At 45.6% G+C, this 144,179-nt stretch overlaps 5 protein-coding genes and 1 non-coding gene across 6 annotated transcripts; 4 read left to right on the top strand and 2 right to left on the bottom strand.

Moving 5' to 3' along the window:
- Positions 1 to 18,688: 18,688 nt before the first annotated feature.
- On the top strand, positions 18,689 to 22,514 carry LOC128712080 (ubiquitin-protein ligase E3B). The gene is made up of 7 exons (XM_053806976.1): positions 18,689 to 18,861; positions 18,925 to 20,246; positions 20,320 to 20,491; positions 20,653 to 21,654; positions 21,730 to 21,859; positions 21,997 to 22,161; positions 22,230 to 22,514. The coding sequence occupies exons 1-7, from the start codon at positions 18,689 to 18,691 to the stop codon at positions 22,512 to 22,514; spliced, it is 3,249 nt and encodes a 1,082-aa protein (XP_053662951.1).
- Positions 22,515 to 26,738: 4,224 nt separating this feature from the next.
- LOC128715432 (serine/threonine-protein kinase NLK) lies at positions 26,739 to 92,746 on the top strand. The gene is made up of 9 exons (XM_053810330.1): positions 26,739 to 26,938; positions 77,374 to 77,503; positions 83,289 to 83,344; positions 87,078 to 87,270; positions 87,342 to 87,551; positions 87,641 to 87,829; positions 88,541 to 88,742; positions 88,875 to 88,968; positions 92,661 to 92,746. The coding sequence occupies exons 1-9, from the start codon at positions 26,739 to 26,741 to the stop codon at positions 92,713 to 92,715; spliced, it is 1,329 nt and encodes a 442-aa protein (XP_053666305.1). The 3' UTR covers positions 92,716 to 92,746.
- LOC128715433 (uncharacterized) lies at positions 45,663 to 46,938 on the bottom strand. The gene is made up of 3 exons (XM_053810331.1): positions 46,717 to 46,938; positions 45,877 to 46,301; positions 45,663 to 45,783 (listed from the first exon to the last, which is right to left on the bottom strand). The coding sequence occupies exons 1-3, from the start codon at positions 46,936 to 46,938 to the stop codon at positions 45,663 to 45,665; spliced, it is 768 nt and encodes a 255-aa protein (XP_053666306.1).
- A 6,531-nt stretch (positions 92,747 to 99,277) lies between the features above and the next one.
- Positions 99,278 to 99,349, bottom strand: Trnae-uuc (transfer RNA glutamic acid (anticodon UUC)). The gene has a single exon. It is a non-coding gene; the product is annotated as a tRNA-Glu (tRNA).
- Positions 99,350 to 105,124: 5,775 nt separating this feature from the next.
- On the top strand, positions 105,125 to 142,251 carry LOC128716051 (NAD(+) hydrolase sarm1). The gene is made up of 9 exons (XM_053810974.1): positions 105,125 to 105,482; positions 106,289 to 106,443; positions 127,599 to 127,742; positions 132,197 to 132,537; positions 132,616 to 133,030; positions 137,751 to 137,842; positions 137,920 to 139,897; positions 139,985 to 140,151; positions 142,083 to 142,251. The coding sequence occupies exons 1-9, from the start codon at positions 105,125 to 105,127 to the stop codon at positions 142,249 to 142,251; spliced, it is 3,819 nt and encodes a 1,272-aa protein (XP_053666949.1).
- A 246-nt stretch (positions 142,252 to 142,497) lies between these two features.
- LOC128715244 (uncharacterized) lies at positions 142,498 to 143,388 on the top strand. The gene has a single exon (XM_053810124.1). It carries the CDS (start codon positions 142,498 to 142,500, stop codon positions 143,386 to 143,388), a length of 891 nt encoding a protein of 296 aa, XP_053666099.1.
- Positions 143,389 to 144,179: the final 791 nt, after the last annotated feature.

The raw sequence follows: 144,179 nt of genomic DNA, 5'->3' as shown, positions 1-144,179 counted from the left end.
CACCGGGGCGGGCTCCTTGTCCTGGCCGGTGGCGCCGCCTGTCAAGGACCGAGTGTGCTCCACCGGATGGAAACAGCCGCATGCGGTATATCGGTAACATTCCGCGAATGCTCGACTAAATGCTCACATTAATTAATGCTTTCGTCGGGTTTGTGGAGGAATTTTTTACTTTGCATCGAGTGTTTTTTTTTTGTTACATCTTTCGTCGTTTAGCTTCTGGAAACGGTTGTTCTCTTAGGTGTGTATTCTTGTTTGGTGCAAATTTGCATAACTAACCTCTGATTCATCCTGATTTTTTCGACTTACCAATCATACTAACCATGGTGAGTTATTCCGTTCTACAGGATGCAGTTTAACGATCATTAGTAAAAGTGGAAATATATTTTTTCCACAAGTTTTATTTTAAAGAATCTTTTAATTGAACAAATACAGTGTGTTGAAAATGAACATTTTTAACACATAAAGTCCAATTGGGAAAGATCAGGTTCTGCTGGGGAATGGCAGATTTTGCTCAAGGACTGATTCTATTTCGAAGGTCACGGAACAGATCAACGTAATATTCTAGCTCTACTCCAACAAAGTCCATAACTGACTCTAAAGTTAGCCGCTTGCACATGAAAACCCTGCAATCACATGTTGGCTAGCACGATATTTTGATTGATTAATTCCAACCGAATAAATTAAGTCGAAGATCATTCAATTTTTAATGATAAATAAGACTGTGTTGCTAACGATCATCACATATGAGGGAAGTCGATTGGATTTCAGTGATATCTACTAAATAAATTAGGTCTAACTTATTTCAGTCGGACAGAACCGTCGTTCAGCGTAACATTAAAAGCATATAGAGATGCAGCTCCAAAATGTCGTCTATTAACGTATATTACCTATTAAGATATTAACAAAATTAACATAGATAGCAAAATATATCTTTCAAAAACAAACCAGAATTGAGAAATTCTGCTTACAGAAGTCCTGCATCTTAGACTATATTAGTCATCCCAAGTATAAGTCTAAGAAGCCAGTACTAGAATAAATTCCAGAAATCGTAACTTCGTCAGTTGAACTTGCAAACCAGACATTGCTAATGAGTTATGAATTGATGTACTTGCTCCAATACCAATACTCTTTCTAACAAGATGGTTAATTTACCTCTTCCTAGCTAATATTGTCCTTTATTCTTCAATATATATCTAGCAGTACTAGCAGATAGACGAATATCTTCAGGACTCACTGTATTAAAACAAAACTCCTAACTATGTATGCAATGCTGTGGTATAGCAACACGAGAAGCGCAAATGCATTTGGTAACGGATCGCGATCGGAACGATTCCTTGTGCGCTGCTCATGTTCGGTGCGTATTCAGGGTGGCATCCCAACACGAAGAACAGGGAAACGAAAGCAAAAAAAAAACCCACAAAAAAACCCCACACAAAACACAGACAAGTGCACCGAATGCATCCGACCCGGCGACCGGATTTCGGTCACCACGGAACGGACCCAATTTGCATGCACAACAGTATCTTGTTACAAACAGCTCGACAAGTAAACGGGCGTAAGAAAAGAAAAAACAACACAGAACCACCGAACGACCAAACAGGACCACCGTTTGGGACGACACGAACAATAAAATGGGGGAGGATGGGGAGGGGGAGAACATGTAGGCGAGAAGTAAAATCAACCGAAAAAATGCATTTGCCGGCACTACAAAGCCCCCCGGTGGCCTCACCAGCGGGGTCCAATACTGCCAACTGCACCCGAGGAAGGGAGAAACGCGAAAAGGGGGGGGTTGGGTTTTTTTTTCGTTGTGGCTGTTGCAAAACCGGCGCCTTTTAGTAAACGATACCCTAATGCCAATGACGGAACCGAGCAAGGGCCAGATTCGTCCATCGGTTTCGGGAGTACGGATACGGTTTAGCCTGGCGCTTGCGGAAACATTCCGTTCCGTCCGTGCTTGTGTGAGAGAAGCTGTCGCTCTTAATTTAACTCCCGGTTGCTGCAGAAGCAGCAACAGCATCATGCGGACTTGGTTTTGTGCGGCCACTTGACAATTTGGAAATGTGAGGTATGTTCGCTTCCTGCGGAATAGCTTTGAATGACACTCAATGTGCGGTGAAAATGAGACACTCATGTGGTCGAATTGTTCCATTAATCAACAGTCAATTAGCTGCTGAAGAGGCCGAATGTCACCAGCTGCAGTATTTATTGAGTAAGATAGATTACAACAGTAAATTCATTGTAGAATAAATGCAAAGTAAGGGAAGCGTCTTAAATCTTATATGTTTTCCTAGTCAAGTCGTCAAAACCTTGGGTGTCAAGACGTTGCCCGTTCTCATCTCGGAATTTCCGGTATTCCTTTCTCAAGATATCAAGAATTCTTTCCTTCTCACAATGGCAGAGTAGTTCAAATTCTCCTGAATGTCCGGATGATTTTTCAACTAAATTATTATTTTCATTAGGTTTGACGTCAACTTTTGGCAACTTCGTTGGCTCAAACTTCAAATGCGCTTCAATTAATTGGAAGACTCCTCAAGGTAGTCTGATGCGCGACAGATTAATTTGTGAAGATCTAAAATTCTTGAGTCTCATTTTCCGTATACCAATTTCTAATGCCACCAAAAGGAAAGTAGACAGGGCACGGTACTCTGGTAACCCAGACCTGAATAATCGAAAAGACACAGAGTTCTTCTAACGAAGCAGTCAAATCATCAACAAGAAATATTCCACGGACACCTCAAATCTAATAACACTTTGCAATAGTACCAGGTGAAATATAAAACTATATTGGGACTGTATATATTGTACAAGACCTTGTATATATTGTACAAATTCAAGACAAACATCGTACTATTCGAATAAATAAATAAGTAAATAAACTCTTCGAATGCGGAACTCCTCACCAAGCTGTCAATATCAATGTTTTTTGGTGGGCGAAACTCCCTTCCGAGTGTTCCTTCTCATCGTCACTCGAACGAGCTACTGCTGCCGCGCAAATGTACAACTCCACTCACCCGGAATGCCCGTTCAACAAACAGCGACGATACGGTGCGATCCGAGTCGATCAGCGCGTGTCCACCGTCGTGTGTCAAAGTTTATCTCTTCACCGTGGTCAACTCCTCAATAGCACTCGAGCGGCAGGTCAATCTCATCCCGTCTCACCTTTTGGGCGGACCTCCGGTCAGGCAGGTCGACGGAGACCACCACCGTGGTGAAGGCCACCGCCGTAGCCATACACCGAGTCCCCGATCCGGAAATGTAATTAATTTTGATAGGCCCTTAACGAGTTTTGAGGCATCCTCTTGGCGTAGTACGTGACTTCAGAGGTGGGTATAAAACTTCATCAAACTACAGTAATTTCTTAACACATTTCGGCCTGGAGCTACAAGAGGTAGGAAAACAACAGACAGAAAATGGAATGGAACGCGTTTGAACGAAATGTGACAAAAACTCTTTTGGAATTGACGAGAGAAACTGCGCACAGTGAAGGACAGAAATGGCTCTTCGTTGGAATACGTAATTAAACTTTATCTGACTTGGACTCCAATTTATTAATCAAGTCTTACGAGCTGATGGTCATTCGACATTCAACTGAAATAAAAGCTTTCTATAGCAAAATGTTCCACAAAACTTGGAAGAATTCCACAAGACTGCTGAATATTATTTGGACTTACCCGTCTAGTTCGCGATCCGAGTTAGATTGCCTCGTCATTACCGTCTGAAGCGCTCGACGAGGTTTTTTCCGTTCTTTTTTGTCTTCCAACCCACGGGGTCATTCGAAGCGTGTGGGCATCCAACAACGACACAGCGCATAAGACAGTTTATCGTTGCCCCGACTGACCCCTGTTTACCCCATGCACTTGACAGACATGTCAATGGGAGCCATGTTTACCGCACCGGGTAAAGTACCTGCATCCACCGCGCTCACCGCGTTGTAAGTGGTGTCGGGTACGACCCCTGTACCAAGCTCTACCGGAAGACTCGCGACTTCACGACTTCTGTACCGGGTGGAGTACACAAACAAATCGGAAGAGACGGGATGGACTGCAATGGCTCACAAATGGCGTCACTCGGCCCCAGCTCCACCGCCGTAACCGCCGTGGTCATGATCACATAAATTTAGCTCCATTTTGCCTCCCCACCAGGAGACCGATGGGGCCCGGCCGCCAAAGCCCAACCCAAGCAATCTGCATCCGTGCCGGTTTCCTTCGATCGGCCAAAGTCGTGAAAATTCCCTACGCGAAACGCGCGAAAACGAAACCGAACCGACCGAACGGCGAAGCCGCCTGCTATCGGGAAACGGTCACAGAGCGACAGATAATAACGCCGATCATGCGTGAGGTCCGTCGAGGATGAAAAGCGTCGCTATTATTGTTATTGTTATTGCAATGTCCGGGACCGTTCCCGTGGCTTTCGTACGGGGTTTGCCTGCATGTTGCGACAATAATGACACAGCGAATGACGATCGGTAGAGGGTTTGGCGGCGATCGTGGCGCCTGGTCGGTGCATTCGCTTTGAAGTGTGCTCCCGGAAAGCGTCCGGTCGCCGTAACGGGGCTTTCGTTTGTATTCGGTGGAAAGGTAAGGGCGAAAGCGGGAGAAGGAAAGCCTGGAGCCTGCGGAAGCCCACGAAATAGTCATGATTGCATTGTAGCGACAGAGTTTTGGATCGGTAAAGCGCAAAGTTAGCGATAAATTTGTATGGTTTGCATATTAAAACGATGAGGTTATAGAAGATTAACATAGAGAATAAGTCAACAAGCATAGGAAAAATGTTATAAGAAAGAAATTAAATATGAAAAAGGAAACTGGTCAAAGAATCAGATGTAATAACTTGAAAACATCTATATAATTAACTGAATTTATACGTAAAACAAAGCCCAATACGAGATAACACTTGTTACAATTAGAACATTAAACAAATATGAAATGAAAAAGAAGAGTAAACAGAAGAAGAGGTAACATTATTAAATAAGGAAAAGATAAGAGAATCGTTTATTTTAGAAAACAAATAAAAAATGATCAAAACATCAAAATAATTGGAAAAATAATATAGTAAAACAATAATAACTCTAAAGAAACAATAACCCATTTTGTAAAAACATGAAAATAATTAAACGAATATAAAAAAGAACAAATAAATATGAAAAAGTTGAAAAATTTTCAATAATAAAAGAAAGGATTTGTAAAACAATTCAAAATAGATAAAAAAACAAATCCTTTTTCATTCTTACCAACATAAAAAGTCTAATCTTCCCAAACGACGCACACGAGTTATGGAAACAGGCGTGTGAAATTCGCTGCGTAATCCTTTTCCGTTGCATTAATGTGACCGGCCATTCCCGGGGCCTGGGAGCCTATACGGTTGCCCGTACTAATTACACTTATCGCATGTTCGACGGCGAGTTTGGAGCTTATTTTCACAGCCCAGGTCCCAGTGGTCTATGTGCGGTCGTGCCGCTGACACAACAGCCTCCCCATTTATGCGGTAGATCCCATTTATTACAACATTAATTTAAATTGTTATACGTGTAGCTAGCTCTGCTTCCGTTCTTCACTGTTGGCCTTTATAGAAATAAGCTAAATAGAAAGAGGTAGAGAGAGAGAGAGTTTAGAGTGACATAAAATACTAACTCCTATCGGTATCTTCCTACTTTGCTCCCGGACTGCCGGTGGGTAAAGCTTCCGGGCGACCGAAAGTCGATGCATAATGCTATCGGGCCAGTTAAGATAAGCGCAAAATAAATGGATGCCGACTCGGTTCTTTATGCTTCTGCCGGGGCCTGCCCGGTTGATCGTAAAAGAAACGAGGCACACACACACAGCAACGCGACGATTCATGTGTCGTTTGGAGCATCTTTCCTGGGTTAAAGGAAACCGGGCCTACCGGGGCGGTAGGTAGCATATGGGATGGACTGTGTTTGGTTGATTCTGATTTATTTTAAGTTTTAGCATACGCTGTCCTCAAGCCCTCCAATTGGTACACTTTCTTGGGTGGGGTGATCATCTATTTACATTCCTTCTCCTTAATTTAAGATCAGCCAGATCAGTAGAAGCATCCCTTTGCCCGCAGCTCATCTCTTCAAGACCCTCCCGAGGCAGTCTAGTTATCAAGCTATCATAAAAAAGAAACTCCAACTCCAAGCCATAATCATAAAATGGCCTGAAAAGGGGGAGGCCGGATTAGCAAACTGTCGCGACGCGTTAAAACATATGAACTGTAATCTTGAGGAACTTCAGATCACGGAAACAAGCTTCCCTAATAGCGAGGCGCGATTGATGAAAGCGGAGGTTCACTTCGCGGAGGTTGTTATCAGGGGTGCACTTTTTTGTGCGCGTGTGTACGTGGCTTCAATCACTCTCAGGTCCACCCAAAACTACTTACCATTCCCAAAAATCCTTCCATCGCTCGCTGGAGCATCCTTTTACTGACAGATTTGTCGTGAAGTTTTGTTTCTGGTCGCTTCTCTCGTTTGTCTCGTTTGCTGTTGTATCGTTAAAAACCTGTTAATACGCTCGTCTTAAGCCTTCCCGAGGTGCCCATAAACCCAATTCGGTTGCATTCTTCATCGTGAAGGTACACTTGAAGGCGTACAACCGGGGGGCGACACGCTCACGTCACAATTGAAACCCCGCTCTAGTACGGGTTCGGTCCCTTCCAGCCTTATGGCCGTGTGGTCATAAAACTTAACGAGCACCCGCTCGGATGCCGGAGTCGGCCGTGTTCGGATAGCACGTAATATCACCTACTAGAGCCCAAAAAAATACAAAACGAAAAGAAAAATCGAGAAATGATGCGCTACCTTGGTGTTCCGAGCCGTCAACCGATGGGACTCGTACGAAGCGACCTGGAAAGGGAGAGGACACCAAGGACAAGGAGCCGCTCGACAGCAAAACCTGAGAACGAGCTGATAAAGAGGTAAAATCGGTACGGTCGTAAAGTCCGGGGAGTGACCGCAAGACTACTGCGAGACAGCAAGAGAGTCCTCCAGCATTGCTGTCCCAAATGGCTCATCGCAAGGAGAAGCCTTCTTCGACAGGGAGTTTTTCTTTTCCTTCTTAAACTAAACTCCTTTTACCTTTCCCCTCTGGTTATTTTTTTTCTTCCCCCTTCCCCCCCCTCCCCCCACTCCTCTTTCTCCCACACATCACTGACCCACCGCATTCGTTTAATTTACCTTCCGCTTAACGAAAGCGACCCCGCGGGAATCGAAACGGTCGCAGCGACAATAATGGAACCCTTATCTAAAGCTTCTTGGCTACTGTTTAAGGTTTTCTCGGCTTCCATTTCACTTTGGAGATAACCATTTTGCCGCAAAACCCGCTCGACCAAACGTCGAGTGTTCTTGCGGATCCTCAAACGCTGTTGAGCGCGGCATCCTTTTGCTTCCGGGATAGGGGTTTAGCGCGGCTGACGCGTCATGTCCCACCGTTACGCCGGCTATCTATCTCGTACCGCGTTAGGAGCAAGGGTGCAAGGGTGGGAGGCACAACGCCCGAAAGCCTCTTGACGCACACAATCTAATGCCGCTTGTAGTACTGTTCGGCAACAGGTTTGATCTTTTCCCTTTGAAGGGGTCCTGACGATCGCGACCACACCTCATACCAACACCTCACGCCAGTGGTCGACCACGCTTAATTGTAGCTGCTGAAGGAAGCTGCACCGGCTTGATTTACGCTTACGAACCTGGGGTGGAAGGTGCTTATCGCGCCGGACACCCTTTTCGCCGGTGTTCCCGTGGGTGAGGGATTCGGGTATCCGTTCCGGGTCAACTACGAACCGCCGTGACTAATGGTGTCAATCGTGGTTTCGAGTTGGAGGTTGTTTCTTTTTGGTCGTCTTCTGTCCTCTAGCTCCGCTAGTATCGGGAACGCTACGGGAAGGTGATAATTGACCCAAAATCTTACCGGTTTTTACCAACGATCACCATCCATGGCGAGTGGGAACGACGCTGCTCTATATTAGTGTTGTCCGGTCGGTATGGTTGTGTCGCAGCAGGGCCGTGGTGTTTTTTGAAACAATTTTATTTCAAACCCCTCCGGGGTATTCATCTTATCGGAATGACCCAGTATTAAGTGGTCGCTGGTTCCGCGGGAGCACAATGCCATTCGTTTTCGGAGCTTAGGGAATTATGTTGTGGCCCTTTTTGTTGAGATGTCGAGCTGTACAAGGATGCGGTTATAGTTTCATGTTTGGGAGTTGTACTCAGTAATTGAAGATCATTTTCTGCAACGAACATGTTGTCTGTTTGCTTTTCGAAATGGTTGAGATGGATACATTAAGGAAACGGCATATTAACAACAGTAATAACTCTTCTTCCAAGCTTGTAGACAAGACATTTCCCGTCCCAGTCCTAGATAAAAAGAAAGTATTTGTATCATAAAATTGCTTTACACATGTAATGCTTCTGGCACTATAAATCAAACCATGCACGGAACGGAAACCACCACGAGCAGGAAAATCCATCATCCATCGCCGAATAATCCTTTCTTCGTAAAGCATTTCCGCGAAAAACCCCCGAACCCCGGGTAGTGTTTTTTACAAAAAACAAACAATCCCGTAAAATGATAACGATGCGATAATTAAGGGCCTGCTATAATGTACCGTTTAATGTGTTCCAATTCGTTCGGGTGGTTCAAATTTCCACGCATGGGAACGGGGAAGACCTTCCGTTGCGTTCGCATTAGACGAACGTGTGTGCGCGCACGTTGGACGGGATAATTAATCAGCAACTGCTGCCGTTTGACACGGTTCGACAAACTTCTGGTCGCCCGCCTTCGGGGTGCTCTTTCGGGGTTTTTTTTTTTCTCTCCCCTTCCGTACATGCTACACACGTGTACGCATCCATTACACGCTTTGCTGTACGGTTGTCTTCACGATCACGGTGCGTCGATCGTGACGCCAGTGAGGATTCGTAAAAAAAATCGAGGAACATCCTCGAAAATGTTTTGCGTTGGGTTTCAGCCCAACTGCACACAAAACAGCGCAACACCCAATTCTGTCATCTGGTTGTGAATGGGAACAGCGAACCTGCATAATCCCAGCGAGACAGTACACGCAGACACGCCCTGGGCCTGTTCGGATGGCGATGCAAATGTTTTTATGGCCCTCTTTCTCTCTCCTTCCCGTTCCCTAAATGTAAAGGATCATGGCAAAGCCAGCATGTGCCGTCGTAATGAGACACCGTTCGGACGGCGCTGGACGTCCTTCTTGCGTGGGTTTTGCAGTTAGGAAGTCCTCGCGACAATTCCATCATGCTGGCGTCCGTCGGCGACAAGTGTCTAGCCGAAAGTGCGTCAACCACTTGTCGCTCGCTCGTTACACGTTCGTTAGGCTAAAAGGAAAAAGAAACCCGCTCCAGTAGAAACCTTTTTCTTGGATTTTTTTCAATAATAAACCTCATGTAGACTACGTACATGCCACTAATTAATGGTCTCTTTATATAAGTATATCAACACATTCAAATGCTAAATGGTGTTGTAAATAAAATGTTTTCTATAGTTCGCTTGCTAGTTCACTCACCAATTCGCTAGCCAGTTCCCTCATTAGTTCGCTACATCACTCATTAGTTCGTTAGATCACTCACTAGTTCGCTAGATCGCTAACGCTAAGCACTAAGTTCGGTTGTAAGTTCGCTCACTAGTCCCATCACTAGTACGCTCGCTAATTCCCTCACCAATTCACTAGCTAGGTCCCTCACTAGTTTGCTAGATCGCTTACTAGTTTGTTAGATCGCTCACTAGTTCGCTTAATCGCTCACTAGTTCACTAGATCATTCACTAATTCTCTAGATCGCTCATTAGTTCGTTATATTGCTCTCTAGCTCTTTAGATCTAGTACGCTAGATCGCTCATTTGCTCGATACATCGCTCATTTATTCACTAGATTACTCACTACTTCGCTCGCTAGTGTACTCACTACTTCCCTTGCTAACTTATTACTTCGATTGTAAGTTCACTCACTAGTTCGCTCGCTAGTACTCTCGTTACTTAGCTTACTAACTCGATCACTGCTCCGCTCACTTGTTCCCTCACTAGATCGCTTTCGTAAATATCTTAGTGACAAAAAATACGCGTTTGATTCATTTTCAAAACTACTGTCAACTTTTCTTAACAATTTATAAAAGAACTATAAGAGCTGCTGTACATAAAAGAGAAGTTACATATTAATATTACTTCCAAACGGTATCAAAAGCAACTGTGCTGGAATTCTCCGCGAATAATTAATTACCCCATATAGAACAGAATAGCTTCACAACTTATTATTGAGACATTTTTCACCAGCCAAGATCAACACTCTGCGGATCGCCATGATCGGGCGAGAGAGTAAAAGACCTCACGGCGGTTCTCACAGACATCCCGAGGCCCGACACGGTGGCTGATTTATTTCCAATCACCAATAAGCAACCAATTCATCGCAGCCGGGCGGCAAAATCCCAAAAAAAGCCCGATAAAGTGATCTTCCCACTCGCCGCCTCCCCCGCAAGCCTTCAGTTCCACATCCTTTAATCATCCCACCGATAGTTCCCACTCGAGATGCGTATATTTCCAAATTTCTAGACCCTTCTACTGGTCAGCCTGGGGGGCAATTAGCTAATCTCGTAACATTTCACATTAAGTGAAATCAGGAGAAAAAAAAGAAAAGCAATCTTCAAAAGAAAAGCAAAACATTCGGTTGCGGGGAAGCAATCCGAAGAGGAAGGGATGAGATCACGGTGGGCAGAATGCGGGAACTCCAATATCTAAACAAACATTCCCGAAGGGACGTCGTAAGTATCTTGAGAGTGATTTTCCCAGCGATCGCGAAGGAGTTTTGCCCCGACTACTTCAAGGTGGTCGTCGGTGGTTGACGATAGTGCAAAAAAAAAATGGTTCAGACCTACATCGGATTGGTAGAACTCCATGCGGGGAAGCCGGACATTTCGCTTATTATTTGTATAGATTGAAAATTAATTCAAGTCCTTTATCAATAGTGAATATACCCACCCCCTGCCATAATCTCGCCGAACGAGGGGAATAAAAACCGTAACACACTGATCCGCTGGCAGTGCTGTAACCCGGCACCGGCACCCGCAGGAAACCCGCGAACCGATTCCAACAGAAGTCGTCGTTTGTCGTCATAAAATAACACTTAAAACCTTCACATCTTCCCCCCGTTCGGTACGATCGTTGGCATCAACTCGGGTTGGCCTTTGATGCGATGCCGCCACCATTTGGAAGATGCGGTCTGCAAAACGGATTCGGTCTGGATCGAGGGGTAGTAGAAATAGATAAACGAAACGGCGCGCTACCGACACCGCTGGCCGCCCGGTACAATTAGGAGGGCCGAAACAGTTGTTTTATCTAAGGAAAACTTTTCAAAAAATAATATATTTGTTATGCGCGTATACCGGCCACGAATGGGTAAGGGTTACCAGAAAGGAGCTAAAATAATGTATTACTTTGCTGATAAACTTCTGTTTGGCGGTGTTTTGCCTTTTGCTTGTCGTTCGCGGGTGTTCGCGGTATGCCCCACAAGCAGGGAAGCTGTGAGGGTTAAGAGGTGGCAAATGGAGGCACCACCCCGTACAAGAGGATTAGCAGAAGCGTCTTCTTTGCGGGGGTGTGTGGCAAGGGAAGGTTAGGATTTATCCCAAGAACGGGTGAAAATGTTAGTTAAATGGGTGTTTTATATTAGACTGTTTCATAACAAAGCATTTGTAGGGTACTTTAGGTATTACACTTAAAAGACTTAAATTTATGTACTTTACTTAATAAAAAATATTCTTAATTTGTTTGCTTCCATTTTTCACTCTAAAATATTCAAATACGTTGTGATCTTACCACTTGATCAACATGTGCGCCACCTACCACTGGAATACAGTGCGCCACATAACTATACGCTTGCTGGTTTTGTTGGGAAAAATAATAGACAAAAAATAAATTGAGCAACTTTATGAAAACTTCAACACACATGTTTTCATTACTAAAGCAAATTTTTACACACTATGACGTAAATTTTCAAAAATGATGCTCTATTCTGGGATTTTTTTCGAACGATTTGATAGGATAATTTGGATCTTTGATCTTTCTTATTCTCTCTTCTTTTCTTCTTCTTCGTCTTCTTATTTTTCTTCTTTCTGTGAGATAATCCTTCGACACACCATTCTAGAAAAATCTACGGATTGAAGTAGTTTAGAAAAACCCTTCTAAACTGATCAGTGCATTCGAAGGTTAGCAGGCGATGTTGGAAAATTCCTCTACCCCTTGAGGTTGTTGTGCTGATAATAAAGAAGCTTTTTTGGAGATTAATGATTCTACTGATATTCTTGACAATTCTAAAATTCCTTAAATTTGTGAATTGTTTTTAGATGATCGTAACGATTTTTGAGCATCAACTCATCATTCAAAACAGTATTTTTTATCTTTTAGTTTCTGGATGAAAATTGCAATAAAAAAAGATTTTTGATTGAAGGTGTTATAGTTATGTGAGCCACTGTAAGACTCCCGCACGCTACAGGATCACTACCACCCCTTAAGTGGATGCCACCCCAAAACCAACTTACGGTAGCACCTCGTTCGTTCGGCTTTCTTTCTTCTCACTCGCCATCAAACCCGCCTGCCTGCTTGCTGCTCCGGTCCCCCACAAAGAGGGAGGCTTAATTTTCATATTTATTTCCCTCACTTCCGATAGCGCCTAATCTCGAAAGCGTTAAAATACATTCTTTCTCAACGGTGGATTAATTTATCTTGGGCTCTTTGTAGTCGTTCCGCCATCACCGAACCGATCGTGAACGGGGCCGGGTGAACGATGGACGATCGGTGTCGGTGTCGGCATCGGGACGGTGATGATACTCTCTTGGCAGGACCTCCGTCGATGACTACCCGGCTTCCGCGACGCCAGAACTTTATTTGCCAGTGATGGGGTTGTGTTTTTTTCCTTCTACTTGATCAGCTGCACGTGATCAACTTTCGGAACTATGAAGGAGATTCTGTGTTTGTTTTACGATATAATGATCAATGATGCAATATTTCTTAGGGGAAAAAAGTCAATATTGAAGAATAGTTCCACAATTTCCTCTTTCCTAAAACAATCTGCAATGGAAATATGAAAATAAAATTATTAAATCCCACCAACACAAACACCGCTGCCAAACCAACCTGCATCGGCACAGCACACAACCACAACTTCAACGGCAAAAGGGCGGACGCAGTTTATGATCAGCGATTTTTTATCTGCTCTCCCCATCCGCAGAAGGGCACCCGAACGGATTCCACTTGCAGCTTGCTGCTTGCGTGTCCGCACCTCGGGGACGGCGCCACCACCGCAAAGGTTGCATGAATGGGCGAAGATGCACTCCCCCCGGTTCCGACCTTCGCATCGCAGTTACCCGTTCCCAGCGCCCATCATACACGACCATCATCCGACCGGGCGGTTCTTCCTGCGGCCGGTGCGCCCGTTTCGCGTGTGTGCATCATAAAATGGAAGACCACACCGAAGCTGAATTATACGAATGTGTTAACAAGACATTTTGAAGTTTATAAATTGCAAACTGAGACGCCTTTGGCGTGCGGCTGGCTCCATCCGCTGGAAAATGGAACGATTGTTCGATCGTTCCTTTTGTGCGTAGCAGGCTTGTACGGAGGGGGAAAGAGAGGGTTGTGTGTGTGTGTGTGTTTTTTTTATTATTATTGGCCGCGCTGAGCTTTATTTGCTTCTCACGTTTCTGTTGCCGGCATCATGCTTATCGTAAAATGCTTCTTTGTGGATTACACTTATCGAACTTTGGTAGTGGATGTGAAAAGGGGAACGCTGCATGGTTGTCGTTAAGTTTTACCTCAAGCGTTTTGTACAACTTATGCATTAGGAATTAGTTTTGGAGTTATTTGAAATAGTTTTGTATCTAAATACTCCATTTTGTTACCAAAAATATCTACGTGTGGTAGTTGATTATTTACTTATATGATTTCTGGGGCCAATATTAACGAAATATAACCAACATTTCGAAGAATGGATTCACAGTTATAGACAAAACTTTAGGGATTCACGGGTTTTCTATTTCTTTTTTCAATTTTACAAGATTAATTTTATTCTAAATATTCCTTTTCAGTTATGTCAAAGTTATGTGGCACAATTTAGGAAGGAGAAACGCTGTACAGCCATTTCTCGAGTTATGCGAATTTGAGATACGCGAATATCAAAAATTTTGACAGTTCGTGTAATGTTGCATGTGGGATTCAAATATTGCCAAATTTTAAAACATCTCAAAATAATTAAAAAAAAAATACTTTGGTAAAATTTTATCCTAATTGTCAAAATAAACGTAAAAATATCAATTGCAATGTGAAAATAAGCATTCGATCCAAGAATACTAAATATAAACGATATTTTAAATATAGTTCGACTTACCCGAAAATTCAAGCTACGCGAATTTCTAAGGCACGCATTATTCTTGAAACTCAAGGAATTCCTTTAAAAGAACAGATACAGAAGACTACTAGCTATCATTTTTTACCTCAAGAATAATCCGCCCGCCGGTTAATCAGGCCGGCCCGGATAATAATCGACGTTCTACTCTGAAGCGAATTCTTTAAAATGATGGGATCGAAATCTGTCTTTTGCTAAGCATTTAACCATTAATAAAAATAGATAACTATGAGATATAGTAATGAATTTCTGTTACATCCCCAAATTGTTAGCACACCAAGTTCGTTTACAAAGTATGGAAACAAGCATATATTGTATAGTGATTGAGGAATTCGTGCAGGACCTACAGTTTTGACAGGAACTGTAACTTTTTTTGTTATCAATTTATACTTTTAAGCTCTCAGCATAAGCATTCTGCTAGCCTAACCTTCCTAAGCTAATTGAAAATATCTTTCAGAATGAAGGAACGCTTCCTTGGTTATTAGATTACTTGACTTCGCCAACGTCAATCGATATCGACCAGCAACGCGCGAGCATTCCATTGGGCATACCGGCACCCACAGTTGGCGGGACGGCAAAATATGCCTCTCGTACTCCCGATCTGCTTCATTTCCATATCATAGATTCCGTTCCAGTTCTCCAGCAGAGGTTAAATTCCAACCGTAACCATTTTATTCCACTCCTTGGACACTTGTAATGGCCGTAAGAGTGCCGAAACTCAAGTACAAGAAGAAGGGGAAAAAACGGGATCCCTACTCTCCCCCTAAACCAAACATCCAGTAGTTGCTATTTAAATGTTGTTAGAAAAAAAAATCAGCCCAACCGTACCAATGACCCACAACCGCGATCGGTTGCGGAATGGCCGCAATCTTGTCTAATTACGTGATCGCTACTGGGTGTGTGTGTGTGCTACCGCTGGGGTACCGTTTTGGAAAGGTGGGAAAAGATCGCAGATGACCGCGGGGTATGTCACTCTTTATCTGTCCCTTCAAAGACATACCGACCGACCGTCAGAAGGTAAGGCAAAGTGGCGTGAGCAAAAGCAAAAGCTGAAAACAAAAAACGAAACGCACACCAAAGATTCGCGACCGTCACGGTGCGGTGAAGCAAACGGGTGCGCGGGTTTCGGGTGGACGAAAACGCCCCAAATCGCCCCGAAACCAATTAGCGCTGGCCGGTAATAAAGTGTCGTTCGGTGAAAATTGATCCGGGCGTGTAGTGCGGTCCAGTAAGCGGTTTGCTTTGGAAAATCAAACAAATCTTGAGGAAAGTCTTGGACGGAGTGAGGGAGTAATGTCGAGCGGATCGCTTGCAATGAGTGATATTGAAAGTTTGCCTTTAAGAACTAATTCGTCCCCGATGTCGTGCTCTGAAATGGGCATATCTTAACATTTTGTCGTGCGAATTCTACTACGCATGGAACTGTTTTGTCGTCAATTTAACACAATTAACCTGCCGACTAGCGGCTGTACCGGGTTGGCTCTATCACGCATGAGGCTAATCCGGGCCCCAATCCAACAACCTCAATTAAGATATCAAGCCGGCTAACCAATTAGAAAGATTACCGCCGATAGCGATCGACGACGGTGATGACGTGCGGCGTTGGGCTTTTGAAGACACCTCGGCCCAGAAGCACGGGAGCCACGCAGACAGCGAAATAGCACCATCTGTGTGTCACTGGAGCTGTGCCCGAGGGTTTGGAAGTAAATAGGAGTTGGAACTCTTTTGGGAGTTTAGTAAAATGTAGACATATTTTACACGCTGCACAAACAAAACTAACACAATCCATCCCGTGGGCAAAACGATCGTTGTGCCTCAATAAATCTCGTTCCACTCAGGAAGAAGGGAATTTCTCAGGCATTTTTTTGAGATGCTGTTTGTTTGTTCATTCACAAACGGAGGTTTGTCCCGAGCTGGTCGTTAGAATTGTCACCCAGTTTTGGGCAATTTTGCGCACGAATGCACATTCCTTGCTGGAACACCGATCGCCGGAGGTAATGAGCTTTTCGAAGCAAACCCATATGCCATTCCATTCAGCGGGGTCAGTTTCCCGATGTTCGAAATGGGTCTTTCTGAGACGAGCCGTATGTTCCAACAATCAAGCGGTTGCCGGTTGCAGAAAAACAAACCCCGGTAGGAGATAATGGATTATCCGACATTCAGGGCATCCTCACCATCGGGTGTTGATGTCCACACGGCGGCAATTTCACTCGGCCCCTCGGTAATGGAAACCGGATGCGGTTCGATGCGTCCGAAGCATGGCACTTTGTTTGACAAACAGGCTGACAAAAAAGGCGTCCCCGAGGTCAGTCGGCGAGGATAGACAAGATTAGTGCGACTGGACAACTGGACGAGGACAACTGGAGGAGGACGGAAAAAAGGGAACACCAAATCTACTCAACATGATCACGCATGAGTGATCGTGGTGGCTCTAGCATATCATTAAAAAGGACACAAGGGACATCTCTCCGCTTCTTGTGTACCCTAATCGCATATTATGGCTTCCTATTTAGACCAAGGATTCCCCGGATGCCTCAGCTGGCAGCCAGGACTCGTGTAAACGATAATGAGCGAAGAATTTAGTAATTAGAAATGAAAACATGTTTCTCGTACCATGTACCGGAGGTCTTCGCAGGCATCCCAATCTGAGCAAAGGATCACGCTACATTCCCGTGCAGCTTAATCCTTCCCTTACCAACAGGTTTGCCAAGGGCAAGGCGTAACTGGTGCAGGTGATGGTGAGCTGACAGGGCAGCGAAAAGGTACGATTGGTGAGTACTGCCCGGAATGGGACTGATACAGCCGAGTGATGCTTCTGTGTGGGTCGGTAAAGCCCTTTGTGGGAAAACAAGGATTACACTTGAGTCGGAACAATGTGAAACTGGTTCACTCTTTCGAGCGGGGCATACTGTTTTTTTTGTGGAAACATAAAGCTATCTTTATGTTGAGGTAACAATGAATGTTGATAGCAACAAACATAAATTGTGCTAGAGGATATAAAGGTATTGAGATGAACCTTACTTTTATTTTAAGTTTTGCATGTTAATTGATGGTTTGAATTCTACAATCTATGGGACGTTATTTGGTAATAAAATGGGATATAATGTCATTAATTTGTGACTATGCTTGTTGCGTACGCGAAGCTAACCTCGCGGTGCTTTTCTCTAGACAGGCGCAGGTCACGCAGACTAGAGATCAATAAGTTCTGACTCGTTTTCGTTTCGGTTGAAAATGCCACCGTTTATTTGATAACGTATCGGTTTTATATCTACTTATTAGCTTAGAGTGCATTTGTTGCGGTGGCGACAATGCTGGTAGAACAAATGAATTATCGCGTGAAATGCAAGACTCTCGTCTAACGGTCTTTTTGAATTACGTGTAGAAAAAATACTAGGGGTAGGAATCGACAGCAGCTGGAATGTGGAATTCATTTTGCAAACCTTTTTGTGATGATTTCTTAGTTAAATATGTAGAAAGGTGGCAAGAACAGTATTTCAAAGCTTGTCCTGGTTTGTTTATAGCTTACGATATTTTTAATTGTCTTTTACTCAAAGAAATACAAGAAATTTAATTTTAAAACAAAAATTAGTGTCCACGAATGTTCAAACTGTGTGACCACTGGATTACCCGCTGTGCGGAACGAAGAATTTGACAGCGAAAAAAGAAACACATACAAACACGCAAGGAAAGAAAAACAACAATCACAACAGCTGAGGAACGGAAAATTTTCTGTGTGTTTTACTTTTCGTGACGCAAAAAAGATACCCCCAAACTAAAATACACTTTTCGCGATTGATTTTCGTTGTGGAAAGTTGTCATGATGAATTACGCCATGCAGTGATAAGGGTACGACGGTGAAAGTGAGTGTTCGGTGTGTTTATTCGAGTGAAGCGAGTGTGGGAGTTGTGTTGATAAGACACATCTCACAGCCAGCAATCGGGTGAAACATTGTGGTGACGTTATCGGAAAAAGGGTGTTAAGATTATCATCTTACCAGGCAGAAGATCTTCACAGGCGGAGATGAAGGTTTTGAACAAAATCGATACTGGCGTGAATCGTTGATAAAGCAGAACCAAACAGTGCTTAGTTTGTTGCACTTCCGAGACGTGTTAAACTGTGGTCCGAATTCCGACGCATAGCGAAGGGGCGTCAATTAGCGGAATCATGTTTATTGGTATTCACCCTTTGCTTCCTGCTTTTTAGTAACGAGTCCGGTTGACAGTGTTGTTGTGTCGTCGGTGTGAATCGGAAACTTCGGCACGAGGCAAACAAAAAGAAACACAATATGTTTGGACGCACCGAAACAAACAAGGACAGTTTTCTCGTCCAAACGAAAGCGGCACGGGAAGAGCGTGCCAATGAACGGGCACAGGAAGAACGGCGGGACCGTTCGATATTGCTGCTTCAGCGCAACATCCGCGGATGGTTGGCACGTACCAAATTTCGCCAAACCATTCTGTAAGTATCCTCGGCTATAGTTCCCCTGTGTACGATAAGTAACAAGCGTCTTTTAATTTCTAGCACCGAATTCGACGAACTGCTTCCACCGGTCACAAATGTTGGTAAACCGATCGACCTTAAACCGAGCCTTGCCGTGTATTGTGCCGCTAGTCACTTTCTGCTGCAGTGGAAAGCGGAGACGAGCGCACCAGAGTCAGCTCAACATCGGGACCGGCTGGAACGTTTGTGTCGCTATTTAGTCGCTAGCCTTGAATCGGATTCACCCAAAACTAGCTACATTGGTGTTGCGTTCAATAAGGAACTAAGCTTAGCTTGGATACGCCACATCAAGAAACTGCTGTATCGATGTTGTACAGCGATCGAGCTGCTTAAACCCGAGGTACACAGCGACAGCATATCATTGGCCTTATATTTGCACACGCTGGTCGCGTTTACGTCGATCAACAGTTGGGCACTGTTGCGCAATAAATCGTTGGCCGGCCTAAAGCCCGGTATGATGCAGCTTTGCGCGAATGTGATGGGCGATCTCGTACAGAAGGGGTTCTATCTAACGTTGCGCCAGGTGCTGGTGAAAGGCACCTGTCGGCCGGTAGTGAATCTGAAACCCATCTCGCTTACCGCGCTCGTAACGCTTGCCCTACGTCCGCTCGTATCGTCCGGGTATAGCGAGAACCTTCTCAGCCAATTTCTGGTGCAGATCCTCTCCGTACCGGGTATGATCGCGCAGCTCGAACAGCTCACACCCGAATGTCTGGTAAGCATTCAATCGCACGGAACGCTGGAAAAAACGCTCGACCTGCTCGCCGGTGAACAGTCGACCAAGTTTGTGGTGGCCAGCCTGCAGAATAGCAATCTGCTCGCGTTGCTTGCCAACCTGGTGCAGCTGTACTATCTGGAACCGCCGGAAAATGCGGCCAAACTGGCCTATCCCGCATTCACGTTCGTCGTGACGCAGCTACTGAACGGTATACTGAACAGCTTGGCCCAGGCCGGTGGTGCCTTCACGCAGTGGCACGAACTGCTCGGGTGGTTTTCGCCCGGCAAGGATCGGCTGCAGCACGAAAATTTACCGCTGATCAAGAAGCAGATCCATCTGCTGTGGAACCATCGGATCGTGAAGCTGCTGCTGGGAGACAATCTGAAGGAGCTTGCGGTCGGGTACGAGACGATTGATTATCCCATCCCATCCGGTAACAGTACGGGGAATTTGTTGAAGCGTGCACTCACATTTGAACGTAGCTCGATGAAGGGACAGCCGAACAAGGCGGGGAAAACGTACCGAAAGCTCGGTTCGGCTGAAGTGTCCCGGGTTGCCCTAACCTGCTCGATGTATCATGCGGCACTGAGTGCGTTGTCGCAGCTGCGCTTGGACATTCTTTCGGGTAAAGGATGCGCTGGGGAACACGACTGGTGAACCCATCTGTTTAACCGTGGAATTTTGCTACTTCTTTGCAGGTCTTTGCTATAACGATACGGTGCTACACGATCTTTGGCTGCTGCTCGGATCGATCGGTCCGAACTGTGGTCTAAAAGGGTTCATCGAGCTGCTGCAAGTTAGTCAAACGAATTACGCACCACCACTGCTGCTGCTGTCACTGTTTTGCGACTGCATGACCCACTACGTAACGTGAGTAGTGTCCGCTCTCTGTACTCTAGTGTTTGGTGGATGAATCCTCCGAAGGTTCATGATTCTTTTGAGATTCGAATCATGATGATCGAACGATTCTTTGTTATAGATTCATATGAATGAACAAAACTAATTTGAACCCTTCTCCCTTACCTTTGCAGTATTTTAGATGATTTGGAAATGTACGAACAGCAGACACCGTTCACGCTGAACGACTACATTGTGCTGTCGCACTTTTTGAACACATTCCTGTACCGCACCATTCAGGACCAGATACTGGACGCCAAGACGGCAACCAGCGCACCACTGTTCGTGTCCATACACACGCTGCTGCTATGTCTGTACCGGCGTGACTGTCGGCGACAGTTTGCCCCGCCGAACCATTGGCTGATCCGGGACATACGGCCTTCCCACTTTCTAGCCGATCTCGAAAAGGGTAAAAAACACACCCAGATTCTGTTGCAGAAGATGCCCCACATCATACCGCACGAGGACCGGGTGCAGCTGTTCCGGAAGTTTGTACAGAATGAAAAAGCGGTACTCGGGTTGACGGAATCGGCCTGTGCATCACCGAGCTCCGCGCTGGTCACCGTCCATCGGGATCGTATCGTCGAGGATGGCTATCGGCAGCTGGCCGCATTACCGCCGCATGGGTTAAAAGGTGTGATACGGGTACGGTTCATCAACCAGCAGGGTTTGGACGAGGCGGGTATCGATCAGGACGGTGTGTTTAAGGAGTTTTTGGAGGAAACGATCAAGCGGGTGTTTGACCCGTCGTTGAATCTGTTTAAGACGACCACCGAACAGCGACTCTATCCATCGCCCACCTCCCACATGCAGGAAAACCATCTGGCCTTGTTCGAGTTTGTGGGCCGAATGTTGGGCAAAGCGGTTTACGAGGGCATTGTCGTGGATGTACCGTTTGCGTCGTTCTTCCTCTCGCAAGTGCTCGGACAGACGCAGCAGGCATTGTACAGCTGCATGGATGAGTTACCGTCGCTCGACAAGGAACTGTACCGTAGCTTAACGTTCATCAAACACTACCAGGGTGATGTTGCTGATCTGGACCTAACGTTCAGCGTGGACGAGGATGTGATGGGAAAGATAGTGACGCACGAACTGCATCCCGGTGGTAAAGCACGAGCAGTTAATAACGATAATAAGTAAGTATTTGCTGTGTAAACTTGGTCATTTCCCACGGAAATTGTTAAATTTATCCTTCTGTTTTTCTTTTGCAGGATTAATTACATCCACTACATGGCTTACTTTCGCATGCATACACAAATCCGCGATCAAACGGCCGCCTTTATACGCGGATTTCGATGCATTGTTAATCCGGACTGGTTGGCGCTGTTTTCCACACCGGAAGTAAGTGTAACGCAGTAATGTTATCTCCTCAAATGTTGCATTTACAAATGGAGTTAACATGATTGAGAGTCTTGGATCAGGTCGGTGTGAAAGAATTAGCAACAAGATTTAACTCTCTTACTCACTCTTCCTTTTAGCTGCAAAGACTTATATCGGGCGACACATCCCCATTGGATTTGAAGGATCTGCGCAAACATACCCAGTATTACGGTGGGTTCCACGACGGTCATCGGGTGGTCGGTTGGCTGTGGGATATTCTTGCCAAAGATTTCACCGAGGAGGAGAAAAAATTGTTCCTCAAGGTGAGTCTCTGATGTGATTAGTATCTGATGTAAGTAATAATGTGACCTCTTCTTCTACATTTTAATAGTTTGTAACGAGCTGTTCGAAACCGCCACTGCTTGGTTTCGCTCATTTGGAGCCCCCGTTTTCCATACGTTGCGTGGAGGTGGGCGATGATGAGGACATCGGCGATACGGTTGGTTCTGTCATTCGAGGGTTCTTTACCATCCGCAAGAAGGATCCACTGAACCGGCTGCCCACTTCGTCCACCTGCTTCAATCTGCTCAAGCTGCCGAACTATCAGAAGAAGAGCATGCTGCGGGATAAGCTCCGGTATGCAATATCTAGCAACACCGGGTTCGAGCTGTCTTAAGCGGCCCGTAAGCGGCGATGTTTGTCGGCGACCTTTCTTCCCTTTCGTGTCCGATCCGATCGGAGTACGTGGTGTAATGCAGACCAGGCAGGATTCTTATGAATTTCGAAGAAGATATGTAATCCATTAAACTGTGATAGTAAAGCGAGTAAGGATATTCATTCGGAGCTCAAACATTGGAACGGAAACGATTTTTCGTGGTAGAATAGAAATTCTGGCGCTAGCGTATGGAGCTTTCCGACCAGTGAATATCCTATCCCCGCGTTTGGTATTTAGCAAAGCAACCGAGTGCAATCGGCGATCAAGAAACGGCGATGTATTGAACCCAGTGTTTTCGGTGTATCACAATGCGTGACCCGTCGGTGTATATCAACAAGTAGAGTATTTATGACATGGTATTGCGTTTGGCATGAGTGTCCTTTTTCGTATGTGTGTTCTGTGTGTGTGTGTGATAGGGAAAAAAAGGTAATTGTACCCGTTGCAGCTAGGAACCGATGTGTAGTGTTCACCTAAAAGAAACTACAAAACGTATCAAGTGAAACAAAAACACAAAACGTATAGGTCAGAATGGAACTGTGTTTATTTTCTAATCGAAAGCATTATAGGCAGTGCCGCGGTAGTGTGTAAAAAAACCAAACAATGATAATCCTAATATTTATATACTATTGTAGCAAGATAAGCAACTATTTTTTGAACGTGTCTAGAAACGATTATTTGTGTTGCATGCGACAAAACAAGGAAACAAACAAAACACCGTTAAAAACGGGCTGTACTACACATATTCTCACAATCACACTAACGGTGCAAACACCCAACCTAATAAGGATCCGGTAAAACTGATCTGCATCAAGAATTCATAGAACGTGCATTAACGTAACACATAAAGTTTTTCACACAACCAGAACATGGGACGGTGTGCATAAGATAACACGTAATTGAACTGTAATACACAAATAGACGATGAAAACATGTATGGGTCCGAATTATGAATAAACGATGTACTGTAGGGGCTTTAAGTTAGAGTGTGGCGTTTTATTCCTCCTATTCCTTATATGCCAGATAAGCGCTACAACCGCTTTGTCGGCATTGCTTGGCGAAGGAGTCCTCTAAACTGACTACATGCGAGAACCGTCATCGAAATGCATTTTAATTTATTCAACGATGATATTTGAAAATGGTTTGTGACTTGGATGATCCAACAGATGGCGCTATTATTTGTGTTGATTAAAAACAACCTCAATATCATGAACCAAACAAATTTAATTTATTTATGCTGGAAACCTTCTGAAAAATATAAATAATTATTTACATAAGTTTCGTTTAGTAAAACAATCCTCTTTATTTTAATTTAGAGGCCACACAGCATCCAAAAAAAACCGTCTTTAGTTTTCAGCTTTCAAGCCAGCTGTCAAAAATATTACCCGCAAGAGACCATCGCCCCTGCACGCACTTTGACAGGGCACAAGCCATTTGACATTTGAACAAGGCGAATGTCTTCTTCCCCAAAATTTTTTGTTTAGTTCACGAGAAAATTTGGTCGAGTTCGGACGTGTTGGGTTGCGTCGCTCCGTTACTGGTAAATTCCTCGGACGATTCCCTTAACGGAGACGGGGTACACATACACCGCACGTACACCAACACCAGCTGGCCGGACCCGCGGAAAACAAGGCTTCTCGCGTAAACTCGGAACACGCACGACGCACCCGCCGTGAAGCTCTGGCTGAAAATTGTCACTAGCAAAAGGACACCAGTGCGACGGTAACGCGTCGTAACCCAGGCAACAGCAGTAGCAGTGGTGGTTTTATGCGGACCGGCGAAGAGAAGGACCTTTTTATCCCCGAGCGTGTGTGTGTGTGCCATTCCCGTGGGTAGCAAGACCACCATCGCTGTGTATGCTGGTTTAGCATTCTTCTTTTCCAAGCCGAGCCCTTTTATGTTCATCCTGCGGGATATGCATTGGTGGTGGTGGTGATGGTGGTAGTAGTGGTGCTTGTCTAGAACCCTCATCAAAAAAGGGAACGTCACCCTATGCGCGCTGTGCAGGGGAAGAAAAGCAAGCGTCGAATGCGTATATGTAACTGTGTGCGTGCATAAGTGTGTAGAGTGTAAACAACATATCCGTCGCAGCTAGAATTGTTCTCGGGCGAGTTTTGTTTGGAGCAGCATCGTGCATCTCAACAACTGCCTTGGTTCCTTGGTAGATCATTGCCGTAATACTACTGCCATTACACGAAGGAAAATATCCAGCAGCTGCTCTAGTCTTCTAGTGATTTTACGCAACCGCGCGTATTAGCACACAGTCACTGCCAAGACGGTACAGTCTGCCGCTGTGTTTGTGTCCAGTGCTGTCCTTGATCGTTGTGTGCTGGGAGGAAGGTGGCCAATACTTCCTCGCTCTCACTGCCAATATTAAAGTGGATCACGCGGAGACACATACGCGACCTTCACACAACTCGAGTCACCAAAACCACAGCGCGACCAAAACAGCTGACAAAACTGGTGGTGTGGGTTACCTGTGCTATTTGCGTGTGTGTGTGTGTGTGTGCATCGGGTGAAAGCATCCGTGAAACCGGAAGTACACCACATCCAGCCAGGCAGCGGCAATCGACCGAAGTCATCATCTGTCAGTGCGTTTCTGATTAGAACGTGGGGCAGCCATTGTGCCGATGGAAGCTGGTGGTTTGTACGCGGAATAGTGTGCGTGTGTGAGTTTAAAACCCACGGCCTACTGCAGTCGAGACACACCGCTTGGTTGCGGAGCACGGCTCGAACGCAGGGAAAGTGATATAATCGAAGGCAGCGGCAATTGTTCCACTCCGCGCGGAAAAGTCACCCCAAGTCAACGACGTGCGTTCGCGTGTGGTGCCTCGCAATTCGATCGTGTTGAAGGTGGCATAATAATCGCCACCAACAATTTAACGTTTGGCCAGCTCGGAATGTGGGCCGTCTAGCATCTTCATCTTCAATCGCATCGCACGGTCCGGTGACTCACAAGAGTGGCGCACAGTTCTGATGCAAACTTCATCCGTCATTGCCATTTACGATTAGTTTGGCTTTGTGTGTGTGCGTGCGTGCGCCGTGCAGTAAATCATGCGTGAGTGTCTGCCGTAGTTCCGCTGGCGTGCTATTCTTCACCGAAGCATGCCCATTTCCTTCTTAACCTTCAAGAAATACCTTCGCATGGCAGGGTAATGAGCACACGCATCGATAATTGTGCAATCAAGCAGTGTGTGGCGGGGTAATAGAATCAGCAACGAAACGTAAATGCTTGTAGCATCCAAGTAACCGGCATACGAGGTTTTGTGCAGAAAGTGAAAAGTTTTGTTCATTGGCAGTGTTTTCCAGTGTTGGGTCGCTAAACCAACTATCAACTTCCGGTCTATTCAGACGGTTGGAGATAGGGAAAGTGCTCACAGGAATAAAAAAATCCTTGAAATTTGCGTAGTGTGAATAAGTGTGTGTTTTTCAGCGTGCTCAGCTAAAAAAAAAGCCTACGGAGAGATGCGTTTAAATTATCCGTTAAATTTGTTAATTTTTTCATCCTTTTCTCTCTAAAGAAATCAAGTGCAAAATAAATTGAAAGCTACGAAGCGGAAGTGAGCTCCAACATCCGGAAGTGTACACCCACTCACACACACCCATACACCCTTTACACCCACACACACACACGTGCGAAAGTTTCCATTGTGCGTGCATGTTTCGGTGAGAGAGGAAAGTAAGTGTACAAGGGCCAAAACGCAACAACGGCAACAACGAAAAACCCTTCACACACCATTGTGTGTTGAGTTTTCGCGTCAAGAGTGCGCGCTGCGAAGGGGAAAAAAGTTTCGTTCGTTCCGCATTTCCACGACGGTTTTCCGACCACCACGCTCAGCCCCCGGCTCCCCCAGGCGGTGGGGTTGCGCACATTTTCCGGGGTTTTTCACGCGCCGTTTTTCCACCCATTAGTCATCCGGTGGCTTAGCATTGGTTGTTGTGGGTGTCGTCCACGCGGAAAGTGTATGGTTGCTTCCCATTGTTTGAAGTGACGTTTCTTCTAAAGGGCCGGTATTACCGTCACAACACTCCCGACTCCCTCCCCCAAATAGTCAGCATCAAAACAAACCAGCACAACCTTTGGGGGTTTATTCGCTGACCAAAGAACACGCACACACGGCACACCTCAATAGTTGTGGTTCTCGGTTCTCGTGTCGGAGTGGTGGTCGGGTTATGCGCATCGTCTGAATGGCGGCTGTCGGTGGCCCTGCCAGGCAATCACGGGGGGTCTCCATGAGTGTCTCGATGTCGCTAGTGCAAGGAGGAGCTGCCGGTGCGCCGCAGGGCGCCATTCTGGCCGCGGCCGCACCCTACTTCCAGCCACCGGCCGTCCCCCAGGATGTTCAGCCGGATCGACCGATCGGTTACGGAGCGTTCGGTGTCGTATGGTAAGTTTGTTTGATTCTAATCTTTTTTTTTTTGCTTTATTCGTTACCCATCGTTGATAACCTTCGCCCTGGTATGAAGTTGTGAGGATGGTTGTTTTTTTTTCTTTCTCTTGATTTAGCAGTGATTACCGTACTCCACCTTGACTGATAAAGGGTGGTAGTGGCGGCATAGAGTAGCTACAAATGTCAAGCGCTGGTAATCAAGAATTGCTGAGAATTGATATTCTTTCACAGCAAGACCCATACGAGGCTCAAATCTCGATTGGTATTGAAGAATCAAATATTGTAAAGCCAGCATTAGGGATACTGAGCACCATCAATGGGGCAACTCGGTGGTGTATTGGTACCGGCGCCGGTCTTCACACGACAGAGTCGGTCCAAAATACCATGCGGACCAAACCATCGTACGCAGGACTGACTATCCAGCTATCGGAAATTAAGTCAAAGAAAGCCAAAAATGGAAGACCTAGACCCCCCTTGAGGTTGCTGTGCCGATAAGAAGAAGAAGTGGAAGAAAGCAAAATCAAGATTAAGGAGAGACACATTCAAGACGGCGGTTTTATTTGTATTTTCTTGAAGATTACACATATCAATGTTATAACCCAAACAGTAAACTCGTTTTAGAAGAAAACCTTGCAATTTGATACTTAGAACTCAGAACAGAGATACACACCGGGCCTAAACACCGCCCTAACATGAAATATTCATCAGGTGCTCTTTACGCAATTTGAATGTTAACCGTCTGCCATTTGGTAATAAATTGATATTTGCAACATCTGGCTTGCCGAGTGCTTGTTTGAAGTATATTCATTCATAATATTTTTAAATTTTTGATTTCCAATTATTTTTGGCGAATTCGCATTGGGTATTGCGAACACATTTTTCCCCAAACTTTAATTTTTTTTTTAAATTTTCTTTTCACATATACTCATGGAAGTGTATGTTTGATCTTGGAAATAATAAAAATCGTATGTTTCAGATAACTGTCCTTTTAAAAAATCACTAAAACTTATTTTTATTCAAAGCTCTGGATGTATCTTCTACTGGTCATTAGATCCTATTGGGGCATGTCCACCATATCTCCTTGCTGTGGATTGTCACTCATTGATACCTTGTTAGAAATTGGCGGAAATATCATTACCTCAATGGCACAAATTCCTTTTAATGATAGTCCTGCTGAGAAGACGTCAGTTTCATGTTGATTCCCATGTAAAATGATTCGTAATCGGTTGCACATGGGAGACAGACGTCATAAAGGAAGCAAAGAATTCTACAGTTTAACGCATCACTATCGACGTCAATGTTGCTGATAAACTGTGCCAAACAGAGCCACCCTCGGGGCAATGCACTAGGTCGAGGTTGGCCCGATTGGACAAGTATTGGGAAAAGCAACAAAACAAAACCCCCAGAAGGCAACTTAAAAATAACCGAACCAATCGATTCCCTATTAGAAGGTTCGGTTTATTCCTGCGGAAATGTAAAGGTGAAGGTTGCGGCTCAGTGAGTGGCACCCCGGGGAACTTGGTCCAGCAGCTGATAAGGCCCCGGCCCATCTTCTTCCAGCGAACTGATATGCCGAATCCCTCGATGAAGTGGTTTGCAAGACAGCAACGAAGAAAACAAAAAATACTGCGCGATAGGAGACTGGTAATTGGGACACGACCTGTCAGTTGCGGACCGTACGGTGAGCAGGGCAGGGCAATGTCGGGTACGCGCTCCTTTCCAGACACAATGCACCATGCACACCGTATCGCACCGGCCATTCGTCCAGGGCCTGAAGAATGAGGTTACCATCAGATGTTTGTTCACGCGTCGCTTTGTGCGATCCTTTTGTGTGGCTGCGCCACCATTAAAGGCCTACATGCTTTAAATGGCGCTAATAGACCTTGAAATACTTTCCGGCCTCGGTTCCAATTCACACACTCCCCGGAATGGTGCCCGTAGAACCTGGAGCGTGTGATGAAGTTTTTTGGCGTTTGGGACTTCCCACTTGTTTTTTTTTTTTGGCGGGCACACCTTGCTTTCGGAGGCGATTATCAGGCACTTGTAAGGTAGTTCTTGAAGGTACTATTTCACACACCCCTAACGATACTTCGGTAGGTCACACCTCGCATTTCTCTCAAGGATTTCTGGAACAACGTGAAGTATTAAAATTTTGTGACTTGATCAAAGATTTTTGTAGCTGATAAATTGTTAAATGTGAAGCCCGAATCATGTGCAAAACATTTGAAGTTGAATACTGATAGAACTGAGCACATTTGAAATTATGCTACATGTGACCCCAGCTCGCAAATGCTCCCTTCCGTACCGAGCTTGGTGATAACGATTTGCGAAAGGTGTGTGCTGTCTTGTGTTAATTAAACAGCTGCGTGAGGCAACGATAATCGGCAGGCACTGGAAGTTTATTTGATAGATGATGCATCACCGGGCAACGATAACGCCAGCAGAAAGGGGAGAGAAGGCGCTCGAAAAGTGAAACTGTAACATCACGGAACTAATCCCACCTAGAACCCCCCTCCTCCCCGGTATCGGTCAGCCCCGTCGTGGGACACCTTCGGTTGTGAAGGAGGGGAAACCACCTTCGAGCGCAAAAAAAACGAGGTGACCCATCATGTTCCAGTGAAAGTTATCGCGACACTTTGCAGTGTCGAAGCGATAATTTTTTTTTGGCAACTGATCGCCACGCTCGCACAACCACACCACCGATCGTGTGATAATTGAATCTTTACTAGCTGCCAACGGTGGTCGTAACGGTCGCGATTCCGATGTTATCTATTGGGTGGGGCGCAATAGTAGCTATCGGGGTGTGCCCCATATCGGGCCAGTGGACGTTTGCTACTTGCCAAGCAGCATCGGGGGGAGTTAATTCAAACAGGCCCCCCTTGTCTCTGTCTGTTGCTCGTCCAGAACGAAGAATTATTTGACAAACCACAAATCAACTCGTGTGGTCTAATGTTTAATGATTTTTCCATTTTAATCACCCTGTTTGCGTTCAACCACCCCCTGTACAGCTGGTATCGTTTCCAAGATTGGGGTAGATCATCCCAAAAGTTAGAAAGCTTAAGCTTTAAGTCTGTATCTGCCAAATAATCCAGGTACCGGGCTGTATCATTCTGTACAGATTCGTAAAGGACATAGCATTTTGACATAAAGAATGACACAAGGGATCATTTTTGTAAACTACAATTTGAGGAAAATCGATTTAAGTTTAGTAATTTGATTTTAATTTCAATGTATTTGAAATAATATACAAGTCTGATTATCAAAAAAAACCTTTTTCAGTTCTTTTCGTTAAAAAAAATTTGTTTACATTTTTCGCACACGGGAAACTTGGCCTAACCTGGCTCAGACCAGCTAGCAAAATTCTTTGTTATGACATTTGTCGAGTTTGGGTTTTGGCTACTTGGGTACTTTCATTGAGAAACCAATCTAATCCTTCTTTCCTAGGCTTAACTTGGCTTGCCATTTGTATGGCGAGCTGTAAGCGGATAAGCCTGGAAACGTCAAAACGCATACAAAAAACTGGCTTAGAGCGTGATCTACCCCATTGCCTGTTGGGTCTCCCCATCCAGGTCTCCCAATCCACCTTACGAAGAGCACGTTTTTGGTGGTGGGGGAGTCCCTGGGGAGTTAATGAGCTTCCAACGTGATCTCTGTGCATCTACTCGACACGAACTCGCGTCTTGATAAGGGTAACGGTGCCAAATTAAAAGAAACACCCACCCACACTCGCTGTGCCGTGCGCATCGATAACCTAGTTATTTTTTTTGCCAAACCGATGCGGCACTCTTCAATTGCGTAAATCATCAATATGTATAACACACGCGGGGGGACATTGCTTATCAGGCAGGTTGGCTTCGGTCTTTCTTTTTTTTTCGCCTTTTCCCCCCCCCCCCCCCCCCCCCCTATAACAATGTTGCTTTAATGTGCCCGAAACGCACCGAAACAGACACTTGATTGTTACACAGCCCGGGGGCCTCTGATGCTGTCTTGCACTTGCGTGTGTTCCGACGGGCTTGTGGCATCCATCGGCCAGGGGTTTTTATCGTCTCCATCAACCCGGCTGTAATAATTTGATCAATTATTGTTGAGTTGGAAAGAAAAACCAAGTGACTAACATAATAACGTCACCATGCGCCTGGTGTCGTTATCGTGCCTGAGACGAGCTTGGAAACCTTGGAACGACACTGGTGCACTGTGCCGGCATTATCGTGAGTATCGCGCAGTTCAGCAAGCAGACAAACACAAAATAGTTTGTCTGATCGGTTAGGCGAGAGCGATGTATGCCACCATCGCCACTAGGGGGACGCATGATTTGATGGATGTGTGTTACATCGCCGTAGGTTTTCTCCCCCCCGTTAGCGGTTGGGAAGGATATTTTTAGCAGACACCGAACCGTTGGATGAGAGCTGTGCGTGGTGATGCCCGGGGGTAGGGATGTTGCACTGGCACGCAAATGAAGGTTACCGTGGTGTTTAAGTGAGCGAATAAGGAAGTCGCGTGGTTGCGTTCCGGAAGCGCAGGGTGATGTGAAGGGATCAGTAGGGCGGGGGTTGGTTGGTGGTGTTGGCGGGAGGCTAGGGATTCTGGCATGTTTAATATCATTATTACAGAAGAGCGTACTCACGAGAATGGTTACTGAATGATTTTTGTTGTTGGAGTAGATCAATTTAGTAGGGTTGTGATGAATGAATCTTTCGAATCATGAGTCAGCTCTCGGAGGATTTCTTGAACTTTCAGTGGATCATTGGAGGTTTTTCACACTCTATTTAGCAGTGTACTGTTAAAAGTATCTTTTGAGAGAAAATGTTCAAATCACGAGTCAAGTCTTAGAGGATTTCTTCAACTTCAAGGATCTTAGGAGGTTATATATGGCTATTTTAGTAGTTTTGTGATAAATGATTTTTTTAAGAAGAATTTTTCAGTTCATGAGCTTGTTCTTTGAAGATTTATTCAATGTCTAAGTGCTTTGGAGATTCATGAGTTCAATTTTAGTAATGCTCAGGTAAAATAATCTATTCGGTAGTCTTTGAAAGCAGGCGTCAGTTCTTCTGAAGGTTCTTAATGCGCAATCTAGTAGTGTTGTGTTAAAAAAATGAATCTTTTGAAAATAATTTTTTATACCGCAAGTTTCACAGAATTTCTTCAATGTACAAGTGCTTTGGAGATTCATGAGGTTCATTTTAGCAATGCTATAGTAAAAGAATCTTTTGAGAAGTGTCTTTTCAACTTCAAGGATCTTTAGAAGTTATTGATGGTCAATTTAATAATGTTGTAATAAATGAATCTTTGGAAAATAGCTTTTTTTTAATCATGAGTGCTCTTATAGAATTTCTCAATATTCAAGATGTTTAGAAAGTCATGAGGTTCAATATAGAAATGCTCTGGTTAAAGAATATTTTGAAAAGAGCCTTTGAAATCAGGCGTCAGTTTTCAGCGGATTTTTTCTATTTTTACGATCTTTGGAGGTCGATGAATCATTTCAGAAGATTAAAAAAATCCAGAATCGAAGCGATTAAGCGCTTCTCAGATTTTCATTCCGTAGAAAAATACCTTAAAGTTAAGGTTCATAATTAATGTATTAGATTGATTCGTTTTTGGATCTTTTTTTAACTCATGTTGCTTTTCCAACTTTGTCTTAATTCTGTTTAGAAAGAAAAACCAAATAATTAAGTATATTTCACGCTAGCAGTTTTGTCTAACTTCACCGATTTCTTAACGTTTCTTCGTACGTAATTGAGTTGTTTCCAATATTGCACATCAAATGAAGCATGTTGAGGTTTTCCAATGTACCTTCACCGGATAATAGGTATCAGTTGACAGTGGCACACGACGCCACCGAGGAAGAGGAAATGTAATCTGGTCCGTCCCCTTCCCGTTGTACGCACGCGGGCCCATTACGGCTTAACGGGAGGGGGAAAAATAAAAAAAAACCATGTTCTAGTGCTCGCTACCCCCTCGAGACAACAGTGCCGCTAGAAGTCATCAAACGCGAAGTGCGCAGTGCTTGGTAGCAAAGGGCGGTGGAAGGTGGTGGGTTAGGTGACAGAATAGAACCCATTATTATGTGGCAGACGTGAACATTGACAACCAGAAGTACACTGCACACTCATGGAGAAAAAAGGGTCGCCACCGCGTTTGTGTGGGCTTTGGTGCGCCTTGCGTTCGTTTGCTCGCTGTCTATCCGCCGTCATTGTTGCGTTCCATCCCGATGGGCTTCTCGGTTGGTGCGCGGGATCATCATTACGTGACGTTCGGAAGACGCGTGTGTTTACGGTGCAGGGGGTGGCTTGCGTGAATGTATCGATAGCGGCAGCGAGCGCTATTTTTATCACAAACGAAAGGAGCTGCTTAAATGCTGCCTCCCCCTGCACATACTTAGCCAACCGTCGCCAAACCGGTGCTGCACTATGATGTGGTGAGCGGCGGCATTGCATTGCCGCCCGTTCGAGGTGTAGCGAATTGGTGGGAGTTGCAGCATTGGTGGCGTTGCGTTTGTTATTGTTTACAACTATTCCATCGCGCCCGGCCTCTAAAGCGTCCTAGCCGAGTGTCGCTTAGTCGTTTTGTTATTTATTTGTCTCAAGCATATGGACGGGGGGTTTTTTTCGCTTTCTTATGCTGTTCGCGCGAAAACGGTCCGCATAAATTGAATGCCGTGCGTTCTTTCCCTCCCCCCTCCCTCCTCCCTCCCTCCCTCTCCGGCAAGATAAGGTGCGTGAGCGTGCAGGGGACGCCATATGGAACACAAACACATCGCCATCAGGAAGTTTAATTGAATGTTTGCTGGTTTCCGATCGTAATCCTGCCTACCGGTGGACGGTTCGTGCATGAAATGATTAATGCTTTTCGCCCTAGCTCCCCCCGCCGCACTGTTTGCCATTGTGAATGCACACGCGCATTACCTTCCCGGGTGCATTGATACGTGTTTGCAAAGGTATGTGCACATAGTTAACGGGACTTTAGACGAGTAGCGTCTTGTGCAATATCAGAACCCACTGTTGGGTTTGATGCGTTTTGCATCACAAAAGAATAATTTGAGGAAGGCACCAACATGTCTTACGGCACGATAAGAACACAAGCTGCAGATATGTTACGTCGCAGAATGTGGAATTGTAACATTTCAGCCTTCAATCCACCAGCCGGATAATGAATGGGGTATATGGCTCAAAATGGAAGAAAACACACACCCCCCCCCCCCACCCCCTCCCCGATGAAAAGAAATACAAACAGTACTGACCGGTGGAGAAGCTGCCCCAGTCTGGCTGCAGCCGAAAGCATAATTACAAAGTGCGATTTACAAAATTGCAGCTCGGGCGTGAAGCATCTAATTAATGCGGTCGTTAATCATTTACGCGAAGACACGCAGGAACTGTCCCTGCGCCAACGGGGGGGAGGGTGACCAGCAGAGAAATGGTGAACAAGGCTTGGAGTGCAATTTACCATCCTTCCTAGTGGTTACATTGCAGGGTGCAGGGTTTTCCTTTGCAGTGCCGAAGTCAGCAGAAGGTGTGCGCCGTGTTCATGCAACAGGAAAGCAACCATTCTTGGACGCTTTAATTTTAATCATGCCGTAACGAGTTTGACGATCTCATTCACAACTCTTAACGGTTCGGATGTGATGTTTTTATCGGAAATAGAGTTTATTCTGAATATTGATTACATTGCGAGTAGGTAAAAGAGAACTAAAAGAGGTTCTCCACGTGTAAAAGTTGAAACCCTTTCTGGACTCTGTTCAAGTTGAACTAGAATATGTTGAGGTTGATGTGGTATATATTGACCTTTCTTGAGCTCTTGCAAGGTAGAATTGATTATTCACGATAATTCTGTAACTTACATGCCTGGAATGTTTTCAGCTTGCAAAACTTCCAGACTTTGTGAAGAATTCTAGATCTTTTTAAATTTAGTTATAAAGAACATATTAGACTAACTTTAACTGTAATAAGAAACGACTCCAACAAAATCTTGCAATTTTCCTAAGTTCCTCTTCTTAATCCAATTGATTCTTTTACGATATTTCTACATATTAGGTACTTCAATCGCTTCAATCGCTTCGCAGTCGTGGCCTACACTTTCACTGTAGAGCACCTTCCTTTGCCAATCGTATATCCTGGCCATTCTAACTGATGCATCAACCATGTCTCTTTCTTATCATCTCTACTGTCCACCCAGTCAATGACTGATTCTATAACTGTCTCGATTCTTATGACATGTTCATCTTATAAAGTTCATCCTATAACTCATACTAATTTACACTTTATATAAGTTCAAGAGATAACTTCTTCCGAAATAGTGCAATATTGTGATGAATCAATTACCATATGCTCAATATTGGTGTGCTATTTCCGTCACCCGGAAGTTGCATTTATTCGGATGGCAAACGAAGATTGTCAGATTGCCATATTGAACGATTTTCATAAATCATCGTTCTGGTTGCACCAGCACCAGCTCGATTTTTCGGAAAAGTGCGAAGTACTGTGCACTTTCACGAACGGATACGTACACGGCGGATGGGAAGTAGAGTATGGTTTGCTGCACATCGGTTGAGCATTTTGTCGACGGAATATTGTGTTTTCTCATGCAATAACTCTTTCAAGAACGCTTGACAGATGGTGATGATATTTATTAATTTTACATCGATATTCGATCTGCATTCCGCGGAAGGTAGCGCCATTTGAGTTGCGGGTTCGGTATTGTTGGATACAAAGCACTGAGAGCACGGTCTTTTTCCTTTTATGAAATTTTAATTGAACTTTATTTGAAGTTCTTTGTCAATACAGGGGGTTTCAGATGACAGAACAACGCAAGCGCCTATTCTGGCAGTAGAAATCCATCCTAGCACACGTTTATACTCCTCGAATCGTACTTCACTTCGAGCGTCGTACTTGTGTTGTGGTAAGCTGTGCTGCCATTGTGATATCATGTGATTGCATTGTAATATGCCTGGTGCGGTAGTGGTGTCTTCTAAGACCGTTGGAATGTCATGTGCTACGATTGTGGTGCTTGCGTTGTCCTGTTATCTCAAAAACCCTGTATTATGGTCGCGATATTGGATGGAGGTTTGGTTTAAATTTTCGTCTATTCACTAGATTTGAATTCTGGGCAACTTATATGACTGTTTTTCACAGCAAAAAAAGCCTCTACTTGGAATGCGATTTAAATAGGCTATCGCATGTCAGTATGTCGCATGTGTCAGTATGTCAAGGTATGCACAAGCCGGTAAAAGCCAACATTCTACACATGATTGAAGTATCCTGAAGTCAACGGCGATGACTAATATTTCCCACCTTCTGCAAGGTATTTTTATCCTCTCATGCTTATCCCTACCACGTTAAGTTGTTGATTGGCCGGGTGATGTCAAACCCCGCAGAGACGGGAACTAAGTCGTCCTGGTGCATATAGCTTCACAGACGTTGGTTGGGGAAATGGTTCCAGTTCATTGTTCCGTATTCTGCACAGATGTGCTTGCTTCATACATCCACGCGTTTGAGACGTGCTCTTGCTGCAAGCTGCATACAATTTTTGTTCTATTTTATCTTTTAGTTTGAACTATTCACGAGGAGTGGGGTCGAAGCATGTAGAAAAGCTCTACGGGGGTACCTTTCTATTGCTAGTCCTGAAACGCGAGCCAGCAAGGCTCTTCGCAAGCTGAAGAAGCATATTTTTTACAGCACAAAAGCACAATGAAGCACTGTAAATCACGCGAGACGGTGGTTATAATGTTATTACTTTCTTGCGTAAGTGTTATTGTGTAAGAACTCATCGTTAGACGCAGTTTGAGTTCAATTCATAGCCAGGTCGATGTCGGTTCCTCAGTACGGGGATCGGTGAGCGCGTTCGGGGGGTCGTGACTCCTGGTGACTGGGTGCTTAAAAAGGCACTCCATAAGGAGCCACCGACGGCTTCGTCGGTTGGAGGAAGCTATTTTTAACATCCATTCGTCCTTCATCTTTGCCAATGTATTTTGAGTTGGGGGTTTGCATTCTTCGTTCTCCGGTACGAAGGTCGAGAAAGGATGACGACGGTAAATCGTGATTGGCAATACCACCCCAGGGTGGAATACCGAAGCAGAGCGATACACTTGGTATTGCGGGAGGCATTACACTACTTGAGCTATGAAATTTTTCGAAAAAATCCTTCGTAGTCCATTGAAGTTCCTATATGTCACAGAAATTCAAGAATTTTGAGGTTTTTCAATCTTCCAGCGTCGGAAATGTCAGTATCGGACTTAAGTGCAATTATTATTAAATTCTACAAAGTGAGGAGTGCTCTCAGATACAACAGCAAAGTTAATGTATTTTGCAGTGCTCCTAAAAAAGTTTGAACCAAACTCCATTCTGGTTCGGAAACAAACGATCAGTCCTTTAACCCAGTTCTTCCCCATCCCAGGCACACGAAATAAAATATGCGCAGGCAACGGTTTATGGTTGGTTGACCTTTCCGGCCGTTAACATTGCTGCGAGCAGAGGGTATGGTGATATCTAACGAAGATAAATCATCACCAAAACACCAGCCCAACACCTGAATCTGAAGGTATCATAAAGTTCTGTTCGCTTCTGGCAGGATCCTTTTGGTCTTTCTGCTAGTGGTTGGGTTTGGGAGCTCCAACAGAGATATTTGCTAATTCTCGGACATCAGTCCTGGATGGTGGTCACCGTTCATGGTTTCTGAGCATTATTTTTTTTGGGATCTTTGGAGCGATATAGTAGAAGATATGTGTTCTGTCTATTCGAAATTCAACCTGCAATGTGTTTGGTACCTATGATGCTCGTAAATGAGTAAAAAAAATGCCAAGAAAATTAAGGTTATGCTCGGTAAGACCGGGAGTTTTATAAGCATTAAAAAAGAACCCCTGAGCATAAAGCGCTCCGAAAATGACTTACCCAGAACTCTGCGCCACTTGGACCGTTCATTAACAGTCCCTGGGAGGTTATGGTACAATCCATAATACAAATTTATCGTCAGTCCCCTGTGCATGGCCCACAAAATTTGGCTGTGCAGCATTTTGCCGGTGCCAATCGTTTACCCATTCTCAAACTCCCTTGCCTCACGAGTCACCGTGGTGGCGGTACCTGCGCGAAAGGTGGTGACCGTTTGCGGACCATTTTGAACCGGGATGTCCTGTCGGGGTTTGGGCGAAAGGGACTGGATAGCAGGGCATCGCTCCTCTTTTCGGCAGTGTTTTGGCAGGTTGTGCAGAACACGGTCATGCTTCGTTGTTTGGATGCGAAGTTCTTTACACAACGAAGCACGACATCAGACGCCCCCCGAACAGGAAGCTGCCGGTGTGTGGTGATGGCGTTATTCATATTTGTCTTTACGTAGTGCTGGCGGTTTTTGCGGAACGATGAAGGATAGAAGTTGTTTTTGTTTTGTCGCCTTCGTGCGCTGAATCAGCCACTTTTCCGCACTCTGCCGCGGGTAGTTGATAATGGACTGCAGTTCGGGCGGTGGCTGTGCTCTCTCCGGTCCCGGGATTATAGACGTTCGGCAACTAGCTAAAGTTAGTTCCAATAATGCGCGGCACTTATGGCGACTAATGGGTAATAATATTTCGCTTATTCGAACGGCCGTTTTTCTGAAGGCTTCGGCAATACAGATCTCGTTCTGCGATGTCCAGAACTCTTCGCGATTGTGTGTCTCGGAGGGGTTGTGGATGTGCTTCCCACACATCTGGAAGCGCAAAGAATCGATCGAATGAGCCCCGTCCGGTTTGTTCGGGGGGTGGAGGGGGTGGCGGAGTGCGAATGTCTATGTTTGGCTTATTATTATGCTGCACATACAATCGACCAGAAACGACCGCTTCCTTCGCAGTCGGTGGAAAATGGCAGGAAGGACGTTCGTTCGGCGCGGACTCGGCAGAACGGTGACGTGCATTGTACGGGAATTTTGATGATACGAGAGATGAAGTTCGTAGAAATCGGCACCATCTTTCCGTTGGTAATGGGGAGGACTTTATGGAGAGTTACGTAGAATTTTAAGCAAAAACCATCGATGAGTTTCGGTCCCGGAATTTCGGTTGCTTGTGACCGGGCAGGGGGAAGTACTTTGCATAAACGGAAGCGGAAAAGACGTGCGTGTTGTACCGTCGTTAGGGTTGGCAATATGAAGTACAAATCAATATTTTGGTGAAAAGAAAGAAGTTGAAAGAAGAAGACGATGTTGGTGAAATAAAAAAAAAGCTTCAAAACACTTCTTTTTTATGTTTTAATTTTTGAAGAAACTGAGTGCCTTGAGAATAGAAAATCGAAAATATTTTTCAAGTCATAACTTCAGTAATTACTGAAGTTATCACTAAATTCTATACGATTTAATTAATTTTTATACTGCTTTCTTGTTTCCAAACATGAAGGTCAAACAAAACCGGTCGCATAGATCCGGAATGACACCAGCACAGTCGAATTTCGCTGGAGATCTTGGGGATTGCAGACGAATAAGCTAAATGTTGGGAATGTTGCGTTTTTTTTTGTCTTCTACATTTTAATGTGGTACGCTTCCCGGCAAAGTGTCAGCTGCAATTAAACCTTTAATTTGTCAACTAGCGCACACATAAACTGCTGCTGCTGCTGCTGCCATCTTAGTTGCCGGTGGTGTGGCTGGTGGTCTTAACAGAGCTGCTTGCTCGGAGGAAATGCATGATGTTCTGGTTTTGTGAAGTAATGAGTTTCTTCCGTAATGGGATGCTGTTTGTGCACTGTACCGTGCTCCGGCTCTGCAGGATAGTTATACCCGAGATAATAGCTGCGTCGGACGTAATCTTTCCCTACCATCGTTCACATCATTTGGTGGCATTTAGTTGTGCATGTGAAATGAGCATTTTGTTCCGTTTTGTTGTGCTGTGTACAGAAAAATAGCATGAGAAGATTCCTGTTTTGTGCTTTACTTAGTTGGTTTTTGCTATATTTTATTGAATATTAACACTTATTTTTTTCTCTCTTGTCTTTTTAGGTAAGTTCCCGTGTTAATAAAACTGTTCCAGTGGCATATTGACAACGCCAGCGATTTAAAACCCTACAACTGTTTCGGGGTGCGAACGAGTGGAAATGAGCAAATACCCACCTGAGTTTCGTTTGCACCAATAATCACCACAACCAAAATTGGCTTTCCAACACTACTGGCGGGCTAATAATAATGAGCTGACGTAGATTAGGATGCGGATAAAGTTCCTGCTTGTGCGAGAATCGCAAAACTTCGCCAAAAACCCAAAGCCCAGGCATTAAATACCAGTACTAACAACAACAACTACCCGGCACTGGTAGAACACTTCCTTCCCATCATCAACGCTCGGCCGGTCGGCACGCAATCATGATCGGGGCGGGGATTTTACGTATGCCTAAAGCATACGCATACCCGGTACGACGCACCACCATCACAACCGAACGGTTGGCGCGCACGGAAAAGAGCCCACCAAATCCAAAACCCAACCGGGGGGGCGCACGGTGGTCGATGTCGACGAGCCTTACCGAGGCCGTTGGGAAAACGCATTAGAAAACAGGCGCTAGAACGAGCTCGATTATCGGCGTGTCCGTTTTGTATTTTCGGGGTAGGAAGCGGCAAGATCGGGAGCGAGATAGCATAAACAACACACCGCGAGTGTATTGAACTCGAGTTGGGTTTTTTTTTTCATTATCATACTGCCTTCAATCGGTTTCGGGGGGGGGGGGGGTAGGAAATATTCCAAGTGTGCAGTGGTTCACTGCGCACTTATGTGCTGTACGAAACGCCATCAACGCGAACGCGATGCTCTCAGTCGAGACGGGAGAGACACCGCACCGTTGCGCCACCGGTTGAAAGGGTGTGGAACAGGCAGCTCGAAGTGGGTAGGAGCGATGTTGCTGCTGCTGCTGCTGCTTGGATTCTTGCCGGAGTGTGTTCCGGACCCGAAAGGCACAATCTGCGGAGGGGATGAATGGTGAACGGTTCGAAAAAAAGAGTCGAGAGAGCGAGCGAAGAATCGAGCAGGATAAAATCGAACGTGACTCTCCAAACCGTACCGGGCAGACACACCATCTCGACCAGAAGGGACGAACGCGTTCTGGTGTGTGTACTGTGATTCTCTCCCTGGCTTAACAGCCAGCCGTAAAACGGAAGCCTTACCGAGGTTGTGCGCGCTGGCAAAGGCAATCGTTTGGTGGAACCCTAAAAATGTATTTTTCTCAACCTTGCGAAGGGACGACGGTTCATTACAACATATTCCCGGCGCGTGTGCCGTTGCGTTGCTCGAGGGATTGGTGCGCGCACATGGGGTGAAGCGACGAACCGGGCTGTTTCGGGAGGCCTGCTTGCTTTTTTGTTTCTTCCTCTTTTGGTTGTATGGGTGCGTGCTGCCTCGTTCACCAGAACAAGAATGGTGCTGTTGGAATGGCACAAGGGTTCACGGTTTACGGATGAGTTCTCTCCCGCTTTGCGTGCTGATGGGAAAGTGAGGGCAATTCAACGTCCCGTAGGCCTCGTTTCCGATTAGATTTTTTATTCTTCTCTCTCTCTCTCTCTCCCGGATGGGGACCCAAAAAGGGCGAGCATAAAACTGGAAATAAGTAAAACACACGGCCGGGGGATCTGTCTCGGCAAACGTACCAGCTGTTGATGGTGTACGGTGTTAGGACTTTTCACGGGACGCATCCGGTCTCGAGTAGGATGCGTCCGTATCGGGGCCGGAAACAGGTTTGCTGCTAGTGTTCGTTAAATGAACGATCGAGTAGCTTGTCGGCGATTAATTGCTTAATTTTTCCATGTCCAATTAAAAATGGAAGGAAAAGAATAGAATTTTCTGTAGATCTCCGTTTCGCAGCCGGGGAAAAAGATGAATCCATTTTTAATATTGCATTAAACCTTACCACAAACAGATGTGTCACAGTATTGCTATGCAAAGTGCGTTTGTTTGGTTAACAACATTGACGCATTACGTTGAAATCACACAGATTGAGAGAATGGAAAAGAAAGTCATTTTCCATCTGCATTTCGGGTACATTTATTCACATCAATCAATTGAAAGTGTCGCATCAGTCTGATGGTCTGATTTTATCCAACAACCACAGCAATGAATTATTGGTTTCTTTTTAAAAATCAATTGTAATGATTGAATCATCTGGTTTCCGGTGTATTGAACCCCCCCTAGGGGGAAGTCGTCCGAGTGATTCTTTCTACTTGACTTCGTCAAATTAATCGAACAGTGCTCGGGCGCTTCAACAGAGCTTCACTAGCGTCTGTTGGTAAACCATTTACAGCGCAGTTTAAAACAAACTCAAATCAACTATTACCTGTACGCGGTGCCGTTACGAAACCATACGATCTAATTATCGGGCACTAACTTCGTCTCCATGGCGCAGAACAAAACTCCCAAAACCAGCGTGCGTAAAAAGTGTGAGTTTCATGGGTCGTTTTTTTATGTTCCTGGCGTTCTTTGCCTTTGCCGTTCGTCCGTTCACCATCATCAGTATCAATTTCCCTCGACGGTCGTTAACAAAAAAAAAAAAAAAGCGGGAGCCCACTGATTTCTTCAGTGCTTCGGGTTGTTTAGGTTAAAACTTGAGGATGCGTTGTGGTTTTCTTTCGGCCCTAACCGAAAGCGAACGTGAGTGGGAGAAAGAAAGATCGATTGTGTTTAAATTGGTATCATCTTGGCCCTGTTTTCGAAGGTTGTCTTTCGCTCGGTTGAATGATTGTAGAACTTATCTTTCTTGGGGGTTTTTTTTTGCTGTATTCTTCCCTTCCGTGCCCAACCATGGGAAGATTTGGATTTTTCTCACAATAAACATGATATTTATTATTCATCGCCCCGGGATTGATTCCGGTTGATATTGATTGAAAGGGCATTTAAGGGCAAGAAAGGTGTATGTGTTTCACATAAGGCCCCCGTGTTTTTTTTTCTCTCTCTCGGCACATGTGTGTCGTGTCTATTTTGTGCTGTGCCCTTCGTAAAGGTGTATCGGTTCGGTGGGGTAGAATAGAAAGCTATCATCGTTCCCGCAATGAACCGCCCTCCCGCTTGAAGAAGAGGTATTCGTTTGATCAACGTGATATTGTGAGGAGAGATAATCGTGGATTGAAAAAGTTCCAGTCGCTCCAAAGCATCCCGGTCGCGTTACTCACTTACCTGTGTACGGTTTGCAGGCATTACAGCGCAGCTGTACAAAAAAAAAAAACAAAAACGAAACTTCCCCAACAACACTCAAAACGTTGCGCTGTTCAAGAGAGCTGCCGCCAAGAACTTGTTCGGCGCTCCACGTACCGGGTTCACAGTACTGCACAAAGGGTGAACGCCGAAGCGCCCGATTACGCCAAGCGCACTCGACGGTTTGCCTCCGTGTGCACGGCGATGAAGATGATGTGAAACTCGTTCTTCAAGACTCCGACTCTCCAAGCGCTCCAGGAGGAAGTTTGTATGATTCATGTTTTCGGTACCAGCTCCTGTATCCTCCCGGACGGAAGCCACACGAACGTTGGCCGTCCAGGCGTCCGAAAATGACGTAAGAAAATTTGAATTTCACGGTTTTCTTGGCCGTGCCTCCGTCCGGTACGGTTGCGGTTTGTTGTTTGCAGGCGCCCGAGACCGGCCCCAGGACCCGATCTTGCGGACGTTTCGGATGTCTTACGATGAGATTTTCTCACACACCGGTCCCCCAAAACCGGGGGCGGCGGTTGGGGTTCTCATATTGTTTATTGCACCGTACCCTCGATTAAACCCTCAGCCATAATCTCTATCGGCGTGGAACTGGGCTGTTTGCTTAGGGTTAACCAGCGTCGAGTTTTTCCCCCTGCTAGAATAAGGACCGCGCGTGGGATAATGTTGGACAGTGGGTAATATGAAATTGAATTGTGCTGCTACTGCCGAGAGTGAGAGGAGTTGTTGGATGAACCGGTTTAACGTGTGGATGAACTTATTATCTGGAAAAAAAGATGTTTATATGAGGAAAAAGTTGCCGGAAAACCATGATTTAAAATTATAATCTCAACTAGCTGCGTCTTCCTGTATGTTAAAGACGGTATTTAAGGTTTTGGGAACAATTATACTTATTTTTGTCCTATTCGCTACTCGAAATCTATACAGCAAACGGTTTGTTAACGTTGAATCCGTTGCTAACTGTAAGATATCAACGGGATTTCGCAACTGCCCAAGGTGTCTCCAACTCTTGTCTGTCTCAGATTGACAGGAAGTATCGGAAATCTGATCTTTCATGCTAGTGTCGCTACGGGCGGATGCATTCTCCACGTTGTTTTATCCGGTTTGGTACTTTAGCACCGTCACGTTCGTTTCAAAGATTCTTTCCTATAAATAGCCTCTATGTAAATTCCAAACCAAATGCTATATTGTTTCTCTCCTTGCATGCTATTCACTAAGAGGTGTATTCCTGTATGCAGGCTACGGGCCGTTGCTTGTAATTTTTCTTAATCAAATGGTGCTAAATAAACTGCCATTTGTACGCTAAAAACGTGTGAATTACCTTCATGTGATTGCATTATGCACCGATCCATATGCACGGGTTACCAGCTGGTTGTGTTGGAAGAGGTTTTTTTTTTTGCGCGCACCGTATGTAAATCCGGCCGACAATTGTGTCCGTTAATATTGGAGAACGCCTGTGACACTGGGGGACATGCTTGTCGAGTGGGAGAATACTGACTCCAGCGTCACGTTCGTGTGCCTCGTGTATCTAGGGTGGACGTTTCTGCTGACGTTAATTCCCCCTGGGTGACGTGATGGTTCTATGTGCTCCGGTAACACTTATCACCCACTGAGAACCGCATGGTTCAGTTACTTTGTTGCAGTTTAATTGCGCGTTGATAAGATTCAATCACTTCGTTTAAAACTTACCTGTTTTCGGGAAGTTTTTTAAGTTGTCGTTAGTGATCTCTGGGCAGTGATCTGAAAAGAGAGAATTAAAATATTGGTTAGTTAAATAGTCTTCTACATTTTGGACTTACCTTTCCTTGTTATAGACCTTCAGGAAAACCCTTCAAGTTTTAAATAGAATCGATGAAATTGTTCTTTTCTTTAGCCTGTTTTTTTGCTGGTCAATCAAAATGAAACTCTTGGTTGAATTTGCATTGTAAGACATTTCACATTTATTGTTCAACTTAGTTCCATTCGCAGTTTTGCTCCTTCGCTTTTGAAGCATCTGCAATTGAGCCATCGGCTTTGTCGAAATAAAGTTTGCTTTTCTCGTTCGCCACTGAATTCCTGTCAAGCGCTCGTTTTTTTTTTTAATTTTTCGCTTCCTTTCCATACCGTTTGGCAATGGATTCGTCTACGGGCTTTGGCTATTTTGCTGTATGTTTGTGATGATGGTCCGATCGGGACGGATCGTGCAATCATCAATCAAATTTCAATGCTCATTGTGCTATCCTTTGGCCTAACAGAGTCAATATAAACGAAATGATTTTTTTCTTCTACTTGGAAATATGTCAACATTCTACAGTGTTTTGGGGGTAGGGATGGGCGAAACGATAATGATTTAAGATTAGCAAATAAATTAAAATAAATATTACACTTTACAATCGGCTGGTTCGCAGGCTTCCGAAGTCGGTCGCGTGTCCAAAACAGTGGGGTTTGGAGTACGGCCAGGCGGGGGATGCCTGCACCCCAACACCGATCGATTCGATTTCGTCATTTTCGTTGTCGTTTGTCGCCGCTGTTTTCCATGCTGCTTCGTCCAGCGTGGAAAACCCCCTTTTGCCCCGCCGAACGGGTTTCGCTGTTTGGGTTGGGAGCGTTTGGCACCAAAATTTACATCTGGGCAGCGTACTGCTGCTGAGGCTGCTGCTGCTGCTGCTCGTAGTAGTACCGGTAGGGGTCAACGCTGGCCGGGGCGGCCACCTTCGACGGGCGCATCACGTAGGCAGTTCGTCTGCACCGAGGGCGTTGGGAGAGAAAAACGAAATGTTCAACCCAATAGAAGGAGGAAACTCTCTCCGAGCTGTCGTTTATGTTTTTCACTTACCGGTTATCGTGTCCGGATGCGTGCACCTGGAAGCTCGTCTCCTCGTGGTGATCGTGGGCGAAGATTTTCTTCAGCGCCAGAATACCGGCGATGGTGAGGGCCACCTTCGAGATGACGAGTGCCTTACCGGCGATGGCAGCGAGCGCCTTCAGACCGATCGGGCCAGCAATGCCCATGGCGGTCAGGAAGGCAGCGATCAGATAGCGATGGTGCTTGTTCTGCTTGTTGCCACGTGCTCCCTCCTGTTGGCGCATGTCGAAGCGCACGACGTGGGTGCGCAGGAACTGCTCCACCTTGTCCAGCAGGGAACGATCGATGTTGCTCAGGCCGCTCATCGAGCGGGCATCGCTCAGCAGCGGTACGGTCACGTTTTCGGCCTTATCCTGCTTCACCAGGGCGATTCCATCGAGCAGTGGGATGGATTCCTGTTGTGGGAGACGCGAAAGGTGGGGTATTTGGAAACTGAGTTTTGTTGGGATATGAAGTTGGAGTTGGGAGCATGTTTAGAACATTATATACTAGTCTTGGACATCAACAAAAAGATGGTTTCATCTGCTGTTCGATCGTGATCTCACTCAAATAGGAACTCTTCAATATATTCACAACTATCGTTCAACTAGTTCTTAATCTTGGAAGATATTCTAACTCTTCAGAACTCAGAATTCTAACCTTTCAGATCTCAGAATTCTAACTTTTCAGAATTCTGAGTTCTAACTCTTCGCAATTCAGAATTCTAGTTCTTCAAAACTCAGAATTCTAACTCTTCTGAGCTCTCCTAGTCATCACAATATCACTGCCCTAGCACAAATCACTTCGGTACTTCGATCCGCTTCTGCTCACCATATCAATAGCACGGGAGATGGCGGTCAAGGCCTTGCCCTTGAGACAGCCGGTGAAATCCTGCTTATCCTGGCAATCATCGTACACCTTCTGCAGCACGCTCAGCTCGCCTCCGCTCGGTTCGTGTTTTGCAGCACCGCGAACACCGGCACTGGCGCAGAGGGCCGTGGCGATGACTGAGGCAAGCGTCAGATACTTCAACATCGTGCTACTGCTGTACATTCTGCTGTTATTTTTTGGAGATGATCTCGTTCTCTTTTTCCAATACACACACTCGAACCTTGTGACGCACCGGGGCTTTTAGCACTAGACGCGACGGAGCTGCTTCTCCACAAACAAAACGATCACTTCCCGTACGACTGCTGCTGTGCTTCACGAGCGTATGCAATGTTTATCGATCGATGCAACTGCTGATACTGACTTGAACAATTGATATGCGTCCGCTTTTAAACAAAACTGAATGCTCTGTTTAATCTGCGAATTAGGCAGATACACCCGCACCGTTCCCGGGGCTGGATTTTCCCCTTCCCTGGTTTTTTTTTTTTTTTTGCGTGGAAAGTGCACCCACGCAAATGGATCTTCTGCTCTCGTTTGTTTTCCTTTTCCTTCGTGCCGCCATCTGCCTGTTTTTTTTTTTCGTTGTGCGTTTTCGTTTTCGTCTCCGGTTGGCGGCTCATGGAAAGGCAAGGCGGAGGCACGACCGCCCGTTAGACGACGCATAGGGAAAAGCGGGAAAATCGTTCGGCGAAAAACCGAAGTCCCTTTCAAGCCCGCGCGAGGAAAAAGGCAAGCAGAAAATGGTTAGATTCCAAATGTTGGTGCCTCCTTATTTTCACATTTTCTTTCATTTGCAACCGAGGCTTGCGTGGAAAATGGAGACGGGTGTGTTTTCTTTTTGCCTGTTTTTGTTGCCTCCCCGGTCTTTGGTGCAGTTTAAACTGTTTTTTCCTGTGTCGTCTTTCCTGTTCACTGCACCGTAGATGCAGCACTTTTTCCTCCGCCCCCCCAACTGCTGTTCGGTTGTTGGCACATTTTTTTCTGCATTCACTCGAAACGGACATTGTCGGGACCGTGGGCGACTTCCACCGGCCGGTGTATTGTGAAGGGTAGTGCACACATGATTCTTCCACACTATCGGCAACCAATTGGCCCTTTTTTCTAATGGGTTACAGTTTTCATATCTGTCTGGTTTTGGTGTAAGCATAATCGTGTAACTGTTGTACATCGTCGGCTATTTCTTGTCTTTTACTTTCTCTTCTTCACCTTCACTGGTCAGCAAAGGATTTGCGGGGCATATTGGCGTGCAATAATGCACCTTGCTTTGTCAGCCCTGGACGTACAATGGTGGAATGTGTAGCTATGCGCTTGGAATAGAATTTAATGGAACGAACAGCAGTTTCTTAAGGTTCTATATCATTGATTTTGATCATATGTATTTGGTGAATATGGCTAGACATTTTATAAAATGGAATGTGGCTGAAAGGTATAGACACTCTGAAGAAAGATCTCCACACAAAACACCTAACGTGAGGATTGGAGTTGAGATTATATTGAACATTTCCAATTGCAATCCAGTGCATTCCAGTGCAATACTAGTACTTGCGTAGAACTCTGAGTCATAGACTTCGTCCGAAACTCCCATAAAACCATTTAGACGAGAACGAGGCATTCTCAGTTCTGTGAGTTATACGGTGATCTCACTGTTGTGCGAAGAGTCAGACTTACCAGACTCTAATGACTCGGGACGACTCAGTTAGGAAATTCTTTTTCAAGGTCGTCTACATGCATAGAGAAAACACGGTAGACCCAAATTGAGATGAAGATATGTCCTCAAGAAAGTCCAAGATATTGAATTGACAGATGCCGACACTTGACCATGGATGAATTGGACGACACCTTCAGCAGTTCAAGATCGCCAATCACCGACTGTAACACCTAATTTAGTAGAATTAATACGACATTCTTTTCATTCATTCTATGGAGTTAATATTGGAGATCGAGGTACTTCAGTTGTCCAGTTCGGTGAAGAATTTTGTCGTCTACTACGTTTCAGTTTCACTTACTTTAAACGTTCGGAGTTCCTGAACGTGACCGACAAAAGGTATCTAGGTTGTTTTGTATGTGGTGTGCCCAGAATTGGGTCCACAGCAACATAACCGCGAAGATGTAAGATAATTCGTCATTAGCAGTTGATAAAATAGCATCGGGCGAGAGAAGAGGACGTTTCGTTGGACACGGGGCGGAGAAACAAGCCAAAAACAGTGGAGAGAACAAACATGGTTGATTATGGGCTAATACGACCGTGAAATATGTGCAACATACATCCATCCGTTAAGTATGCGTTCGTGTCTCGTGAAGTGATTGCGCCTACGTTCAAGGTAAGAAAGCGCGGCATATCCGTTTCGGAAGGCAAACGAAACGCAAAACGCACGCACTGTACTGGAAAATGCACACCCGGTGCGGGCGGATCTGCGGGTGGAGTTGAAGCGGGTGGAACCGGACCCACACACCCATCCGATGGCGATGCCAAGCCGCACGCTTATGGAGCAGTATATCATTAAATTAATATATTTGTTTGCATGGATGCGTCTTTGTATTTTCCCTTTCTTATGCACACGCGGTGCATGTGTTTCAGTTGCTTCGTTGTAACTGCCGGGGGGGTTTTTATGTACACCGGCGGACAGGGCTCGCTTCCCTTCCAACTACCCCACGAGTTGTGAGCCCTTCTCATCCCAAAAAGCGGGACGAATGCATGTTGATGTATTGCACAGCATATTTTCTGATGTGAGATTTTAAAACCGATTTATCTGCGCAAGTTAGCGCCATCGAATGTGGACTAGATAAAATGTCTAGTCAGTCAGTTCCGGCTAATGAGCTGCTTTATGGGGAAATGAAACAACCGAGCCTAAGGTAGCGTTTGCTGTGGACCGTTTGACAACACTTTCAACACCGGAATCGGACCCAACGTATCGGCGTTCCGGCCCAGGAGGAGTGGGAGAGAAGCGCTCCAGGTTGGGGTGGAAGTGTTATGTGTGAACATGCAACATAAAAAAGAAGCTCCACACGGTGACGGAGTTGGAGTTTGGGAAATGCAGACGGTCATCAGTAGCTCCTGGGCGCGTTGTTGTGTGTCCGGGGAATGGAACAGCCGTAAAACAATTCTGACACAAACTTATCGATTGTCACGCTCGATGGGTGCAAATAAGCTGCAAGATCGTTTCGTGCGGCGTTCCATTAATAGAATATAGGTTACGACGAGTGGTTAACCGGTTGGCAGTAGCGGTGGAGTGTTTACACTGCTGTCTGAAGGTGAAGAAAAAAGCTTCCTGTGGCCTCGTTTTGTCGACGCGTAGTTTATGCACAGGCAGAATTATGTTACAGTAAACAAACAGAACTTGTGTACCATGACAAACGCCGTTCAGCTTTGTGAGTGTTTTGGTCCGTCGTTTGGTGTGAAGATGTTTAAATGAATGCAAGCCAATTGAGCACCATTGGAAAGTTGCACTATCGACATATCGTGACCATACCGAGGTATCGACATTGGACCGGCAAACAACGCATCAATATCACGAGGAGGAAGCACATTGAAGTTAATGCTTGAATAGTTTGTGAATGAGAATTGTTTGACTTGTTACGTCCGGTTTTGGTGATCAACTAAGACATTTCTCACGGTCTCATAGATAATAGCAGTCATGAACGCCCAGTTCCACCGTCCACCCAAGCAATCCATTCGCTTAAGTTTGGTAAATTTAAACGATCGATTGAAATGGGATAACACTCCAATGTTCGTTGGAGGTGCGTGCTAATCATCGACAGCTACCGAATCTTGCCGCCCCTTGGCAGACTTGGACCAATCCAAGAGATTGAATGACCATGCAACATATTCAAACATCATACCCAAAATACGTGAGACATCAACGATGGGCAAGCACCATTGCCCCACCGTACGTTCGATGCGAAGACGAACGACAGCCCCAACATTTCCAACACCCGCGGGTCCCCATATCGGAGGAAACCGGTCGAACGCATATGCTCACCGGTCACTGAGTCGCCTCGGTCGGATCTCGCAAATCTCCGCAAACTCGCGCTGCGCTTTTCGATTGACGGGGGAGGCGGACTCGAACGCTGTTCCGCCGGGAGGCGCGGTGGGCAAGATTTCGGTTCAACGATCCAGACACACATTTCGGTCAACGTTCGGGAATGCGCTGTACGCTCGAGTCTTTTAACATGTTTTTTCACACTCTTTTCTCTCCTTGCTACATTTCTTGATTTGTTTTGCTTGCTTGTTTTTTGGGGAGCCAAAGAGAGCTGTATGCTGCTGGTGTTGTGTGTTTTTACTCCGCGCCTAAATGTTGCGCCAAAGGTCTTTGGCTTGTGCCAATGGTGGAATCCTTGTTTTGCGGTTTGTGCCCCGATAGATGTTGTTGTGGGCTCTGGAGAATGAAGGCTTTGGGGAGGTGTGCTGTAAGGGGGTAGAAAATGCCTGAAACCCTCCCTCTCTTGCTTCGCCTTCCCGGGCAGTGAGGAATGTGCCCAGGTTCATGAGTGATTTGAGAAACAAAAATCATTCCAAGCAACGAACTCGCGCATTCTTCGGAGTTGATGATGTTTAGCGATCAATGATGTGGTGATAGAAGTTGGAGCGCTTCATGGTTTTTTGTTGGTACTATTGCAAACGGACATCCAGAACTATTGCTTATTTTTTAATGTATCTTTCCTTACGTTTATTATCACTGTAACTTGCTCAAGAGTCAAATGTCTTGTGGCTCAAAGTTGGGAGGGAGTCCAGATGGGATTTGGTGATGATCACGTCGTGTGAAGACCAACGGCTCTACCACTATACCATCTGGATGTCCAAGTGCAGTTGCGCTCTAAAGAGAGCAATGTTACATCTTCTGAAACCTGATGATCTGATAATGATAAGCTGTTAAGAGATTTTTCATCATGCTCATCATTTTGTGGAATATTGCAGAACGAACCAGAAAAACCAGATCGTTTGTTAGACCAGCGCCCAGCTCTACGCCGATGCAGATCAGACTGTGCTAAATTACGTTTCATTCATTCATCATCCTCACGTACACCACGGTCCTTACACCAGCCCCAGCACCATTCGAAGTGTAAATTGCCAAAGCAATAAGACAGAGTAACACCGTCAACACAAGCGAAAAAAAAAAACAGACAAAATCAACAAAAACCACCACTCCATTATTGCAGCACTGCTAAACGTGTTAAGCGGGGAGACTGCGTAGCTACTGCTGCTGCCGGTACCGCCAACGAAAACTCCCCCCCCTTTTGGAACGGCTAAAAATAGCGGGCGGGTGCGATGCGAAAAATGTTGCACATTAAAACGTCCCGTCAAAGCGGAGAACGCTTCGTGCGCGGCCCGGAGGATGAAGACCGAATTCCGAATGCCACCCATAGTTCGCGGTGCGTCTGCCAGACGGGATGGGGATTGCATTTTGCAGCTGCGTCCTCTTGCACACCGGGCCCGGGTCCGGTGGCTAGCCTTGAATGAGTTCAATCAAGTTCAGTACGATGGCGGCGTCACCATCGTACCATCCTTGAAAGGGGACAGCCGAGTCCGAAGGGGTGTCGAGGGGGAGATGGGAATTGGGCGGTAATGTGTGGTGAACTTTCGGTGGAGCAAGAACAAGTCTTGGAACGGCGTGGACCGGGCACATTTTCTTGCAACTCATGTGCCATATCTCATCCGCATCCCGGGACCGGTTGAGAGAGAGAGGGTGGCTTTTGTTTTTCTTTTACGCCGTGTGCCTTTTTTCCCGAATTCCAATCTGCCTAGACGAGGAGCCCTGCACCACCACGAGGGAGTGTGAGGTACTTGGATGGCAGGAACGATGACACATTCCTTCAGGCAAACGCCTGTCGTCTGTTGGGTGAAAATTGAATCCACCAGAAATTATCCTCGAGACACAACGACCACTGTTAGGGTGGTGTCTCTGTTTTTGCCGCTTCTTTCCCTGCTGGAAAATTGGTGCTATTGGCTGGGAACGATAACGCAAAAAGCGAACCTCATCTTCGTAATGGTTAACACATTAGCCTCGGTGGTTGGCGCGTTTGGTCTAAAGGGTGCCGGGGTAAAACTCACACGGCGGAAGGACGAAAAGGCGTTAAACGTTTCGCTGCGGTTCACAGAGTTTCTTCGCTGTGCGTTTCATTCGGCACGGTTGAGTCTATGTGCTGTCTAGGTGACCGGTGCATGTTCCCGCTTGAACCACGGATGCGTTACCTCTCTGGCCGTTAAATGGATCCTTTCCCCCATCGTAGTGTGCTGTACGCGCAACCCGCATCATAGCTCGAAGTTTTCGACCGTAACCGGCAAAGAACTGACCAGTGAGGATTGTGCTGGTTGTTTCTTTTTTTTTTTCTAGAGGTAAGATCACCGCCCCGAAAGGCATGTTGTGTCATGAACAAGAGGGCACAGAGAGAAGATAGTTTGGTTCTCATGCCTTATCCTAAACATTAGTGGATTATGAGGGTTTCGTGGATGCTTTGGTGTTTGGTGGATGGAGAAGGTGTTGTTGATGGATGTTTACGGCTATAGCTGTGAAGATGGAGCTGTGATAATATGTTTTTCAGTTTTACATCAGGAGTTATTTAATTACAGTCAAGTCTCTCTAACCTGCAAGCTGAAGGAACCGCTATCTTAGAGAGACTTGCAGCTTTGGGAGACAAACACACTTGGTTGGTATACCATTTATGTATGGCAAAAGTTTTCAACCATACTCTGTAAACGCAGCCAAGGAGAGCTGTCATTGGCAAACACCAAAACACGGCTACCTTAGAGAGACATTGGTGTACTAACATCATGTGCAGCTCAAAGAATGCCATGTTTGGAAGACTTTGCAGCTTTGAGAAACATAAAATGTATTGAAAATTTAGGGACTGGCCAAAATGTTCATATTAGGGAGACTTGCTATCTTTGAGAGACACTACCTTAGAAAGAATTGACTGTATATCGCAACTCTTTAATCATAACCTCAGAATGTTCCCATTATTAATTATTAACATCAGAACTGCTGGATCAGTCCATCAGATTATTTGCAATATTATTAATATTTGAATATCGATGTACGAACTCCAAATGTATTAAAACAGTATCCAATTCTTCGAAACTGTTTGTTCGGTTCAGAATCCTGGAAGATCTTGCCGTGGAGATGCAAGAATCAATAATATCTCAATGATACTAAAGTCTACAGCTTTGGAAAGGTTTAGAATCTTATTCTTGAGGAATTGTTTGATTTTGTCTAGCATCCAGCTCATGTTTCACCACGAAACTGTGGTACAATTAGCATGTTGAAGCGGCTGAAACAATCACCAACCAAGCCAGCAAAAGACACCGTACCAGATACCAGAATGCAGCACAATAAAAAGGTTTCCCTGGTTGAAAAGGATGAAAAGCAAAAAAAAAGACAAGAATTAAAGAATGTACCATCCATCCCAGCCTTCCTGCACTCCGGACAACAGCAACATCATGCTGCCGAACCCAGACGCATCCCGGCGACGACGGGTTTTGTCCGGACAAACGGCTGCCGGGAAAAAAAACCTCAAACCGGTTGGGCAACCTGTGGCTCTGCCGGTCGGCCACACAGAAGGGAGGGGGGGGGGGGGAGGACTTTTTGTTGTGTTTCTCACTTTTGTCCGTCGGTTCGATTGTCTCTGTCTGACTGGTTTCCGTGTGCACATGTGTGTGCGTGTGATTGTGGTAATGAAACGCCTAGAATGATGTCGGGTCGCGCGGCCATAAAGAACTCCTGAGGAAAGGTCGCGTTTCACAACGCGAGGGCTTTTTCCCTCCAGTATGCTAACCGGGTGGGGAGTTTTGTGCTGTACTTGCTCACCTGAACAGTTCCAACATGCGCGTGATAAAAGGAAAACAAAACAAACTCCGGTTCGGACGCGGCAACTGGAAAGGAGGGGTCGGCCAGCGAGCGAACAGGGCGCGCCGGCTGTTGGATGTGGAGGAACTAAAAAGAGCCACGGCTGGAGTACACACACGGGCGAGGGTCACTTGAGTGCAGCCAGAACGAGAATGTGTCTTTACCGGTCGTAAAAAGATGAACCAACGATGCTTTCTGCTTTCGTGCAAAGAGCCATGGCGAACGAAAGCTTACACAAGTGGCTTAGGAAACGACACCGTTTTAAGTCCGGTGTACTTCGCGGTCCACAGTCGGCGAAGAGAAATGATTCATATCTGTCCGTCCTTTCCCTGCGGTGCATGCAACACAAGGGTGCCAGAGCAGCGTTCTTTATTCGTTTTTTTCATTTTCCACATGCTTTCTCACACGATGACTGAGTGGACCGTTTCCGCCACTCGAGAGTGTAACGCTTCGGGACAAAGGCTGCCTGGAAAACTTACAAATGCACCAGAACCGCCGGTGGTACCTGCTTAGAAAACATGGCGTACCATCTGCATCCCGAAAGCTCTTGGAATCTCGAACGTGTCGGATTTGAAAGATGCAACTACGCTGCAGCCCTCTCGGGAGAGATAGATCATACTCCTTTGGTTCTCGGGGTACGGGATCAGGATGGGTCAGGTTTCCTGGAAACTAGGGCGACCCAAAGCCCGAAGACTGTCGGTGCATCTCGAGAAAGCCCGCGCTGAGTGGAAGCAAAACGGGGAAGAACTGCATCTTCCAGGCACATGTGAAGGCGATTGTTCCAAATAAGGGTCAATAGGAAGGCGACGAGAGGCGGGGCACGGAAAAGAGGGCGCTATAGATGACGTTGGTGCACAACATGATGCACAACTACACGCCAACCATTTTCGGTGTATGCGAATCGGTAGGAACTGCACTGGAATTCCTTCTGGCTGACAGTATCCTTGCGGCAGCGAAAATGCCTTTGATGCAAACCGATGAAGGCTCTGGGGAAAAGGAAGACCTGGACGGAAATGTTTGTCTACCATTCTAGAGCTTCTTGAACTCGACGTGTTGCTTGCTTGCAAACCTTTACAGCGGAGATCCTTGTTTCGCCCAGTGCCCACCGACCTCTCTCTTTGCGAGGGTGTGATGTAATACACTTTAATAGAACGTTATGTTGCTGGAAACTTTCCCATCCGTTTTGGGTGCCGTTTTCTAAAGAGGGATTAACACTTGTTTCTCTTTTCGCATTCCAAAACTATACGTAACGCTCTGGACCGGCGTCTCTGGACAGCACGTGATGCTTTAGATTCAGGTGTATGTAATCAAATCCTGTTTGTATCATAACTTAGCGAAACCCTTCCTGCCACACGTGCAGAAATGGTTTTGGAATGTTAAGGTTCTTCCTGGTAATATCCTAGAATTCCCTAGAATTCCTCAGAATTTCCCTTGGATGCATTCCAGTTGCTTCTTGATACAGAGTTTAATTGAATTGGAGATTGTCTGAAGCATCTCTTTGATGTCCAAATTGGTGGAAGAATGCCTAAATTCAGTTATGCAATAGGCGATGAATAGTGCGTGTGTTCACCAAATATCCCAAATGACAGCTGGTACACTGAGGCTTTCTGGTCAGGTATTGTGCCGTATGACACTTAAGAACGGTCGTTGCACTTGTGCTTTTCATCTGCCGGTTCCAGTTTTTATTGGTACATCTTGCTTCACTGATATCTCTTGCGCGGTAAGCATCCATCGCTGAACGGGGCAAGGAACGCTCATCCATTAATCCATTGCACACTTGCGTCTTGGGTTCTTAATTCTACTCGACTCGGCCGGCTGGGACAACGTAAAGCGTATGTTCGGGGTACGTTCGTCTTGGTCTCTGGACACCTTCGATCAGGCGAAGAGTGAGCGCACATTCCGTTTTTCTCCCGCGTCGAGTTGAGAAATCATTAACTTGTTACGCACACCGCACACCTCTTGAGCATACACATACAGACAGAGGAAATCCGAGTCCGTCACGTCTCATGGAGCGAAGAATTACCCATCGCGGTCTCCGTATGCCGTTCGCTCCCCCTTTGCTATGTTCGTTCACTTTGGTGAGTGGAACGGAAAGAAGCTCCAAGTTCTTGGTCGAATGGTGGCAGCAGAACACACACCCTGTCTATCGCAAGTCGTCGTCGTCTCCGTCGTACTGATGGGCACTTTTGTGGTGGGGTGGAACAGGATGACTTTACTGGAAAGTTACTACTTGATTTCGGTTCGCTCGGAGCACACTGCAGTCATCGTATATCCATCGCCAGCCCGGAAGAATTCGTCTTCTGCCGACCGACGTCATTGCCATCATCATCACTTTGCGCTGGTTTTCGGGTCGTCTTGTGTTGATCGTTGTCGTTATGGGGCGCATTTGTGTCTGGGTTGTTCGGCAAGCGGCACCATCGGCCGCCCTTCACGCTCTTGTTTTGTCTTGGCCGCCCCGTAGCTGCCGCCCGTTATTGTTTCATTCGGTTTTGCAGCGGGAAAGAACGAACGGATGCTCGAACGGGCAAGTAATCAAGTAATTGCCCTCTTGGCACATTGGCCCTTTGGTCAATGTTTTTTCGTTCGGTGGGAGAAACACCACTAAGCGAACCGCACACACCAGCCCAGCGGAGTTGAGGAAGACACCATCGTAGCAACGGAGTGCGAGAACCCAGTTCATGCCCGAGAACAGATGGCAGGAAATTCAATACAAAAGTTTAAAGCGCTTGCATTACACGGCTGTGGTTTGTGGGCTGAGAATTCGTCCACTTGGGTTCTGGTGCTCATGATGAGATGGAGGAAGCGCCGCCAAGCACATACTGCTTACCACATGTGGCATGATTTCGGATTGTCCTAGGTCATTAACCTTCGCGGGTGGTCAACCTTTTATGATTTTGAGACAACACGTGGTCTGAAGGGGCAACGGTCCTGACGGTTGTAGTGTATTCGAAAATAGAGCCGCAACATGTTATCCTTTCCTGGAAATGTCGTCAAACAAGAAATTGTGTATGTTGCAAGGAAGTGATATATGGTGTAAGTTACATTCTACCTTTTTTATGTTGTGGTTTAACCTCAAAATATTCTTGCCTGCCTTTCCTGGGCTCCATTTGCCCTCAAGAAGGATGATCAAATATTGCGCAGGATGGAGCACGTCCTTTCGGTCTATTCCATTCTCACTCATCTACAATATTTCTTATATATGTATACGTTGAGTTAAACACACAAAAAATGTTTTAGTGTTAAGTTTTAATTTTCGAATTAATTTAATTAATTTATTAATTTTCTAATTAATTAAATAAAAATATTTTTTTTTAATTAATTTTTAAAAACTAATTTTCTAAATATTTCGATTGTAACATTAATTTATTACCATAACACCAACGAACTCAATGCACATTTCTCTAATGCAACTTCCCTTCCGTTGGGGTTGCAGTGGCGCAAGCGTTGAAGAATGATTGCAGGCAACAAAAAAGAACAGGGTCACTCTGCGTAGTATGCAATTTTTGCTATTGCGTAGCCAAGCCCACGGTGCCGGACCAGAACAAAACGCTCTCGTCGATACCCGGCGCGAGGGGAGGGCCGTCTTCAGCAGCTCAACACCATGCCGGCACAAAACGAAACCTTATGCGAAGGTTCCTGGCAATAGGCTTAACGTGCTAGTCGAAACAAACGGCCCAAGAGTGCTAGCATCAGAATCCAACAAAACCCAAACCAACCCCGCGTCCGGCTTGATGCAACATTATTGCATGCCCTCGTCGCTCTTGCTGCCTTGACATTTTTCCTCCGTTGTCTATTTGCCGCCATGCCGTGGCCGTTGTTCGGGTGTCTCGTTACTCAATTTCATCATGGCTGCAAATGCTCTGTTGCTGTTACAAACTGGGAGGTTAGCTTGACCGGCGCCTGCTGGTAAGATAGGTGATAGATAAGAAGCATTGAGCAGCATTGCGAATGACGCCGCTACGCCCTTTAGCAGGGGTCGATTGTCGATGGAATGGTTATCTTGGAACAATTATTCATAATCTTTCTGTTTGTTCTTCTCGTTGCAGGTGAGTTGTGGACAAAAGCATATTCTGGTGTTATTTGAAAAGATCTTGCGATCCTTGTGGGTCATTGCGACAGCACACAATGGTCCGGTTATTGTTGGAAAGTGAGAAGATGCGTACAACAATTCAGCTGGTAATGTATTATGTCAGTAACTTGTCTGCTCCAAATAAGCTGGCGAACTTTTCAGAACTAACTCCGATGTCTAACCAGACATTCTCCTGAGGTAGAAGTAGCCCCAGATAAACATAATCAATTCGTTTTATTGGACTATTGAGCAGCTTATTGAAGATATCTTCAAGAATGAAATGTAAACATAACCAGAATTAATAGCACTTTAATAACAACGTTACATTGCTGCACTCAGTGGTACGCCCATGAAGTCTCTCGACACTCGCAGTCTCGCACTGTATCAACAACAAACGTAAATTAAGATTAATCAGTTCGATAGCAGTGTGTACGGTGAGGACATCCCAGTAAAAGGCAGCCGTGTTTGGGAGTCAATGAAGCCGACCGACCGTCCGCAAAAGGTTTCTGAAAACCGATCGTATCCCCATAATCTCCTGCAGCACTATTCGCCCCTTTACCATCTGTTTGTCCGCGTGCTCACTGATGGCTCTTAAAATCCCGCCGGAATGGGTGTTGGGCTTTTTTATGATTATGAAGCATTTTTAACCGTGGTATCTTGAACTATTTGTTGAGCAGAGACAGCAGCGCAAAAAAAAAACCCCTTCTAGACATCGTTTCGGGTGAAGAGAGAAGAGCACGCGGAAAACGGATTGCGTACAGGATGCCGGTAACCGGTTGGGTACAGGATCGACAGGTGCAATTTTATTTTCGGCACTGTGAATCCTGGTCGCTGGTGAGCTGGTGGTGTACAACCAAACCCCAACCGTTGGTAACCGCTCCGAACGTGGTAGCCGCTGGGCGTAACCAGCAAAAAAGTCTCGCTCTGACCTTAGCCCGGCAAGACGTCGGGACGTTGGGCCAAGTCGGGTCGTTTTGGGTACAGCTGGCTGTCCGACCGTACGAGGTTGTGAAACCAGTTCAAGATTATGCTGTATGCTACCGGTTGCACCTGGAAGCATCGCATCGGGTCGGTGATCTGTTTCGAGACAACTTTTTTTTTTTGCAAGGAACGACGTTTGGCGCGTGCTTTTTCCGGCGGCTGGACTAGATTAAGCGTGTGGCGGCTGCGAGACAAAATCGGACAGTTTTGTTTTCGGCAGAAAATGCCTTGTTTTCATGGGGGGGATTTTCAGTTGAATGGCTCTTGTGTGGTGCGTTGCTGCTGTCTGGTTCAATTCTTCGTCGTCATGGTTTTCCTTATACATGCAAGATGACAAAGTATACTGCAGATGTGGAAAGACACACCTGCCGATACCTGTGCTTGTTTATTCTGTTTCTTTTTTGTTCCATTGGCTTGAGTTGTTTCGATCTTGATCATGCCAGCCATGCTTTTGTTTTTTAGGACATTGCAACTTACAGCTGTGCTTCGGTCAATGTTGACTTTACGAAACAGTTAAGTGCGGGTGAGCAATTATTGGTGCTTTAAAAACAATAAAAAAAAGTCCTTAATTAGAGCAATCAAATAATCGCACGAGGTTATTTAATTTTAATTCGTTAAATATGTTTTAAATAATATTTGAAAATTCCAGAAATGAATAATTATTAACAAACAAAAATAAGAAACGTCTCACAAGTACAGATTTTGATCGATATTTCACATTGAAATCACACTGCGTTCCAGACCGATCATAATTACAAATCGATCCACCAAAGTGCCCGGACATAAAATCACACGAAGGCACATTTAACCGTAGCTATTTGCCTTAATACACGCCCCCACCCGTAAGCTCCGTCCGTGGGCAGATTTAGAGCGCCAAGCGTTATCCGCTAAACGGTCGTGTGTTTTTTTTTTTTTGTTGTTTTCGTGGAAAATTCGCGCAATTTTCCTCACCGTTTCGCGTTTCGGGGGCGAAAATTACATCAATCCGAAGCACAGGCGTCGCGGTAGAAAAGCGCCATTTTCTTCGCTCGCAAAACGGCGTAACGTCAGCAGCAGCTGGCTGGATTTTCGCGATAAGCAGTGTGTAAGCTCCGCCGGGGAAATGTGGTGGCTGGGGTGGGTTCCCCCGTTCGCAACGGAGGTTCCCATACCGGGAATAAATTTATAACCACACCAGCGCCACCCGCAATCCCGTAATCCTTCTTACGGTTGGTATCAGGACATTTGGTCCACCTCCTCTCGCTTACCTGCCGTCCCAAGACAATACCGGGGGGGGTTTGTCGTCCTTCTGGGTCGGTTCGTGTGGTGCTAGAGTTTGCGAAGGTTAGAAAATAAATTTAGCTGCCGGATCGGCGCCACGGGCACGTACCGTTTCTTATTTTTGCGATTCGGTCCGTCTTGTTTCGTTCATTTTCTTGCCTCGCAAAAGCATAATTTGAAACTTCCCGTAAACACGGCAAACACGCAAAGCGAAGCCCGTGTGCTTTCCATTCAATGTTTCCGACACCACCCCGCGGTGTTGACTTTAGCGCGCGTTTCTTTAGTTTGCAATTTGCAATCAGAAGGTCGTGCGGTGTGCAGATTTTTCGCGGCAGGACATTAAACGTACAATCGGGTGCTTCAAAAATGCCACAAAAGAACGAACTGATGTGAGGTGTTCACGAGGTATTCGGACACAAGTTGTGAAAGAAATGGGAATAAGGAACTTTATTAAATTAATTATATGATTTGTTGTTGATTAAAATTATTCGCTTTGTTTGTGGAGCGGATTTTACCCGGAAGCTGTTTGCATTTAGTTTTATTGAACTTTGAATCATCTCGACAGACGTTAATTAACGCAGTCCGGAGGGCCGCAGTACACATCAAAAACATACCTTACTACCGGTGTTATTGACACTTCAGCGGGTGCTACGAATTCGATTAACCTTTATTTGGTACCTAGTTACACAACTCGAATTTGTGCAAAATCAAATGTTGATAGTCAGCGCGCAAAGAGGATTTGCATGCGGAAGCAGAACTTTATTTCACCAATCATCTCCGTCCAAATTAATCGCTCCCTGGTGCCACTGGTGTTTGGCCACTGCATTTCATTGCACTGTGTCCCGGTATTTGTGTGTGTGCGCTTACGGTGAGTTTGTCTGTCCACTGTTCTATCAGCATTTGCCATGCACAGTGGACGAAGACCCGGGGCAAAATATATTTTTATGTTTCACATATCAGTACAGTTAGTATTTTTGCATAAAAATAGTTACTTACACATAGTGGGAAACAAGAAATAGTGGCTTGGAACTCCGTAAATTCGTGAAAATAACTTATGAAATTATTATTTATTGTATAAAAGGAAAATGTTTAAATGATAATATTTCCGAAAATACTTCTTCGATTTTATTGTTTTGCACTGTTTCGTAAATCTAGTTTGATTATCTTTATGGATAAATACACAATGCATATAACGTAACTAAATTGCTAACAGAACTATGGCAATAAATTTATAATAATCTTTGCTGGGATCAACGGTTCGATTAAACCCAGTGTAGTGATGCGATATAATTACGCTAGGTGGCGCTTGCTACTAAAAAAGGGATCGTGATCGGTGATGGACGATCGAGCACCAAAAACAGCACCAGCACCAACAAAAAAGGGTTCTTTTCGAACTAAAACTCCAACCAGGAACGAATTTTTTGTTGTAACTCCACCAAACTCCGAATAAAATAATTGTTGTTTTAGTTGGAAAGTGATTACTGAACGCAACCTTTGGACGGGGATGCAATCTGTTGCGTATTACAAGCAACAATCTTCATATGTTAACCATTTTTTTATCTTAAAGAGTGGGAAAATTTAAAAAATGAAGGTATTCTCGTGCGTTCCCTTACATTGAAACGTTGTATACTGATTGAATTGATGAAGCTTTTTCCAAAGATTACCAGTTAAAGCAATTCTTTAGTCTTACATCTCATTTGCTTGTAAATCTCGTATTCTTCTGCTTCAAATTTAACAATACACACGTTTGCCACCGGAACTTTAATACTATTTTCATCTAAACCTTAGTAGAAGCTTTCATTTATTCCTGCAAGATTAATTTTATTTCTGACAACATTCAGTCCATTGCTATTCAAAGTATACATTTTAATACGAATTACTAAAGTGACATTATTTTAGGTTGTTGATGTAATGAAGTTATTGCACCAAAAACACATTCCCATTGACTGTTGAATTTCTGGCAATTTTTTGACAATGTTATTCTCATCAGCCGATCCCACTGTGCGTTGATGCAGCTCCGTTTCCCGATGTGTCCTAACCCTGGCGGGCGCGCATGTGTGTAATCCGTCGTAGCATCATATCGGTATCGTTGCCCGATGTCGTCTGGCATGTACGCACGGGTGACGTTCTCGACGGATCGGGTCGAGAAAATGTGATTATAAACTTTACTAACTAATTCACAAACAGTCAACACACCGGTTGCAATTCTGATTAGTTGCAGGATACCAGTTTCTGTTTCCGGGGTGCCCTCCGTACCTGTGTGTTGGTGTGAAAAGCGAAAAAAAAGGATCAATGTCCCCCTCCGAGGGTGGCAGAGGCTAACGCTTGCATTTGGAACTTCACACCTTTGAACTTTGGTCGCCAAACTGCTGGACATCGTCGGGTGCATCCCCACCCCAGCAGTTTGCATCATGCCGAGGAGAGCCAATGCACCGGGAAAAGGCTGAAACAAGGGTTGGAAATTGGTACGCTTTCCATATCCTTCTTCCCATGCTGTATTAGCTGCCGTTTTTCGCATTCACCGGTCATTCACCTTGCTGTGGTTCGGATGATGGCCGACGAGGCGATTTTGATTTTTGGCTTCCTCCAATTTCGGACACCGTAGAACACAAAGAACGGCCACTTGGTGCGGCTACCGGCAAACCCTGCTGCAGGAGGAGAACAAATGGCTCTTTTGTTCCCCGTTGATCAGACAAAGCAGCAGGAAGATTGAAGCTTAACGATTCCCGTTTGCCCAATGGTAAGGAGTTAAGAACCTAACGCAAACCACTGAAGGGAAGGCATAGACATAAAGCGACGCAAAAAATAAAGACAGCTGTTGCAAAACCAAACAAACCAATAAGTCAAGATGGCAAGGAAGGAAGGAAAATAAGGAGCGTCCTCGCGGCCTGATGTGAGCATAAATGTACTAACGAAATGTAAGGAATGAAATGCACATTTCGTTGATTGGGAGCAGTTGTGCGTTCCGATACTATCCGTCAAGCTTAACAATAATTCTCAAAATAATGATGTTGTAACCATTAAACTCTGCGGTTAAGCGCATATTCCTGAAGGTGTGGAAAACAGCTGTTATAAGCCTGTCTTTAGTAGCCACCTTCTCAAAAGCTTGAACCTTCTGGTTCTTTGCAAAATGATTCTAATGCGGCCTCCGGTTATGTATGTATCGCTGATGGCATCTTTTGACCAGGCTGGTGGTGTAAGCGATGCTTTCAGGCAAATCTTTAGCTCCGAAGCTCATAAATATGTATCCGCAACGATTACAGTGAGCGCGTTTGGTGAAATGTGCTGTAAAAGACTCCGCTCCTTGCCAGGGAAGGTTAAAGGCACCGGGCTTTAAAATAAAAGTGACGAGGTTATTGACAGTGTTGGAAGCTCACTCTGCAGCAGAACTTCAGAATCCGATGAGCACTCGAGAATGTTGTGTTTTTTTTTTGTTAGTTCTTCATAACCGTCCCGGGGTCTGCCCGGGTCTGGTTGAGCATTGGAGCGTACACGAAGAACGAGTCACTACTGGTGGCTTCCGTTCTTTACACAGCTCGTGTTGTTTTTTGTTGCTTCCTTCTTCTAGTGCACGCGGCAACACATGACCCTTCCAGTTGGGGTACTCTGACCGAGTGAAGGCACATTTTGCTGGTAAAGCCCAACCCCAGCAGTTGGGGGGGGGGGAGGGTCGCAAATTGTTGCAGTGAGAGAACCGCCGCACCATTTGGTTATTATTATTATCCTTTGTGCATTTTTTTTTTTCATGTTCGGTTGATGTGCAACTGTTATGCTCTGGGGGGTTGTGGAGTAGGGCGCAAAAAAAAAAAATAATAGTCTCACAAGTTGTACGTGGTCGTCTCTCGCCGTCCGCCTGTCCATGGGGCACAGAACCGTCGGTATTTTTATGAATTTTATTTCCTCCCCGAATGGTCTAATAATGATGCTTCCCTGTTTGCGGTGCGGTTGAGGAATAACCTTCCCACCGGGTTGGACAGCTGTTGTGAAAATATTTGGGCTTTGCCCACTCAACCGTTCCTTGAGGGTTTTGCGTGTTTTGTTTTATGTTTTCGTTAGTTGGAATTAATTGTGTGTGTTTTTTTTAGAATGCCTTTTGCCAACCGATCTATACCGAGCCAACGATTTTATGACTTTGAAATTGAAAGCTATGAGAAAGTTACGACTTGATCGTTCTTACATTAAAGATATGGAGATGTTTTTAAAAGCAAGGAGTTTGAGTACCCCTGGTTTCGACTATTGCAACCAAGATGAAACCATTCGCTGTTATCGCTTCCAAGGACTAGGAAAATCGATTTCCGTACTGACAGAATCTGCCGAAGGGCACACAACCCCATCGTTGGTCGATCGCAAAACAGAGGAACATCAGTAAGCTTCCTCTGCACCGCGTGTGGAAATCCACGAGCAGTCGAAATACTTGGACGTTGTATTAACCTTCCTGTGTGTTACATTGCGCATTGCTCGATGACGGCGATGTATGCACACGGTGAAATGAAACGAAATAGTTTTCCTTCCCTCAGCTTTCCCGCTCGCTACAATCGCAGGGAAGATTTTATTTCACGTTGCTGTCGCTGATGTAGACCTTCGCATCGCATCCCACACCGTCTCAGCGACGCACAGAGAGAGCGCCAGAGCACAGGGGTGGGAACGGATCGCCCTCTCCGCGCGCCGAAAGGTGGCAGAAATCCTTTCTGCGTCGGGCGGAATTTCAATTTGGGGCGAAAATGCGGAAAACATTTTGTCCCTGCTGTCGGGCGCTGCTGCAATCTCCGCAAGGGAAAATTGTCATTTTGCTTGTGGTTTCGTCGCTTCACTCCTTTGCTGCCGTTGGCTGGCAGCGGCTGTGTCAGTGACAGCCGGAAAGAAGGTGCGAGGATTGTTATTGTTAAACGGTGGAAATGGAGCATTACGTTCATTTTGTTTTTTTTTCGCTTTTCTTGGATTGTTTAGATCGTGGAAATGGAATATGCCGAAAGTAAGATAACTTTTTTGGGAATTAAAAGGAAATGTATAACAGTTTTTTGAAAATTTTATTGAAATAGTATTGATACTAATGATATATAATACAGATACAAATGTGTTCTAATGGCTGCTAATTTTCCCTTAATGTACCCTTAAGTTCCCGGTAAATTAAGGGTCATTTAAGGGTAATTTAACGAAATTTTATTGGCTGGGATGTCTTCCGATTTCGTTTAATTTCGTTATTTTTAAAATTCAATAAACATGCTTTTTTCTCTTCAAAGAAGTGAACAAACTCCCTTTTTGAAAGAAAACTTTTCATTATCGGCACAACAATCTCAAGAGGTCCCGCAGCGGGATAGTCCTGCGTACGGAGGATTGATTTGGATGGGATTTTGGACCGGTTCTGTCGTGTGCAAACCGGCACCTCGATCAGCACATCACCGGGCCGCCCTTTTGGAAGGAAACACACCTGCCCAAATCCAATCACACCATGCCGATTTTTGAATTGGGCATCCTTCTGTCAAACACGGTTTGACAGTTCGCCAAAATCAGTTGTCAAAAAAATTCCCTCGTAGAACAGCAGACGTATAACAGTTAAAAAAAATATATCACCGTATGAACTGCATTCATTCTCTCACCCAGCGGATTGGTTCACTCAGTTCACACCGATCTGTTGCTGCCGCCGCGAAGAACACGCTGGCCGGTATTAAATTGCACACAGACAAACAAAAAAAAAACCGCACATTGATTTAAAACACGTGGCCGCCGCGAGCTACATAGCTGTTACATGCACGGGCACTCGTGCGCGAAAAGCAGCACCCACCACCTTCTATGACCGATGCATGATTTTATGAAGGAGCGAAACGAAACGAGAAAAGCGATAACACAGCAAAGAGAGATTGATCCCTCCTCCTCCCCCCAGGATGCAAACCGATGGGTGGGCCCGCGCGTCGCGAAAGCGTCGATAGTGAAAATGTTTATGCATGCTTATGGGGGTTTTGTTTTTGTTTTTCCTCCACCGCTGGTAGGTCCGGGCCCGGGTGTTTGGCTTTCGAAGGTTGCGATGCAAATCAGGCGGCTTACCGCGCCAATATGTTGCGGATCGTACCACCGTCGTATCGATGGGTAGTAGTGAATCAAATGTGCGTAATGCTGCTGGAATGTTGCTGGTGAAGGTGTATTGTTTTCGTCCTCTTCATGTTTTTTTTTCTCGCCGTTCTTTTGATGAATGGTAGCGAAGATGTAATTATTTGAGCAAAAAAAAATCATACATACATTTGGATGATCTTAGAGAGGGTGGCCTCGTTTATTGGCGTAAAAAAACCACTGTAAGCGGAGAGCACCTTTAAGGCGCTCATGTGTACTCTTACGTTTTTTTAAGGGGTAAATAATTCAAGCTTCCTTATTCTCGTAACAGAGTAAACTTTAAATCAGTTCAATGTTATTATTAAATATGTAATAGTTCAGGGAATTACCAAACCCTCCAAACAGCTTCCCAGTGGAAAGCAGTTGAGTCGAGAAGGAAGTGTTCGAAATGCATCTCACTGTAGGAAATCGTTCAAAATCAATATCGCAATTCCTGTAAAACAGTACGGCTTTGGAATAATTGAATATTAAATTTTAATTAAAACAACATCATCCTTGCCTTAAGGCACCGTCTCGACGATGATGCAATACCCAAAGAAAAAAAAAACAATAAGAAAATGAAGGATAGAAATAATGTTGCCTTAATTTTCTTCGATCGATTACGCTTCATCTAGCAAAAATGTATCCCGCTCGCCCACTTTGTTCTCGGCAAAATAGAACGCCCGAACGCCACCAGCAGCGCTATAATTGATTGCAGCTGCCCTTATGTAAACATGGTGTTCGGAACATCCGAAAGACTACGCGAGCCGGAAATGTTGCCATCGCCCTCATTGGGTTGAATTGGGTCACAGACAGGCACCGTTCGCGCAGACAATAAGTCTGTCATCGTTCGGGAATAAGTGCATCTTCTTCGCTGCTGATGAATCACATCGGTTTTGGTTTTAATTGTTGGGAGAGTTTCGGATTTAAGAAGTCAAAAAAACCCCATAACAACATGTTAGAACGATCAAGAAACCTCAAGAGGCGAGTAGTTACTCACCAGCAATGGTAAGACTGGTGCAATCAAGCAGCTTTATATTTGGTTCGCCGTTCGCTGTTCCACACCCAACCAAAGGTGGAAACATCGTCAACTTGTGAATAAATTATTTGCAAACTCTAAAATGTGTCTGCTTTTGGCCGGTGCTTCACAGTGGTGCTTCGCCAGTCGCGGTACGTCCAAACGAACGCGCCAACGCTTTGAAGGCTAACGTGTCGAAAGATAATTAACATCGAGTGAAAATTAATTACTCGAATCAGTCTCGAGTCTCTTGCTCGGGCCAGATTTTCCATTTCTTTTGGGCCCCCGCTCAATCTGTGTGACGCGCGCGCTCCAATAATGGTCGGCCGGGACCTTGCCCGGTAGCAAAAGGTACAACCCTGCTTCCGCACGAAGAACCACCCGAAGATGCCAGGGGGGTGTTACATTGGGGGCTGTCCGCGCGCGAACTTCCCCTGTTGGTGGTAGGATTTTTTTTTGGCGCTGAAAATCGACTCGGCGCTTTGAAATGTACACCCCGATTTGCAATTCAAATGGAAAAGGCTGCTTGTGAGACACGGACCAGCTCTGGCCACCGTTGGAGTGATGTTTTCCGCTGTTTGTTTTTTTTGCGCTATAGAAAATAGATGCGAAACGAAGACGTGGTGTCGGGGGGAGTTGGGTGATACGCTTGGGGACCACTTTTCCACGGCGCGTTGAATCCTATCGTGGGTGTAAGGTAGTGTCTCTTGTTCGGAGAACGAAATGGCACAAATGTTTCCTTCAAAGTGTAACACCACTTGTGAGAAAAGACAAAGTTTTGGGGGATGAGCCGCTGAGAAATTTGACTATTTCATTACGGGTTTTTTTTTCGAAAGTCCTTAAGCTCGGATCCACCCCACGTCAGTCGAGTCTTCTTTATCGGAACAACAGCCTGAAGAGGTCTAGAGAAGGGTCTGCCATTTTTGGCTTTTTTCGACTTAATTTATCCGTGGCCGGATAATCAGAAGTCCTGCTTCCGGAGGAATGGGTCCAGATGGGATTTTGGACCGGCCCCGTCCTGTGAAGATCAACACCGCTACCATTACACCACCGGGTGACCCCGGGTCGATTCTAGTTCCTTCCAAATTTGAGTAAAAAGTGGAAATGTGCAGATAGTAATAAAAAGGCTTCATATATTGCTGCTCCGTCTTAACGCATTCGTTGATTTTTGCCACTAGATTGTCGCACACAGCAGAGCCCGCTGTGTGACCGTAAGAGATCTCTTAATCTAAATGCAATCTGCCCTGGCCTTGGGCAGCTAATTCAATTGGATGAGTCGGTCTCGGTCTCATATTTCTTTGCCCCCCGCTCAGTGTGGTGCGAATGTATGCGATTAGTTTATCACGACCTGAAGAAAAGGCCACCACATACTGCCAATCCCGATTGGAAGCCCATTATCCGGGTCCCTTCGGCTAGTGCTGCCGGGCTCTCTCTCTCTCTCTCCCACAGCACAGCAGATAATAAAATTAACACACAGGCTCCTTTTAAACGTGCGCCCGCTCCTTTACGCCCGCCAGTATCGGTGGTCTGATATCCGTTGTGCCATCTTGACCTTGTGCTATTGCGTCTCCGCTCGTGGTGGAAGTAATTTTCGAACGGTTTCTTTTTTTTTTTTGTTGCTTTGCTTTGTGATGAAAGAAAGCAATATTGCGTCGCCCGCAACACCTACGACAACATCACGCACCAACGCCGGTGACACTGTTAGTGGTGGTGTCTCTTTGTCCAACGTCCTTAAGAAACCGATTCCCGCCGCAACGAACTGGAGGCGGGCGGTGTGTTCATCGCAAACGGCGGTGGGGGCACGGAGAAAATCCGTGGAAATTACTTCTTCGGAAGGAAATGATTCGGGGTCTAGGTTTCAGTGCTGGGTTGGGTGTGTGCTAACCATTTCGATAACCGTGGCGAAAGGTGGCACGTGAATAAATGGGGTTTTTGGTGACGCAACGTCGATTCTACCTTACCGGCGAAGGTAAAGCAAGTTGGTGGTGAGCTTCGTTGGGCGGAGATTGGGGCCAGAGATTAAAGATTACAATAGAAGGTAATAGGTGTGGTGAAAATTGGCCAGTGTTCTAATGATTCGTCTTTTTAAAATCAGATCATCACTTTGTCTATAATTTATTAGTACTTTTAGCAAACTTTCTACAAAGATCGCTGAGATCATTAAGAGATCTTGAATTTATTCTCAACAAAACCGCTGGCGAAAGTCAAGTGTCAACTGTGTTGACAACGAACAATGTTTCGTTACGCTCTTTGTCCAAACGCGAGAACAGTGGTGTGTGTGTGTCCGTGACCCTCACACGCAATTACTGACGAGGAGTAATAAAGTGTCACAAGATATCGAGCGAATCAGAACGAATCGACCGTCATCGAACGCGTCGCGAAGTGCTCCACCGCTCCCACCCGCAGACGTCGTTCGCGTGCTCTTTGTCACCCGACGAGGAAGATGCAAGGCAACGCCGACGAACGCTGCCGTCATTATGTGCCGTAGTCGATATGTTTTACTGCGGTGTACGGCTGGAATTAGTTCACTGCGCGAGGGTGGTGCGATGGTGCGAATCCCCGAGCGTATAGTCTCCATTTGCGAGGTTGCGAGATGACTATGGGCTTTGTTATTGGTGTAGTGTCCTTCCGGTTTGCCAATCCCACCGAAAGACGGTGCGGTTGTGTGGGGGGGGGGGTCTTTTTGTGATTTTGATAGAAGTAATTTCCCAGCATGTGGCTCCCTGAAGGACATTCTCTCTCTACGAAGATATGCGAGACAAAGTTTCCGTCCCCGTTTGGGTGAGTCCCTTCAAAATTCACGTAGAAAATCAAAACCTTCCAGAAACACACGAGTATTCCAGGTGCGGTTGTAGCACAAAGGAAATACTTTTTGACATTTTTCAGATATTTGCATTTAAAGTGTACGAATTGTGTGTGTGTATCTAAACTATTCTGAACATGTTCTGTTAGATTTGGAATTTTAATTAAATCTTCGAATGTTTCGCATGGCAACTGGAGTGGTCTAAACAGTTGCAGTCCCACCTATTTCTAAGGTAAAACATTATTATCTACTAAACACCGGGTGCCTAAGCTTAAGTGACATAATTCATGTCATAATATCCATAAATGTGGTACACTTATTTCTTCCTGGCACTCCAACGCCCTATTGCCTTCGGCAACTGGACAGGCGAGCATCCACGCGTAACGAGACGCAATAAATTCTCGCGTTCCACTTGTAACCTCGGGAAGTGAAGCTAAGCGGCCAACTTCATGCCCAGCTATCGGTGACCCTTTCCGCCTTTTTTTTGGGTTCCATTCGATAACCAATAGTGCTCATTTTTACTTCAATTCTTCTGCCACATTCGGGCGACGCCGTCACCCTGCGCGACTGGCGGTTAAAAGCCAACCAATTTTCACGATAAATTCCCGCTCCCGGGATAAGTTTTCCGTTGGCTATTTTACGGGTTTATGGTAAGCACCGCTGACGTAAAGTTTTTTGTACGTCTGGTAAATGTTTCAATCCTTCGCCTTTCGACCACGGAGCTTTGCTGCAAACCCCGCGCCGGGGCCCGGTAGCCTGTTTATGAACTGTCGAAAGTTTATTTATGGCCCTTTTTTCCTAATGGTTTCGATATGTCTGAATGTGTGTGTGGCTTTTGTGTTGCTAGTGTTCTGCGAACAATTAACCGGAAAAGTGCAACCCATGCAGCCGGCACAATCGCGTTGCACTTCGAACGTTTTACCACCATTTTGGTACTAACGAACCATTTAAATCAAGAACCAGATGGGCTGCATGCTGTATTTTGGGAGGCCATTGTACCCGCTCTTACGGATTTTCTTGGCAAATCGATAAAAGTTGCTCAAGCGCTTGAACTCGGGCTGTAGCTCGTTTCAGTGTAAAAAGGATCAAGACAAGGAGTGTACTTCCTTTTTTTTCCTTTCCTTCCGATGAATGGTTAATTTCTATTTTCGACTTCTGTGTGGCTGTTATCCCTTTGGGCTGCGTCCTACATAGCATCTGGTAAGGTTGCGTGCTTTCTCATCCTTCCCCTCTGCGTTTGAAGGGTTGATGGTCCTCCGCCCGGTAGCTCCAGCCGAGATGCTATTTTCGTTACCAACGTCAATCCCCAACACCGGATGGGGGGGGAGGCATAAACCATCCATTTGTGGCTCCTGCATGGCCCTTTCTGCAGCGTGGCGGCATAAGGACCTGAAAACGACCTGTAACGATGTCGGAATGCCCGCTGCACGCGATTTCATTAATGGTCGGGAATTTTGTTTTCTAATAATGGGCCCGCTTCTGACACTTTTGGTGTAGGCGTCTGTTTCCGTTGCTTCCCTGCCAGCCGCTGACGTCAGGGATGGAAGAATAAATATTTGAAACCCTATTGCGCGTTGGTTTTTTTTTTTTTTCGTTTCGGTGATCCAGTAAGGTTCCGGGATGTTCCGATCTCGGGAAACATTTTCATTCGCTCGAGCGTAGGAATGTGTCTTGATGCGGGCGAATTTCAACGAATTGATAGATATCTTGGAGTTGGTGTTACCAGACGGGAATGTTGTCCTAATTCTGTCCAGCATAAATCAAGCTGCCATCAGACATGAATCAAGTTTCACGTGCTGCGTGCTGTTTGCTTACAGCACCTATGTCGGTGTCGCTTGTGGATATCCGTGTTAGAATACAGCTCATCGCACCTTTTAACAACGAAAACCGTAAACAAATGCCCGGCCGTTTAAATGTCGGCAAAAGACCAACCTTCGAAATAAGCTTCGATTCTATTCACCTCACGGGTTTTGTTGCTGCGCGTCTCTCTTGTTTACCTTACCCATCGATGTGAGAGTTGAAATCTTCAAATTCGCGTCCCCCATATCAACGTTACCAAACGGGACGACGCACTGCGACGCACTCACTGAGGTGGGGTCAGGTCTGATGCAACGCGAGCAACTGTGACTGTGTCGCACATTGTTGTCGCGGGGAGGATTTGAGATTATTTGATTTCGCTCAGACCAGCTTCTTATTTGGCGTCTGTTACATTCGGGTTAGACCACATTTCGCTCGCGATTTCGCATATCTTGAGACGCCGTCGGGAACTGACACACGGCGGTGCCCGCGGTGATGTTTGCAGACGACATCGTCGCGGGCTAGTGCAATCACCCCGAGACACTTCGATTCGGAGTTTTGTTGTTTTTCTCTTCGTCGATGCGTTCGCTTTAATCGTAACTTAGACGAGTGTCGCAATATTTGGATGTGGCAGGTGGATTTGCCTTCCCATCGCGGTACATCCTGGCCCTTCCCATTTCATTCACGGGGAAATAAGCGTAAACGAAATTGTTTTTTGGAAGCATTTCATTGACAGCCGGCATGACGCTTGGATGGTTGAAATTGATTTGATATTGATGGAAAGCAGTCGCGGACTCGGTAAATATGCCGATCATCTGCAAATCGATGAATAATTGTAATTCAAATGAATTCTTGTAAGAGAATTCGGCAAATCTCCATTTTGAGTTTTTAATATATATTTTTAGAACCAAGACCTTTTCTTCGTCATCTCCATAATAACCTCAAGAAGTCTGCCATTTCTAGCTTTCTTTGACTTAATTTGCCCATAGCCGTATAGTCAAGTCTTTCGAGAGGAGAATTGATCCAGGATTTTGGATCGGTCCAGTCGTGTAGAGCCTCTACCAATACATCACCAGGCCGCCCCAATATTTGAAGATACCTACTCTTATTCGAAGCCTCTCGATGTACACCACTAAACTGGAGAATTCTAGTCGCACCCATCCCATCAAGAAACAACAGCTTCACAATGCATTCTGTAGAACAGTTGTTGTTATCATCACCACACGAACGCTCGCCTCTTCCAAGTTTGATTGCACCCGGGACAACAAAGCAAACTCCAAGATTCGTTCGCTTCAAAGTGCTCCGATTGGAGTGGAACTCAGCAAGAACTGGTGTTGGTTGTGTTTTATCCTCCACCCGGGCAACCAGTGCTCTGACGATGGTGGTCTGCAACTAATTCCAGTGCGAAGTGGCAACACCAGTTGCGTGGTTTATTTTATTTCCAGATCGTTTTCTGCGTTTTGCTCCTTTGTTCCACCGGGTGGGGAGGAGGACATAGTTTGAGTTGTAGAAATTGTGCCACACCGGGAAGCGAGAGGATGAAAATCTCTTTGCAGACGTCCGTTCGGATGCTTGCGATGAAGACTAACACTCCACACAAAATGACATAAAAAAAACACGACATTGAACGAAGCAGCGACAGCACATCGGACCCTAAGGCCACACGGTAGCGCTCATAACATTTAACGTTCACTCGTTAACGGGCAGACAGCTACGATTGTGCCGCGTGCTAAATGCATAAGAAAATAACAAATTCCAATTCCACAAAACTTCTGACCGGTGCGGTGCTCTGCGGGGACCTTCAAACCAGTGCAGTAAGCACTGGGCAGAAAGTGAGCAGAAATAAAATTCTATTGCACCACATCACCATCGCGATCTTCCGTCGACATTCTGCTGTGATGATGATGATGGTGATGATGGAAACATCTTTCCCAATCGATTTTAATTGCTGAAAATTGCGTAGTGTCGATTGCTGGATGTGGTTGCATTGTCCATCTATGACATTTTCATGAGTTTATATTAAATGCGGACGTTTGAAAGGCGGTCGTCCTCGTCTAATAATCGAATCGAATTATCCTTCAATCCTTTTTATCATTCTGCATTTAAAAGCCATCTTTATTAATTTATCAACCACAGAGATGCATGCAGGAACGCTCAGTAATTGCACAAACGTGTGTTTGAATTTCTTCCCGGAATCGAACTCCGCAGTTAATTTCACAGCTTCACCACAACATTCCGTACGTCACTCGCATTTGAAGGTAGCTCATAAAAGCATGAACAACACGCAATTCATTGCATACTATTTTTACTTATGTATTTTTTTCTTCTCAGAATCGAATTGTTTCGTGCCTCCGGATGGCAGTCGAATTAATTATTTTGTTACACGAAATATGTGGCGAAATTCTCCGATGATGCGCAGTCAAACGCTATGACTTCTGACATTTGCATGTTAGTGCCGAGTCGCTTCGATATATTTGGTACGGATGGAAATAGTTAACCTTAGGCGGTGTGTTGTCGATGGTGGTGATAAGCAGAAGTTTCGAAGCTGAGCTACTGGTGCCCCACATGTGAGCGCAAATGTGAACTCTATGCGAACATTTATCTGTCTTGTGTTGAAGCCGGTACTAATTGATGGTGTAGTTTCGGTATCGATCAGTACAAATGACGCTGAGCTAGTCGTGATGATGCGTGCGTACTATGATAAGTGAGGTTAGTTCGTGGATGCTTCTTCATGACGTCCGACTTCTTCACAGGGAATTACGTGTCTGGAACAGTCAGGATACGCTTTTACGGATGTTTGACGCGCTTGTACGAAACCCCAACCGGTTTAAGGAAAAGCGCCTTCATGCATCAAAAGTATTTCAAATTGCCTCATAGAGCTGGCTCGGTGGAAAGCGAGAACACCACACCGAAAATCGTTGGTGCTGTGCTGTGTTGTAGTAGCGCCGGCCAATAGCTACCAGCTAGCACGCAACATAAACGCAACACTTTCGCCTCCCGATAACTATTCATAGGAAAATTAAAGGTGTAAATGAAATTAGAGACTATGGTGTGGTATACGTACGTCCGCTTCTGGCGATATAGGCGTAGCCTTTCAAGGCGAAGGGGTATCAAACCAGCTGCCAGTCGGTTGTTGACTCCTTCACGGTTGGTTTGCCGTATTTTAGTCCTTACGCCCGTTTTTTCTCGCCCACACTCGGCTGCAGAGCCGAACCAACAGTTGGGGTGAGGCCGACATGTATGTGGGTTCTAATATGCTGTACAAATGAGCTTGTGCCATGTGGAGTTGGCTAAAGAATTTTCATGTCCATGGCTGTTTTTTTTTTTTTTGCTTTTTCATCCGGTCACGCTCTCGCTACAAGGCTACATGGGAAATTGTGTTGTACCACGGCGCTAAAAGCTTGCAACGCCAACGGAGCCTCGTTTTCGCATGGACATTGTTCCCCGTGATGCTTCCGGATCGTCACTCGTCAGCGCCGTTCGCCGGCACACTTGTATCAGGTGGAGGCGCGACACGAGTGACGTGCATCAAGATTTGAATTGAATTAAAATTTGCCGCTCAGTTTCCCGCCCCGGCACGGCCCAGATTCCTGTCTGTCATCCATCCAGGAGTTCCTAGAGCTAGTGTGGAGTGGTTACAACAGGAGGATCCTTTTTTTGATGTGAAATTCCCGCTGGCGAAGCCTTCAACATCGACGAATTGCATAAGGATATTCGCAGTTTCAACAACATTCTCATCAGTATTACTACTTTAAGTACCTTTGAAACATTTCACCAGTATGTAGTATGTTTGTTACATAAAAATTACGCTACATTACACATCACGCTTTACGATTATTGAATGATCAATCAGCGTTGGAAAATGGAAGCAAAAGGCTAAGAAAAGCTTGGGACAAAATTATGTGAAATGCGAGGTTTATGGAGGGTCCACTCGATTGATGCTGAGGAATGCTGACCATTACGATCGAACTGTCAATTTACAAGCTTCCCAATTAAGCAGTCGTGTGGCCGGCCGGCTGTGGTCGCAAAGGGGATGGCGATTTGAATTAATTCCCTTCCTCCCAAGGCGCTCAATGCACGGTTGATTTTCTATCGCCTTCACTTGTCGCGCACACAACCGTGCGATGCAATTCAATACTTGGCCAGCCGTGGTGTGTCGTGCTTGGAATGTTGGCTCATGACGGAAGGTGTCGATTGCTCGGTTCTTCGGATGCACGATGTAGGCGGACCTCACGACATCGTCCATTAGGTGGACCGCTAACAGTGGTTTGCACATTCCGAACGCAATTGCGCCGGGTTTTGATCTGTTTTTACCAAAGCGTAGTGAAGACGCGGGTGGTTAAAGCTATAGCGAGAAGTTTCTTCAAGATTAGTTGAAGCACCTCAAGTGCGCCCCACATTTAACGGTCGCCTCACCTTCGCTCGAAACAAACCTCTCCAAAAGTTCTTCCGGTAAGATAATCCTTCAAGCAAAGCAACAAACAAAACGAAACTTTACTGCACTGCGCCGTGCCGTGGCAACTTTTCTTTCGCAACATTTATCAGCCTTGTTCCATATTCGTCACCCGCGTGCGTGCCGGTCCGCACAAAAAAAAAAACACCAAAACACACTAAAATAAAAACAGCAAGCAACGCGTGTACTCGCTTTGCTCTAATTAATCATCTACGTTCCAGGCTTACTTCCATGCTTCGTGTGCTGGCCATTCCGGTACTAACGGTCGCTCCTCTTTCCTCTCTTTTTCCACAGGGCTGTCACCGATCCGCGTGATGGACGCAGGGTCGCACTCAAGAAGCTGCCCAACGTTTTCCAGTCGCTCGTGTCCTCGAAGCGCGTTTTCCGGGAGCTGAAGATGCTGTGCTTCTTCAAGCACGAAAATGTAAGTACCCAAAGGCGCCTTTGCGGAGCGGCAACTAGCAACAGCATCGAGATGAGACCTTCGGTCGCAGCACGAAAACGGCAGCCATCCGTGCTTGGCCGTGGAAGAGAGTGGGTCGTGTTTAGTTTTTTGTTTTCGCACATCTTTCCTTGCCCAACCTCATCCGGCGCATCGCTTTGCTCCTTAACGAGCCTTGGAGTTGAGTGGTGGAAGAAGTTTTTAATTAGAAAGTGTTGTCGTTACGCTTCGAGCAGTGAGGTAACTTTGGCAAGTGATATTATTCTTGTTAACCCCCGGGTTTTTTTTGTTACTGCTGCTCCTTTGGAGAAATTATTTTTCTTCTTCTGTTTTGGGAGGGGTTTTTTTTCGTCTTCTCCAACTCGCGTTTCCATATCCGATAGCATGTGTTTTAACATGTCCAGCGGAGTGCAAACATAGTGCGCCCACGCTAAATATGAAGCTTTAACAGGGTTTATATTGAAGGGATCGCACGAATGGCAGTGATTGGCATTAATGGGATGAAATGGTGAAAATTTATTGGTTGTTTATAGGTTTGGTCCAGCTATCTCCAATAGCTGGTCGATTCGAAATGGTACCAAATGGTCGAACCGATCCAGCTGTTGGAGCGACGCTTGCTTTTAGCTGTTGGTAGCACGAATACCTATCTGGAATAACAATGAATATTTCCCATCCCTTAGCAAACGAATCCGCTCGGTACGATTGATTGATGAACTTTGGGAAAAGTGCATCTGCAATGGTTTGGCGGGCAACACTTTATCGTTCCGATGTTTCGGTGCGATCCAAATCGGCCTCTACCAGCCTATGGCCCCTCGGGGAGTCGTTCCATTCGCCCACCGAACCACTACGGGTTGCGCCTCCTGCACCTCGCCAGGCACCAGGGACACACGAATCAAATATGAATCACGAACTAGGTTAATGGATGTTCTGAGTGGGGGGGAGAAAAAGCGGAAGCCTAGCATAGACAAGATGCTAGCGTCTGAAAATAGCCTGCAATCGATTAGCTTGCCTTGCCCCCGTGAGCATGGTGCAGCTACTGGATTGATCCCGTCATGATGGGAAACATTCGTTCCACACGGAAGGGGTTCCAGTTCCAAAGCGTACACACGGTATGAGCGATTTGATTTTGTAACATTCTTCACGTATTCGGAGCAACTCCAACAGCTCCAATCAGACACCAAATATTCCAATTCGTGGAGGAGGTAACTCATGTTTCTAGGTGTTTCTGGATCTTCAGAACGCTTGTGAAGCTATCAGTGTTATTTCTTTTGACCATGCTTTGCTTCACGGCAATTCTTGAAAGATCTTCCAAATGTTGCTATATTAGACTTACATTTTCTCCACTACAAGTTGATTTCAGCCTTGCACATCCGGTAACATTGTTGAGGAGAAAATAAATCTATACAAATCAAAATTCTCACTGCCACAGCGCTTTGTCGGTGGTCACGCAAGACACTTTAACAGATGTCTTACCGAATCACCCTAATGGGCGGCGTAATTACGCCACCGTGTCATTAACGCTTGGAAGTAAAGAATTGGAACAGTGAACCCTTGTTCTGGTCCGCGGCATCGTTAAGTTATTAAATATCGTTTTCGATCGACCGGCAATGCTCTAGTGTGGATCGAGGGCAGATCCCTGGGCGATGAGTAGTTTTCCCACTGATGCGCTTCATTTAAAAAAAAAACAAAACAAACAAAAACCTCCCCCCCCCCCCCCCCCCCCTACAACTAGCCCTGCGGCTGCGTTGTGCACCCTTCTTTAGCCAAGTGTCAGCGCTGAAGACACACTTCCACATGTCACGTTCGTAAATTTTGTATGTGGAAAACCGCCCGATTGCCGTGTGGCAAAACTTTCCGTCCTTCGACACAAAACATGACGCCGGTGGTCGAGATCTCCTTCAGTACGGCGCTATTTTCGTGCCGACCTTCCTCCCCGGCCCGTCGTCGGGATTTGTCTCCCCGCCGTCCGGGGTTTCGCCGGTACAAACCGGACCAGGATCATCTGCTGCCGGGTTTTATGATGCACTCCCTGCTTGTCGTGTTGGGTGAAGGTTTTTTTTTGAGAGGAGGAGAATACAAAAAAGAGTCCCTCTACACCCATTTGCATGATATAAACCGCTCTGGTGCATGTTATAAATGGAACCATTTACGTCCGGTTGTCGGTTTTTGGGGATAGTAGTGCCGTCTGCTGCTGCTGCTGCTGCTGGCCCCGAACTAAAGATTAACGTCACCTGCGATAATGGGCACCGCACAAAGATAGTGTACGGAAATGTTGTTCAAAACCATGGAGGCAACGTCTCGGAGCGCGTGAGCTGGCATGGTAAGGTCGTCTATCCCGTCGGTGCATCTTGGGTGTGTGGAACAAATGACCGCACGCACGACAACTTAAGACATCACGCACGAATGAGCATGATTCGTTGTGAGTGGTGTACAATAGTCATATTTTTTTTAAATAAATGTTTAACGATGTAATTAATTTATTGAAGATTTTATTTATATCTTTGTCACGAATTCTGGCTTTGTCACGATGCGGCAGATAGATACATTGCCGTACTTCGGTAGCTCCAACTTTCAAAGAACGATTCCTTCTACGAATCTCCAGAGGGTCATTTTCCAAAGGCCCTTTTGCAGAAGTTTGCTTTTAAAAAGCTTTAACTTGGGGGGAAGTGGTTGCTTCTCATGATGACAAAAACACCTCAAAAATGGCCATCATTTTCCCTCCATTTTGCACACAAGAATAATTAAAACCAGCAATTCGAAATGCATGCAAACGCGCTGCATTGTGCAACACAACAAACAACCCGGACGCAACATGTGCACTGTTTGGACAGTGGGGAGCTTTTGTGTTTTTGTGAAACAAGGAACCTCCAACGTCGTACCGGGCATAATAGTGCACCGGCGGGTGCGAAAATGGAATCCGTTCGCTTGCGAGTGTTGGCAAGTTATTGTGGTGCAAGTTTTGCGCGGAGGATGAAGCTAAATATGTGCGGGCATTTTTACGATTTTTCGCCTGCTTTATCAGCCATCTAGGTGCAGTAGTCGACCGGCCCGGCGTGTGTGCATGGTGGCGAGAAAAAGATTGCCTAATAAACCTTCAGAGTACGCGATATAAATCATAAACCGTTTCCGGAGGGCACGGGGAATGGTTTTTTTTTTTTGCCATTTTTCCCATCCGACCGAGTTCTTTGAGGGTCTCATAGGTGAAGAGAGAGAGGAAGCGGAATGGTTAAACGTTGCATAAATGCATGCATGCCGAATGTGTTCATATACATTCTGAGCTGAGCGAGCAGTGCTTGGCGCACACGGGAACTGGACAGATGAATAGAAACAAAGGGAGAGGTACCACCAGGCGCCTCCAAACCCCCGGAAGCCCAGTGCCCGCTGTTGCCATTGTGTAGTGTTTGTGGTGTTGCCACTATTGGTTTTCATTTCGTGCATTCAAGACACGAATGCAGATTTGGATGCAGTTTTGTACTCCACCATATCCACCATTTTTTTTGCATAGGTTATGTGTGTGTGTGTGTGTTTTTGTGGGTTTTTTTTTTTGGGGGGGAAGGGGGTCAGGTAACTAGTACAGAATCGGAAAAACAAAACATCCAAACTCAGCAGTGAGGTCTCAAATATAAAATGGCAATCTAAAACGCGCGACGAACTGTGCATTTCGCACAGTGTGGAAAACATATGAGCAGCAGTTTTGGTTTGGTTAGCAATTTTTTCGTTGTCTTTCACCGACCGAAAGCGGGTGCTAACCATGGGAAAAATATGGAAATTGAACAATGTACTAAAAGCGTGCCAGCACAACAGAACCGGCCAGGCAAGTTGGGCCGCTGCGGGGAGATAATTCTATGCAATCGCGTTAAGCGAGGCGACCGGTGGTGTGAAAGCTGTGGGGTCCATTATTCATGGGGGAATAAGCACGTGGCCAAATTTGAGATTTCAGACAAAAAATGGTGAATCGGTTTTTACCATTTTTTAACCCGACCACGGACTCGGCGCGCTTTATGCAAAACCCGCTACCGCGGCATCATAAATCCCCGATCCCGCACTGGTAAACGCACCTAATGCAATTAGTGTGCGCAGCGCAACAAATCGTTGCATTTCGAATGTCCGCCACTACCGAATGGGGCGCAGTCCTGCTATTGTCCCCGAATTCAGACCAAACTTGATTCTGTGGTTGGAGTGAGATTAAGAGCGGTGGCGAGAGAGAGAGAGAGCGGTTTATTATGCATTCGGTTGTTTGATAAATCATCCGCTTACTTTACATAGGACGTGTGGTGTTGTCGACTCGATCGTCTGATAGATAGCGACAGCTGCCTGTTCGTTTGCAGCGACAGCATTATGCAGCGGCACGTGCAAATTCCTGAAAGTTTTAAACTCATGGGAAATGTCATGGTGCAGCTACAGCGGTTTGGGAAAATAAAACTGCCTCCGAACTGCCATTAACTATGCGATGTGATGTATGTCCACGAACTACCTAGAGGAAGGTAGTCGTACAGCTTCTCATTGTAAAGAGATTTGAATCTAAAAAAATATAAACTAAAAAAAAATCTAATCTAAAAAAAATCTAAACTAAAAAAAATCTAATCTGAATTTAATCTAAACCAAAGAAACACTTTAACGTAATGGAGAGTTGTTAAATTGTAATAAAGTCATCTCATCTGATGATCATGAAGATTTGGACTTGCAGTCAATTTTAGTGTCCATTTTCAAGGATTTGTATCATTGATTGATGTGTACGTATCATAGCTTCATTACCGTCGACACACTATTGTGTACCGGCTTGTACGGTGAGAACCCCCCGTTGGCTTGGTGTAGATTTCCAATAACCAGGATCAGACGCGGCACGTCAACTACCGGTTTGCTACAAGCTGCATTATGAAGTGGTATGTAAAGTTTGACATCAATCGCGAGCTTCATTGCATACTGGTGTCGTCGATAAACAAGATCTTCCGATGTGGTCCGTCATCGGATTCTTCGTCCCACCAGCATGCAATCCGTTGCACCCAGTGATTTCACCGCGCAAGCCGCACTCAACTGCGGGCTTCGGTTTGGTGTCGTATTACTTCCCGTACTTCGCAGTTTTCCTGCGTTCCCCCGTAGTCTACACTATCTGGCGCGCTTCGCCATTAATGTCAAAGTTCCCACGAACGCGTTCGGCGAAGGTTGACTCACAGTGCTTTGGCATGGGCGTGCTGCAAACGGAAGGATGGCACCTCTCCACACTGTGCCACATCTTACTGTGCGCTTCTTGTCATCGTCCGTTGGTCATTGTACCGCGCGTCGAGCATTTGCTGAGTCAGCAGCTATCAGATAACTCGCATGCACATTGCATCGCCGAGCAGTGCGCGCTGACAGCCGGCCCGATCACTTGCCGAAAGCAATCGGGTTCGCATTGAAGTGCGGCTTTCCGCAAAGAAGGAGGCCAATGTAAGGTTTTGAATAACAAAAAAACTACACACCAAACCGAGACCGGAGCACTATTTGGCACTTTTATTCTGACGAGAAGCAGACGGTACTTGTCAAAAGCCGACAACCGATCGATAGCCTGCTTCCGGGACAACGTCATGCATCTTGGGAAAGCGGTGGTTGGAAAACGGCTGGAACACACGAGCTGTGGCATACCGAGGAGGGTTCACATTTGACAGCTTCCGGATTTTAGAAGTAGAGCGTGTCTTTCGCTTGCTTTGCACACTTTGGAATGGGACAAAAGATGGATTTTGTTGTTTGCTAACGCTTGTTTTTATGTTTTCTTCTATTCCTTTTCCAGGTACTCTCTGCATTGGACATCCTGCAACCACCACATTTGGATTTCTTCCAGGAAATGTATCCTTTTCAACTACAAATCGTACAAAACCATGCTCTTTTACTGCTTCGTACGGCCTAGGTTGTGAAAAACTTCTTTACCCAAACGACGAACCTATCACCACTGCATTGGAATTATTTAATCATCTTGATGGCTTTTCGGAGGCTTTAGCAGACCTATGCATAAATAGTTATGAATGGTTTTGGGCAGTGGTTTTCCACGATGGCGTATACAGATTTTCGAGGAAATTGTAACCTAACAAACGAATACTTTTCGAGAAGCAATACTGTGAAAGGTTTCTCCAAATGCGAACGGTGTCCAAAGTTTCCTGAGGTCGATTTGTTACAGAATTACGTGTTTGTATGACATCGAAATGGGAAACAATTATTCTTTCTTAAAAGTTGATCTCTTTCTTTGACTCCCTTATCAGCGTTGAGGATTTTCCTTGCCATAATGTAGGATTGGGAGATCTCCAATCCAAAATAAAACTCCGAAAAATCCTGGTTATAGAGGAGGTCCAATTAGACCAATCAAGTTTTGAACCCAGCCGGATTATGTTTTCGAATCATGACATTGAACCGATCTATCGAGTAATGTTCAAACCAAACTCGGTTTATGGAGTCACCAATTCGGTGTGTGATGTCACCTAGTTGGGTAAACTTGGACCCAACGTTGTCCGAAACTCTAAAGATGCGGACGAAATAGTTTGCTCAAAGCCCAACTCTTTTACTCTCTCAAAGGTGTTTCAGAATCACCTGTTTTACATGTGTAAAGCGGCAACGGCAAGAACTTATTTCGATTCTGTCTCTGATGCGTGAATTATTCATCAGTTCACCCAGTCGGGCGATGTTACCTGTGTCTGCTCATGTAAATTTCATGCAGCTTCAAAGTGTCCTACAGTTAATGAAGCGTTTGGCCGAAAGAAAACATTTGCATAGCAGAAATGTGTGCGCTCCGAGAACATAGTTCCTCGTCTCATTACCGCGGAAACTGTGAGAAAGTTTGTTCTTTATTTCTGTAAGCTCTATTCGGTGTATAATAGTAACAAATAGTGCAGCATTTTTGTAACAGTAACCGAAGATTCTCATCTTCGTTGGAGTGAACGAGAAACTGGGGCATAGTGTCACCAGTCACGATTCAAATGCGAGAGAAACAGACCAACATGCGCTTACCATTGACATAGTCGTCGGTAACTGCTAGGAAAGAACATAACGCAATTTCGGTATTTTCATCGAAAATGTTGTGATCTGTAAGGATATAGCAAAAAGCAAGAGAAAAAAAATCAAAAACCCCGAACAAATATCCATAAAAACCAACAGCACACCATCAGGCGCGAGAGGGCGAGGAATTCGGTTTCCGATGCCCGATAGCGAAAGATTTTTTAGCATAATATCCCACTTGTGCTTTATTGACAAACTTTTCACCACAATTTCCATTCGTCGGTTTCCCGGTTTTACGCAAAGCTAGCGCCTCTCCGCTATCTACTTATGCTTCGCCTGCCCAACACCGGCAAACGGTGCCACCCAACGTTCTGGCCCAGTGGGCGGTGATGCTGAAATTTGCCACTTTTCATAGTGATTTTATTTTATGCAACGGCCCACCGTACCATCCCGGATGGCAGGGCAAGAAGCAAAGCAACCAGCTCCCAGGAACGTTCAAGGACATCTGTCGCGGCAGCAGGGCGTAGCCCCAAGAACCGCACGTCTGCAATCCACCCGACATCGGAGATATTCAGAGAGAGAGAGAGAGAGAGAGAGAGAGAGAGAAAATCACCCCCCTCCCCCAACGAAGGATGTGTGAGAGAACGAGAACGTGTGTGTTACGTCCTCCCTTCGGTAATATGCTTACTTACATCAAGGACGTGTGAAATTGCAAAGCTCTGGCGCGCATCACGGACTTTTTGCGTGGCAGCCCGGTTTTCTTCAGAATTGTTTGGTTTGGTTTGAAGCAATCCGTGACTATCTCCTATGGGAAAAAGCGTTCAAATACTGTACCGAACCCTGTGCGAGTTCCTATTAATTTGTAGTTCCGGTGAAACATTCTGCTAAATCACTTATGCAGTACAACAACTTCGAGTAAACAATTTTTGGCCCCCATCATACTGGGACGGGACGCAAATGCAAAAGGACGAATTTGAAATGACGCATTTTTCATTTCAATTGACACTTTTCGTAGAAATCATAACGACGGGGTGACATTTTACCGTAAGAATTAATTAGGGAAGCTGTCCCAAAAATGGGTCCCAAATCGAATAGCGAAAGGCAAGAATAATTTCCTATAATATTTCAGTTTTCCTTTTTGTCCGTTTTGTAGACCGAGCAAGACAAACATACACTCACAATCGAACACGGGTGTGAGTGCTGCCATTTGATTAATGGATGCAATTTAATTCTCCGTGGTGTACATTTTTGTGCGGCTGCTGCAAGGGTGTTCCGCTAAGCAAACGGACGAGCGGAATTAAACAAGTAACAGCTCCCGGCCGGTTTGCACCGACGTGATTCGTCGTATCCTTCCAAGTCACGGCCCGGTACGGGTTGCAACGAGCGCAAATGAAGGCGAAGAAGCGATGGATCAAAATGTCTGGAAAATTTCTTTGTTCCCACTACCCAACCCACTGTTGTCTGGCCGAAGCGTCCAAGGATCCCGATACGTTTCCAGACCGTGCTGTATACGGCATCAGCAGACTGTGCGCTGCGCTACAATGTTCCATCGCAAATCCCAAACCACAAATCCGGCGCGTAACTTACACCATCCTACTTCACTACCATCAAGTACCGGAGCCAGTATACAGCTATGGTTTGGTCCGAGTTGACCATTCCCTATTTCGAAACGCATTTAGTGTGAACTTTTTTCGTTGTCTATCCGTGCTTCCACACGTTCGTGCGTTTGCACGACACCACGTGACGTATCGACGAGACTTTCTACCAAACAAACAATGTCTCGATGCGAGTTCCGGGCAGCGTCCTTGACAGGAGCCGGTAAACTCGGCTGCAAGGAGCATGGTGACCGGGGTCGGAAATTGGTTGCGAGGACGGTACAATAATCGTCCGCATAAACTTTCGCCCTTTTGCCAGTAGCTTTATCGCAAACCATGTACGATCGTTCAATCGGTTGTCGAACAGGGCGCACTGTTTACCGCAGACGCTTGGTTGGGGGTGGCGCGTTCCCGCACACATTGGCATGTGTTGTCTGCTCGTTACTTGGGTTGTAAGGGAGTTGTTTATTTTGATTTCCGTTTTTTTTTGTGTGTGGTATAGCTACGAAGCGATTAGACGTCTAGAAAATGTTCAAAGTTTGTAAAGTAGCAATTTTTAGCATTAAGGAGCAAACCATCTAAGATATCTATCACTCGAAAAACAAGCATAAAAACTTTCAACAACAGTTAACACTTTTGCAAGAATGTCACAAGCTTCGAGGGGCGTTTGTGTATGTTGTTGTTTAGAATATTATAGAGACTTTGAAACATGAGAGTTTCTTTCGTCTCTCGCGTTTCGTCGCGGCGTTTGTGTATGTACGACAGTGCTGCTAATCCTCTGTTCAGCAAATACGGTCGCATGACATCACGATGCTTTGTGGCAGGTGATAAATAAGCTTTAAAGTTTGCAGACATTTGGCGTCTGCTTTGTATATATGCAACCTCACACGGCAACATGTGTAGACTCTGCCGAACAAGAATAGACTATTTTCTTCTTCACACAGCTCGTTGTCGATCACATTTTCCTTAATCCTATTTGCGAATGCTAACTAACACAGCTACGTGATTACGGAACTGCTCCAGTCGGATCTGCACAAAATCATCGTTTCACCCCAGCACCTTTCCGCTGACCACATCAAAGTGTTCCTGTACCAAATCCTGCGCGGCCTGAAGTATCTCCATTCGGCTCGCATCCTCCACCGGGACATCAAACCCGGCAACCTGCTGGTGAACAGTAACTGCGTACTGAAGGTACGTTGTGGCGTCTAACGTCTATCATTTTCCGCTGCTATCATTCTAACGCATCGCTTGTTCACTTTTAGATTTGTGATTTTGGGCTGGCTCGCGTGGAAGAACCGGATCAATCGAAGCACATGACCCAGGAAGTCGTCACCCAGTACTACCGTGCGCCGGAGATTTTAATGGGCGCCCGTCATTATTCGGCCGCCGTTGACGTCTGGTCCGTGGGTTGCATTTTCGGCGAACTGCTCGGTCGGCGTATTCTCTTCCAGGCCCAAAGTCCTGTACAGCAGGTAAGCTTTCCCGGCCGTTCACGGGCACCGGCTTCATACCACTGTTCGATTGTCCAATAATGCTCTGCATCGTCTGCGTTGCCCGCTAGCTTGAACTGATCACCGAACTGCTCGGTACGCCATCGCTGGAGGATATGCGGCATGCCTGCGAGGGCGCCAGAAGCCACATGCTGCGGAGGGCACCGAAGCCCCGGTCACTGACCGCACTCTACACGTTGAGTACCCATGCCACACATGAAGCCGTACATCTGCTCTGCCAAATGCTCGTCTTCGATCCGGTAAGTATGCAGCCTATCGTGTCAAACCCGACGTTTTATGGAACTAGGATGGGCGCGAGGACCGTGAAAAGGAACAAGAAGAAGAAGAAGAAAGAAGAGAAAAAAAACACACACACAATTGCTAAAATTAATTTTCAAACAAAGGAAATATCTACCCTGCCACATCTTGCCTGGGTAGGAAAGGTTACACACATTCACCTCACGGTGGGTAATGCTAGCCGGGATATATGAAAAGGGAAGTAGCGTGCAAATTGGCGCAGGAATCGATTGTTTGTATTTGTACTGCAGCGTCATAAACACGGTGGTACAGGCACGTGCGCAGGGTAATAGTGTGAGGGTTGATAGTGTAACTGACAGCAAACAGCGTGCGATTACTATTCTTTGTGCGATGATGGCTGATAACGACCTCGACGCAATTGCGTATTGCGCCTACGTGAAAATATGCCCGTTGAGTGTTCGTTTTTTTCTCTACTGCATCACGTGTATACGTCACGTCAGTGTAACATGGTAAAAATGATTCATTTGCGCAATAGTGTAAAGAATTATTTTTATTGTCGTTACTTCGAATTTGAACTACCTATACCTCAAATAGCGTACATTGTTTTGAACGTCGGAAATGAAATAGCTGCACCATCACGTATTTGTTAATCACAACATAAATAGATCAGCGACGCCCGTTATAATCCAATTCCGCCCATTTTCTTTCCCCAGGACAAAAGAATATCCGTAATCGATGCGCTAGCCCATCCCTACGTCGACGAGGGTCGACTTCGTTACCATTCCTGCATGTGTAAGTGCTGTTACACCACATCCGCTGGCATGCGTCAATATACTGGAGAATTTGAGCCATCAGCAACACAACCATTCGATGACCTATGGGAACGCAAGCTAACCTCAGTGCAGCAAGTGAAAGGTAAAAATAGAGCGGCCAAACCCCAGCATAATACCGGGAACCGTTTGCTGCGTCCAATCATTAGCCCTTATTTATTCTGTCTATTGGTTCTAATTATGGATTTTTCTCCCCTTTTTTCCCGGCCACCAATAGAGGAAATGCACAAATTCATTGCCGAGCAGCTACAAACGGGCCGCGTGCCACTCTGTATAAATCCCCAAAGCGCTGCATTCAAATCCTTCGCTAGGTAAGTAACCGGTATCCAAAACTGCATGCGTCCACCATGATGTCGGCCGATATGTTTTGTTTCTTCTGTTGGTTTACGTTGTTTTCATTCATATGTAGCTACTCTTGCATACATCCTTTCCTCCGGAAAAGCAAAGTATTAGAACCGGTGGGGTACTTATATTTTGTATATATATATAGAGGACTATGACTTTTTTTTTTTGCTCGAAACTCGTAAATAATGTTCACTGTAAACGGGGTTTTTGAATAGTGTGAGGTTTTGCTAGCAACATGAAAAACATTCGCGTTATTTTGTAATCAGTACTTTTAGTTTCGAATTTCGACTACCTCGGTTTAGACTGCACGAAAAGCCGTTTTTTCGTGTTTCTAGAAAATTCGTTCAAAATCTTTTTATTTTTTAATTACTTATTGTTAAGCCGCGTGACGAATGTGGAATATTAGTAACCGAAGGAACTGGAAAACGACAAGAAAGGGGAAGAAGCCATGAATGATACCGATGGTTTTGTGGTTGTTATTCGTCTTTCTTCTGTCTTTTTGGATGATTCCTCATCTAAAATATACAAAAGCGTGTTCCGGTTCCAGCCTAGTTGCAGGTTAATTTTTCAAAACAAGAAAACAATACGAGAAAATCAGGAAGCTCTTCTGCTCTTCTATTTCCCCAACCCTGGATTTCTTCACGCTCCCGTCCCTCTTCAGACCTTGCGCCTTTTGGTCTCTTTTATCACTTTCACTATTTGTTTATCTTGATTTTTTTTTTACAATCGTCCGTTTATCGAAGCTCACTTTTGTCATTGTGTTTCGTTTGACAACAGCAATAATCATCACATATCACCATCATCCAATCATCATCAGTAGCAAGCAGGTGGAAAAATCCGAAGCGCCACGGGTAGTAATCCCAATGAGACGTGATGTTACGGGGTGGTTGGTACGCTGATTTGTTTGCTAGAAGAAATGGCAAGCACGAGATGGACACACACAAAAAAACACAAGATATTAGGCGCCTCCATCGAACACACACCGCACGCTGCACGTTAGTTGTGTGGGTGTGGGCGGGAGAAGGTTTTGTTGACTGTATTTCAGAACTGCTGCTGTAACTATAGAAAATACTTACTAAACTATGCAACTGGATGTGTGTGTGTGTGTGCGCGTGTATATGTAATACGAGCAATGTTTGACAAAAGCAGAGGAAGAAGTGAAAGCGCAAATAGAGCAAACCACAGAAACGAAGCAATGCCACTTGCCCCCAAAAGATAGTTCAACTTTGCGCGGCTGCATTCTATTAGCGGTGCGGTCCCATTTTCTGCCCGCCATTGCCATTGTGATTTGTTGCACCAATCGCATCATATGACCCACCAGCAATAGGAGACGGGTGGCCCAAAAACCATCACAAAACGTCCATCACTCAACCTTCACTCACCACACCACCGTGTCACGTTCCGATTCAGCTAAAATTAACCGGACAAACATCACGCATCGGCACAAAAGTAAAGCAAAAGAGTGCAGGCTCAGGCAAAGCAAAGGTTGCATATGGTCCTTGAGACGAACACGGTGGAAAGAATGCAAACATCCTGACCATGACCCCATAACAATGATCAGATGCACTGGTTGATGCACTGTTACTTCTCATCGGTCCATCTTCCTTCGTCATTTGTTTGGGAGTTGTCACGGTCCTCACCGTGCTTGTGTTTAGCGTTATGGTCAATCACTCTCTAACCCCTTCGCTGTGGTTGGACACGGGGACGACGGGGTACTACTGCCGAATGTTGGATGGCCTGAAACGTTCTTCCAGAATCTATCCACAAGTCTTCAATTTTTCGCAAATAGGTGTGTTTGTGTGTGTGTATTATAAAATTTACTGTTCTCACTATACTAGTGTACTTTCTTTTCTTACCCATTTACATGTTCATGTTCATACTATACACCCAGCGCCCTCTGGGCTGGAAGCTAGTTTTACTTCATGTGTTTTTCCCTCTATTCTGCATCATAATACATTTATTACAGCGTTCACTTTTTGTGTTGTTACCGCTTTCTCTTCACTGTTTTTGTTCTTCCATTACAAATCGTGTTCTTACTCAAATGTTTTCCATCCATAATTCCTGTTATGATACTGTTACTTTGCAACTAACTGCTAGTTTCGATTGCTCCTTCTTAAGGTGTTGTCTCTCTTGGATTAGTTGTGGTTTTTTTTTTATTTTGTTGTTTCCACATCATATCGTGACATTTTGTGTTCAACACTGTTTAGTGCATTAAGATGCATTTGCCAATCAAATCATGGCAAAAAAAAAAATTATAGAACGAGTTGTAATGTTAAAGTTGTTTTGTTCATTAAATTATTTGATTGTAATAAATGCACTCTCCCATAAGCTTCCCCTTGCAAATGTTTGTTATTTTTGTATTTTTTCATTTGTAAGAAAATAAATGTTTGTTGTCTATTAAATGCAATGTTCCTCTAATAAAAAAAACCCACTTGTTGTTAAAACAAACATGAGCATTCATTAATTATTAAAAACCACCACTACCCAAGAGTTGAGCGATACCTCGTACCAGCTTTGTTAAAATCACATTCCATCCAGTTCAAACCCATCTTCCACTCACAACCATCATACATGTCTCTACATACACACAAGTGCCCACTATGCTTTGCGCCTTTCGATAGTTAATGCTTCTGCTACCACTGCTCGTTTCATACACTCTCACATATTTAAGAATGTATGCAAGCTTCCGCTGATAAACAAACTCCAAACCACTCCTTAAACAACCATATATGAACCCGTTCTAGCGAATGGTTTCCGTCCTGCTGCAGCGTGTAGTGTTCTACACGCCGCTGGCTGGCAGGACAATGGAACGGAACGACTTTCGTAAACCACTCACCACTCCACTTCTATATACCGCTAATATTCCACATTCGTCACAAAACTCTCTACGTCAAAATTGTGTATTTTTATGTTATTATATTTTGTTTTGTTTCGTTCACTTTAAGCAAACATCTTCCTTCCTTTAACACTAAAGACCCTGTAACAATTAGCAACAAATCAGCTGCGTTCTGTCGCATCGGCTTCAAAATCGAATGAACCACTTTCTGATTCGGGTTTTGAAACACCGTAAGCGCTTGAGTGTCGCCTTTTCCTGCCAAAAAACAAAGAAACTAAAGCCTTACCCTGTGCTTGCGTTAATTAATCGCATTTAATTTATGTACCTTTAATTTCGACTCTTGTCGACCACTGATAAAACGAAACAAGAGGAAAGAATGAAAGCATGAATTTTGTTTGTAAACGTTTAGTTCATACAATTAAACTACCCTGCACATAATGTTTCGTAGTTGTGAATGATTACCGATGCATTGCTCTCATTAACGTTCGCTGAACGGCCTTTGCTGAAAGTATCAATGCTATGATACGTCTCACTAGCATTACTCGTTGTATGTCAAAATTCCTGATTTAAGAATTAAAAAAAATACTGAGTATATTCTTCTGCAATAATGTTCATAATGTTCCATGATAGTTGACTTCCCTTGTTTTCTTGTTTTATTGGAATGTGCCTTACTAATTCAATTATGGGTTCGCCGTTTAATCATAACTACCATATTCAAGCATTTACACATATAAGATTATTTTATACCCGAAACTTCTTTTCTACATTGTACTTATTTATGTTTTATTGCCTTCTTTCATGTGCCCTTCAACCTGACCGTAGCTCAACCGTAGCCCATCCATCAGAACTGCCACCATCGCCGCACCAATGGGAATGACATAATGAAGCAATGGCCGCATAAAATGGAACGCTGTGAATGCCAACCAAATCAACAATTCGGCACTATAGACACGGAGACAGTAGTGGAGAAAGAAATTTTGAAAAACGGAACGATTTTGGGGACGTGTGCAAAATTGACACCCGAATGATTAGGCATATCTATTTGTGACGTTACTTCTCCTACACTAGAATTGGTTGCATACGAGACGTGTAAAAAGGTGTAGAGAGATCCAAACAAACTATCTATCGTATGACCATCAGCATCAACGCTGCAAAGAATGGGACAGTATTTTTTTCGGTATAGGTATCTAGCGAATGAATGAATCAGTTAGTTGAACAACTATGGGGAACGTTACTAGGCAATTGCTCGATGTGGTGCAAGTACTGACATGTTGAGGAAATTATTCGAAAACGAAAGCAACATCTGGGAACAAGATAGTTATAAAATCCAAAAGAGAAAAATAGGGCAACAACAGGAAAGTACGTCCAATTGATGATGTATGGAGGATATAAGTATGCTTGCCTAATCTATCCATTCGTTGAATTCCTAATAGTACGGTTAGAATGTATGCGGAATATGCTTTCGTGTTTCTAGACTTGCAAAATATTCCTTTCAATAAGTATGATACAAAACGACCATTCACAAATTTCGAAACCAAAACCCAGTTAATTTTGATGCAACAACGGTTCAACTAAACCACTACAACACCGAAGTGGCCAATATGAGTGAAAGATTCGAACAATTGTTTTGGCGATAGCTTAACTACCATCGTGGCTTACGATCGCATTAGGCATACCATCGCGAAATGGCATATACGGCGAGCCATAATTGCCTCGAGCAAACTTTGTACATAGAGGTCTGATGGTAAATTTGTATCCGATTGATTTCAATTTAGTAAAATTTCGCCTTTTCTTTACCGTCGCGTTAATTTTAATGTTAGTAACTATATTTTAAGCTCCGATAGCTTTAGCAATACTGTGTCAATGAAGAGAAAATAAGACGAGAAAGAGCCCCTAGATCTAGTTCTTTGGTATGATAAAAGAAAGTAAGACAGGTCTTTATGGATCGTCAGTCAGTGGAAGAAAAAACGAAGGTTCGCTCGCTTGAAATTAAGTTAGATTACCTAACGGATGTTCATGATGGGGGCACGGAGCCGTATCAAATCTTTCAATAAGATCTCATTATTAGTGTTTTTCTTTTCAATTACATTTTAGATTATTTTTCTCAAAAGTGGCGCAAAGGCGAGAAGATGTTACACAGAAACAAAATGGTATGCTCTTAAAGCCGCTAAAGAAAATTGGTTGGGAGGAAATTGGGGCAAGTGTGATAAGAAAAACGGTTTTAAATAGTTGATTATCGAAATGGCGGCAGCTTACACTCTCTCATCCAACACACTTGTTTCGTTTCCAAACGTTCGCATTGTAATATTTTCTACAAAATGTTGTATAATATCTCAATGTGAACCACAAAGGTACGATTTTCCTACAAACACTGGCACTTTCGTATAAAAGAACAGTTTAAAGGCCATGTGGGACAGTCGTCTGTACAGATTTTTGCTTTAGCAGGATACAGTCAATAATGATAGTTGCGACCAATTGTCTCGCACCTCATCCGTTCCATACACATTCTATGTACATTAACAACAATCACGAGAAAGAGGATGATACAGTATAAATTGATAACATGGAGAAGATTACGACTAGTACGCTTTTAAAACGGACGAGGGCTAAATGAATTGAAACATACAGAAGCCATGAACAAAACCGACCCTGTACCGGGATAGCGTTCAAAACAAAATGTTGAAAAGCGCAAATATATGGCAGAGGGCGCAAAATACTAAAACTCTAGCAAAACGTGTTCAACGATTACGTGTTAAGATTTAAGTAGAAGCAATAAGATTCTTGACGGAACCAGGGAATCGCACCACAAAAGCAACAATCCAGCTGCAACCGATCAGCAGTTTAACTGAGGGATTTAACCGAGTGTGTTCTGGTTTGATACCGATATCATCAAATGTAGGAGAAGCGTGACAGCTTTCACTAGTGAAAAGTCCCATGCATGCTGCTGGCTCATGAGTTTATGCGTTTAGTAAAATATACAATTGCAATTGTTTGATTTTGCATTAGAACCCTATTAACGGCACAAAATGGATTCGACCCCTGTGTCGACGGTATATGCAACAATTGGAGCTAAACGAAGATCAATTGATTGTTTTCTACCCAGAAATGAAGACCTCTTCAACAGTCTGAATATTTTCCGATTTGTTATCTAAGAGTATGTTACGCGAAGGTTCTCTTGCGGTTTAGTTTGCGATGAGTTAAATGAGTGGTAGTGTGACTGAAGAGATACTGGAATGTATGAAAGTCACGAGAGTCACACAGAACTGATAAAAAAGCAGCAACTAATGATCGAGTGGTGGGAAATGAAGAGCATTGCATTGAAAAGCATTAAACATTTGCTTTGGTGCGTGCAGCAGATGCGAATGTGAGGTGGTTGTTTGCTCTCTCCCTCAACGATACGGTATAACTAAGCTACTGTTAACCAACACACACAAGCACACTCCACCTTTAGATGGTCCCCTGAAGGCTGACAACGTGGAGCGCAGCGTGGTATAAGCACTGATTTAGTTGTAAAGTAAAGGAAAAAAAAAACACTCAAGCGCAAGAGCGTTGAAATGTGAGGGCAGGTGAAATACACAGACACATGATAATATTCACGCGCCAGTAGGTTTGTAAGGATGTGTATATTTGATAAGGATCGATTATGGTAGAAACAATTTAATGCGATGCTCCAACATTAGAAGAGAAATGTAGGCAAATGCAAATTGATGTAAGAACGATCTAGTAGAGGAAAAGAAAATAAAGAAGACGAAGAGAGAGAGAGAGAGAGAGAGAGAAAGAGAGAATGAGAAAGAGAGACCCATACATAAATAGAAGAAAACAACAACAAAACACAGTTTTTTCTTTTGCTTTCTTCCATTTTAAGTTCATATCACTTCTACGTTAAGGTCGTGTGTTAAAAAATTTATTTGTGTTAAGTGGCAGTGTTTAGTTCAATACTTTTCTGTTCAACAACTGGTAATTACTTATTATGTTCGTTCACAAAACTTTCTTTATTTCGAGTGATTTTCCTTCTAATAATTTTCTTTCTTTTCTTCTTTCATTTCAATTTTCCGTTGCACATTGTTTCCTGAACCACAACCACAGACGCTCTTCGCCGGGCCAAACTCAGGCAAAATGATGGGAAGCTGATGGTAAATGGCTATCGTGTACAAAAGAAATAGGACACAAATTCCATAAATACCGGGCGGATGAGCTAAACCTTTGGACACACAAGAAGTGCGCCGAGAGAGTGTGCGCGTGTGTCAAAACCTCCAATCGAACACAAGTAGTAACATCCCCAATATTGAAAAAGCATGCATTACGCTTCGTACCAACTAGAACCGAAAATTCCGGGGGACGGTGAAACATTATCTTCAGGTAACAACAGTTATTGCAACATATAGAGGAGTATAAAGAGCAACCACGAACGTCTAAAGTACCAAATGGATGTAAAACTAAGTGTGTGTGTTTATATGCATGTATGTTAAAATTTCGCTCGTATAGCCATAGAAAAGCACACCTACTGTAGACATAAATATTGGACATATTGGCTTGTGTGAAACATTCAAGTGTACTAGCGATGGTTTCGTTTGACATGTACTGTGGGGAAGAAAAGTGTGTTTACACTACGATAATTATAGCAAACCAGTAAACGAATAGGACACTGTTTCCTTTCCAACTATTATACACAACGCATACAGTTGCTGGCTTTAAAGTAGTTTGCTACTGTAACAAAACGATGAGGAAGGTGGCAAAAACATGCGATCTATTCGTATGTTTGTAGAGTGGTGAAGGAATGAAATTTAAAAATCTTATAAATGCAGGTCATTTGAAGAACAACCGTAACAGATATATCTATATATATGCCATAAGAAAGGATAATTAATTAGCGACGAGCGTATCAGGCATAACACTATGAAAGTAACGAAGAACTTCCCAGCAATGCGTGTTTGAAAAAATAAAGTCAAGGTAAAAAACGTTTATACACTTCACAGAGCAAGCAACACACAGACAGGTCAACAATGTTGTCGTTAATGTTCACGCTTTCCATATTGGGCAATTATTACACTGTAATGGAACATTCTAGTGGAACATACACAAATCCCGGTACCAGAAAGATGCATTTAGCAGCAGCATTTCACTTGCATGCCCATATTATCGCCGCTGGCAGGAGCGGGAAAACAAAAAAAAAAAACATACAATAATTAACGTTTAAGTGAGGCAACATATTTAAGACAGAATGCAGTGGAAGCAAACGCACATGTACGCGCATGGTAAAACATTTAAAGAGTAACGTGTAGCCGTTAATAACCTCTTTCTGGTGTTAAAGTAATTGGAAAAACAAAACAAATTATACCAAACTGTATCTCTGCTTGTGTGATATTGTCGTTTGTTTGAGTGATAAATACGATCGGATCAGTTTGCCCAGTTTTGGTCCAGTACACGGAAAAAAGGAAGTCAAAGTTCAATACTGTATTTAAAATCATTGCATTGTGAAGTATAATACCACGTAAGAAAACCCTGACAGCATTGCTTTAGTCAAACCAAACAGTCATATACAGGGTTGGTTCTTGCACAAAATTGTAATACAAGCGTGGACGTGTAATCAGTAAAACAAACCAAGGGTTAATAACATGGGGAAAATCATCGTACGCGGGGTAGCTCTAACAAGCCAGGAGGATAGTCGATTACAGTATTTGCCAAACGCTCACCTACGTCAACGTTGCTCCTATATGTTACTGGCACAGAATTTGTACTCACGCCGTAGTCTTCATGGTAGTGTACTTATGCTTCGTTTCACTGATGTTTGAGCTACTGTTCCACGTCACACTTAAAGCACTAGACAGCAAAAGCAAAGTCAAAAGAACAGATTACAAGTTTATAATAATTTTTTGGGGCATCTTTCCTTTCCGAAGCAAATGAACAATCTACCAAAAACACAATCTGCATCTTAAACTAGTCTGCCTCCTTTTGAATTCTGTCTGTCTCCTAACGCATCCATCAAAAAGGCACGAAAAATTCGTTAAGTATGCAAAAACAATCTGTATGGTCCAGGTTATACACGTTCATAAGAAACATCCTTAAAAGTTTATACAGAAAAATCAACGCAATATAGACCAAACCATCTTCCTTTCCAACGGAACCGGTTCTATCCACTCCAAAAGCAAAAGCGGAATCAAAACAATGAACACTTTCGGTTTCAGAAACAACCAAAGCAGCAGCCACGGTGCAGCGGACACAGGTTTACAAGATAAAACGTAGGAAATGAACAGACATAGTGAGGGTGTAATATGTAAGTAGGTAAAAGCATCTATATACATTCCCCCCCCCCCCCCCCCCCTCTCCCTCCTCCACCGTCGTGGTCGTAGTGCCATGATGAACGGCGTAAGGTGTATGCGAATATTATACACAACAGAAGCAAAAGTAATGAGTTTCAGACTTCTTCCATCTTGTTTGTGTATGCTTGGGAAACGAGTTTTGCGTTCATCAAATAGCAGCTAGGGTAAGGATGAAATAAGCGTGATCATATGTGGAGCATTGGAAAGAAGAAAACAGGAAAGTCAAATCCTGTATTTGTACTATGTAAATAGCAAATTGTGATTGTTGATCATTATGTAAAGGAAACCATGATCGCCGTGTGTGCGATCCCCGAGGAGACGCAAATGGAACGAAACAAACATTGTCCAAATACAATTGACCTCTGTATAAAGTGAAGGATCAGGTAGCAGACGACCGTGATCCTGTATAAAGACAGGAGAAGACCGATTTGGAAACAACTGAAGTACCGCTCAGAACGAAGCATGGTGTTTAGTAAGAACGGCTGTTAAGAAAGGCAAATTTTATATAAGCGCGAATTTGTAAATGGTAAATGAATGGGTAATGGCAAACATTTGGATAACATTGAAGTAAAATGATAAGTGAAACCCGGACACTGGAAACTGAACCTAAGGACACGCATATTTGGATAACACTCATTGACAGGCCAACGAAAGCAAGTAACTTTAACACATATAAAAACACACCTACACACAATAACACATTTGTATTGGCATCGTTCAAAAACAAACCCGTATCAGTGTATATAATTGTATAGTGAAGAATAGTGATATAGCAGTGAGAAAACTGAACTTAACAGTTGAAGAACAGCACAACCAAAACCTTTTGGATGCGTGATGCCAGAATACATACACACACTACCACTAACACCAGAACACTCAGAACAACATTCGTATGTATCAGAAAAAAAAATTATATACACAAGAAAATATATACATAAACTGAACAGTGATTGTACAAAATGTAGAACGAGGCACGGTTTTCATCCCTTCGGAAAGCAATGATGACAAGCAGCAATGATCTTCGCTTTGGCATCGTGTACATGTGGTAGTGTAAACAAAAAGACAATCGGGTAGTGAATGTCATTGGGAGAAAAAAAAGAAAATTAAAAAAAAAACTCCTTCCCATACCGGGAATCGAACCCGGGCCTTCTGGGTGAAAGCCAGATATCCTAGCCACTAGACCATATGGGAGTCGAAGGCCTCACGCACTAACACGCTATACTAAGCACGTCGCAATGGTGAATGGCGATACTGGAATGAATGGCCGTATATTTCATTGTTTTTTGACCGTCTCAAACAGTCTCCAATTAAAAAAAAAACATTAAACCGTTAATGAAAACATACTTTATAAGCAAAAGAAAAATAGTAAATTAATTTTCTAAGAAGTCACGCCCAACATCAGTCGCGTTCCGGAAGAAAAACACTCACCAGTCTCGTAAACAGTATAGTAACATGAATGAAGTTTATGTTATAACCTTTCGGTGTTTAACAAACTATGAGTCAAATCAAACGAAATGAAACATAACACCCGCGAGTAACCAGTTACTAGCGAAATCAGACACTAGTAGTGTGCGGAGCGGTTTTAACTTTGACCTCGATTCTTTGCCCAGTGGGGCTACTATTGAAGGTTTTTTTTTTTTTAAATAGCCTCATTTTTGATGTAAAATAAGGTGACATGTGGTGTGACAATAATGTTGGTGAAGTGCACAGAAGAAGTAAAAAAAAACTCTTGGAGCACTGATCATTCTTCCAGCTTTTAACTCGATTTTTACTGCTTCTATGCAATCATTATCTTGTCGGTAATTTATGCTGCTGATAGACACAAAACCTGCCCCGTTCGGTCGGGCCAAGGCAGCGAAGAGCCGCGCGTGACCTCCACCGGGCGGCAATCAAATTGTCAAGCCAATAAGTCATCGTGCCCTGGGCCGTACACAGTGGTGGCTGCACTAAATCAAACTTACCCTCGCGAGCGGGTGCAATTGTCAATCGATCAATTTCATTTCTGTCAACCTTCCTTCTAATCACGGGGGGGGGGGGGGGGGGGGGGGGGTGGTTGATCGAGTTTGATATAACACGCACCGAGAAGAGATATCATTTTTTTTTACTCACCCACCGATGCACATGACGGCGGGTCCAAGTCAATCGAAAGTGTGCAGCTTCAAACATTGTGCTCCCCAAGATCGTATGTTTGTGCAATTAAAATGTAAATGCGTTTAAGGGGTCATTGAGGAAAGGGGGGGGGAAAAGACCCACCGGGCAAGTGGCAGCTGCGTCGTGATACATTCGGGGCAGAAAGTACAGTGGGTTTCCCCGTCCCACCCACGTTGTGTAGAGCATCCACTTCCAGTCAGCATAATAATTATCAATTCGACGCGCATTGTGTCCCGGGTGCCAGTTTTAGTGTGACGGGCGTAATTTAGCACAGCCTTACACCCGCTAACGCATATTTATGGCCAGTGGAGGAGGAGGTTTCGTTTTCATCTCTATTCTGGTGGGCTGAAACTTTCGGTACTTTTGAAGAATATATGTTTCCTACTGGCCCCATTGATTCTTTACCTCCCCCCCCCCCCCCCCCCTCCCGCTTCTTTGGCCTCCATGTGTGTGTGTGTGCTGCGTTGCATTCGCCCCAAGTGCTGTGTAATTTAAACAAATTGCCCGTTCTCAATGCGACACTTTTCTATGCGCAATTTAGCGTTTTATGATCGTGTAGTTAAGCAATAGCTAAAACTGGTTGGTGGCCGATGATGGGATGAAGCATCCGTGAACCAACCGCACCGCACTTGCTTTTAGTGAGAAAAATTAGGATTTTATTGCCACGAATTGAACGATAGTCATGTGAAGGGTTAGAAAACAATAGACACGAGATCGATGGAGTCAGCCGTGCATGTGATTTGGTGGAGAAATTGTTTCGAACATAGATTTAATGCACTTTTCCATTTAGTTATTCTATAATTTCCTCGTTTGATGTAGTGAGTATTAACCGCACCGCTTACAATGTAAACCATCTGCCGTTTGGTGCATTCCGCCTAATCAACGAAATCTATAAAATGGAGCACAATTGGAGCTCTCCGCCGTTGGCACGTTGGGAATGAAATTCAATCAACGGCCTTACCGCGTGTCAACGATCACCCATATATCATGGTGGGCATTTATGCATGTCGCGGCAAATTTAATATTACTTTACCGGCTGATAAATGGCATTCGACAAAGTCTTAATGCCGCTGCAATTGCTGGTGTCTTAGGAACTAAGTCTTTGATCAATTTGCCCACTATATGTCTAAGGAGATATGAACCAATCCAATATGTGATGGAGGTATTCTTTTATGAATATCCAAAATAAAACCCGTTTTTTGAGGCTCTGAGCTTCTGATGATCCCCCGAGCTTGGAGAAAATGGAATTAAAATGTTACATTTCTTCAAAGATGCTTAGCTGTTCATCTTCTCTTGAGATCTCTGGAATGTCTGGCTCTGAAATTCAAACCAAATCAAAGAAAAATTACGAATTTACAGCCCAGAGAGCAAACTCATCCCGAAGATTGAATACGTTCTCTTGAAGTTACTTGAGTTCTTCAAAGCTTGAGAATTGATTACTTTACAGGAACAGGAATTCTTTGCACAAAATTATTAGCTTTTGACGTTCTTCCGAATTCTTGATTATGGACATGGACATACAGTAAATGTCTACAGTAAATCTCTTGAAGTTACTTAAGAAACTTGAGTTCTTAAAAGCTTGAGAATTGATATCTTTACTGGAACAGGAATTCTTTGCTCCAAATTAGTAGCTTTTGACGTACTTTCGAATTCTTGATTATGGACATGGACAGGCAGTAAACAGAGAGTATGTCCAGGTGCATAACCAAGAACTCGAAAGTATGTCGAAAGATATTAAAATTTACTAGAGAATTCCTTAAAGTTATCTTATATAAGCTAATTTTTCCTTCAAAAGATCTCAAGAATATTACTCCAAAGGGGATCCAAAGGGGAAATATGTTTTGGTAATATTTATTCTGCAACTTCCTTTTGTTCTGTGTGATCATCAAACGATGTACTTGATGTAGATCGCATCCAGCACGCCGTTCTGTGCACTAAGCCACCTTTCGCAATGGCAGTGTAGTGGGGTGGATATAATCGATCCTCGCACCCGATCGACCGGCTCTCCGCACAGCAGTGCTCGGTGTGTGCGCATTCGCTTCGCTTTCCTGCTCTTTTGATCGATCGTCAATCATCGTCACCAGCGTTGGGGTAGTGGGAAACCGTACGACGACGGGCATTCTCTCGTCGTCGTCGCGGTCCGTACGATCGTGGCCCGGTTTTCGCGGCTCAGAAAGATTCGGTCGGCGTCAACGTACACGCGCAAAACCGGCCAAGCTCTTCGCGCGTTCGTTGGTGGTGAGGTTTTGCGTGATCGCGAGGGTGTTTTTTTGGCGTTGTATGGTATCTCGTACGCGTACCTTTAAAAGATCGCGCGTGTGCTGTAGTGAATTTAAAGCAATAATGAGAATTTAACTGAAAAGTGAGTGTTTTGTTGTTCTCGATAAGTAGTGCGCGCGCGTGTAACAGACGCGACCAATGTGCCTTTTCCTTTCGTGGTGGAACGGCAGCGCCACACATGTGACACGGACGCACGCAATTCACGCACGAGCGTCCAAAGACGGGGCGATGAAAAATGTGACACCGAAGCCGATTATCGATGACGTCGCCGTGAAGTAACAAAACCGTAGTGGACGACCTTCAGCGCAGCGCACCGTCGTTGCCGCGCGTGTGCTGCACTGGCACACACACACACAGGCCCCTTCGCAAGAGCTCTGCCCTGGTTGTGATGCTCGGTCTCACGTGCAACGGCACGGTCCAGGGTTGGTGTCTCTCGGTCGGTTCGGAAGCACAGGGAGGTGATGGTGAAGTTTGTGCCTACCGACACGACCGAGATAGGGGCCTACCGGTGCCGTTTTATGTGTTGAGGCGTTAATCCTAACCTTCCCGGCGTACAGGGGTGCGTATTGGAGTCCCACACATTTCCGGTGGTACGAGCGCTCAAAACTGAGATGAACGGTGTAAAGGTATCATCGTCTCGAAATGCGGCGTTACAGCAACCCAAGCGTGGCTTCGCCCGCTATATCCGCCGGGTCTTGAAGTTTCGCCCACGAGTTTGAGCCTCGGGGCTACAGTTAAAGTGCCCCGATGTTCTTCAGATCTCGGTTGAAGGTTTTTTTTGCATTGCATTGTGGGTCTCCCTCGCAAAGGTGGGAAACGGCTCAGACTGGGCTGTAAAACCAGCTCTAATCAGGGTTCCTTTTGTGTTTTATGTTTAATGTCAGGAGATTGAGTTCAAGTACACCAGCGAATAAATTACTTTACATCAAGCTGAAACGTTTTCTGAGCGATTTAATTGTATTACTCAGTTGTCCACCATTTTGAGTCTGCAGTTTTATGTCCAATTTATTTGCACGTATTTCACTGCTTTGCTTTCAAATCCAATTCCACTGCTTGCCGACTCCGGTTGGGTTGGGGGGCCACCCTTGTTCTCACACCCAGCAGCAGCAGTGCAATTCACCATTTGTTTTTACCATCTCGCCCATAACCATAACGACGCAGAGCCACAGACTCCCAAGCCGGGCATTGTCCAAACAAACGAACCACATTCATAATGCGAACCCCCGCTTGCAATCCCCGCCACTAACCTTTAGTCTCGGGCGCCGGGAGTGTGAGTGTATCGTTCTACTCCGGTAGCTTAACCCTGTACCGGATCGGTCCAACGATTTCATCCAGGCTATTTTTAGTTGCGAGAAAAGAAGAACAAAAAATCGCAAAATGAAGCGTCCTAACAGGGGGCGCGCACTGAAAAACTGCCGATCGTACGCAGCAGCAGGGAGATCAGTTGTGCGTACACGTGTACAGTCCGAGTTTTCCCTTCTGTACTTACGGCAGAGGATCGTACATATGGGACGCAAAATTCAAAGCAAATACAGCAAAACGGTTATGTGTGTTTGAAAAAAACCTTTCCATTTAGTGACGGTTGGGGCAATCCTTCGCCCGCTTGCTGTAAAGTCCAACGAACTTAAAACGTTTAGTTTTCGCCGCGATCGTAAACATTGGCCTTGATAGTGATTTTGACCCTACGGAGGGAGGGCGAACGGAATTTTCCCTATCCACTGTTAGGCACACACGAATTTTCCGGTTTTTTTCTTTCGCTGCTACTCGAGACCACGAGTCATTTCTCGATGTGATGTCAATCATTCCGCTTGGAGGTTAAGTTAACTCGGACATCGGGTTCAAGTAGAGACATTCGAACAGCAGTAGACACAAACGGTGCCAAAAAAAGCAAAACTCTTTCTCTCTCTCTCTCTCTCTCTTTGTAGTATTTTATTTATTTTCTTGCAATTTTCCAACAAAGATCTCCGTTTAAAAAAACTCAAAGTGATCCTCGGAACGGTTAACGTTGTCGGGTTTTAATTTTCTAACCGACATTCCCCGAGCGACATACGCGGTGACATTACATTTCTGTTCCAGATTTGTGGCGTTTTGGCAACGTTTTTTTTTTTTTTTTGGTGGTATTCTTTGGCGGTGTGATTGTGCCCATGCGGCGGTGTGGGTGCAGGGTTTTATGCATTGAATAACACCAGACCTCATCACCCTGACCGTGACATGTAAACACGGTTCGGTTTACATTTTTTCACGCCTTGCTCCGGAACAAGTCCATTAGCGCGAGGAAAACCACCCCCCCTTGTGGGAGGAAACGGAATTCTGGTGTGGGAGGAGGGGGGCAACATTTTATTGTGTGTGATTTCTTTTTCGCTTCCCCTTAATGAATTCTTTTGTGTTCAAAGTTTGTGTAAACAAAAAAAAAACAAGCTGGTGAGAGTACAAGTTGCTGCTGCAAAACACACCCGAACGAAGAAAGAACAGTGATCATCCGTCTTCTATTTGTGCCCGGGGAGGGTTGTGTCGATAGACATCGTGTGTGTAAGTATGGCCAGTCCGTTTTCGAACCTTCGTCCACCTGCCACGCTGCCAACCGAGGGTAATTCCGGCCTGCTAACCGCGCCGGAACCCTCGAACGGTCTGCCACCACCGATCGCACGCAGAAACTCGGAACTGCCGCCGGGGAAACGGCAATCCCCGTTGAAACTGTCCATACCCACCCCGAGGGCTTCCTTTTCGAGCGGTTCGTCGGATGGGGCTGCACGGCAGGCGGCGACGGCTCCCATTATCGGTGGACAGCTGCCGCCGTTTGCCCACACCGGCAGTCCCCATCTGAACGAGTTCCATCAGGGAGCTTTCACCGACTTTGACACGCTGGAATCGCCGATGCTGCAGCTAAGCCCAGGTGAGTAACGCATGTGTGAGGAATGGAGTTATTTGGAAGGTTCGACAGTGCAGACAACAATAAGATATTACAGTCACTGCAGTATTATGGAGTGCATTTCGGAGCGAAGAAGTTGTCTCCCACCGTATAAAGCCGGTAAAAACAGGATGTAAAGAATCTTCTTTTGGAAAATAAAACAAGGACCTCGGCTAGTTGTCGAACAGTAAGATTCTAGCCGTACGCAAGTAGAGTCTTACTAAGTAGACGTGACAATAAATTGTAGCAGGACCTAAGGATGAAGATCTCAGACACCGCCAGCAATGTAATACTGAGTCCTAGATGACCAGAATTCCGGAGGCTTTACGTCCTCTACCAAGAATTTAGACCTCCTCAACTCTCACAACATTTTCCTGAAGAAGATTCTTATGCTGGTTGATGATCTTCAAAATGAAACTTGCAGCGAGTCTTGAATCTGACTATGGAAAACCTTTCAGAAATTGCAACTTCCATTGGAATCAGCAATGTGATCTTTCGGTCTGATCTAGCATCGCCCATCCAAGATCACTGCATGAGAGAGTAGTTGGTTAAAGATCCTTGTTTTACTTAAGTTCGTCTAACAAGGGCTCTTCAGAGATTAGTCTTTTTTGGGGTCAGAACTTTTGGAGGCAAACCACGGAGGATCATCTTCATTAGATTTAAGAGTGAATTTGAAGTGTCAGATGATCACCAAAGCCAACTTTATATTAAATTCACTGTTTTCCTACTAGAACATGGCCACTTGGACTTGTTTTATTCATATCCTTTGACCTCTTTTCACCTTTCTTCAGACCATTCACCGATCATGACGCAGTTGATGGAAGCGACCAGTCCCGGGACGGCCTCCAGCCAGGGAAGCAATGGATCTTCAATTTCACGCCTGATGCGTTTCAGTCCCGCCCTGCATCATCACGCCGGCCCCATCGCACCCGCCTTCCCCACCGAGGTACGTACGGAATGAAAGTAACGTGACACGAACAAAAAACAGGGATTCCCCCTATTTGCAGCTTCCGATTGCCCGTGTCCCGGGCACTGCCGGGAGCGCACCATGCTGGTGAGCTGATTGCAATATAATTACTGTTTTGCACATAATTTCTCCCTCGTCGTCGTGGTCTAAATGTGCAAATAATTGCCACCACGCACCACAAGCGACCTCCGCACGGTTGGTGCCCGCTCGCACCCGGTCGTGTGCCGTCGTGTGCTGCCCGGACGGCTTTTGGCGGTCGTTTCGTCGGTCCGTCACGATCCAGGCAGCGAACGGTTGGGCAAGGTTGCGCAAAAGGTGCGCGGGGAGGGGGGCTAATCGATCCACCGATCGATCGCTTTTATCCATTTTCACGATCAACCAGTGTCACGGGCCGTGTGCGTGCGGGGCCAACGGGCCTGCTGTCGGGGTTGATAATTAGCGTGCCAGCATGGAAATTAGGACTAATTTCGTTAGCAAAATGTCATATCATTTTCTCCAGCTCGCAGCGTTTGCCCATAGTCCGGGAGAGTGTGGGGGAGGGGGGGGTTGGAGGATCGTTCGCTAAAACTACCATTTGACCGTTGTCCATGTAGGGAAATTGTTTGTATAGCGCTGGGTAAATGATGCCATAAAACCCTTCGGCACTGCGGCTCAGGTGGAGATTATTGCCGTTTTTTTGCAAAATACCACACTCAGCCGGCATAATTGTGAATGGACACACACAATGGTCATAATGAAGTTTTACGAGCCAACCGTTTACCACACAGCGGGGCCAACCCCTCGATGTGCCTCGATCGATACGGACGTTTGATTAGCGTACGCACCAACCTTCAATGAAATGGCAACGATTTGGCTTTTAATTTTCGCAAAACATAGCGTGGTGCATTAGATGCAGTGCATCGTTTCGAAATGGAGGGTTGTAATTATTTGCCATCCGTTAAATTACGGCCCTTTTTTATGGGCAGAGTGACTTACAAAGTTTAGTATTTGAGGGGTGTTGTAAAGCAAACAGCTCCACTACCTTATCTCATGCTAACATTGTTTTTCAAACACACACGCAACTAGTGTTGCGTTTAGAGAGTCTTTTCAGAAGAGTCATTGATATGGACTGGTGTTGACAGAATCTGATCGAATTCATGAATCTGAACGAACCTTTCAAGTGAATGAATGACTCTCAGTCTCTATTATAGAGATTCGTGAATCTCCTATGATTCAAGGTGCATAAATCTCTGACGTTACTCGAGAATTTCCTTTAAATATATTTTTTTAGATTGTTTAACGGTTCAGGATTTTACGCAACTGTATAATTATAGTTCGTAAAATTTAACTTGTTAAATAGATAAATTATTACTTATAATCAACGCCATCACTCCATCTCAATTTGGATCTACCACGACTCCTATGTCCATGTAGACAACCTATAAGGACTTAACGGGATGGGTTGTCCGGTGTCATTCTCATGACGTGACCAGCCCATTGGTACCTGAAGAGTCTAATCCAATGTATGAGAGTGAGTTCTACGTATAGCTCGTAGAGCTCGTCATTGTAGCTCCATTGTCCTTCCACAGATATATAGGGCCAACAATTCTTCTGAACATCTTCCTCTCGAACGTGGCTAAGAAGGTTTCGTCAGTTTTGGACAAAGTCCATGCCTCAGAGGCGTATGGAACGTGTATAAATAATGAGCAGATGAGGAAGGTGAAGGGGCCAACTGGTAAATCCAATATCTAAGAAATACAGGCTAGAATTCATCCAAACAAAATAAAAAAGAATAACGGAACTGATCATCATCGAAAAGCGAAATGAATCCTCATAATCTTTCATATCTTCAGAGTCTCATGAATTGTTGAAGATTCATAAATCCTCAGAGATTATTGAATTATTGAAAAAGTTTGATCTTTTCCATCTTCTAGTCACTTCCATCCTATTCCTCAGTGATTCTCGAGTTCTTTTGGATCGGGTTTCATCCATAAAATATGTGTAAGAATGACTTGTAAAGAGTCATTCGGAAGATCAAGAATCGACTCTCAAAAAGACTCAAGAATCTCAAGAAATCTCTTAGAATTCCAACATCTTAAAAAGCTCATGATTGTACGGATATTTATGTATGAATTCCTGGATTCCTTTACCACAGAGTCTTCAACTGAGAGATGAAGTATTAAAATCCGTTAGGGGAATCAAGGATAACTCGGCGTTCGCAAGATTCTTCAATTATCATCACAAACATTCAGAATCATTGATTTTGTTTGAAGATTCCTTCAGACTGATGCATCTGACTGATCAGACACATCCAACACTGCCACCGCCCAGCCACCTTCTCACCGCCCTTTGTTTGACTAACCAGACCCACCGTGCTGTTGGCACGTGATCACGCCACATTCATTACACACGACAGCAGGGGAAACTGCGCGTGCATTACCGCGCGGTTTGTCCATAAAACAAAAGAGCAAAGAACGGATTAATCCCGCGGCTGAAGCATAGAGCGAAAGGGGCGAAAGGAGGCGAGAAGAAAATAAGCGCCATAAAAACAAATCAATTCATTCACCTCATTGACATACACACCCGGGACGCATAAAAAAACACGCACACACACACACACTCATCATCCCTCGTTTGGCCAATACGTGATCACACATTGTGCGTGCCACGGTCCCATCTGCCCTGTAGCTTGCGGTGGAGCAGAACAAATGGGCAAACCCGCGCGACATGGAATCCCACGGTAGGGAATAAATATTGTACAGATGATGGACAGGGGACAGAAGGGTGCTTCTCCCACCCCTTCCCCCCGGAAAGGGGGGTTTTATAGAATAGCGAGAAGTGTGATGCGATCGAAAAATGCGCTTCATTTCCGCTCGGGTACATGCCTCACACAAATATACACACCGTTTTGATGCAACTTTTGCCCGACCGTCGATCTGAAACGTGACCATCTATTTTTAGCTCTCTCTCTCCCTGAAGGGTTGGTGGTGTCGGGGTGGGGGCACTCGACCCATCCAATCGCTGTGGTACGATATTGGGACGGGAATTTCCAAACGCTTGACGTTGGCACTTTTTGCTGCACTCGGCTGTCTGTACAGCACCGTGCATTCTTCCGCGAGGGGTGGCCGGGCAGCCGTACCTCGAGTGGGTGTGTGATTGACAGACTCCAATCCACCTAACAGCGTAATGGCACAAGGTAGCGCGATCCCTTCAAATCATGTCTTGTGTCGCGTCTTAGACGCCAGCAAACGCATTAGTGCCATTTATGGGAACGGAGCTTTTATGCGCTGTAATCACGCGCCGGGGGATTTGGTTTGCTCAAGTACCTTTAACATAAATTTACTTCCAATCTTTATAACGCAGATGGAGGTACATAAAGTTGGCTGCTCTGGCGCCTCCGTCTGGTCGGCTGGTTGCCAACCCGGACACTCAAACAACGTGACATGGCGTGGCGTTACTGAGTCGTTCGGACGGTTGGCGGTGCGTATTGTAATTGGCCGCCAACAGCCACAATGCCGCCCACACACTCCCTGTGGACCGACTTGAAGTGGTTGAGAGGGGGAAAAACACACACACACGTATTTACACCGTAAAATATTGGACCAAGGCGGGTGGAATTATTTGCCATGGGTGTTTGTGTTTGAATGCTACGCAAGATAATTCGAGGTTGCAAAAATGACTCTGCCCTCAAGAGGACAATTTGAAAAATGATCTCTTTAGATAAGATTGGTTTACAAATATAGCAAACTTGTAAAGAAAATAATGCTAGCTGTATTAGGGACTTTTTCACATGAGATTAATTCTTATGGCCAAACTAAAACGATCAGGGTTAGACGAGTACCACTTTGACCGGAACGGGTCAAAATGTGAGATATCTGAATTTTTCTTAAATCAAGATTACAAGTCGGTAGGTAGATAACAACTACACTACTTCTTTTTTATTGGCACATCAACTTCAAGAGGGTCTAAAGAGGCCTTCCACTAACCTTCCACAATCTATGGCTTTCTTTGACTTTATTTTCCCGTAGTACGAAGATGCCCTGCGCGTCCGAGGGAATGGTTCCGAATGGGATTTTGGTCCGGTCCGTTCGTGTGAGGCCCGGCGTCGCTACCATCATGCCACCTGGCCGCTCCGAACAGTACACTACTCGAGTAGTATAATGAGGGATACCAATTCATAGTGCTCATAACGAGTGCCACAAAATCTAATGCTCCACACATTATTCCCATAAAACATTCGAAGGCCCTTAACATCGTTAGTTTGGTTTTGTTTACAGATTTATCGCGAAAAGGTTTACATTAGTCATAATTACTGCTACGGAGCTGAAAGATCTATAACTTCCCGAGTAATGGTCGGTTTGATCTGAAGTCATAAGCAACGCGTGAAGGTTGTGGCTTTGCCAATATTTGGTTGGTTTACAACTTTTTTATGAAGCATAAAGAAACATATTCAGTAAAATTTTAAACTAATCCTGTAAAATGTAATAAGGGAATATGGGGCAAGAACTTTAACCATTTAAGCGTGAGCTTTCCCCGAAGTTTATGAGGCATTCCTTCCCAAAGTTGTAGAACTAGAAGTGATTATATTTTTCAACATAATCTAAACATTCTACGAATGATTACAGGAAAATGGTTGAAAATTTAGGGCAAATTATTGGCTTTACTCTAGCTCTTACAATGCGATCACTATAATGTCCGCCAATCGGATAGCCCGCCAATAAACACAACGTCAAAAAGACCAGAGTACCAACTAAAGCAGCACTACTATAAACGATCATCGGTTTGCGTGCGGTGTCTCACGCTTCACGTGTCGCGCAAATTGTCCATCAGACTGAAATGGGACAAACCCAACCCAAACCAATTCTGCCAACAATGTCTTCTTTGCGCTTTGATCGACGCAAGAAAAAATAACCAAGACCTTCTCCATCTGCCAATTTAATACGCAGTCGTCGTCGGCCCTTTTACGGTAACCGGTGTGAAAGTTGCGAGCAGGATACGGACCGACAAATAAAAAAACCCATACACGAAAGACCTTTTTTCGTTCTTAACGTACACACACACCCCTTACACGGTTCCGACACGGGGTGTACAATAATAATGAAAAAAAAGCTTTATTACCCGAACGGTTGCAATCTCCACTTGGTTTGCCAATACGCTGAGTTTCCACCCCCGGAAGGGGGTCAACACAACTCACAACACCCCTTCCCGGCGAGGGGTGATAGAAGGGCAGGAGGTGTACTGCCATTTCTTACCAGTCGTTCCACAGGCCATTTCCATCTTCACTTGCGTTTGCGCTCGTCTTCTCTCGCTATCTCTCTCTCCCAACAGAGAGAGAGATGCGAGTTAACTACTTCGTCTTTGTTTACTTTACAAAAAAAAGAACCCCACCGTCAACACGGCAGGATCAACGTGCCGGGGTGAAGATTTGATCTGCCGGTGGCCATTGGGATGGAGGCACGAATCTCCCAAAACGGTTCTGGCCCGGCGGAAAGGAAAGAAGTGCCAGTGTTTCCTCCACTCGTGGGAGGTGGTAAAAAGCGGTTCCCTTGGTGGAGCGATCGCACCGAAGTGTAGGAGCAGGTGGGATAGAAGTAACCTCCCCCCCGGTCAACGGGGAGGAGTGATTTCCTGGTTCGAGTGCTTCCAGTGGTGCTCTCAGGAGCAAACTAGTACCACTTTGGCGGTTCGACGCGAAACTACACCGCGACAGTCGCGCTCGGTTCGATTACCCCCACACACACGGGCGCATTAAGTGTCAAGACTGCCAGAGTCTACTACTTATCTGGTCCATTGTTTATTGACGGTCTATCATCTATCTAGTAGCTGTCAAGATTTAGGAAGGGGTAATGCGCTGCTGGCGATATGATGCACGGAAGCGTTTCGCTCTCAGCAATCTAGTTCACTGTGGTTTTCTACCAAACGCAGGACCACCGGGTTCGAAGTCGGTCTGTTTGTTGAAGCGTCTGTGTGTGTTTGGTGCGACGCCTGGTTGCCACCAGTTGTTTGCTCTTATTCCCGTGACGAGTTCCGTTCCAACGTGAACAGCGTGCATCGGCGGAGCCATCAACATCCAAAGGAAGCTGCGCGTGTGTATTTGTGTCGTAAAACCGTATGAGTTATTGCGCAACGTTAGCGTCTTTGAAGTTGGCGAGTGCAGTCTGGTGCAACTCCCATTGCGTCTGCATCCTTAGGTGCGTTTCTTGTCTCAGTGTAAGGTGCGAGAAAACGAGCGCGAGTAGTATTCGCCGGTCGGTATAGTGCACCCGGCCATACAACTCCCAAGGTTCCACACTCCACACCCTTACGACGGCGTCACTAACCTTGAACCGACTGCGACTCCACTGGCCGAACCCACACCCCGTTCGTACACGTGCGTGTGTATATTTATTTTTTGTGAGCATCTGTTTGACGAGCGTTCGGTTGGTTGGTTGATCGAGCAGTGCGTGCGATCGCTCGAGTCGATCGATTTTGAGCGGTGGCCGTGTACAGTGATTCTAGCAAACCATGGAGGGTGGCCCGGCGAATCGCTTCAAGCTGCGCCGCGCGTCCGAGGGTGCCTTTCGCGATGTGCCGCGGATGACGCTGCCGAGAAAGGTAGGTTGCTGAACTGGTTTCTCGCTGAACTTTGGTGCAAAAAATTATGTCTCTCCGCTTCATTTTCCACTTGCTGCAGTTCTTCCCGCATGTAGCCCAGCCCAGTGAGACTTCTTGAATGTTTTTTTTTTTTGTTATTTGCAATCCAATCGGCAGCATGTTGCGGACAAGTCATCCCCGGAATTGTTTTCCCATTGCTTTATCAATCCCCCCATCGGGTCGCCACATGCCTCGTACCATTATCATGCACAATATTCATCGGTGAAAAATGCACTTATCATAATCAATCACCTGTCGTTGGGGGACTGAATCGATTGCTTCTTTCCTGGTTTTGTTTTGTAACTGTCCGCGTTTATCTCGTCTAAAAAAGAGGTTAAAATTTCACATGTAAATAGAAGCGGTAGTCATCGAGTTGATCTCGCAGTTGTTTTGCCACCGATATGGAGCCACCCCCCTCGCATTCGTTCTAAAGCCATTGACGTCCGCTGGGGAAAACTTCTGCAAACAATTATTCATAGCACGGGAAATACCTCCCAATACGACTAACAACGGTCTTTTATCTGGCTCCTATTTTTAACTCGTTCCGCATGCAAGAAAACATGCCACATTATGAAGACAGTGGGATCGACTTCCACAAACATTTGATCAAGAAAGCAGGAGGGTGTGATGGGGATACGGGCGGGTAACTCGTTTAGTATTCTACGCGCGACAACACTGCGTCTTTGGTCGACGCACAGTACCAAGTGCCACTTGCAGCAGAATCCCACAATCAAAGACAAACAGAAACAGCTGGGAAATCCCCAGCGTTTAAGAGCGATGAACTGTTTCGACGAATACATCTGGTACTGTGTCATAAGCTGCAGAGCTAGCTGCAGTAATCTACTCGCCAAAATAAGCAAGCGTGGGAGAGAGTTATACGCCTCAAATATCTTAGCTCAAATAAACTAAAGATGAAATAGTTCATACTCTTAATTCCCTAACATTAAATCTTATTGAAGATCTCCAGCTGATCTCTAATGGCCATCGGCAGGGTAGATATTTCGGACAAATTCGATCGATCTATTCATCTCTTTCCATTCATTGAAGTCCTTTATGATTTCCACAAAATCAAAAAATATAAATGGTATAATTACTTTCGAGACCATGAGAACATCGAAGTAGCAGACGTTAACACTAAACATTCAAGAATTTTGTCTAAACGTTTTCGCATGTTATCATCGACTTTGTTTCGAGATCTTTTGTTATTAGTTATTACTATCATGTAGTGTAGGATTTTTGGACAATATTTCATGTTCATAGCCGCTTCATGTAATCCGATCAAAAAGACGCCCGATTGGCTTGAAATCACTGCTATATATTGATCGATCGATCGCTATCGCCCTCTTCCCGAAACTAATCGCTACTTCCCTGACGTTCAGGGGTGTCAAATTGCATTCACATGTAGATATAGAAGTTACTAAGGTGATCGAAGGTGGAGGTGAGTTATATTAGTCAATCTAACAAGATCTTCAATCACGACCACTGAGAACACCCAAGAAAGGACAAGCCCTGACTGATAGGGATGTTATTCTGGATGGTTTCTGCCGGTTTTTTTAAATTTTATTCTATAATTTTCAGGGATTTCAATTATTGGAAAGTTAGAAAGATATTTTTCTCTTCGTTTGACTCACCTTCATCATCAGCTCAATTATTTTTTTAAACCTTGGATAATATTTTCATATATTTGAGAAGCAATTCTGACAAAGCTGACGACCTGTAGACCCTAAGTCAACTCATCGATAGTTACCTTGAGCAAGTGTTATTCTTAATTAAAGCTTAATTTACAAAAGCTCAAGAAAGCTCAAGAGAACCAGCTCAAATCAAATTTAAGCAGAAGTAATTATATTAAAATTGAAGTGCCATTATCCCAATATCCCAATCCAAGCGTGGAATTCGAAAGCATCAACTATAAAACAGACTGTATTTTAGGTTAAAGGGGTGAACATTTTTCCTAAAAACCCTAAAAAATTGAGTTCTTGTTTTTCGATGAAAATGTCTTCGACTAATCCTCGATCTCCCCCTGTTAATCGATCATAACGTCTACTAGTTGAAAGCCGGCTTCTCGAACCATATTCGATGTGTTACGCCTAAACTAACCACGAAATATATCACTCTTCGTACTGATGCTTCCCGCACAACCTTTCAACAGCACTAATGTGTACCCTGTCAGCAGCAGCATCAGACCTGCCAACGTTAAACGATAAACTAGTTCCGTAATTGTTATTCGACTGATCGGGCGAAAGTTGATTTGATGACGCGCGTACATCACACCAACCGGTGGCTTGCAGTCGATTACCATGTTTGGCAAGGAGTTCTCCAAAAACTCAACCAACACCCGACACCGTGACAGATTAATTGCGTCCGAAACCACGTGTAATACACCCAGAGAACACGACCACAATTCGTCGTTGGGCTTTTTTGGAAAACGGCATAAAGTGAAGTAGCAAATGATTATTCCTTTTTCTATTTTGATTTTTTGTGTGATCATAGAATTTTGGGATGGTAAAAGGATTAAATGATGGACCAAGGAACACATTAAGACAACATTTCACAATGCATTGTAGTTGTCTTAAATAATCAATCCAGATTAACGAATTGATCAGAAAGTTCGTTTAGTTTATTCCTTCGTGAAGAACAAACTCACCTAAACCAAGCTTCCAACGAACGCATCGGCGGAAGGAGGAGTGAATCATGAGTTGGAATAACTTTCCGTGGAGAGAGCGTGGCGTTTTGTTGTGAATGAATGTGGTTTCACGACCGGGTGGGTGGGTTTTACCTTCCCAGTTTGGGAGTTGCGGTAGTAAAACGATGATTTTTATAACGCATTATTAAGCCGGGAGGTGACAATCTCCTGCCATCTCGTCTGGCAGTGAGTGTGCGGCTGTTTGTGTGGTTTTATTGGCACGGCGTATAATATCTGAGGATATGCAAAATTCCGCCACCATTCAATGACAGTTATTCTGAGAAATCATTCGATGCTGTAGACATAAGATAAAAGCTGAAGAGGTGTTTTTTTATTGTCTTGGAAATTGCTTTATTTTACGCAAAGTCGAACCAGTGTCAGTGACGGAATCACCACTACCTTAAATTGTTACATTATTTTTGGTCTTATGGGTTAATTTGAAATAATTCTACAGTAGATAAATTATACCGAATCAAAGAGGAATGGTGAGCGAGCGGAAATGTTTCAAATGTTTCAAATGTTGCACTTCCACGAAAGTGTTGCAATGACGATGAGCACGCCAGATTCAAGTCACCTGTAGCGCACAAGCCCCCCAGGTTGTTACCGTTAACGCTCCATAACATAATGCATGTATCATCATACGCAAACCACAGCCCCCCCCCCCCCCCCCCCCTCGGGTTCGCGATAAAGTGCATTTTGCGCTAAATCACTCCCAGCCACGGTGTCGCGTGTCATCCTTCCTTCCGCTCGGTGGCACTCCCCCCCGGTGGGTGGCATTACTCTTTGGTCACTTAAAAATTGAGTAATCAACCGCAATCAACACCACCACCACCCGGTCCACCGTAAAATGGCAGAACTTTTCTGAGAAGCTCCATTTCACGGCCCGGACGTCCGATTAAGACGCACCGGATGACGCAACGGCGCTAGGAGCAAGTGGCACCGAAGCCGCGGGATGACGAGTGGAGTAGTGACAGTGTGTGTGTGTGTGTTATTAATAAAGACACACAACTCTTGAGAGTTAATCAGCAGGAAGTAGATGGCCGGTAGAAGTGTAAGACAGCAGGGTTGCCACTTACGGTAGAAGTAGCTTCTTTCTTGTACCGGATGTGACCGATTTAGCAACTTCATTAGCTTGGAATTAAGTAATAGCACGAGTAGCTTATCCTCTCATAGGTAAGATGATGGCATTAAGTTGGATTCTCTCTACCTACAATTGTTTAAACAAAAAACGGAAAATAATGCTCGTGTCAGCGTAAAGTAAACGGCGACCGAGCCCGAACACACGTTGGGCGAAATTTATTTCGCATTAATCATCGCAACCTCATGAATGGGATCTCCTTCTTCGCTTGTTTTTTTTTTACTTTCGCTTGCTACCATTATGCTGTTTCCCCTTTTTGGTCAAGGTTTGTAACTTGAAGGCTTGCGATACACGCACCCGGTCGTGCGATCTCTATCTTCGCGCGGTTGTATCCAATTCCCCGACGCCTGGGGTGAAACTCATCGCCCAAGAATTTCGTTTCCAATTGAACATCGAGAGTAACCATCCTCAAGTTGGCGTTCGAACTCTTCGAAGGGAGTCTTCTCTCGCCGTTCGGTTTCTCGGTCTGTTTCTCGTCCCACGGTGATCGGTGATCTTCAGATTTGATCACTTTTTGCTGTAGCAAACTACTCTTGATCTTTTGACATTGTTCTGAGATTCGAATTTGCTACTCAGTTTACCTTGCGCTTCAGCTCAACTGTTTCGGTAGCTTGTTGAGAACAATTTGCTTGAATATGTTTTCGTATGACAATGACAGATATGACAAAAACAATTTCGTATGACTAACGCAACCGAATGTTGCGCCCGTACACGTGCGACACCAAACGTGCATTTGTGTATCGCGTATCAAAGAGTCTGATAAACGTTGCCCCCCATGCCGGCTGGCAGAATCGTTCCGGTCCGGTCGGAATCCAAGGGTTGAGAAATTTCCGCCGACAAAGCGACACTCACTGTGGAGATCATTTCTTCTCCAAGAAGGGAACACCGGAACCGGTGTGACACACCATGCCACCGTCAAGGGTGCTTACATCACCGATAAATTGGTGCGATACGTAATGGCAGTTGTGGGATAGATAAGCGAAGAACCATTGATAAGGTCGCCACACTGGTGTCGTGCAATGCGTGACGTAGAGTCAAGGGTTTGCCGACCGTTCACAGCTGACTAGTGACGATAATTTTTCCCGGTGCTTCTGCTGCGAGTATTGAGGGCAGTATGCAAATAGATGGAAATAGATCTTATTAATAGTCGCGTTGTTTGTCAATTGGTTATTTTATTTCTGGAGATCTCTCTACAATATTTGCACCATGAGTCATACACCGTGGACGGATCATTTTGCTCTGTAGTCGGCGAGGTGAACGACGCCGCAGCCTGTGTGTTTCAGTGTGGAAAAAACGACGAGATGGTCGCCCGTTTGATAGTCGACCCCAAAACAGCACCTTCTTTCTAATCCACCCTGACTTAGTCAAGACACCAACTAGGCCTTCCACGCCGCTAGCTTCAGGTGGTACAAGTTGCAACAGCGAACGGAAAGGATGTTTGCTACGCTATAAACCGATTTCCGTTTCCTATGCTCCACGCGTTGTTTGATCTGCGTTTCGGTTCCACCGTACGGTGGAGATCGTTAAAATCGCTATCAACCTCGCTCACGTGTAGTCTTGGCGTTTGGGAAGCTATCTGCGTATGGTAGGGTGTGTAAGCGCTTTTCAATATTGAGCTTCACCTTGTGAGCTGCATTCTCTGAACGGAAGGTTTTGGCCGCTCGGAAACCTCGAGAGCTGGCGAACGTGCGTTCTCTCCCAGCTCAGCAATGTGTGCCCGTTTGTTCGCTCTCCCGGAGATAGAGAGCGAACGTCGGGCGGTGCGAATGCGAGGGCACGAACGCATCGGAACCAGTGATAACCAGCGGCCGAGAGACGTCGCAAGATCAGACATTCACCGAGAACCGTTCGATGCGGACGCGAAAGCGGTAGGTACGGCAGCGTAGACGAGTTACCGCCGCTGGGTTAGGAATTTGCAAAGTGAAAGCGAGCGCTTGGTTGATCCGGTGATGTGTAATGTCCTTTCCCATCCCCGAAAGGATAGTACCTTTCACTCGAAAGCTTTGGCCAACGGCCGTGTGGTAGTGAACTCAGTGATGCTTCATTGACGTGGAATAGTTGCGGCCGCGTTGCCACTGTAATGCTCTGCAGTACGAGTGCGATCGTCTGTTGATCGCGACAGGCCCAAAAAACCGTGCCCATATGTGTGTGAAAAGTGTGTATGATTCAGCGTGTGCGTGATCGTCGTCGCAGTTGAGTCGCCATCGTCACAAGCGTCTCAAGTTCGGTTAGCACCGTTTAGCAGGAATGGAATTCCAGCTCGAAAACTAAAACCATCACGTCACAGTGTGCTGTAATTAGCGATCGTGATCCGTGTTTTGGGGTTGCGGGATGCAAATTTGCTGTTTACACCACCACCACCGACAACAACAAACAATGTTACTGCCTGCTGGCACTGGTGCGCGATTTGATGGGGTTATCTCCCTTTCTGCTGAATGGCGGCTCTTACGTCACAAGAATGTTTTCCGTTTGCTTCCATTGCACAACCGCCCTGTGCCTGGTTGCTGCCACTGGTGTTCTCGCGGTTGTTTGCCATGTTAGCGAATCAATAACACACGATCGGCGGGAGGATCGTCCAGGCAGATTAGTGTGCGGTGCGTGGCGAATGTTTAGGTGCTGTTCGACCGAAACCCCTCGGATGGGAGTGTTCAGGAGCGGTAAAAAACTCAATAACAATTCGCAGAATGGTGCTGTAGAATGCTTTTCAGCACGTTACCAGCAGCAGTAAGGGTCTATGACTAAGTGGTGGAAAACATGTTGCTTCCAGTGCATTCATGCAATACCAGTTGGAAATTCCTCACTCTCGCCCATAAAAACTGTCCCACACAGTTTTTCCTTTTCGGAAAACGATGGAAAACAACTTGAATGCGAACAGTGGTTTGTAAACATGCTTCTGTTTTTTTTTTTACTTTCCTCCTGGTTTGCAATTTTTCCATTCCCAAACAACCACTTTTGCTATGTTTACGTTAAGTCGCTGCTACTTTCGGCTCATTAGCTCGGTTCTTTCTGCTTTTACGGTACGAAAACGACTGGGATTGCAATATTTACATGAAATTCTTTAAATTCCCTCTCAAATCTATCAAACCAACACCAAAGATACATCTCAAGCGTGGTTTAACGGCGCCTCAACCGATCCTTCCACCGGCATGTGTCCACCAAAAGGCGGAAGTGAAATCGAAGCATTTGTTTCGAAGTTTTTTAAGCTTCTTTCTACACTTGCTGCTGGTGTTGGAGATTGTTGTGAGAAGTTTTATCGCTCTGACGCACGCATGTTTGCACTTGACCAACAGATGAAGCGCACCACGCGAGAAAGAGAGCGGGTGGCTGGTTGTTGGAATATTTGGCAGATTCAGAACGATCGTTTTGTGGAATTTCGATTTCTTCTATTTTTGTTCCTTAGCACACGCAACCTCAGCCATCCGATCTTCGTCGTGCCGTTTTGCGACAGCGTCATTGCCTTGTTTGAGTTTGTTTTTTTTTTTTTTTTTGGTATGTTTATGGAAATGTTTGCATTACATCTCCAACTGCCATGGAGTGGATCTTCGAATGGAGCAAAGAAGGGTGTTACACATTCCTCACATGCCATTTCCGTTTTTGATTTGATCCTCTCAGCTCCGACATCAACTAGCCTTGGTAGTGTGTGTGTGGGGAAGTCGGTAATTGATGCAAGAGCAGCATTTGCATTGACAAAACGTCGTGTCGCCGGCGCACAATTACCGCTTGGCCGACGTCTACAGCTTATCTGGCGACCAACTTCCTGAAGGCCGATGCGTACCTTGTCCTTTTTTTTTGTTGGCTGGCTTTATTTGCAGTCCCAAGCGGCTCGGGGAGAGACACACCCGCAAGGGGTAGCGTTTGTATTGCCACAGGAGGTCGTAAAAGGATGTGTAATGCCGTTCTGCCACTGTGTTAGAAAGGGACATCACAGCGTACAGTGCGAATGGCAATAAACCAAAGCAACACCCAAAACCATAACGGCCAGGCAAAAGTTGTGTATGGGGAAGTGAAACGAAAGCCCAGTTCCACATGTTGAAAACATTCCAAAAGCAGGAGGGAAAAATTCGTATCGTAAAAGTATATATTCTTTATCTTGGAAAAACAAAAATGCATCCTACAATAACGAAAGTCTATTGCTGTTTTGTCGTTATTAGTTCCATAAATTCCGTGCGCTGTGAGTAGACTGTGTTCGAAAGTTTGAAAAGAGTGAAGTCGTGTAAAAGAAAGTGTTTCAACGTACAAAACAACGACAACAACAAACCGGGAACGCAAACGGATCAACATGGGCATCAACAATCATCAACCAACTACACCGATCTCGGTGCTTCGGGCCCAATTCTTGTTTCCCAACCGAAAGGTAAGCCGAACGAAATCGCAAGCCACAAGGCACGCATCAATCGTAGAAGCGGTAGCATTGCTAACGCCTCTCATCGGTTACTTCCTGCGTAGAGAATGTGGCAAGACCGTGGCGTAGATTGATCTCCGCATCGGTTTATACCACGGTTCGAATCTAAGTTGTTCTCTCTCCCATCAAGTTCTCCCACATGTGCAGTGTATGATGAAAGTTATTCTTACCCAAGATGGAGAGAGCTTACTTCTCTCCAGAAGATTGCGATCTTGTTATACTGAGACTGATTGCTGCATATTAAAATAATAATAGAGAGAATTATTTTTACTTCTTTCGTCTTTTCATTTCTCGTGAAATTTATATTTTCTCAAAATCAATTCTCTCAAGACATTCGCTCTCGTTGCAAGAGATCCGTGAGGTACACAACGTGGTTTTGAGTGCGTACCACTGCTCTCTTTCCCTGGTTATTTCTTGCCCTCTCCGGGTTGTTTCTCTCTGCGTGAAACTTTTCAATGTTTGCTCTCTTTCGTCTCTCGGCGTGCAACGTCGAGATGGGATGAAATATTTCATCAAGCGTAACAAAAACACATTTCATCACGCCGGTGATGTTTCGTGAACATAACAAAATCCTCTATTGCCATCCAATTTGCTGGCCGGTTTCTTGAGATGCGTGATGTCCAATTTTACCGTCTGTGATGATGTAGATTTTAAAATCTCCACTCCTAAGTGTATAGCTCCTAATTCCTTCCGACAAGCAATAATGCGGAAATAAAATACAAATGGACCGTATCGTTTCAGAAACATAGTCTTCTTCAAAAGCATTGTTTACGTACTGCCACAAGTAATCGGTTTGTAGTGTCGTTCCTTAAACCAGGGGTTTTTACTGCTTTTTCCAACCCCTTGAAATCCTCTCGACAGTGTCTTGACTCTTTTATTCTCAAGTGGGTGTGCGAACAGGTTTTATTTGATGCCAATTCCCGGTGCGTTTGACGCTGCTCTCACGCCAACGCTACAAGTTGTGTCAGATCGCTTCCCCGATAGGTTGTGTTTGGTTTGTTCGAGACGACACGAGCAGTTAAAATACCGCAACATGTTCTATCGTGTCTAGAGCAATGTTACGTGCAACTTGTGAAATTCCCTGGAAGATAGTACCTCCATCATTCCTATTACTTCATTTTATATCCAAACCCGTTATCAGCTGTGTCATCATTTACATATGAAATTTACAAAGGGATCAGTACCGTCATAGCGCCACAAACGCGCCATGACGCTTCTGCCAAGGTCGAACGCTTCCTGGTGTGAGTTTCAACCCTTTCCGCTACGGTGCCATCGCAAAGAGCTACTTCTGTGGGCAAGACACCGGCAAACGTTTGCATATGCTGTCCCCTTTCGCAAAAAAATACAACAGACTGACGACACAACCACTGTGCCCATTGCTGTCGGGCTGTTTGCTAGACATTCCTTCGGTCACATCATCCACCAATTACCTTCGTTGCGCGCGTTAATCCGCGTGCAATAATCTCATCGACGCGAAACGTCAGCCACACTTGACCAATTGCTCGTCTGTCAATCGAGCGAGTCTTCAGGGTGTGTGTGTGTGTGTGCGTGGGGGTGGGAAGGGGGAGTGTGTAATCTCAACAGCATCCACCGTGAACGGAGGCTGTGCTCATAAGCTCATTGTTTGCTTACCACTTTTCATGCGCATTTCATTTAACGCTGTATTGGTGATGGGTTGCTGCCGTGGTTTAACAGCGGAGTTGTTTTATGGAAATAAATATTTAATTGTTTTAAACAATGTTACATCTTCTGTGGAGGTACTTTAGCAGATTAAAACCTTTCCCCCACTGGTGTATCAACATAAATCAATACCAATAAGATGCAACATGCATGCACTCACACGCTTTCAAACGCCAAACACGTCGCGTGTGCTTCGCGCGTTCGCATCTCGCCCTGTCTCTCTCTCTCGTTCGCGTTCTGCCTGTTGCTGTTTGCGACTATTTTGTCTCGCGTTTCCCCCCCCCTCACACATGCTTCTTCCCTTCTTCCCTTCTTCCTGTGTGTGTGTGTGTGTGTGTGCACTCGCAGCTGTGGTCAAGAGTCGACGCTTCAACTGCTGGCGGAGAGCAACAACACGCTCAGTTCCATTTCAACCCCCTGAACAACAACCCCCCTATTGTGTGTGCGGTTCCGTAGGCAGCTGGCCGCGTGGAGTTCACTCAAAAGTTTCGTCGGGCCTTCTTACGGGCGGTACCCAAGGCCAGGGCCATACATCGCCGAGTAGAGACAACAAAAAAAGCGCAGTTTAGTTGCAGCGTGTTTGAGTGTTTGTTCCTTCTTTATTCACCATTCTTTTAGAACGAAAAGATTCGAACCCCCGAATAAGTCTAGAACAGTCTCGATGCGGATGTTGATTGTGTTGTGAGCGAACTCATTGTGTCTGCTGTTGCTGCTGTTGTTGTGACGTAGTGCAGAAGGGGGTTGTTGTGGCACCTCTACAAACCCAAACGCACCTTTCCCCTCGAACTGTTAGTAGATGCGTGTCGTATTCTCTAGTGCTGAAGATTGATTCATTTGTGTGTGTGTTTTTTTGTTGTTGTTGTTCTTATTACCGCATAATTGTCTGGCATTTGACAAACAAAAGCGAATAAAACAAAACGGCATGACTCCCCGGCGGCTACGCATGTACAGGTCTGGCGAACGAAGCGTGACAAGCATGCAAAGTAGAGGAGAGAGAAAGAGAGAGAGCGAGACTTCATCCCCTCTTCGCACTGCCACTGTACAATGTAGGAAATCCCATCGCAGTCGGCGACGTCGCCATCGTGTAGCATTTTTTTTGCGTCTCCGTGTTCGAAAAAAATCTTCTTATTGTTGTCGCGTACCGGCATGTTGATCATATGGGAGGGTAGCTAGCATACAGGGTGGGAGCATTCACTTTATCTGACAGTGAGAGAGAGAGAGAGAGAAATGGAGCGAGAGAATGGAATGTCTCTCAATGGTGTTGTAGTACGTCACGCGCATTTTACTGTTGTGTTGTTGTTTGGCAACCGGCAACAGAGGAATGTGTTGGAGTACTTCTATGGCTCCTTCGTTTTTTTTTTTTTGCTGTCGTTGCTAATGTTTGCAATATCATTTAGCAACATTTCAACCCCTCAATAGAAAGCGCCCCGAAAAGTGACTAAAGTAAGAAAAAAGATGAAACACTCCACCTTTGTGTTATTTTGGGCAACGGTTGTCGAAAATGCGAATGAAAAACCATTTTCTTATCAAAATGTCACCTTGTTAAGAGATTTGCTTGCGATACGAACCATATTCACACACGGGCCATGAGTTCGGGGATGCCCAAAATCAAGCAAACCAACAGCAACAATTACATGGCGTGACTAAAATGCCAAACATTCCGCCTTCCCAACGTCAGACAGGGATCATTAGACCCCTTTTTGTTGTTGGTTTTGTTTCCCTTATTTCGTGTCGATTTGTTTTATGTTTTGTTGCATTTTTTTTTTTTGACCGCTTATTTCCTTGTTTGGTAACCGTAAGGGTGCTGGGCTGTCCCCCGGCAACGGGTGAGTTCGATAAGATAAGTAAGACCCATCCGCTTGGTTGGTTGATCGAATGCCCGAAAAAAAGAGCGTTTAAATGCTCCGTAATGGTGTGTAATTGAATGATGATTGCGTGATAACGGAGGAGTTGAGGAATTTCTCGCCCTTTTTTTGTTTGTTTGATATTGTTGCCAATAGCTTGGCAAATTATCTTTCACACGCTGCAGGTGGAAGAATGGATTCCTACCCCTTTTTTTTGTTAATTTTTTTTTCGTTGCTCCGATGGAGCCGCATGGTGACGCATGGACACATAAATAGGTCGCTAATAGGTTGATCATTTTTATACGACAGCCTTTCGAGTGGAAACAAACAGACTAATTTTTTTGCATGATTTTTAAATAAAAATAATAAATTATTACTCTATCTCGTTCCCGTCCCTGTTCCCGATAACACTCGCAGAAGATATCGCTTCAACCCCTAAAATCAACCCCTTTTTTATTCAATGTGAACTAAAGTGACATAAAGTGCATTTTTGTGTAAAATTTCTCTTTAATTGTTCGAACCTTGATGTGCTTTTGTTTGCGTGTGTTTGAGACAGTGTGCAAAAAAACAGCAAAACAAAAAACTTCTGCCCCTCACCGCGCCGTGTGTGTGTGTTGAGTGCAACAGTGCAAAACCGGGACGAGTGTTTAAAGATGAACAGAAACTCGCTGGAAAGTGCCAGAAAGAACTTTTTCAAATCGGTTCGTGTTACTTACTTTACTGTCCCTTTACTGTCTTTTCAACAGTGTCGTTGAATCGTTTCCTATCGTTTGTGTGAGTTTTTTTCCTCTATTGCTATTGCTTGTGGCTGTACGTTTTATGTGTTAATGTGTGTCTCTGTGTGCGTTATCCGTGCCCGAAATTAATTCCGTTCCGTTCCGTTTTGTGGGAACCATCTTTGGAAGGAACCGGAGAACAAAGTGTCCTTTGTTGTTGGGTGTTTTGGTGGAGCTTACCCGAAACAAAACGGCCACACTATGCTGAATACTTTCAACTGTGCACTAACAGCATTTATGTTTTAAGCTATATTGTTTTGTCTACGGAACATTCGCCAATGTGAGTGTGTGTGTGTGTGCCTTACGCATCTTGATCTTGCTTCGAATGTTGCTTACTGTGTACACTTACTCTGGGGAACCGCGGACAAACTACCTTCACTATATCGCCACCCCTCCTCCCCCGCGGTGCTCATTTCCATACTCATTTCATAGTCATTAACATATCGCTTCATTCATGCAACTAATGGAATGTGCAACACAAAGAAGATCATGGCAGAAGAAGTTCGATGGCATTTGTCCGTCGTCTGTTTGCGTAGTACATTCTTGGCGTAAGATGAAGCCGAGCAATGCCGGACGGGAGAGTTCTGGGGCGGTTCTGTAAACAGCGACTTTGTTAGCACAGCACGGCCCGGCTTTAGCTAACCGCTTGCGAATGCCCCTCCACGAGTGTCCCATTACTCATTGAGTAAATTCAACTAACCGCACAACTAACTCTGTCATGTCGCTGGGCGTGTAAATAATTCCATTACACTGCACCGTATTACACAGATAAGCCACCGTGACAAGATTTTGATGGCATAAACATCATCGAGAATGACAATATTGCCATAAAGCGATTACAAAAAACGTACGAGGTGACCCTTGGTGTGGTGATTGTTTGGCGTTTGTTTTGTGAATGAAATGGGGCATGCAACCGGTGCGGCTTTGATAAAGCGGTCGAAGAAAGAGGAGCAATTTCTAGCCGTATCTTCACAGTGCGGGTTGATTAGGAGGCGCCTTTTAATCACAAAGCTTCCACATTAGGCCACCTTGGCAGTGTTTTTTGATGAGATGATTTTGCGCTCGGTTTAGTTGCTGCTGAATGTGTCAAGCGTTTGCCAGAGAGAATGAGAAGTTGTAAAGTATGTTTGCCCGTTATTCTATTCAGATAACGAGCGGTAGATTTGTCGCTATCTGAAGAGTTTTATGCAGTCTTGGATGTATTGTATTCATCTGAATTATGCTTTAAATTGAATGGATGACTTTGAATTTACGTAATGAATATCGCTCAATGTCCTTAAGTCTCTGCTAATACAATGATATCTGAGGATTCAGGCAGGAAAAATGCCTAACTCTGCGAAGTTTTGTGAATCTCTACAGTTTGAAGAGCCTCTAATATTTCCAAATGCCAGAACTGTAGGGTATTGTTTTGTGGAAATGTCGAAAACTTGATAAAATCTCTAAGGACTCTTGCTTTTCTTACGATTCTTGGATCTCCAAAGATCGTCAAAATCTCCAAAAATCAAGGATTTTAGACAACTTTTATTTAGGATTTTAGACATTTCGATTCGACGATTCGGTAGTTCAATCGACGGTCTAGTCGTTCATCAAGAAAAACTGAACTGCTCCATCTCAAAATCTTCAACAACAGTTGCCTTGCTTTGCTTAAGGTTCCATGTGTTCTTTATTCATCAATTCCAAAACGCATTAGTGCATTGCAGTTCTCACGTCACCTTGATCGTATTTGCATTTTAAAATGTCGTGGGACATAAGAGAACCGACGAGTTGGGCATTGAGATCAAGTCATTCCTGGAGCATTCGGCATTATAGTCTAAGCGGCTGTTTAGACATCAGCCCAACTCATTTCCATTTGAGAAGTCTTGTGAAGATAATGTTCATATGTGTTATTAACTCCCTTCTTTTTAGTGCATATTTATTTTACAAATAAAATGTAACCTGTTTCCTGTTTCCAATGCATTTTTTTAACCGTTTCCATTGTTCGCACCCGGTTCCATTGCAGATGTCCGATATAGCCGACACTGGTTCGCCCACACTGCCGACACGACACAATTTGTTCGCCACCTCAAATGGACCACTAGCGTCCACCACATCCGGATCTCTAGCAAGCGCAACGTCGACCAGCTCGATGACCACATCGCAGGAGGTAAGTGGACGGGTTGATTATTTGGGGCTTGACTCATTGCTCGGCATACAGGCTTTAGAAAAAGAAAAAAACAAGATTAAGTGCTTTGCATTCAAACTTAACGCACCCGCTGCGGCCCTCGCTGCGGTACAGCGCTGTACGGATCTGCCTGTTTGATTGACCTCTAAATCAAGCGCATCCTGTGCGACGCCAAATTCATTCCACGGAACGCGATGATTCAGCGCTTCCCCGTGAACTTGATGAGGGGCCCCTCATAAATTGTTTCACGTCTTGGCGCATTCGGGGTGTCGCGAGCCACGGGGACTACGGTTCTTATTCATCACCGTACCGCTGGCACGGTGAAGAGGTGAACCCCCTTTAAACAGGGTGGTATGCTGTGTATAAATAAAAGGCATCGAGACAAAAACAGAAAAAAAAGAAACAAATTGCCACCACTTGAGCAGGTCCTCCCCAAGGTTGTCCTCCTCCCCCCCTAATGCTGAGTCCGATAGTAGACTCGTCGGTAGGAGCTGAAGTGTGATCTTGTGCCAGGTCGTTTGCAAACCCAAACCCACTCAACAGCTGATTCATCGCTGATCCGATACGGCTGTGCTAGACAGAACAGCTCGGGTGACACAACGACGGGGGAGAAATGTTTTCATTTCGCAGAAATTCATACGCAATATTACGCGAACTGGTCGCCGCTGGTGTTCGGTGGCGTAAATTCCCATTGATAGCAATAGCTCCACATTATGTAAGGCACTAATGGAGCGATGATTCATTGCTAGTACGAAGCACGCGAGTCCCGTGTTCTACGAAGGTGAATGAACACTTGAAAGGGTTGGTAGAATTGTTATCAAAGGTGGAAAGGTGCTTAAAGTGAAGATCTTGTACTGGTTTGACATAAAAATAGAACATTATAAATTGCCTCTGTTTGTTCCTGGTGTCATAACATGGGCGCTTCTGTATAACATAACGCGTCTGTCAACGGGAACTTGAATGTCTGACATAAGCGTGATCCTTTCATCACTCCACAGACGCTTGCTTATGGGGGGAGTGATAGACTTGTTGATAACTTCTTCCGCAGTTATTTGTTATATTTTGAGACAAAACATATCCATCAGCAAGACAATTCGGCACATCTCCATTGAGGACAGCTGTTTTACATTATTGGCCGGAATCATACTCTAAGCCAGTTTTTTTTGTATGCGTTTTGACGTTTCCAGGTTTATCCGCTTACAGCTCGTCATACAAATGGCAATTTTAACAATTTTTTTTTAACAAAAGCAACTGAAAAAGGATTATTTTGATAATCAGACTTCAATATTATTTCAAATAAATTGAAATTAAAATTAAATTTCGATACTTTAATCGACTTTTCTCAAATTGTAGTTTCACAAAAAAGATCCCTTGTGTCATTCTTCACGTCAAAATGCCATGTCCTTCACGAATCTGCACATAATGATAAAGCCCGGTACCTTTATTATTTGACAGGTACAGGCTAAAAGCTTAAGCCTTCTAACTTAGAGTATGATCTGCCCCATTATTAGATGTCATTATTGGTCTCTACATATCTTCATCTTCAATATCTCTTCAATTCCCACGTATGATCAGTAAGAAAAGTTGACAGAAATTGCAATTTATTTTTAAAACCTCCTCCTGATCTCGAACGTTCTGCTTGCTACGCGTTGTTTCGCAGGAAGGATCTTGTATGAATATTCACCAGCATCATCGGTCTTTTCCAATTACTAACGCCATCGGCTTATGAGCAGGGAAGAAAATTCTCAAGAAAACGCTACTACGAACGCCAATGTCCAATTCTAGCGAAAAATCTCCCCCGTTCTGGTTGCTATTCTCTCGTCCAAGCGCCACAATTAACCGGTAAATCGGAACATCAGACATGTCGAGCGGACGCTAACTAGTCCTGACACCTTGTCGCAGGGCTTACCGCATCGTTGGAGAAAAGGAAGTCGCGGCCACAAACCCGTCATGATCATTTGTCAAACATTAACGAACCGGGTTTGTGGGAAGTGTGGATTCATTGTGGAAAGGGGGAAAATTCACCGAACTGTCGCGTGCAGGTCGCGATCTATTTTAGCCGAAACAGCTGCCGCGCAAGTGAAGCGGCTTGTACCGCGCGTCCCGCACATATGCTTCGCCGGTTGTTGGCGTCGATTCTCAAACAGCAACACCGAGTACCTTCCGCGTCACTGTGCTTCCTTAGCGAACATATTTCATTCTCCTCGCGTACCGATGGGAGCGTGTTCGGATTCTGTGTATGTGGTTTTTGTTCTCCCAGAATGTTCGTAGTACATCGTCAACATAGACTCGTTTCACTCTTTTGGAAACTGTCTGTTGGGTTTGAGCAAATGTGACATTTAATTTGCTAGTATTTACGTTTTTAGTACATTAGTTTCTTGTACTAAAAATATGAGCAACAGAGCGAAAAAATTCGACAATAATAAAATTTAATTAGAATTATCTATTTTGCAACTCATTTTTATTAAAATGCGGATTTTCTCTAACCTCCAACCCGTAAGATCTTTCGCCCGAACCTAAAAATCATTCGATCGCAAATGCTTCGGCCGCCGCGTGTCGTTGACAGTGCGCGAAATCAGTCGCGGTGCGCAAATAAAGCCACAGAGACGAAGGAAAAAAAAAGAGACAACCCATCCCACGACAGAGCGAACGCTCATCGAAACCGGGACGGGTGACATGGTTCGGGACACTGGCCACCATACTCAGTACCGCTAGAACGAACGAACGATCAGCACGAATTCGCGGACGCGATCGGGCGAAACTCGAAACGAAACCGGATTCCCATCTGCGTAACCGACAATCCCACTATCGGTCGCTTCGCGCTTTGCCGCCGCGAATGCGTTAGTGCTGTTGGGCACTCGAGCCCCGGGATTGGTACCGGAAGCGATCCGAACTTACGAAACGTGACAACTTCTTTTTGTTATACGGAAAAGTGTTATACCGAGCGAACGAACGATCGAAAACGAAAAAACCCCGGTGCTTATACCACCGGTTTGTTGCTAGTGAGCGTGGTCGGGGCTGTGTGTGTGTGTGTGTGGACCGCACTGTTTACAGAACGCTACAGTGTAAATAGTTTCCGCACCTTCCGTAGTGTGTAATCCGTTGAGGTGAGCACTACAAAACTTGCACTCGTTTACAGGTGTGACAACGTCATCGGAAAAATCAACAGCAACACGGTTGGGTCGTGTGATGATGATGATGATGGTTGAGGTGAAGACCTGACCGGGGGTGATGTTCGCAGAAGAAAAGTTAAAAATACTTTCAAAACCGTCATCTGCTCGTCGGTACCACCGAACAGCGCACCGCAAGTTGGCCAAGATCGTTAATAATATTTCTAAGTATTGCCATCCTTTTGCGAGAACGAACCGAACGAACAAGTTGCAGTTGATATTTTGGAACAATGCCCAACCGGATCATTTCCGCGAAATGGTCAAGGTTGTTTCGTATGTTGAGCCGTAGACGATCCAAGGCTTGGTTAGCAGTAAATAAGATGTGAAATGGTGATAATGGTTGATTTCAATTTCGAACTCTTTTCCAAGCTGTTATACCAACCGTTTGTTCGTGGAAACGAGTGCTTCTGAGCACCCAACACCAAACGTCAACAGTGCCTAATGGTGCAACTTTCAGTTGCTTTTCTACGTGGCTCTCGTTTAATGTCTCGAAACGAAACGTGCCTACGATCGCAAGGAGGCATTCTCTTTATCGTGTAAATATGGGCTAGATACGTGCCTGTTCGGTTCCCATGGCGAGTGATCGTAAAAGTTCACTGTTACTCATTAAGCGTTCGATACGATCGACCCGACACACCCGCTGGGGGGGGGGGGGGGGGGTTGTGCGGTGTGAGATTTCAATGGCATATCACCCTTGCTGTTGCCATTACTTGGCTGACACCTCTTCAACGGTACAGAAATACCTTTTTAATCGTTTTATTGCTGATAAGATCCACCCACCCGAAGAGGGCCGCTTGGACCCAGGCGTTCGCCAGATAGAGTCTTCAGCGTATGAAAGCATGTGTATGTACAAGAACGACTTCCGGTGAGGTTACTCATCGCATCGCATTGTTAAAATTAGCACCGTTTTGCGAACTGGCACGCGGACAGTTGCAGGTGAGCAGTTGACATACCTGTCTGCTGCCCGATGTGCCATTCCAGCAAGGTGTAACCACCCATTCATCATACAGCGCTACTATCAATTAGTGATAATAACTGACATGTTCCCGTTTGGAGGTTCACACGCTCATCAAGTGTTTCGAGTGTTGCTGATGGCAAGAATTGATGGGTGGCCTTTTGCGTGAGGCGTGTGTCGTCGTAATTGAGTCGTAGTTCCAATGTTCATGGTCCAATTCTAATCGGTTGGGAACTTCTAAGGATTTGAGCTATGTTTTCTTCCAACTTCAACGTTAAATTAATGCTCTTTGCTTTCTCTTTCCCAACCAGTTGTTGAACAGCAGCAGGAGCAGCAGCAAAAGCTCCAAGCTGTCGTCGTCCACGTCATCCTCCAGCACCACCACGAAGCATGTGGAGAAGAGTTCCTCCTCCACGCAGCGCATGTCCTCCCTAACGTCCTCCTCCAGCAGTACCACATCGACCGCGGCGGTCAAGCAGAACCTCGGCGAGATGCAAAACTCGATGGCCGAAATGAAGAACATGATGGGGCACAGTAGCAGCACCTCGCAGAACCTGTCCACCACATCGTCATCGTCCATCAAATCGTCCGCCCTCACGAACCATCTGCAGGCCCGCAAGATGTCGGCCAAGCTGAACGACATTAAGACGAGGTAACTGTGGCGCAGCAGCCCTTCCCGCCCGAGTGCGCAGTGTTTTGAACGTTTCCACTTGCTTTCAATGCCCCGCAGGTTACGCTCGTCGATGGACAGTCTCGATGATCCGCAGGCGGATCCACTGGTAACCTTCCCCGACTCGGAAACGGACGACGATCTGTCCAGCATGGCGTCGAGCTTGAAACCGCTCGGCGCGAACGGTGGCAGCGGCATGCTCGTACCGAACGGTCACCATCACCAGGCGCTCGTGAACGGTTGTGCCGGCACGGTCGATACGGTCAAGTTCGAGCAGAAGAAAATGACGTCCGAGTCGAAGACGAAGGTGACGACGGACGGGTTCAGCAGCGAGCAGGCCACTATTAACTCTGCCGAGTCGAAGAAGATGCAGGCCGGTGAGCTGCAGTATCAGGAGCAGGCCGCACTCGCCGCCATGAGCAGCCGGATGGAGGTGAACGGTGTGACGGCCGAAGAGAAGGGTGCCATACTGAAGGTAGGTGGAGGTGCTGAAGGCATTAAGCATCAAGCCCCAGCAATCGCAAAGAAGAGCCAGTGATTTATGATGCCAAAATAGTCGGTCGGCTCGAGATAACGCGAACCGTCCATCAGATGGACGTGCGGTCAAGTTGTTCGGTCCCGATGAATCAACAACCTGGTTCATCCCACTATGCAATGAGACGGTTATAGATGCTGTTATTGCGCTTTTTTAATCTCTTGTGCGATGACTCATGGGCGTACGGGGTTTTGCCAGTGTCGGATCCTTCAAATCCAAGCGAAAAAGAGCGTGCGGAACCTGAAGGTGGGTTTTTAGTACAGTTTTAGTACAAGCCACCTGTCTTCGATGGATCGGTCCGGAGCACAACGATTACCGTTGACTAGGTCATTTCGGTACTGCACCGAGGTTTTGCTGGTGTCCAACATGTTGTGCTTTGCCAATGTCAAACAGGCAGTAAATCCAGGACATGCGCAGGACACGCGAAAGGCTCGTCGGTTCTCGCAACTTCGGCTGGGGTCGACACGCGATTAGTTATCGGGTGTCCTTTGAGGAGGGATGTAGTCAGCCAGAAGTAAGAAACCCGAGTTCGCAGACCTTTTACTTGTGTTCGTGTATGTGTGTGTGTGTGTGTGAGAGCGATCCACAACATATGGTATGAATTGTGATATCATCAACACCAAAAACCAGTGAAGGAATGTGAAGCAATTTTCCAATACCGAATTGCCTTTCGCTTTTGACGCATCTGCGGCTTGCGGTCGGTGCTTATCGCACAATCTGTTTGCTGGTGGTGTTAGGATGTTTGTGACGCGTTACGTAATTTGCACTGGTTTGCTAAACCCGACGTTACTGCCCCGGTGCACCGTCGGTGCATGGCGGGCAACGACGTACGCTAGCAGCAACACCCACGACCGTGTGCTAATCAGTCGGCTGTTGTGCCAGGGGCAGGATCACACGACGGGTGGCAAATCGAACCACCGTGAAGCGGTACGTAAATCAAGCAAAGAACGCACCCTCTCCCCCCCAGCACTAGTTGCACCGTCACATAGAGCCACGTGTGTGTGTGTGTGGATCGATTTTTCCTCACTTTCGCACACGGCTAATCTTCAAGCTCCGTGATGGAATGCTTGCAGTGGTTGGAGTTCCGTGTTGCTACAGTTTTCGGTGGCGCGTAGTGGTGTTTATGCTTTGCTGAAGTTAATTTGACTTTCGACGAGCATCATCGTGCCACGTGTGACCTTCACCGAGCGAGTGTTCCAGACGCGTCGCACTGCTGGGTAATAAAACTGAATTCTAATGAATTTAGTACACACCGAAGGGATTGGGTTATTCCCTCCGCCGCTAGCACGCTCGTTATATTTCGCTGGTCATTAAGCTGGTTGTTGTGGTGCGTCAGCCTTTGGGGGGAAGCGTGCTGTGACATTTGAACTCTGAACTAAAACGTAAAGGACGCTAAGGTCAAACGGTGCACATGTCCTTAAGCCACAAAGGACTCTTTGTTTCGTTTTTGACCGTTTGAAGTACCTTTTTTTGTTGGTTCTATTCGATACGAATTCGTTCCACAACCTACCAAGCGGGTTGGAAAGTTCAATCGAAACCATTTCTTATATCCTTCAAGCACACTTGAGCTCGATGCGAACCCAACCGAAAACCCAATTGCCAGCATGATGCACGATGGGGCAACCGTTTGATCGTACCGACCCCCTTGTGACGTAGACACCCGGCAGAAAGCAAAACAATTTATACGCCGATCGATTAAAAACCGGCCTGAACGCGATTCGATGATGGTAGACCATATTTTCACTGTTCGGCTCATGGCTTCCTTCCGATGGCCCCCAAAAAAACCCCCCGGGTGGATGGAACTTTTTGCCTGATTTATGTCACAGACGTCAATCGGGGGAAAACGCTTCAAAACCCTCCCCCTCCCCGGTGGTCCGCAACGGAGGGTGAACCGCGAGCCAATAAACGTTTCCCTCCACCCCTTTGTAAACACAACGCGACGCGAGAGGCTGGGCGTTTGTTGCGCTGAAAATGAGTTTTCGCGGAAAATCCACCCCCCCCCCCCCCCCCCCACCCCCCCTTCCCCCGCAAAACTCGGGACTTGCCGGTGCCAGTGTGTTGGTGTACGGCTTTACAAACTCTCGCAACGAACGGCGTCAGCGGTAGGGAGCGGCAATTTTCCCGCCCCACGCCTAGCTATGTGTGTGGTGTGCTGTGTAAGTATGTACGTGGCCGGTGGTAATGTGGTGCCGATTTGTTCGGCCTAATGCAGCGCGATCGTCCGACACGGGCGTCAGTCGACGAGCGGACAAACGAGCGAACGATCGTGTGCAGTGTGACGACGGTCGAGCGAAACGAACAAGAACAAAAAACAAAAACCCCCCCGTAAACGAACGAACGAACCGCATATATGTTGTGCAGTGTGTGAAGTTCTAGTGCGAATCTGGTAGTGGCTCGAACCTCGATCGACCGAAAACGATACAACGATCCGATCCGAATTTTGTCGGTGCGATTCCTGTTACGGTGTGAAGAGTGTCCGCCAGCAACGGGCTCCTGTCAGGCTGACGGACAGACTGCCTCTGGCCGAGTTCTAGTGGACATACCCTCCCCCCGCCCCCCTCCCCATCCACCGGTCCACCGGCACCGTTCGTTTGGTATACACCGGGCGTGAATTGATATTTTTCATGAATGAAATTTCATCCCTCGCCCCGTGAGTCGCGATCGTAACGTGTGACAGTAACACTCGACAAATAACCCACGAAAGGGGGCCGTTGTGTAACGTAGCGCCAACAGCACGAACCCGATCACGATTAAGTAATCGCCAACGCGCGGGGCGGGAAGGTACGATGTGCAGCCAGGCACCGTGGCCCGTGCGGAAGGGTATCTTCCGGTCGACGGGACAGTCGGACTTTGTGCCAACGCGCACACCGAGCCCGGTCGTGGAGTTCCCACTGTCACCGCCGCCACCGACCCAGCCCGGGTCGTCCCCGTCGCCGCTCGGTTCCGGCACGAGCAAATCGACCAGCCCGGTGCATTCGCACCGCAATGGCATCACGCTTAATGTGGCCAGCCCGCTCAATAGTCCGCGCGTTACCGTACTCGAGAGTCCGCTCGGCAGTCCGGCCAGCGTGCGTACCACGTTCGAGATACCGATCGAAAGCGTTACCCAGGTGAGAGGAGTCAGTAACGACGGGAGGAAGAATAGAAAAAAAGCCGCACACCGGATGGAAAGGTTTCGGGGAAGCAATCCTGTACGTCCTTGACCGTCGGTAAACAATGGGCCCCAGAAATAGAACCCACCACGGGGATGGCAACAGGACCGGTGGGGGACATCTGGTGGGAAATGGTCGTCCAGAAATAGAATATTTTATACCATTATTAACGGTTTCATAGAAGTCCACCGTGTTCCACCAACATTGAAGGTGGTTTGGTGCTGCCTCGGGTACCCGCCGGTACCCGAGGCAGCGTGCGTGTTTTAGTTTCGTTTACACACCACCATCACCATCTCTGCTGCATTGGTTGGCTGGCGCGCGCGCGTGTGTGTACTAAAAATAGTGCCACAACGAAACACGGCGTACAGGTGACGTGGTAGCGTGTGGTGCCTCCACGCGTATGTGTGATCGAGGAGCAAAAAAAATCTACAAACCCACCCAAACCCCAGCAAACCAAACAACACATCTTGGTTTTTGGGAAAAATCATTGGACATAAAACAAAAAATTCTTCCACTGCAACGTTTCGTTCGTTCCGGGGACCTGATGACGTTTATTCGGTTGATCGATTTGGGCAATTTAATGTGACGGCTGTGTGTTTGTTGAAGCACGGAACGGTCGGCTCTGCGATCGGATTGTTTATACACACAGCACAAGGTTGTCGGGTGTGTGGGGATCTGGCCTTTCGGAAGACAGCATCACCGAAATTCTGACCCTAATGTGGAGCAAACGGATGAAGGGGTCACGACCGGAGGGATTTTTTTGGAGGGAGCATTTGTCTGGTCTGGATGGCTTGTGGGTGTCTTTATCGAAAGGTTAGATGTTTGAGGTTTAATAATAACCCCCCTCCAAGGCACCTGTTGAGAACCTCGAACCTGGAGAAAGAATGCCAGGAAGTATAGTTACCTTAGGTGGTCTGAACGACCTTTTCATCAGCGGACATCTCAATGTCGTATTAACCGAATGTCAGATTAGCCAGACACATGTAACACATGTAACAATCGGTACAAGCGTGATAAGTTATCGCTCTGCAAAGGGGGTAGCATTTTGAAGTGGCTCCGGCGACTACTGAATGTCCAGAACACACTCAACCGTCAATAGCACTGATGTGACTGGAAAGCAGTTTTATCTAGTTCGTTTTGACTAACTTGCTTTCTAAAGCCTCAATCCATTATCAATTGCGAGAATAATGAGGAGTTGAGCAGTTCAAGCTTTGTGTACAATTCCCACTAACACTAACACACGCCCCCGAGGTGTTTGTGCTGGACGATTTTTGACCGTCTCGCGTGAGCGTGTGGTGTCATTTGTGATGCAAAGTTTGTCAGAACACGCCACGATCGAGTGTGGGGTTTAGAACGGCCACGGCACACGTTGCAAAACTGTCGCCGACACTTCACCGATAAAGCACTCGTAACTTTAGAGCAGATTCGCTTCGGCGCCGATAAGCTGTTATCTCTTTACAATAGCATGTTTTTTTCACACTTAACTTTTACCTTCTCGCCCGAAACAGGAAGCGCGATCGGTGAAAATGGGCGACTTCCAGCAGGCCGAGGCAAACAACATTGCAGCTCACAGTCGCAAAGTACAGAGCGACCACTTCAGGTGCGTTTCCAATGTCCGCGCAGTACCTTTGCACTGTCTTGACTCGTTATATTAATTCCCTTCTGTTTCCTTTTTAGTGCGGAAAATAAGGCAATCTCGCAGGCACAGCAAAAGCAGACGGTTTCATCGAGCGGTATCTTCAACCAGGAAAAGCACGTCTCCTCCACAACGCAATCGACGTTCACCATGTCCAACACCAGCACGATCAGCTCGTCGTCGCAGATGAGCACACTGTCCTCGTCGTCCGCCATGAACGGGTTGCTCGGTGATGAGTTTCCCTCGTTCGAAGATTTCGAACGGTTGACAAACACACCGGAGGAGGTCGATAACACGATCATGAAGTACTCGAAGCATTTGGCCGGCTACGTGCAGAACCTGCAGCAGACGGAGCAACTGAAGAAGGCGCCGACGCTGTTGAACCACATGAACGAAATCATCCGGCGGGCGTGGGCCGTACCAACGCACGGGCACGAGCTCGGTGCGAGCCTGTGCGACACACTGCGCAATACCGGTGGGCTCGACATACTGATGCGGAACTGTGTGGATAACGATTCGGAGGTGCAGTTCTCATCCGCACGCCTCCTGGAGCAGTGCCTTACGACGGAGAACCGCACGCACGTGGTAAAGAACGGGCTGGACAAGGTGGTGAATGTGGCGTGTGTCTGCACCCGCAACAATGCGACCGATCATTCGCGCGTCGGTACCGGCATCCTGGAGCATCTGTTCAAGCACAGCGAAGACACCTGCTCGAACGTGATCCGACTCGGTGGCTTGGACGCGGTACTGTTCGAGTGCAGGAAGAACGACATCGAAACGCTGCGACACTGTGCGGGAGCGCTGGCGAACCTCTCGCTGTACGGTGGGTCGGAAAACCAGGAGGCGATGATTAACCGCAAGGTACCGTCCTGGCTGTTCCCGCTCGCCTTCCACAACGACGAAAACATCAAGTACTACGCGTGCCTAGCGATCGTGGTGTTGGTCGCGAACAAGGAGATCGAGGCGGAGGTGATCAAATCCGGCACACTGAACCTGGTGGAACCGTTCGTCACGACGCACAATCCGTCGGAGTTTGCAAAATCCAATCTCGCGCACGCGCACGGTCAAAGCAAACACTGGCTGCAGCGGCTAGTGCCGGTGCTGAGCTCCAAGCGCGAGGAGGCCCGCAATCTGGCCGCGTTTCACTTTTGCATGGAGGCGGGCATCAAGAAGGAGCAGGGCAACACGAACATTTTCAAAGAGATTGGCGCAATCGAGCCGCTGATAAGGGTGGCGAGTTCGCCCAACGCGATCGCATCCAAGTTTGCCGCCCAAGCGTTACGGCTGATTGGCGAGGAGGTCCCGCACAAACTGTCCCAGCAGGTGCCGCTCTGGTCGACGGAGGATGTGCGGGAGTGGGTGAAGCAGATCGGGTTCGGGGAGTATGAGCAAAGCTTTTACGACTCGAAGGTGGACGGGGATCTGCTGCTGCAGATGCAGGACTGCAATCTGTGCAACGACATCGGCATGAAGAACGGCATCCTGCGGATACGGTTCCTACGGGAGCTGCAGAACCTGAAAAAGATGGCCGACTACAGTTCGCGTGATCCGGACGGTCTGCATGCCTTCCTGAGCCGGATCGGGCCGGAGTATACGATCTACACGTACACGATGCTGAATGCGGGCGTGGACATCGAATCGCTCCGAACGCTCGACGAGGATCAACTGACGGCAACGTGCGGCATCACGAACGCAATCCATCGGTCCCGCATCCTGCAGGTGATCAAGATGAACGAATCGATACCTTCCTTCCGCTCGGAGCAGAGCACGGAGAAAAGCTTGGACGTGTTCGTTAGCTACCGCCGCAGCAACGGCTCCCAGCTGGCCAGTCTGCTGAAGGTGCATCTCGAGCTGCGCGGCTTCTCCGTCTTTATCGACGTGGAGCGACTGGAGGCGGGCAAGTTTGACAACAATCTGCTGCAGAGCATCCGGCATGCGAGACACTTCCTGCTTGTGCTAACACCGGAGGCTCTGAACCGTTGCGTGGATGACGTCGAGTGTAAGGATTGGGTTCACCGGGTATGTAGGGCGCTAGAGAACGCGTGTCCTTCTGGAGTCGTCTTATCCTCGTCTAACGATGGGTTTTTTTCTGCTGCATCTTTTTAGGAAATCGTGGCCGCCCTCAACTCCGAATGCAACATCATTCCCATCATCGACAACTTCCAGTGGCCGGAGCCGGAAAAGTTGCCCGAAGACATGCGCGGCGTGTGCCATTTCAATGGAATACGCTGGATCCACGACTATCAGGATGCCTGTGTGGACAAAGTGGAAAGGTGAGCTGGGTTGACTGAACGCAGTAGTTGCATGCCGCACCACTACAACTCTACAACACGTTGTTTGTTACTAACGTTGAATGTTTTCGGTTCTCTTCTGGTTTTTATGTCTCGAAAGTCTCTCGTTTATTTTCGTCGTTTAACATCCACAACACTGCATACTGCATGATACCAACGCACGCACGTCCATTGCAAATGCACCGTTTTTTTACTTTAGACCACAAAATGGTGACGTCTTAATGTAACAAAGAAATAATTTTAACTTCCAACTTTCGTTTTGCATGGTTTTGTAGCTTGTTTTTATTTGCTGAAGCTTTATTCATTGCCTGTTTTAGTAGCGTCGGTACCGAACACCGTGTATGATGATACCAATGTTCAAGCCTTTTTTCTCTCTCTCTTCCGGCCCATCTCTTCCTCTCAGGTACATTAGAAATACCACTAACCATAACAATCGCTCAAACTCCGCGCATAGAAATAGCTAAAGCTGTACTAAACGCTACAACCACGGTGCTGCAGCTAGAGAGCAATAGAGGAGCGCGTGTGTTTTATGTGCTTGCCCCCCTGGTTTGTCCCCTGGCGAGACAGTCCGGTGTATGTGGGGCGGGGGGGTTTCTTTGTGTGTGTGTGCTTTGTTTAAGGATGGGCAATCATCACCGCGAAATGCATCGCAAATACTCGGCCAAGGATAGATGGAGTCTGAGCTGCTTGCCATGTTGCACCTCTGCATTGATCTCAGTTCGCTCGCTGGAGAAGACTACAAACTGCAATCTCAGCTGCAATGTCGTACGTGGGCGATTTGTGTGGTGGTGGTGGTGAGATATACGTACTGCTGTGCTTGTGGTGTGTTGTTGCATCGGGGACCGTGTGTGTGCTAACGAACTATACCCGTGTGACGTGCGTGGAGGGTTTGGCTGAATGTGCATGTGCGAGGGAGGGAAGGGAGAGGGTAATGGGGAATGCAGGCTGGCTAAAAGGACATCCGTAAGCATCAAACAGCGGAGGTGAGCCCATGAATGGCATGAATACCTTTTTTTTCCCCCTATTAACAACACATTTGCATGATGTTTCAAGTTGGTTTTACCTTATTTCCAATCTTGTATCACGATCTCACACGGTCCATTGACATTAACTTTGAGAGATTAATTATGAATAATGTAGCAGTGTCATGAACTATAGGAGTTCCTCTGATTTATAGAAATTATTCTTGAGCGCAACTCAGTCAGGATATCACATCAGGATAGATATAATAGAAGATCTCCTTTCAGTGTTCTAAAACCTTCGTCGACTGCGGTAAAATGTTCCAGAATTGATCAACTTCAACATTTCCGACATCTTGAGAGCTTTCTTGTAGAATATAACGCTTATACCTGTATCTTTTGTCCAACTGTTCTTGATTCCTAGATTGAAGATCTTCTTGATAAGGTTTGTCTAGATGTCAGTTAAGTCCAGTAGTAGGAAATCGCCGGACAAACCCCTTGATAATATGTGACATCGCAATCGCTAAGCTAAGAGATCAACCATTTATCTCTCTCTTGAATGTTCTGTTGGTATTCAAACCAGACCTTTTCTGGCGCTCTTTACCTCAATCGACGGAGTTTCGAAATTCTAGAAATGTTCCAAGGATTTTTTGGTTTTGACAGATCGAAGACAGATCTTCAATAATGGAAATAGTCGAAAACGTTTCTCAATGTGGGTGAAATATATTAAACACAAACTTGAAGTAGCTCCGTGAGCTTAGACTCTTGAGCAATTGAACACCTCAATCACTCTTTTCTCAGTTATGATTTTTACGTACAATTTACTTCTGAATCTCTTTCTCTTTCCTCTAACTCCCTTTAGATTTTCCTCTGTCTCATTCCTGTCCAGTTTCTGTACTTCATGCCAAACCATCACTTACACCTCGCCTCGTTTCTTATCACGTCTGATTGTAGGTTCATGCGAGCAGAAGCAAACGGTCGCGGAGGTATGATGGACCATGGGAGCCGGCTGCACTGTCGCCAGCCGGGCGATGCAACACCCTCGTCCGCCATCTACCAGCGCATGCACAGCAACGATTCCGGCAAGAGCAGCGACAAAGAAAACAGCCGTAATCTCGAATGACTAGATGCCCCTTCGGTTGCCAACCCGTCCCCGGTTTCGTTAGGTTCCACCGGGTCGCTGAACGGTGCGCCGAGTGCCATCCCGACCAGCTCCACCGCAAGCACCCACCCGCCACGGTACTACTCCTCACTGGCCCAACTCTACCGCAAATCGTCCAGCCCGGCCAGGCAAGGTCCGACGGGTGGGAGTGGTGGCGCCCGCGGTGTGGCGCGCTATGCCAAACCGAACCGGGGAGTTCCCGGCGGGATGAACTCACTGCCACGTCTGCTGGGCGCGAGAGCCACCGAGTTGCGGCGTAGTTCGGCGGCCGGACTGAACGTGGTGTCGCAGCGTCCTCCGTTGCCGCCGAAGATTGAGCTGCGTAGCCACAGCTACGACGGACTGCTGGACGATTCGGCCAGCATGCAGCGACGCAAGGCCACCGGTGTGGGACAACCGACAGGGACAAAGCTATCAACCGAAGGGCATGATCGAGTCGATGGGCGAGATGCGATCGCTAGCCAGCAGCAGGCAGGAGAGCACGAGGAACCGATCGCCAGGAAGGTGTTTGTGGAACCGAGCGGAGCGTCGGTCGGAACGGAAGCATCGGTCAAGAGCAAAAACCGACGATCGCGTAGCATGGACGATCTGTTCGATGACGACGGACCCGGCGGCGAGTGTACGTTATTCGACAACACGCAGAGCATGGAGACACTGCTGGAGCCGGCCTCACCCACATCGACGACGGCTCCCGAATGTGCGCCCGAGACACCACCACCCCGTGCGATGGGAGGTGGTAACATCTGTCTGAACCGACGCTTTGTGCGCGAAGATACGGCCGAGCGTCCGGACGACACGATCGACGACTCGCTCGGATCTCACACCGCATCACACGAGCAGCTGTGCGAAAAGGAAACGATCACGGTCGACAGTACGCCGCGGATGCGCGCGGACGACGCTGGTGCCCATGACCCGGGGGACCCGAAAGGGCAACCCGACGAACAGGAGGAGGACGACATCGAGTCGACCCATTCATCCGTAACCTCCTCGCTCGGATCGACCGCATCGGGTGAGAGGGCCGGCGGTGGGCCCAGGAAAGCCCCCAAACCACTGATCAACCGATACGTGAAGAAGGTGAAATCGTTCATGAAGATGTAACATCTCGCTCTCGAATATCGTTAAGCGTAGTATTAGTAGATTGTATCGATTGTGCCTGCGGAAACCTCCCTTCTCCCCGCATTTTCGAATCCGTCACCGCCAATCGCTAAAAGATGGCCGACGGTGGCAACCTTTCTATGTGATCTGTTTTCGGGCCGAACGTGGCGTACCTGTGGCCCGAGCGATAGTGAAGCTGCCCTAAACCAAACCCCACTTCTCCACTAGCGATCCACTTGATCTTGCTTTTTTGGTGCTTTTAATAATCGCTTGCCTGTGGCACGCAAGACGGTGAAGATCGTGACGATTTATTTAATTCAACTCCATTTTGTTTTATGCCGACAATCAATCGAGGTGGTTGAGATAGGACGCTAGACACTGTTCCATTAAGTTAGTGCGTAAGAGACCAGAAGGCGAGCGGAAAGCATACACACACACACGTAAACCCACACATATGTTACTAGCGTCTAACCTTACTGTTTTGCGATGTATTTTTGTCGTGTTAATTTAAACCGATTCGGCTGTATTAGTGTAGCCGCGTTTATCACCATTACTACCACTTACTACTACTTACATCATTGTGATTAGTTTCGCGCAGCCGTCGTGTGCCGTTGCGCGGAATGCTGGAACGTTGTAAAATATATTATTTAGACCTTTTAGCGTGTAAGCAGAAGCCGACGGTAGATTTCCCCTTTTCGGTCTACACCGCCACCATCAAAGTATCTAGTAGCGTAAGGATGGCGCTTACCGATGTTAATAATTCTTTCTGCCTGTGCGAAATAGTCTGTACATAA

The sequence above is a fragment of the Anopheles marshallii genome, chromosome 3 (assembly GCF_943734725.1).
Source record: "Anopheles marshallii chromosome 3, idAnoMarsDA_429_01, whole genome shotgun sequence".
Lineage (NCBI taxonomy): Eukaryota > Metazoa > Arthropoda > Insecta > Diptera > Culicidae > Anopheles > Anopheles marshallii.
This window is presented reverse-complemented; position numbering and strand designations above follow the sequence as displayed.

Coding starts and splice junctions, on each gene's coding strand:
- LOC128712080 (XM_053806976.1), top strand. CDS start 18,689: ATGTTTGGACGCACCGAAACAAACAAGGACAGTTTTCTCGTCCAAACG. Junction 20,492..20,652: donor TGCATGACCCACTACGTAAC/GTGAGTAGTGTC, acceptor TTACCTTTGCAG/TATTTTAGATGATTTGGAAA. Junction 21,860..21,996: donor CGCTGTTTTCCACACCGGAA/GTAAGTGTAACG, acceptor TCTTCCTTTTAG/CTGCAAAGACTTATATCGGG.
- LOC128715432 (XM_053810330.1), top strand. CDS start 26,739: ATGGCGGCTGTCGGTGGCCCTGCCAGGCAATCACGGGGGGTCTCCATG. Junction 77,504..83,288: donor GCTTCTTCAAGCACGAAAAT/GTAAGTACCCAA, acceptor TTCCTTTTCCAG/GTACTCTCTGCATTGGACAT. Junction 87,552..87,640: donor CCCAAAGTCCTGTACAGCAG/GTAAGCTTTCCC, acceptor GTTGCCCGCTAG/CTTGAACTGATCACCGAACT.
- LOC128715433 (XM_053810331.1), bottom strand. CDS start 46,938: ATGTACAGCAGTAGCACGATGTTGAAGTATCTGACGCTTGCCTCAGTC. Junction 46,302..46,716: donor TCTCCCGTGCTATTGATATG/GTGAGCAGAAGC, acceptor CTCCCACAACAG/GAATCCATCCCACTGCTCGA. Junction 45,784..45,876: donor GCATCCGGACACGATAACCG/GTAAGTGAAAAA, acceptor CCCTCGGTGCAG/ACGAACTGCCTACGTGATGC.
- LOC128716051 (XM_053810974.1), top strand. CDS start 105,125: ATGGCCAGTCCGTTTTCGAACCTTCGTCCACCTGCCACGCTGCCAACC. Junction 105,483..106,288: donor GATGCTGCAGCTAAGCCCAG/GTGAGTAACGCA, acceptor ACCTTTCTTCAG/ACCATTCACCGATCATGACG. Junction 127,743..132,196: donor CGATGACCACATCGCAGGAG/GTAAGTGGACGG, acceptor TTTCCCAACCAG/TTGTTGAACAGCAGCAGGAG.
- LOC128715244 (XM_053810124.1), top strand. CDS start 142,498: ATGAACTCACTGCCACGTCTGCTGGGCGCGAGAGCCACCGAGTTGCGG.